Source organism: Pleuronectes platessa, chromosome 11, assembly GCF_947347685.1.
Source record: "Pleuronectes platessa chromosome 11, fPlePla1.1, whole genome shotgun sequence".
Classification (NCBI taxonomy): domain Eukaryota; kingdom Metazoa; phylum Chordata; class Actinopteri; order Pleuronectiformes; family Pleuronectidae; genus Pleuronectes; species Pleuronectes platessa.
Window position 1 is genome coordinate 23,092,364 of NC_070636.1, and position 144,179 is coordinate 23,236,542.

General features: G+C 42.6%; 6 protein-coding genes and 1 long non-coding RNA gene across 12 annotated transcripts; 4 read left to right on the plus strand and 3 right to left on the minus strand.

Annotated features, from left to right (window-relative positions):
* Window positions 1-223: 223 nt before the first annotated feature.
* On the minus strand, window positions 224-986 carry LOC128451412 (histone H1-like). 2 transcript variants are annotated; one of them, XM_053435239.1, is made up of 2 exons: window positions 660-965; window positions 224-629 (listed from the first exon to the last, which is right to left on the minus strand). In XM_053435239.1, exons 1-2 carry the CDS (start codon window positions 963-965, stop codon window positions 339-341), a joined length of 597 nt encoding a protein of 198 aa, XP_053291214.1. In that variant the 3' UTR covers window positions 224-338. The 2 variants fall into 2 exon arrangements, with proteins under 2 accessions (XP_053291214.1, XP_053291216.1); XM_053435241.1 differs by having other exon boundaries at window positions 224-986.
* Window positions 987-3,828: 2,842 nt separating this feature from the next.
* On the plus strand, window positions 3,829-5,004 carry LOC128451415 (histone H4). Its single transcript, XM_053435245.1, has one exon. The coding sequence runs from the start codon at window positions 3,917-3,919 to the stop codon at window positions 4,226-4,228; it is 312 nt and encodes a 103-aa protein (XP_053291220.1). The 5' UTR covers window positions 3,829-3,916; the 3' UTR covers window positions 4,229-5,004.
* Window positions 5,005-6,570: 1,566 nt separating this feature from the next.
* On the plus strand, window positions 6,571-9,772 carry LOC128451413 (histone H2B). Its single transcript, XM_053435242.1, has one exon. The coding sequence runs from the start codon at window positions 6,581-6,583 to the stop codon at window positions 6,953-6,955; it is 375 nt and encodes a 124-aa protein (XP_053291217.1). The 5' UTR covers window positions 6,571-6,580; the 3' UTR covers window positions 6,956-9,772.
* A 288-nt stretch (window positions 9,773-10,060) lies between these two features.
* On the minus strand, window positions 10,061-82,836 carry LOC128451408 (histone H3). The gene is made up of 5 exons (XM_053435232.1): window positions 82,828-82,836; window positions 80,356-80,641; window positions 73,375-73,408; window positions 71,921-71,938; window positions 10,061-10,463 (listed from the first exon to the last, which is right to left on the minus strand). Exons 1-5 carry the CDS (start codon window positions 82,834-82,836, stop codon window positions 10,061-10,063), a joined length of 750 nt encoding a protein of 249 aa, XP_053291207.1.
* Window positions 54,356-56,538, minus strand: LOC128451421 (uncharacterized). Its single transcript, XR_008340103.1, has 3 exons — window positions 56,442-56,538; window positions 55,851-56,033; window positions 54,356-55,231 (listed from the first exon to the last, which is right to left on the minus strand). It is a non-coding gene; the product is annotated as an uncharacterized LOC128451421 (long non-coding RNA).
* Window positions 76,524-79,310, plus strand: LOC128451419 (histone H2A). The gene is made up of 2 exons (XM_053435248.1): window positions 76,524-76,640; window positions 79,035-79,310. The coding sequence occupies exons 1-2, from the start codon at window positions 76,530-76,532 to the stop codon at window positions 79,308-79,310; spliced, it is 387 nt and encodes a 128-aa protein (XP_053291223.1). The 5' UTR covers window positions 76,524-76,529.
* A 13,634-nt stretch (window positions 82,837-96,470) lies between the features above and the next one.
* On the plus strand, window positions 96,471-142,861 carry ccdc88c (coiled-coil domain containing 88C). 5 transcript variants are annotated; one of them, XM_053435217.1, is made up of 31 exons: window positions 96,471-97,118; window positions 98,348-98,460; window positions 100,883-100,991; window positions 111,904-111,973; window positions 112,531-112,589; window positions 113,535-113,618; window positions 115,367-115,510; window positions 115,808-116,031; window positions 116,499-116,580; window positions 117,297-117,455; window positions 117,967-118,113; window positions 118,872-119,022; window positions 119,136-119,317; window positions 119,508-119,645; window positions 119,735-120,019; window positions 120,130-120,927; window positions 121,989-122,116; window positions 122,549-122,690; window positions 123,776-123,925; window positions 124,188-124,349; window positions 124,448-124,725; window positions 124,935-125,078; window positions 126,397-126,583; window positions 127,031-127,176; window positions 128,374-128,463; window positions 128,996-129,300; window positions 133,972-134,061; window positions 135,164-135,274; window positions 135,357-135,494; window positions 135,899-136,137; window positions 138,166-142,861. In XM_053435217.1, the coding sequence occupies exons 1-31, from the start codon at window positions 97,059-97,061 to the stop codon at window positions 138,943-138,945; spliced, it is 5,895 nt and encodes a 1,964-aa protein (XP_053291192.1). In that variant the 5' UTR covers window positions 96,471-97,058; the 3' UTR covers window positions 138,946-142,861. The 5 variants fall into 5 exon arrangements, 4 of the variants coding, with proteins under 4 accessions (XP_053291192.1, XP_053291194.1, XP_053291193.1 ...); XM_053435219.1 differs by having other exon boundaries at window positions 135,375-135,494; XM_053435218.1 differs by having other exon boundaries at window positions 122,552-122,690.
* Window positions 142,862-144,179: the final 1,318 nt, after the last annotated feature.

The following is a 144,179-nucleotide window of genomic DNA, read 5'->3' on the forward strand; positions in this document are numbered from 1 at the left end:
GTTAGGTGCCGTGTGTCCGGTCACATGTTGGATTAAAGACGTATTTCACATGAATCAGGTTTTCATATGTGTGTCAGTAGTAGTCTGCCTCTCCTTCACACAAAGTCTAAAGCTATGTTTATATATTATTTGATGTTAACTAACTTCTAAATCTTAACATTGAACGAAAAACCTTAAATATATTTCTATCAAACTTGAGTCCCTTTAGTTAAGAACTGTCTCTACATATGTATTGGCAGTGGTGATGATTGATGAGGAAACAGCTCTTTTTGGAAAGACGTGTGTGGCTCTTAAAAGAGCCTTTTACCAGGATGGACATGTTTCACAGTGAGGACAGCTCACTTCTTCTTGGCTGCTGTCTTCTTCGCTTTGGGTTTGGCGACCTTCTTCGCGGGGGCTTTCTTGGCAGCAGGGGCCTTTTTCTCCACCTTCTTAGTGCTCTTCGCCACTTTCTTGGGGCTCTTCGCCACCTTCTTGGGGCTCTTGGTGGGCGTCTTGGCCGCTGCTGGTTTGGTCACCTTCTTCGGGGACTTTTTAGCGGCTGCTGGCTTCTTGGCGGCCGCCGACTTGGGCTTTTTAGCCACTGCGGATTTCTTGGGGGCGGGCTTCTTCGCTTTGGGAGCGGCCTTCTTCACCGGCTTCTGGACCTTGGTCTCCACCTTCTTGCTCATCTTGAACGAGCCGGTGGCCCCGGCTCCCTTGGTCTGGACCAGGGTCCCGCTGACCACCAGCTTCTTGATGGTGGTGTTGACGCGGGAATTGTTCTTCTCCACATCGTAGCCTCCGGCCGCCAGAGCCTTCTTGAGGGCGGACACTGACGCGCCACTGCGCTCCTTGGACGCGGACACGGCCTTCACAATGAGCTCACTGACACTTAAGCCGGCGGTCTTCGGTTTCACGACCCTCTTCTTGGCCGCTTTGACCTTGGCGGCGGCTGGAGCGGGAGCTGGAGCGGCTTCTGACATCTTTCTCTTTGCGTATAGATCAATGACGAACTATCGGAGTGAATTACCGGACTGATGGAGAGTCCCGATCGGGAGGCGGCACTTGAACACAACATGAGAACCGTGGAGACTCAGTCGAGCCGTGGCTCCCGTGTTTAGTGTGAACGCCGAGACACTTGTGTTTTCTCTTAACTGATAAACGAGTAAAAACTCAGTGGGTGAGCGGAGCTGGGGGCTGACAGTGAGGAAGCGGGTAGCGGACTTATTTGTTTTCATATTGAAGTCATGCAGAGCTCTGATGCTCTCTGCATTTGGTCGGTGGAGCCTACAAACACGACCCGTTCACCGCGGTGAGCAGCACTGTTCAGCGGTTTTTCCCACTAGTTTCTCTCCTAAAATGAGTTCAAAAGCACCACAGCTCCACCAAAACCCGTTTCCTAGCTGCTCCACATGTTTGCTCGGAGAAACCGAGTGAAAACAAGCACCTGCTGATGATCTCTTTTTAATAAAATCAAGTAATTGTGCAGGCAGCAAACACACCGCTGATGGCCGAGGCTACTGGTGAAGTTGAGCCAGACTTCCTATCAGAGCCGTGAACGTTTCATGCTGAGAATGCTGGAGAGTCAGTAGCGATACAGTTCATATCCATGTTCACTTCAAGCAATGATTAAATTAATATGGTGGCACATTTCTCTCATTTAATAACAAAAGTCAACAGGTTACATCATTTATTTTCCAGAAAATGCTTAAGCTGTAATTGAATTTGAGAATTTCTCTACTTGGTAAATACCAACTTTTGCTCCTCATATTAACACTGGGATACATGTTTCTGTATATTATGATCATTATTATTTTGGTAAAAGGATCATTTAAACATGACAAACGTTTCTGAAAAACGATGGGTGAGAAATCTCTGTTAACCTGTCAATATGTTACCTATTGATCAATAGATCAATTCTTCTCAGATGTGTATGGCCAATAACACATTCATATTACACAATAAGGCCTTAGTGTCAACAAATACTGTGTTTATCTCAACACGTGTGCAGTATGTGAAAGTGTTTGTGTAAATTGTAGCATGTAAACATGTCATTTTAACCATTCAAACAGACTTTATTTACATATTACTTTATATAAAAACACTATAACACACATTGTTGATCTCATAGTTTTTAACTCATGAATCAAAGGTACGAAAGCAAAGACACATTTGAGAGATTGTCCCTCTGCCCAAAGGTTTGTTGAGTTTGTTAAGACGCATTTATTAGTCCCAAACACAGGCACAGACATCTGCTTTTAACCCATCTGGTGCAGGACACACAGAGCAGTGAGCGACCATATACGGCGCCCGGGGAGCAGATGTTGAGGGAGTAAGGTGCCTTGCTCAGGGGCACTAGACAAGGGTAGGGATAATCCTCTTGGATTTTTGAACAGATTTGTTTCTTTTGTTGTTTCTCCGTGGAGTCGAACCAGAGACGAACCAGAGACCTTTTCTGCCCAAAGTCCAAGATTCTGCCACTAGTCCACCGCCTCTGTAAGACTGAAATCTATATTATCCATGTGTGCGTGTCTGTGAAGCTGGCAATGAAAGTCAACTTTAAACAAAATGCAGTGTGTTAGACAGGGGCAGTTTGGGAAGAATATGTGGGAAATGTGTAGCCCTCACATAGTGACTTTTAGTAAACTTTGCTGCTTGGTTTTAATCTGGAAGCTGGTTAAAATGAGTGTGCGTCGCATCGCTGTTCAAACTTGCGGCTGTCTGATAAGGCCCGTTTTGGGAACTTTGAATCTGCGACATTCATTACGATGTACTTTAAGTTGTTCTCATACTTAACTTTTTATATTAAAGCATACATCTCTTAGCTTCCACATGCAGCTGCCCCAGCTTCAGGAGGGCAGATAGGCAAGGCGTTGTTTTGTCTGGAGATGGCGCATGCTTACTGAAGACTCACAAGGCGGCATCTTAATAAATACTTGTTGAAATTAGACCAGACCGGCTCTTCTCATATTCGGGATAAACAAACACGTTGACAAGCTCCCCGTTGTTGTTGACTGACAGCTACGGGTGGCGGGGGATCAAAATACAATGTTAAGGATGCCCCCACAAAAACCATGACCATTTCATACAATGTCCATATCTGCAAATGAAACCAGATGAATATAGTAAAACAGAATCCAGCTGAATGTCAGGTTGTAATCAACAACACTTTCAAGCATACATGAGGTGCTTTTAAAACTGGTCAGTATCCAATGATGCCAAATGAAAGGTGAACATAGTCACAGTGTCAGCCCGGACTTCTAATACATGTTCATGTCCATAACACTGTCAAAAACAGTTCCAGACACGCATCAAGTTCTTACACTGCTTGACACTGCACTCACACGTTTGGTTGGGGATTGTGTTTAAGATAAAAAGCTATTTAAGTAGTCAAAAAATAAACAAACCATACTTGGATACATACCTGGTCACTTAGGTTACAATTTTTATTCTAATAATGTTATGGAGGGTTTTAATTGCTGGGGTCAAAAGGACTCAAAGGATAAACAATTTAAATGTGAGGATAACAGGAGGGCTAAGGGAGAAATCGTGAGCTGAGTCTTTGTGTGAGCACTGTTTTTCATTCAAGGTGGCTCAATATCCATACATTGACTAAGTACTTCCACAATCAGTCCAAATGATACTCTTATTTCTAACCAAGCCTTTTTCACAGGCACTATTCCTACTTGATGGAAACGTGCTACAGTCCTACTGCCACACAAAACTGATAAAGTGTCAGACTTTAATAGCTACCGTCCTACATCCAAACCTGTGGAGGCGCTAGCGCACCATAGACTTAATTATCAGCGGCCATGAGAATCCACAGAGGAAGAAGACGCCTGCCTCTGTCTTCTACCAGGTCCTCAGTCAGGCTATGAGTAGCTGTGGTTCCGCGGAGCAGGGTATTGACTAGATCTCATCTTACTGAAGAAAGATGTCTGGACGAGGAAAGGGAGGAAAAGGGCTCGGTAAAGGAGGCGCAAAGCGTCACCGTAAAGTTCTCCGTGATAACATCCAGGGAATTACCAAGCCCGCCATCCGCCGCCTGGCTCGCCGTGGCGGAGTGAAGCGTATCTCCGGTCTGATCTACGAGGAGACCCGCGGCGTGTTGAAGGTTTTCCTTGAGAACGTGATCCGCGATGCTGTCACCTACACCGAGCACGCCAAGAGGAAGACCGTCACCGCCATGGACGTGGTGTATGCTCTGAAGAGACAGGGCCGCACTCTGTACGGCTTCGGCGGATAAACTTACTTTCCAACAGCTCAACAACACAACGGCTCTTTTAAGAGCCACACACTTCGTCAATGAGAGCTCACATCCTCTGCTCAACAACAATAAGTCGTTCTCCGAGTAGATGTCTTACAATGTCAAGATTTTGAAGTTATTTCATATCAAAACATCAAATAATGCAATTATAAATCGTAGTTTCCTCTTTAATTTCATAATTTAAGTTACACTTGAAAGACGTTTGTTTATATTTATACTGTTATTTATATATACACAAGTGTGTGTGTGTGTATATATATATATATACTGTAGTAACATCAGACGGAGCTGCTCTCTAGATATGTGAACTGGAACAACGTCCACTACCAGTTGAACTCTCTTGCATGTCCTGTCAGAAGCTTTGTTTTCCAGTAGCTCAGCTTCTCCCGTTTTATTGCAGCTTCTTATCTGTTCTGAGTTTTGAAAATGACCAATGGAGCTGCACAAACTTGATCAGAACACTAAGTTTAATTTAAAAATTGTTTAAATCTTTTTTCAGGACCAGGGACAGAGCTGTGTGATTAGGTGCTGCACCTGACCAGTTTGTTGATTTGAATGGATGTTGAGGTGCAGCCGCTTTACGCTTCAAGTCTGTGTAGAAACACACGGGTGAAAAACGAGTAACCCCCTGTATCTACATAACTTTAAAATAAACAATAATCTGACCACAAATTGAGGAATTTACATTATTCATTCCATCTTTCACTCAAGCACGTGGAGAGTGGTAAGACAACCAGAAAAACAGAAATGTTGGTCAAGCTCAATAAAATCATCATGTTACTAAAATTATCTGACTACTATTTTGATTCAAATAGATTTACAAACAGACATTAACATGAATACACTCACACATCCGCACCCATACATTTATAGATATATACACACAGACACACAGACACTTAGTGCATATCTAAATTCACAACGAGCAACTACATTTGCTGCCATGAAGAATACAGGAGTTCTTTACGTGCACACCACAGCGTGCGTTAGACACTGACTTTCCCTCGTACTGCGGGAGTTTGGCAACGGCCTTACACTGAAGCCTTCTGGACCCTGACTGACTGACCTATGGACTCACTCACTGGTTAATGGACACACTATTGCAATACACACTAAAAATAAAACACAGCACTTGATTGGTTGTGTAACCAGATGTTACCAGAGAGAAACTTTGTATTATACCTGGGTCCACTGTTCTTCAACAAAGTCACTTACCAGATTGTTCATGGTAACGCTCCTCACATATCACTGTGTTGCTCTGAGCGAGTGAGTGGGGCCCCAGGGCCTGTTTGCGTGTGTGTGCTGTCTGGGATTGCAGTGCCTGCACTTTGAAAGACAACGTGTTATGAAACTCTATCTGAGTGATGTGGCCGACTTTTAACCGGCTGAACTCTCCCTGTACTCTATTAAACAGGTCTTGACGCTGCAGCTAAATGGACTATTCTATTCAGAGGCAGCAGGCAGGACGATTATAATAAAAATGTGCCAAATTTATCACAATCATCTTGTTCCCTTCTTTTCTTTGGGAGGGCAGTTCCCTATTGGCCAGTTACACCTGTATATGTTCCACGCAACTAGGAGCCGATACCGGTTCTGCTGATGGGTTGATGCTCTTCTACGGCACACAACAAACCTTCTTGCTCCTGCACGTTTGGCTGTTCTATCCTGGAAGAGCTAGATTATCTCTGCTACCTGATAGGACTTCAGGGACCGCCTAATGCTACAGGTAGTGACAAGGACACTAGCAGAGCATGAAACTTGAGAAGATTCAGTCAGGAAGGATGAGGAGAGAGCGAAGGTCAATGGCCAGCACATATAAAACTGTTCCCTTTGTGTTGTTGTCTTGCTTTTGCCTCTTTATTGCACTTGTTGTCACTTTCATTTGCACCAAAACCGGTGAAATTCATTCACAATCACTTGGGCTTCCTAAATGGACAGCTTGATGAACCTGAAGTCAAATTGACTAGGTGGTTTACTGTGACCATTAAGTGTTCCCTTATCATTTAGAGCTGTGTATTTATCAGGTTGCTTTGGTTCAGATTATTTTAAATGATACTTATGTGATGCTAACATAAATAATACAAAGTTTCAGGGACATCTTGCATTTCTTAACCCCCCAAATGTTGCAGTTGAGCTCAACAGTTCCACCTCTGTCAGCAGCAGAATAAAGGACTCATGAACATGGAGACACGCCCCCGTGCTGTTACACTGGCACTCCACATTCAGCCAATGACAGAGAGGGAACGGCACATAACGATTTACATGTGATTTGTTCAAATACAGCCTGGCCACCGACGTCTGTATTCATTGGAACAAACAAATCTCGTGACAATGCCTGAAATAACGAAGCCAGCGCCCAAGAAGGGCTCCAAGAAAGCGGTGGCGAAGGCCCCCGGTAAGGGCGGAAAGAAGAGGAGAAAGTCCAGGAAGGAGAGCTACGCCATCTACGTGTACAAGGTGCTGAAGCAGGTCCATCCCGACACTGGGATCTCCTCCAAGGCCATGGGCATCATGAACTCCTTCGTGAGCGACATCTTCGAGCGCATCGCCGGTGAGGCCTCTCGTCTGGCTCATTACAACAAGCGCTCCACCATCACTTCCAGGGAGATTCAGACCGCCGTCCGCCTGCTGCTGCCCGGGGAGCTGGCTAAACACGCCGTGTCTGAGGGCACCAAGGCCGTGACCAAGTACACCAGCTCCAAGTAAACAACTTTGCGGAGACATCAAACCAATGCTCTTCAGGGTTCCCACGCTTGCCTTGAAAAAAAATTCCATGCTACCTCCTGGTTTTCCAGGTACCATATTAAGTGATGATCTATAGGCCCCTGAAGCTTTCTCACCCCAAATGTTCCTATTTAGTAGTATCATTTTTTTTAAAGAAAAAAAAGAAAAATCACAAAATAGCTAAAAGTAGATATAAGATTGACTAGTATAGAAGTAATGTCACAGCCTAATGTGAAAATGTATTGGTAGTTAGCTAGCAATGCAAGCTAACTACCAATACCAACTACGAAGATTGCACTGCATGTGCTTGCTAACCATCATTAATGAATCCAAATTCAAAACAAGCTCCCCTAAATGTGGTGAATAACACGGTTTTAGGAAAAGTCAATGAGTGAAATACAGATGGGGATCAAACATAGTTCTAGTATTTTAAAAGCAAGGTAAAAATTACCTAAACAATTATATTGTAAGCTGCTAGCTAGCAAGTTGCAGTTAGCTAGTTGGGAAGATTGCACTGCTTACTAACTAACGTCGATAAACCCAGGTTTACCAGACAGTTAAAACACAGCTACTTACATTTTAACTTGCATAAGAAGTTTCACTGTAGATGTCAAGGCTCCCGTGTTGGCTGGAAATGCATGTATTTGACCCTTCTATTGAGATTGCGAGTAATGTTTCTCGGTTATTATTCCCGAAGTCCACCAATCCGAAACTATACTTTTAAAGTCCATATCACCAGGTTTCCTGCATCGAATTCCAACATCAAATATACCAGATAGGATGCCAAGAGCATGTTCTACAACATGGGATCATCCATTTCTATCTACAGTGAAAAGCTGTTCACATGTAAAGGGTTTTAATAAATTCATCTTAATTCTGTGCTCAATAGTTTAATTATATTACTATTTTACACATCGATAACATTTTCCAGGACAACTGTTTCAATTTCAATGTGAGTGTTAACTTTTGCTCAGTTTCCATGACTTTTCCAAACCTGGAAAATGAAAACATAAATTCCATGTTTTCCATGGTTTCCAGGTACCGTGGGAACCCTGCTCTTTTAAGAGCCACACACTTTCTCTATGGAGACAAACTGTCCTGACTCTAACGAGATGTCCATCAATATGTAAACAGCCACTCTTAACTAATAGTGTAACCTTGGTGAATTAAATTGAAGAAGATAATCCTGTTGAATACCTCCTGCATAACCTCTACAATTGAAAAGAATTGCTTTTAAATCCAATAGCAGTTTTCTACTGCAGGACGTGTTGTCCTCTCTCTCTCAAATCAGTGATCTGCCACATCCTCTCCAGCTGCTATGATAACAGTTTAAAAAAAGGTATTTGATAATTAAACCATGGAGCTAATCTCCTGAGGTTAACATTTGTGTTGTTGCCGACACATGACTGTGACTTCAAGGTCAGAGGAATCCTTTTTTTAAAGCGGTATTATCAATTATCAGTATTATCAATCTTGACAAATGTGTGTGCTTACTACTCTGTGAATATTGGGCAACCTTGAGTGAAAAACAGTGGTCAAACCAATATTAGTATTTTTCGCTTAGCCCTCCTGTTTTACTGAAATTGTATTATTATTTAATTTTTTTGGAAAATCGTAACGTATATGTAAATTTCAAGTGTGTTTTTTTTCATGAAGTACTACATTAAGAAAGTATTTTTGAATGCTTCAAATAACATGTTTACATGCTACTATTTACCCACAGCAATCTACACAAACACATTCACATACTGCACATGTGTGTACATTCTGGATACAGTGTGTTGGTTGACACTAAAGCCTTCATTTGTAATATGAATATGGTTTTGGTAACATATGGAGAGGTTGACTGAGATCAAACTCATGAGACAAAAAGTTTTCAAAAACATTTGACAGGTTTTAATGATTATTTTATACAAATGATGATTCAAATAATATACATAAACATGTATCCTAGTGTTAATGTGAAGAGCAAGAGTTGGTATCTACTAAATCAGACAGCAGAGACAATGCAAATTCCACTAAAGCATAAACATATTCTACAAACTAAATGATACAACCTGTTGACTTTTTGTTTTAAATGAGAGAAATGTGCCAAAATATTAATTGGATCATTGCTTGAAGTGAATATTTAGATAAATGGACTTTTTCAACATGGATGTGAAATGAAGTCCTAATTATAGAATGACTCTCCAGCATCCTCAGCATGACACGTTCACAGCTCTGATAGGAAGTCTGGCTCAACTTCACCAGGAGCCTCGGCCATCAGCGGTGTGTCTGCTGCCTGCACAATCACTTGACTTTATTACAAAGGGATCATCAGCAGGTGCTGGATTTTACTCGGTTTCTCTGAACAAACATGTGAAGCAGCTGGGAAACGGGTTTTGGTGGAGCTGTGGTGCTTTTAACTCATTTTAGGAGAGAAATGAGTGGGAAAAGGACATTGATGTGGTTGCCTTGGAAATCAATGCAAGTACAATTGCAGTGACAGGGATCCATCCGGGTCTATGTCGTTGGGGTATAAATGTCTTGTTAATGAGTGAGTCTACTGCAACTGTTACAATTATGTTCAAGGCTGCAAATATATTTCACTTGTGTATAAGAGCTCCAATCCCTGGGGGACATGTTTTTTGCCAAAGACAACATTTTAGATAACTTATACTGTTTAATAAATGTTTGCCCCGAGTAGATCAGTCTCTCAGAAAAGGCTAGGTCTGACCATGGTTCCAATTAACAGGTGAAGTGAAAGTAGCAATATTAATGATTATATTAACAGCAGGCCAGGTCTTAGCTTGCATACTTTCCAATGTGTATTCTTTGCATAGCTACTAATGTAACAAATATTTGACTGTAAAGTCTCTCTTATGTAGTATTATAAAATACAAAAAAAACATATTGCTGTTCAGCTAATGTTGTAAAACTAAAATGATAAATGTTTAAATCTGTAGAAAGACTTCTTGTAATCAATTATTCACTGTGTTATATGCATCAACGGTCTATAACAAGCGGGGCAGCGGAGGAGTTTTGTCTTGAGTGCAGTGAAGTGGCTCTTAAAAGAGCCGTTGTTATGGTCAGTGGAGCAGCAGTGGTTTAAGCTCTCTCTCCACGGATACGGCGGGCCAGCTGGATGTCCTTGGGCATGATGGTAACCCTCTTGGCGTGGATGGCGCACAGGTTGGTGTCCTCAAAGAGGCCGACCAGGTAAGCCTCGCTGGCCTCCTGCAGAGCCATGACAGCGGAGCTCTGGAAGCGCAGGTCGGTCTTGAAATCCTGAGCGATTTCTCTCACCAGGCGCTGGAAGGGCAGCTTGCGGATCAGCAGCTCCGTAGATTTCTGGTAGCGACGGATCTCTCTCAGAGCCACGGTACCGGGCCTGTAACGGTGAGGCTTCTTCACGCCGCCGGTGGCCGGGGCGCTCTTACGCGCAGCCTTGGTGGCCAGCTGCTTCCTGGGGGCTTTGCCTCCGGTGGATTTACGGGCGGTCTGCTTGGTTCTATATCGTATAGGCTTCGCCCTTTAAGGCTATCGCTAGTGGGTTTATCCCTCGCGCGCATGCGCAGCACTGAAAACTTTAGCCCGGAATGCCGAACCGGGTACATAATGTCCGATGATCTCCACCCGCGCTGCGAGTCCTGCCTCGGCCCGGAACACGCCGGTCGGGCGCTCACCCCCGGAGCTAACTGTGCGTTCTGCAAACTCCTCGAGGAGCCAGAGAGACGCAGACGAGCTGAGGCTTACGCTGATATGGACGGCGAAGGGTTCGCCTCGCAGCGTGCTTTTAGATTGGAAGAAGCCATCGAATTTTTCAATGATCATCGTGGACCGGAGTCAGCCGACTCCGCTCCCGGAGCTCAAGAGCATTATCCTCCCGTAGGTTCCCCCCTCGGGACCGAGGGGTCGGACCACACTGACGCTTCGGTGTCCGCTCAGCCTTCGGGCATTGGTGCCCTCGTGCAGCTGATGCCAGCAATGATTGAGAAGGCCGCGACTTCCAGGCAGCTGTCGGTGCCATTTCCGCAAGCCGCGGCCACGCCAGATGACCTCATCGGGGTCGTCGTACCGGCACGAAGGCCCCGGCAGGACGCGTGCTGGCCTTGTTTTCCGGGGATCCAGGCTTACGTGGCCCGATCAGCAGAGGAGCCTGGGAAATTGAAGTCCCCGGTCCTCTCTTACATCCCCTTCACAAGAGTGGCGGGGATTTCCCAGGATGGTTTCCCACCTGTGCCTCCTTTAGAGCCGAGCTTGGCCGCTGTCTTCGGCGTGAAGGTGGAACCTGTTGTGAAGGCCAACAGGTTGCGGAGACAGGTTCCGGAGACACCTGTCTCGGGTTTCTCGTCCACAGGATCCCTGGCGAGACCACCGGGCTCCTTCTTACCAGCGGTCGTGGCGGCAGCGTCTCGCCCCCCAGCTTCGGCTGTCCAACCCCCACCTCCTCCTCGGGCGGGCCCGCCAGCTGAACGGCAGAATCCTCGGTGGAAGAATCGGCGCCCGGCCTGTACCTGGTCCAACCCACCGGAGGAACCCCCCAGGAAACAGGGGAAGAGATTCTGACATTCGGAGGGGAATATGTGTGACAAGTTCAAGGGGAGTTTTGTAATAAAACAAAAAATGTTCCCCAGAAGAGCAAATCCTCTAAACAGTCTGCCCCTGAGTCCGCTGGCTCTGCTGCCACTGTTTCACACACATTCCCCACACTGTGTGAGCTGTCCGTTGATCCATGGCACAGACTTACAACATTAAGTCAGTACATCTCCTCTGTCACAAAGACAGAGTGTTCCCCCTCACATGTTTCTGCTAACAGTAAGTGTGACCATGAGCCATCGAGCGCCGTCTCAACGCCTCGTATGGACGGCACACACACTATCTGCACTCAGCGTCTCCCGTCCTCCTCTCTCGAGGAGCGAGGTTTTGACTGCACATAACAGATGCGTTCAGGAGCCTTGTAAAATAAAAGGACATCTTAAACGACCATTCTCTGACATCGACGCGTCTTCCCCGTGTCAGCGTCTGACCGCAAGTGCAGTTGAGAGCCTGTGTGCTCCGGGGGCTTCTGCTCAGCCATTTCGCTGTGAGCCCCCCATGGGTTGTTCCGGAGAGTCCTCCGATACGAACAACGGTGGCCAGGGCTCTGGCTTGGCTCGTCACCATGACAACCACAGAGCACCAAGCAAGTGCACGCCCCCTGTCAGAGCATTACTCAGAGTGGCAGCGCGTATGTTTGATGGACAAATGGATGGACAGGATTGTGAGCCGAGGTTACACTCTGCAGTTTGCTCCCCCCCCCCCGCGATTCAACGGGATAGTGGAAACAATCCTGTCATCTCAGGAACATTGTCTCGCTCTTCAGTTAGAGCTACAGGAACTTTTGAGGATAAATGCAATTTCCAAAGTTCCCCGGGGAGAGGAGACACAGGGTTTTTACTCCCGTTATTTCCTGGTCCCGAAAAAGACGGGAGGAGTGAGACCCATACTCGACCTGTCTCTGTTCAACAACTCGATCATGGAGAGGCGGTTTCACATGCTCACGATCAAACAAGTGTTGGAGTGTGTTCACCAGGGAGACTGGTTCACCTTCATAGATCTGAAGGAAGCATTTTTTCACGTGCCGATCGTTTCGAAGCACAGGAGATATCTGCGCTTCTCATTCCAGGGGATACAGTATCAGTACAACCGCCTGCCGTTCGGTTACTCCCTGGCTCCTCGCACTTTCTCCAAGTGTGTGGAGACGGCGCTGGAGCCGTTACACAGGACAGGGATGAGAGTGCTATTCTACCTGGACGACCTGCTATTATTAGCTCGCTCCAGGGAAGAAGATGAAGCCTTGGCTTCACAATCAACTGGAAGAAAAGCTCCGCTCTCCCCGCCTAGTTCGTGACGTATCTGGGGGTGGAGTTAGACTCCGTCAGCATGAGAGCGCGGCTCTCACAGCAGTTATCAGAGGCTTTGACAGCTCTTCTTTGGCGCGTCACGCCCCCCAATGTTGTGACAGTTCTCTCTGTCATGCGCCTGCTGGGCATGATGTCAGCAGCTCACGTGGTAGTGCCCCTGGGTCTGTTACACATGAGACGTCTGCAGAGATGGTTCATTCGTCTGCACGTCGATCCTGTGCGTCAGCGAAGATGCATGGTTTCAGTTCCTCCCTCGGTGAACGCAGATCTAATCCACTGGAAGAATCCTCGCACACTGTCAGCGGGAGTGCCGCTGGGCAGAGCGGCATCACACATTTCAGTTTTCACAGACGCATCTCTCTCGGGATGGGGGGGGACGTGTCTGTCACAAGTGGTGGGAGGACAGTGGCCAGCCCACATGTCTCTCCACATCAACGCGCTGGAGCTCCTCACGGTGTGGAAAGTACTCCAGCATTTTGCGCCACTGTTGCGGGATCAACACATCCTGATCCGCACAGACAACAAGGCGACAGCAGCCTACATAAATGGCCAAGGAGGAGTGCGCTCCGCGCAGCTGCTAAACATAGCGAGGCGGCTGCTGCTGTGGACACACACACACTTCCTGTCAGTCAGAGCAGTGTATATTCCCGGTGTTTTTAACACGGGAGCGAACATCATGTCAAGGGGAGGTCCTCGACATTGGGATTGGAGCCTTCATCCCGAACTGGTGATTCAGATTTGGAACAGGTTCGGCAAAGCAGAGGTGGATCTGTTCGCCTCTCGCGGAAACGCACAGTGCGCTCTGTGGTTTTCTCTGAGCGTGCGGGACAATCCTCCACTGGGAGTGGACGCGTTAGCGCATCGGCCGTGGTCCAGGATGCTTCTTTACGCGTTTCCACCGGGGCCATTTATCCCATGGTTCTTGGATCGTGTACGGGAGGAACGGCTGTCAGCCATCCTTGTGGCTCTGGAGCGCACAGGCGCGTCATGGTTTCCATGTCTGCAACGGCTGATATCAGGGTTGCCATGGGAGATTCCGTGGCGCGGGGACGCTCTCTCTCAGGCAGGAGGAGCGATCAGGAATTACCCGATGATAGGTCAGCGTCTGTTGGCCTGGCCGCTGAACGGGAACATTTAGAGAGGCTGGGTTTCTCTCAAGATGTTGTGCGCACTATCCAGGGCGCCAGGGCCGCATCTACCAGAGCTTCATACACATCCAAATGGAGCGCTTTTCAGCGTGACAGGCCAGTGTCACGTTCTTTGGCCCCTCAGTGGGATTTAGCTCTGGTTTTACGTGCTTTGGTGAAAGCTCCTTTTGAACCATTGGAGCAAATTTCACTTAAATTGTTGTCAGTCAAAACAGCTTTGTTGTTGGCTTTGACATCTGCAAAGAGGGTTAGTGATTTATCTGCTCTCTCTGTGGCACCTTCATGTCTTCAGATCAATTCATAGAATTCATACTGTGGAAAGCGTAACTAACGTTACGCTTTCCACCACGATACCAACTTTGTCGGCACCCTCTGAGATTTTAATCTTGAAGATCTTCATCTTTTGGTCAGCAAGATCCTGCGACACACTGTCTTCATCAGCATCCTGAAAGAGCAAAAATATTGTTTCTCAGACTATACAGCCAAATGTTAATGTCCTAATTGAACTTCTCCCTAAGTGCATCAAACCCTTTGGACAATAAAATCTATTGAAATAAGCTGTCAAAGCCAATTTAACCATTTATAAAAAAAAAAATCTGAGATCATGTTATTGCAAAAGTATATTGCCATCCCAGATAACTTAAAAAGGATTAAACCAGCTCACCAACAAATGATACAAATTCAATGACACCAGAGAGGATGGTCTGATCTGAATTGTAGATATTTGTAAATTCAATTCTAAAATTAAATCAATGGATACCTACATAAATTATTTTCTTCCTGACACGCATGTATTGCTATTTATCTTATTTTACATTGACTTACAAAGGTTGGTCACATGTCAACCAATCTTTATAAAGCACCGTTAGCTCATTATTGATTCTTGATGTTGACCACAGCAACTGAATAAACTCTGCTCCTTCTGTATCTCTATAAAGGTCTCTCTCAACTGCTTTGTGAATAGTTCTTAGGAAGAAACTCCTAGCTAGGAACTTTAAGGGCTACATTATAAAGACAATAAGTAAACTACTTATAACTTTTGAATTCTGCCAGCTGATGAAACAGATGGATGGGGAGGATTTTGTACTTTAAAATTCCCTAATGGAAAACAAATGTACAATGCACAATGATTACCTGCATGACTTCACAAACCTTAGTAGCTTGCAAAGAATTACTGGGAGTTACTTGTGATTGTATTTTGACCTTCCCAAGACATACAAGGGGGGAAAGATGAAAGAAATAGTGATCAGCATCTTTATATTTGATGTGTTCTTCAACTTACATCATACTCTTAAGATTTGATCTGTCGATTCCCCGAGGTAAACAATCAAACAACGAATGACAACATCTCTGGATACGTTGATGCTAGGATTGCTTGGAGCCTGAAATGACAAGAATAAACATTATCAACTTCATGGTTTAAGAATCATAGTCAACCTTTTAGAGCTTGCTTTTTGTATGGATTAAACAAACATGACATAAAATGTTATTCAGTGAGCTTTAGATACGTTTGCAGGCAAATTGTGTCACCTTTGGACAGAGCCAGACTGTTTCCCCCCCTTTTCTGGTTTTAAGCTGGTGTTGTGAACCAGATAATACACAGGAGGGAGATACAGTCTAGATGTAAACACACATATGTAGCACTTTATTTGTGGATGATCACATCAGACCATCTTAATAATCACAATCATCATGTGCTTCAAAAGGCTGTTAATCACAACCATTGCAGATTGAGGGGTTTGGTGTCCAATCGACAAAGTAAAACAGAATCAGTCATCTCAAAGCACTACTTGGCAAATCTTAAACCTTGACACCATCATATAATTGTTTTAATAAATTAAATTTGTTTGCTTATTTTTTTTTTAGCAGAAATCCTTTCTTTTGAAGATATTGTACTGGACTATCCTATATTTGGAGTTTTTTTCCTGACACCCACATGAATCTAAACATGGATTACAAAGAATTCGAAACAACTTTTAGATCAATGCAGCTCAATAGAGCACCACACACCTGTGACCTAATTAATCATCATATAATTGAATGTACATTTTTCCAACAATGTCAAAAACTGATTATAAACTTGAATAATTCAGTATCTAATAAAGTTGCAGTTGATTGTATGCTTCAAAAGGTATGCAGTTATTTAATATTCTTATTGTAGAGAATCACAGGCCAACATTTCCTCCTGTAGATTTAAGTAATAAGCAAATGAAACCAGTAGTTTGATCACAAAATGCCTAAAATAGAATATCACCAAATATTATACTAATTTAAGTATACCTTGAGTAGAATAGCCTGCAACCTCAACCCCATGGTTCCTCCCTTGGACTGGAAGAGGTTCAGAAGCTTGGGAGTATATTCATCCAGCTTGGACATGAACTTTGATTCCAGGTGCACCCTTGTGATTCTTTGAAACTCGTCCTCAATCTATAAGACGAATAATGAAACCAGCTTTAAAGCCTAAAATATTACAAGTGTACATATTATTCTTCAACATTTTTAAAAGCAAGAAGCCACCTAACACAAAACATACATTTTGTATGTAAGAGCTAAATATGCTAAACCAACAGTTCAATCTTTAACAATGGACTAGCAATATATTTTAATTTTCAAGCTCCTGTAACTCACATGAGATGCCTCAAACAGAGCGGGCCATCTGGCTTATATGTCCTCTATGCTGGGCGATAGGTTGACGATTTCATTTCTTCTGTGTGCAAATGTTTTTGACATCGTTTCTTTTATCAGTTTGTTGTTGTCCTTTTTTTTTTACTTCAGTAAGAAACTTAATCCTCTCTTGTTCTTGAATTTCTTCATCCTCTCCTGCCGGGTAAGGGGGGAGGTAGTTTACCTCTGCCATTCGAGGCTTTTTTACACCTTTTGCTGACTTCTGGTCCGCAGGGCTCTTGCGTTTCAGTGCATTGCACATCACCTCAGGAACACCGTAGCTTTGGAGTTTGGTGCGATAATTTGCCATCTTGTATTTGATGCTTTGTTGCCAGCCATAGTAGCCTGAGAAGGAGCCCGGTTCCTTGAGACATGGATATTTCTTGACAAGTACCTCAGCAACATCACTTATCTGTGCACTTGATGGATAGGCTCTATATGTATATATAGTTCCAGCCAGCTTCTCAAGAATGTCTGTCTTAACTTTTGAGGTAGTCAGAAGGGTTCCATTCTTCGTGTAATCTTCATTGGCTCTTTCAAGGTACATTTCAGTTTCATATGCAAACTGTGGAATGGGGAACTGCTTTGGCCATGGCTGGCTTCGTTCTGTGGGACTTCGCCTGGGCAGGATAATAGTGTCCGATGAAGAAGTTGTCCCAGGAGATGATTCTTCATTCGACCCTGCATATGATGAATTTGACTGCTGACCAAAGGAACTGTCCAAACTTTCTTCATGCGGAAGCAAGTTAAGAATAATCGGGGCAGCTTGAACAACCTTTATGGTATCCTTGTGTTTAATTTGGTCACTCTTATGAAGAGTGAAGTAATCCTCGAATTCCGAGTCCAAATACTGAAGACTGAACTCGTCCGAAACTCCAAATGTCTCCTTCACAACAGTTTGCAGCTCCTCCACAGTGGGTGGGATTCCTAATGGATGGAACAACTTCTCGATTCGGTCATCAAGCAATACTCGAAGCTTTGCCTCCATCTCTGCAAGCCTGAGAAGAATGTAAATAGAAAAAGATTGAATATCATTACAAGCATAAACTTATTGATGAGACAAGACATTCATGTGTGTAGAGTGTGCCACCAGATTCAATTGAGTTAAAAATAATTAGTTCATTATTAATTAAAGAGAATGTGTAATGGTTATTTAAATAAAAATTCATTCAAAGTTCAAAATGTTTCCTTAGGCTGTCTTAAATAAATCATTAACAGAATTTTCTTTGAAAATAAAAATTATTAAATTATTTTATAAAACCATTTTAAATCTATCTTTTTATCATTACATTTAATCACGGCCTGCATTTCATAGTCAATATCACGATACATTTGTTTACTGCCATTTTCCATTGTGATCCCTTTTTAAGAAAACTTTATTCAAATAAAAGTTGTGTCAGCAGGATGCCAACTAAATGGGGTCCAACCACCAAGGAAGCAACACGAACTCTAACTGGCTACTTTTTGTGTTGCCGTGTATGTTGTGAGTCATGTGTCAAATCAGAATTCATACTGATAACTTGTGTGTTGGACTGACTTATGGTTTACGTGGCACCCTACTTTTGCATCATAAAATTTAGGAGCTTTATTTAAATGTACATTTTTAAATAGGAAACATATCATTAAAATGTACAAGAGGCAGAAATATGCTAAAATTATTTAAATTACCTAAAATGAACAGCAGATGTGACGTTTGAGTACAACCAAGCGTTTTCCTTCCACGCTGTATGCAGCCAATGGGTACACATCAAGTTTCTGCTGCTCCAAAAGAGCCATTTTCCCCATTGTTCTCCAGTTGAAAAGATCTTCGATGCTCTTCATACCAGGCAGAAAGTTACTTTACAATAAAATATACACAGTTGTCCAAAATGGCTATCTGAATAATCTCAGCAAAGTCCGGTAGTCCAACAGTAGAGCCATAAGACAAGATCATCCCTGCACCGTACCTTGTTCCATAGTAGGTGACAGTGTTAGCTAACTGCACAGTAGACAGAAGTGGAGTTGTTTCTCTTAAAGCTTCCTGTATGTCTGAATGCAGCACTTCTAGAGGCATTACAGATATTTTTGTGACACACAATGCCTGTTTTTTAAAATCTGCATGCAAGTAGTATGCCATAAACATCTGATGTCTTGTAGAAAGGGTCAACAAAAAATTTCTGAAGTTCTTAGAGTGCCTCACAACTTGCTTAAAAAAGCTGTGTTTAGCTTCAACCAGAGGCCCATATTTTTCAATCAATGCAGGATGATGTTCCAAAAAAATGGTGTTTGGGTGTCAAAGTTTCTTCAGGAAAAACTGCAAAGAATCTGTCACGATGTTCAGATATTTTGAAGTCAAGGTACGCAATAGATTCAACAGTGTGAACAGGTGCAACCACCAATTCAACTATATCTTTTAATGTCATAAGAACCTGCCAGGCAGAATCACCCTCAGGTACCCGTGAACCAAAAATGAGTGGTAGCAACCTTATTAGGGCCCAATTTCCATGGGCATTTCCACCTATAGTTCTGCGTTTAATGTAGCTCTGAGGGATAGCATGAGGGTTGTTGATTTTGTCTGAGCCTTTATAGGGAAAACTTGTGATTAACTCGTTCAGTTCATTGAAAGTACTTCTTTTTGGTAAAAATCTGTAAACACAATGCTAGTTCCCTTGGGACAATGCCTTTAAACAGATCGTGTAGAATATCTGGTGGGTACCCAGAGACAAAGTGAAAGTGATTCAATTTATCAGTCAATGGGCAGGACCGCTTTACACCAAAGCAATGCGTTAAATTTGGAGTTTCTCTTACAGTTTGTACATGCAAACTATGATCTTTCTTTGTCCTATGTGGAAACACTCCAGTCCGCACTTCGTGTGTCTGGTACTCTGAAGAATGTCCAAGACAAAATCTACAGATGTAGGGCCCTCTGAAACTTTCAACTAGTCCACTGATCGAATGGGCACCAAGGTTATCGGCTACAACACAGTGTACCGTCCTTTTAATATTTTTTTCTAACACTGGATATGAAAATCCCTTCCTGTTCTAGAGTGGCAAGATCTTTCAAGAGTGGTTCGAAAACAGTTTTGTATTCAAACTGCTTGACATCGACAGCTTTGCAAAGTAAAGCTAGATGTACGGACGTTAATGCAGATTGCAACTTGGACGGAACATTTGCCAAAACCCAATAAACTGCGGTTATTTTGTGTATTTTTTTCGAAGTTCCAAGTGGGTTACACACCTCAAAGTCGTCAACATAAAGGATTATAGATATTTTTGTTTCTTCTCCAGCATAGAAGTCATTCTGTTTGAAAGATTTGCCATCGAAAATTGACTTAATATATTCAGTACTGTCTGAATGTCTGGATAAGATTCCCTCAGCAATGTGTTTATTCTTCAAAACTTCCTGCAAAGTCTTGAGAACAGGCACATATTGAAAGGTATTCTTCTTTTGAGAATCAAGAATATATTCAACAGGATCAACACACTGGAAATGCTCCTTAAAATACCTTCTTCTCTTAAAAGCAGAACCAAGTGGACCCCCTGTTCCAAGTGCTGTACTAATGGGATGTAAGTTACACAACTGTTCTGCCAAGTCAGTTATGATGGCTTGATCAATAATGCATTTATTAGACTTCAATGTTGAATCAAGTATGGTCCTAACAACTGCAACAGATGCTGAAGATGAAATGAACTGAAGGTCTTCAACCAAGGCATCAATGCAACTCACTGAGGCATTATAGATGCGTTCTAGCTTCAGCAGTAGTAAGCCAATCCTTTGAAGAACTAAGTAGGATGCACTTTCCTGATCACAATCTAAACCAGTGCCCTCACCATCACTGGCCTCTGGTAAATCTGAATGGTTAACAGTTTGATTATGGTGACTTGCCCTCACTTCTTGCTTAAAATCACTCAAAAAATAGTATTTGTGTCTTCTGCTTTTGTGTTTCAGAAATCTATTGTATATATTTGTCCTAAAGTTACACTTCAAATACACAAAAGACAGTTTTGTGGCTCTTTAGATGATTTAAAATATGCTGAAAGTAGTCCTTCTCTGTATAACAACAAGCATCACAATCTAAACACTTAAAAGCAGAGCTGATTCCTGGCTCTAGACTTTCAGCTGTATGGTATCTGGACAAATGGGTGCAAAGGGCACTCCGTGTTTTAAATGTGCAAGGGCATCTGTCATGTAGACACGGCTGGGATTGCCCACGACCAAATGTTGCGTGTTGCAGTCTGTAGTGCTTAAGTAGATTTCCCTTAGTGGCAGACAAAGACTTGCAGATCTTACACTGCCATCCCATAGGTGAAAACCTAAAGTCACAAGAAAAACAAGTAGCCTACATCACTAATAGTTCCAATAACTAAATAAAACAATGTAATGTTAGAGATTTGGCACCTTTTTTTTTGTTTTTGATGTTGTACAAATTAAGTTCAAATTTAATTTATAGACATTTGACATCAAAATAATTTTCAAACTAAACCTTTTTTCACTGTTACAATATTACAAGAAAAAGGTTTGAATGATAATTGTCAACGCAATCAAATTCACAAATGGTAAGAATGGTGTGTAAAAGTATGTGCAAACAATGTCATCTTAGCAAAATGAATCATCAAGTTATCAGTATATCAATATATTTCCGGATGCTTCAAATTCGGGTTGGAGCTAACTGACAATCAAAAACTGCAGCAAATCTGCTTTCACCAGCAAAAATGTATGCAAAAAGCAGTAATGATCAAATGTTGTATAGCAAAAAAAAATAATAATGCATATTGTATTAAGCATATAAGTGTGATACATACCTTTTGATAAGTTGAAGTTGAAGGGTCTTCATGCACCTGGAAATAAATTAATATAACCTTTAATTCGATTGGATAAATTAACATTTTACACTCACACACACAAGTATAAACTAAAAGTAAAAGACAAGCACTAGCTAGTCCAAACAGGATACAAATCTATTACAGATTGCGGTCACTAATTTAACAGTTTTGGAAAGTTTATTATGCACATTTCAGTCGGGAAAGTACTAAATACACAAGCAGCAGACGGAAAACTTGAAATTATAGGAACCTGAATCTTGAATACTTGCTCTGATCTCACTGCATGTGTCTCTCTGAGCAAGTAAGAGGGGGTGGGGGAACTCTGAATATAGCCTTTAATGTATCAAGGTGGCCCCTCTGGCCTCCCTTTAGCAGCACCGCTGCGCTGACGCGCATTACTAAGCTGGTCAACAAGTGGCTCTGCTATCCTAACCCATCAATACGTTTGAAAACATACTTAATTATGATGGTTAAATCGGGTTGTTGAAAAATGTTTTAATATCGATGTATTTAATGGCTTTATCAGATTCACGCGGACGATTACTATTAATTATACAGGTGTAATAATTAAAAATATATAATTGATAACTATAAATATAATAACAGTGGCCACTGAACAGTAAGGTACGTGCGGCACACATCCGCCAGAAGTATATAAATTAAACTAAGCTTTAAGGCGAGTGAAGGATTTTTTGGTCCACACTTTACACAAACAGAAATCCAACCAGCGAGACTTCGGCCCTAGCTTGTGTTAGGATTTCAATATTTTAGCTATAGTCTGTGTCTAACTCAACTCTAAATGAATAAAGATAGAAGTAGTTTGAGCCAGATAAGGCCTTCACGCAAATGATTAATAATAACCCTTTCCTTCCAAGTGTTTAATCTTGAAAATTAGAATGTGTCTGCGTCACAATGCTGTTTCGTTGTTTTGGTTAAATTGTTTTGAATGTCTGTACAAACAGAACATTGTTTTGATATAGCAAGAACACAATAATCTTCTCTCCAAATGTCAACACTGTTGGCCCACATGCCATCAGCTGTGTCAAGGCTGGTCAAGAGATGAACATTTTGAGACTTGTCACTTCCTTATTCCAAAGCCAAGAAGGAGGGGCTACGCCTGCGCACTTTCGAGGAGGAAGAACCAAGATCTACTGTTATAAAACAGACAGGCGCCGGCTGTTTGAGGCGTTCTGATGGGTCTCGTGTTCTGATGTGACTTGTTGGATGCCCATTGCTTTGCTGATTGTTACCTTTCATTGCTTTCTAAATAAATACTTGATTGAACAAACCGAGTTTGGCTCATCTTCTCATATTTAGGATAAACGAACACGCTCAACAATTTGGTGACCCCGACGTGATTCCTAAGAGAAGTTTCGATGACGAGATCCTGAAAAGAAGTCTTTTGACCAGAAAGATCCGAGACCCCCAAGGTCCGAGGCTGCTCCTATCGATTCTCCACATACTCAAACCAAAAGGTAAGCAGAAAACAAATTCTGTTTAGTTATGGATTCTGAGTGTGCGGGGAGGAGAAAGGAGGTAAAATAATATGTGTAATATTTTTAGGAGGCAGTGAAAGGCTACGGCAAAGCAATGTTAATCAAGGGAATGAACAAAGGTTGTTTGTAACAGCAATAAGTCTAAACAGTGCAGAGTCTTGGCGCAACAGATAAGTCTGTGACGCACAAATCCTTAAAACTAATTCAGATTAGAGAAGAGACACACCGGTGATCGGGACTAAAAGAAGAAAGACGACTTGAGCAAATGTTGCATCTCTGCCAACTAAGTTAGTTAGTGTAGGATTCTGGAGGAAGTTGAGTAACCTACACAGAAGTGAGGTGCTTGACTAGCCAGAACCACCGTTGCTTAAATCGGTCCTAAATTTAAGACGCCGAGATCATAAAAATATTATTGTCATTCTGCAGGTAGGAGTTGGCCTGGTCTTACGAGACAGGAGCTTTACTAAGAAGACACATCATTGTTTCAATTGGGTACAAATAACGGAAGGCTGTTACGAATAAAGACTTTGGAAGAGGAAATTACTATATAATAATATAATAATTATAAATTAATATTGATTATATAATATAGGGAGTTCTTTATGAAGGAAAGTGTGGCAGAATGACTTTTATTAACTTTGTTTTGTTTGTTTCAGCTGTCTCACACATTTGTCCTTTGTATGTGATATCATGTAATGAAGCAGACGATGACTTTTGGAAAACGGTTTGAACACATATACTCAAACCCTGACCTATCTGCTGCTTATTGAAATTCAGCTTGTTTATCATTAAATATTTTATGAAATGCCAAAGATTTCTGTCACTTTTCTGCCACTTTTTGAATCTTTTATTTTTATTGTCCACTTATTTGGCTACTACTCCTCAAAATTTTAAAGAAATTGTTGACTACAAAAGAAGGGTCTATGTTTGTCTTGTTTTGATTATGTGTTTATTTTCCTTTTCAAATATAATCTTATATAATCTACTTTAAACTCAGTTACGTAAATCAGAATATTAATCACTTTTCTGTTTGTTTTCCTTTCAAACTCTGGGATCTGGGCTCCATGTCTCCACAACCCACTCCCATTCAGTGACAACTGCACCTCTTCTACCCCGACAAACGGCGAGTATGATAGGAAGTTCTTGAAATACATTTTTTCCAAACCAAACCGCCCCTGGTGGCTGGGCCTAGAGCCCTCTCCACCTTACGCACCATGACAAGACATGGCTGCAGACTCTGAATTTGATAAATAGAATCATCACCATGGCTCTGATGGAGGAAAACATGCCTCATCCCCCCAGCTGATCTGATGCTGAGGATGCTGATGACGGTGATGCAGATGCTGAGGACGAAGGTGATGCTGACGACGATGATGATGATGAGGATGAGGACGGGTTTGCACTGAATGGGATGAAGGTTGGGGGTACATGGACATCCCCAGTAGGTGGTTCACACCATTAAATGGTGTGAAAAGAGGGTTTGTTAGGATTTCAATATTTTAGCTATAGTCTGTGTCTAACTCAACTCTAAATGAATAAAGATAGAAGTAGTTTGAGCCAGATAAGGCCTTCACGCAAATGATTAATAATAACCCTTTCCTTCCAAGTGTTTAATCTTGAAAATTATAATGTGTCTGCGTCACAATGCTGTTTCGTTGTTTTGGTTAAATTGTTTTGAATGTCTGTACAAACAGAACATTGTTTTGATATAGCAAGAACACAATAATCTTCTCTCCAAATGTCAACACCGTTGGCCCACATGCCATCAGCTGTGTCAAGGCTGGTCAAGAGATGAACATTTTGAGACTTGTCACTTCCTTATTCCAAAGCCAAGAAGGAGGGGCTACGCCTGCGCACTTTCGAGGAGGAAGAACCAAGATCTACTGTTTTAAAACAGACAGGCGCCGGCTGTTTGAGGCGTTCTGATGGGTCTCGTGTTCTGATGCGACTTGTTGGATGCCCATTGCTTTGCTGATTGTTACCTTTCATTGCTTTCTAAATAAATACTTGATTGAACAAACCGAGTTTGGCTCATCTTCTCATATTTAGGATAAACGAACACGCTTAACACTTGCTTCCCTCAGCACGGCGCTGAAACTCGGCATGCATCTGGGGGAGTAACGTGTATTCAACGGGACAGGCTCCCTCTCTCTCGCACGCCCACTCACACAGCAGAAACCTCCGGTGAAGGGAGCTACGTGGCTAATGCACTGTGTGCGTTAGCTTAGCTTCCCGGCCAACTATTTCTCAAACTCCACAGAAACTAAATAAAACTCACCAAGCCCGCCCGTACTGTTTCATTAACCACCCACACTGACGTCGGGTCTTGTTGAACCCTTAGTTCACCGACTTAGATGTGAAAATAGTCCGTGGCTAAAGGCGTTTTTTTCCACACTGGCCTGCTCTACCAAGGCGAGCTAATGCTACTTAGCATCAGCTAGCTTCTCACTCATTCATTTAAATGCCAATATATAATGACAAGAATACCACTGGGATCAAATATAACAAGCAGAAAACACAAGGCAAGCCAGCAACAGTATTTCCACATTGAGCAGCAGCAGCAGGTAACAACAGCTAACTTATCATGTTACACTATTTTAATTTTAAACTTAAATTATGAGTCTGAACTATATAAGTTAGCATGCTAGCTAAACCTCCATATAGAGTGATACATCACTTACCTCAGCTGCAGATGAAAGAGGCTGAGCTGAGTTGAAGCCGAGTGGTCAAAATGCCAGCAGCCAATCAGAGTTCTCCTGCCGAAGGTGTCGAATCAGATCCATCAGTCCAGGTGCTCCAACACATACTGAAACATGTGCTCACCTCTCTCTCTCTCTCTCTCTCTCTCTCTCTCTCTCTCTCTCTCTCTCTCTCTCTCTCTCTCTCTCTCATGCTCCTCTGATGTTTTTAATCACTCAAACTTAGAACTGATCTCAAACAAAGAAAGTAAACATCAGTCCTGTTGTTTTCCGAATAAATTGTGATAAGTGATGGTGTATATTGTACAAGTATTAAGTAAGCGCAGGTGAGAGGGGGAGTGAGGAGGGAACACACTCCGACAGAGACTCTGACGCAGACAGAAGTGGCATCGATGCAGAGTAGTCCACGAATTTCCCACAGTGACAAGTACGCCTGCAGACCTGTATAGCGCTCTGATCAAGCAAGATGGTGGAGATTGCTGTATTCTTGGTGGAAAAACGCAATATTTTAGCAATGTCTCGTGATAAAAACGAGTTTTGATGATATTTATGGAAAGATATGTGTGTTTCAGTTTCAATATTTCCATTCATGGTTATAAAAACAAACCGCTAATATGTTTTCTAAACACTATTTTCACATGCCTAATCTCAACCCATCTTTTGTAGTTCTAATGTGTTTTCACCATTAAGTGAGATTGCGACCGGGAACCTTGGATGCTTTTTCATGTTTTTTTGGTGTGAGAAAAACACCTGTTTAGTCAGATTTAGTTTTTCTTACTAACAAAACAGTAAAAACTAGTTTTTTCGAGGTTTTGGCCCTACTCAGTAGCGCCCCCCATAGGTTTGCATTGGGCTATGGTAGGATAGTTCAGGACCTTTCCAAAACAGTTCATACCATGTCTGTTGCATATTTAGTTTCCATCCTGTAAGCCATCAAAACTGACTCAGGTGCAAGGTTCAAAGGTCATCCCTGAGGAGCAGGAGCCATCCAAAATTTTCCCACTGATATAATGTTACCCCCGAGGTCAAGAGCTTTACGATGATGTCTTTGCTTTTGTCCTACGACAAAGTTTACATTTCCTCTTGCTCTAAACACAGGCCCTCTCGGGTGTACTTTCTTAGATCCCACTGAGGTCCAAGCTGGATCAAATCTGTCAAATCTGTTTTAAGTGGTATTTAATGGCCAGATATGGTCAAAATATGTATGTTTGCTTTATACACAATCATATGTCTCACTTTGGACCAAGTTAGAGACACCTTTGTTCGTTAACAACCCAATTTTTCACACCTCAGCCACAGACTGTTTGCCCTCCTCCCCTCTGGGCAGGCGTTACAGGGTCCTCCTTGACCAGCAGGTTCAGGAACAGCTTCTGTCTGCGGCTGTCACCCTGATGAATCCAAAGATCACCGTGGTGCAGAGTTCATTTGTATTTTACATATAAGGGTTTTTTGTTTTCACAAAGAGAGAGAAGCGCATAGGTCACGTGTCCCCAGCCTCATGACTCTTGAAATTTGTACATAACTTTTCATAAGAAATCTTACGAACCGTTTCATGAGACCATGTTTCACCTCTACATGTTTGATAACTCTCAATACCGCGAAACAATTTTTAACTGCTGTTATGCAATAGTAGTAGTAGAATTGACGTTGGCTAATTATTAATAATCATGAGAAATGATTATTAAAATAGAAATTATTTATTAAAAATAATTCAAAATTATAAAGCTAGTAATTAAGAATAGTAAAATAATTAATTAGAAATGATACAGTTATCAATTAATAATGGTTAAATAATTAATGAAAACAATAAAATTATCAATTAAGAATGAAACAATCTGTAATTAATGCTTATCGTTGCGGGGCACCTCCCTGGTTACAGGGACCAAGGAGTCAAACTATAGATATCAGTCTCAAGTGATAAAAGTTAAATTAATAATCTCAATATTTAATATTAATGATTATATAATAAACAATGAAGGGTTTTAAGTTCGAGCACAGGCTATAGTAATCCAGCTGCATTCACATACACATGTACAAATAATCACAGAAATACAAATACTTTAATTACAAAAGTATTTATTAAAAAGGGGAAATAAAGTTAATGTTATTTCAATGATTCTTCATTTAACAAAACCAATATTTCAAAGATGGCAACAGCAGCAGCAGAACTTATCACAATGGTCACACAGGTAATACTGGGTATCTACTGGTGTGTGTGTGCGTGGTCGTGTGTGTCTGCCTGTCTGTGTCTCTATGTGTGTGTGTGGGTGTGTGTGTCTAAAGAGAAAGGGGAGTGGCTATGGCGTAATGACGAGATCTCGTGGTGACGAAGTCTGGCCAGGATCAGGATGTTACGTTCACGTACTTTCAAGATGGAGGTTTATGAATGAAGCCACGTTGCGAAAAGCAAAATGGCTGCCGGTCACTGAACTTAACAAAGGGGATCTTTAGACAAAGGGAGTTCTTATCTCCTGGTTCTGGCGCCGAATGGCGTCGAGATGTATCAAGGCTCCTTAAATCTAGAATTTTCTATGCCACATGAAATATGTAAGTGTAGGTCGGGACGGGTGTAAAAACAGGTTTAGGAGAAAAGAGAGAGAGAGGGAGAGATAGAGAGATCAGGAAAGCTCTCAAAACATCGTCAGAGACAAACTTCCGGCGAAGCGGGCAGTCCAGTTACGTGAGATGTATCTTTTAACAGATGTAAATCTCCGCACAATATCTCTGACGGTAACACTTTAAAAAGGGGAGTGCCGGCTTATTACGCACGCTTCTCAGAACATAGTAAACAAAGGAACCGGGTGTGACGTCTCCAGTTCGCCACGCGTTACACGGCTAAAAACAGATCAGCGATCTACAAACAAACACTCAAATAAACATGACACGCTAAGTATTTAAACTAGTCTCTGCCCAGACAATAAAGCCTCTTACTGTGACCTTCGCGGTGTTGCTTGCGCGTGTCGCGCGGATTTTCGGGAAGTCCAGTGAATCTCGTGTTGTGTTCCTCAGGGTACATGCGGTCAGCGAATCCTCGGAATTAGGTGAGTGAAGTCCTGGCCTCTTAAGCGGGGCTCCGCTGGGTCTCGTGGTTGCAACGGAGGTCAGCGCTGGGCCGAATAGAGCGAACTTCTCTTGCTCTTGGAACGGAATTCGGCCTCGTCTCTTCTGCAGGGATGATCAGCTGTGGCGCTGTTGTGGGGATCGTGAAAAATAAAGTCTGTGATCTCGGCCGGCGAGTGGACTTCCTTTGGCGATCTCCTTCAAGGTAAAATAACAAAAAGTCCTATCAAAATAAAACGTCGACTGAATTAAAGAAATAAAAGAAAATGGAATTAAAACAAACGTCTGTAAATGCTCCCTAAAATTACCTCCGGATCAACTAACTGGAAAGGTCAGCTCTATCTTCAGGGAATCGGGAATGGGCGATGATTATTGATGAGCAGCCCCTCTTATTAACCTGTGGAGGCCCAGCCTCCTTGAGGTGTTGTCATGGGATGATGCTGGCTTTAAGCCAATTGAGTGTCAGAGGTCAGATCAGAGTGGGAACGGCCAGGAGCAGAGCAGGGGTTTCTGGGAAAACCCCAGGGAGGAAGTTACCCCCCAGAGGAGATGCTATCTCCATGCTTGATCTTAGCTGGAAACTTTAGAGCTGGTTTCATCTTGGCTCACAGGCCTTACTTTTACGACTCATTGTGTGGATCCCACCACATGGCCAGTTCAGCAGGGACTCTTGCCCAACACTGCTGCAGCAATTTGGCTACACATCAAAAATAATTTAAAAGAAAACGGAGGTCCCTTTAATGTGCGGCAGATCACAAATGATGTGGCTCAAAATGCCTTTGGCGGAATGTAACATTATTAAAACTTATGGGCCTCACAATGAGTAAAATTGATAAAATATCTGGAACTTTTGACTTTCCTAAAAATTACAATTAAATTATACTAAGCAATTCAGAGCTGATTTTACTCTGTCACAAATTAGTAAAATTCAATTAATAAAAGTATCTTATTTGGTTGAATTCAGCTCACTTTGATTCAAAACTGCATAAAGTCATTTTTATTATATAAAGGTTACTATTATTTATTTATTAAATATTAATTAACCCCAGTCCCACTTTTTAGAGTGTGGAGCTGTGGTGCTTTGAACTCATTTTAGGAGAGAAATGAGTGGGAAAAGGACATTGATGTTGTTGGGACCTACAGCCACAGAGAACCATAAAATGAGGACTGGTGGAACATTCCACTCCAGCCTAAAGTACGGGGGGGAGCAGGCTACAGTTGAAACTGTCAATGACCCCTGCTGTGTCTCTAGCCGCGCCTCAGATTTTGAACTCTGACCCTCCTATTGGCCTAAGACCCTTAACCCTGCTAGAAGGCGGGAGTTACCTCTAAGGTGCTATTTAAGGGCAAACACACCGAAAATATTTCTTTCCAGTTCCACTCACATTAGAGCTAGCATCTCCAGTTTAGTTCTCAGTGATTCACAGGACACAAAGGAAACAAACTTAACAGCTGTTTGATTTTTCATAAGTTTATTTTAAACTTATCTTTTCGTAGTTTCACTTTTAGTTTAAAGCTACTTTTTCTAATCCAGTTTAAGCTTAACTTATCCTTTTTTAGTACATCGTAAGCTTATTTTTCCTATTTTTACTTAAAGCTTTTAATCTGAATAGCGCGCGGCAGAAACTCCCCCTCACTCGCTGGCCGAGAACAGAGACACTTTCCCCGCTATCCACGGACAATCCGGCGACGGTTGTTCCTTCCTGCAGACGGGCAAAGACCTTGCCAAGGAGAACGAGAAGCATTCTCTCCGAGACGGGCAAAGACCTTGCCAAGGAGAACGAGAAGAATCCTCTCCGATTCGGCCCAGCGCAATCTCGCCGTCGCCCCCAGCGGCTCCGCGATCAACGGCCCGAGGCCAGGACATCATCCACTTCCTCCTTCCGGGATTCGCGCTACTCCGGTCGTGCACGAAACCCCGCGAAGCAACACGAAGTAAGAGACATATGTCTGGGCAGAGTCTAGTTTAATAATTAGCGTGTTTTTGTATATGATTGTACTTTTATAGAAAGACCGCCGTGTCGATCTTATTGTGAAAAGCGCGCGGTGACGATCCGGCGCTTCCTGTTTGATTCGTGTTTCCGTCAGGCCGATCTCACAGAAGACGTGCATCTGTTAAAAGACACCTCTTACGTAGCTGGATTGCCGGCCTCACTGTGTGATCGCCTCTGACGGCGTTTTTAAGATCATCTCCGATCTGTGTTACTATATGTTTCTCTCTTTCTCTCTATTGTATTCTCTCACATCCGCCGACATATACATCCTCGCCCACGCACACACACATAGTCGCATTACATATAGTCATTCTGATATCAAGGAGGGCCTGAACGCACCTCGACGCCATTCGGCGCTAAAGCTAAGCTAAGCTAAGACAAAGAATCCCTTTGTCCTCCCTCGACCTTTGTCCCACGTGTGTTTAAGTCGGCCATCTTTGACCATCTTGACTCTAAGTTACGTGGTCCTTCGACCATTGATTGCAATACACATCGAGGCCCGCCCTCCATTCGGACTCTAAATTCCTTAGGCGACTCCGCCATTTTGAGTTGTAGTCCTGGTGTATATTACATCACCAATTTTGTAGTCAAACCCCCAGGGTTAAGCCGGCCCTCTTAAACTTCGTGAGTCATCGACCCCCCTTTTTCCCTCTCTCTCTCACACACACATACACTTCCCCCCACTCACACACACACACACGAACACACACACAGCCCTATCAGAAGGATGGCAGTGTGATCAATTGTGCTAAATGTGCTGCGACTGTATTGGATATAGCGGATTGTGTTAAATGAAGAATCATTTGGAACAACTTTGACTTTTATATCTTTTTAATAAACCCCTTTTATACTTAAAGTATTCGAATCTTGTGATTATTGGTGCATATTTATGTGAACACAGTTGGATAACGATAGCCAGTGCTTGAACTCAAACCCTTCATCGTTTATTATATAATCCCTAATATTAACTATTGAGATTATTAATTTAACTTTATCAGATGAGACTGATACTTATAGACTTATTCGTTGGTCCCTGTAACCAGGGTGGTGCCCCTTCTCGAGTATTAATATAGATAGTAGCATTCTTAAATTGACGATTTTATTGTTGTGACTAATTATTTCATTATTCTTGGTTGATAACCTTATCATTATTAATTGATAGCTTGTACTTTCTAAATTGATAATTACTTGTTTTTCATTAGTAGTTGTTATTCATTGATTGATTATTCTTAAAGTTTACATTAATTATTTAATTATTCTTAATCAATAAACTTTATCATTCTCAAATTAGTGATTTAATAATTCTTAATTGTTGAACTTCCTTATTTACTCATTAATGGTTTTATTGTTATTTGATTACTGATCATCTTCAATTAATAATCTAATTATTTTGTTTAATAAATAATCTTTATTGTTTCAATAATCATATTCCATGATTATTGATAATTAGCCAACGTCGAGTCCCCCTACTATTGCACAACATAAATGGTGCCCCTGCGTGAGGCTATCTTATTCCAACTGTGTCATAATATCTATGTACAATAATCCAACTTAGTTTTCAATAAATTGATTTTTCAATAAGTTGATTTTCAATAGAGTAATTTGTTTCAATAAATAGATTTTTCAATAAATTAACTTTTCAATAAGTTTAATTTTTCGATAAATTGATTTTTCAATAAACTAACCTTTCAATGAATTTAATTTTTTCGATAAATTGATTTTTCAATAAATTAATTTTTCAATAAATTTAATTTTTCAATAAATTGATTTTTCAATAAGTTAATTTTTCAATAAATTAATTTTTCAATAGATTAATTTTTCAATAGTTAAATTTTTTAATAAATTTAATTTTCGATAAATTGATTTTTTCAATAAATTATTTTTTTTCAATAAATTTAGTTTTTCGATAAATTGATTTTTCAATAAGTTGATTTTTTTAATAAATTAATTTTTCAATAAATTAATTTTTCAATAGTTAAATTTTTCAATAAATTTAATTTTCGATAGATTTATTTTTCGATAAACTTAATTTTTTTTTATTAAATTTAAATTTTATTAATTTTTTTTCTTCTTCCAAAATTAATAATTTTTATTTTTCTTCTTTCTCCGAAATTTCAAAATTGATCATAATTGATTGTTAAGAAAAAATATTCAAGAGATTTATTTTTCTTTTCAAAATTTTATTTTTGATTCCCTTAAACCTTTGCCGAGCAGGTATATTAGGGCTTTGCGTAACCGTGGTTGGTTGCTGACCGCATTTTCAGTTGTTAGTAACTTTGATTGGAGATTTTCTGCATGTTAGTTTTGATTTTGAGATTAATTGTTGCTTACTAGGTCTAGAGGATTGAGCCGCCAAGCTATCCTGCCTAAAGTTACGTGATAGACACAGGGTAGAGCTCACCCGTGTTTCTGATCGTATAGTGCAATTTAAGATTGTTACCCGCTGGTATCCCAGCGAGCTTAAGTAATCCACTGATTGTCTTATAATACTTAGACAATGAGTAACTCTGACCAAAGTGGGGCGCAGGCCTCTTCAAGGCCAGACGACATGCCACATTTGGTCGCAGATCTGGTGAAGCTGTCGGTTGATGAGGTGAGTGAGTTCAGTGGTTACGATGTCAGTGCCTGCGATGACAAGATAAAGGAAATAGTCACGTACATGGAAGACCCTTTTGGCCCCCAACGCTCAGTAACCAAACTTCTGGGCCAACTGGCCATCCTGTACGACCGCCGATCCCAGATGAAAGCCAAACAACACTCTGACGAGATCAGTGCCATGGAAGCAGTACATCAGGCAGAGCTTAATGAAAAGTCCCATTTGCAAGGGAGGAATTCCTCTTTACAACAGGAAGTTGATAGGTCCCGTGAAGAATGGGACCAGACAGTGCAGGAGTGCGAAAACCTGCGCGAGCAGGTCAAACGTCAGAGTGAAAGAGAGGCAAGATATATAGGAAACGGTCTGTGGCCCTCTGGAATGGAAACAAGGTCAAGAATTGACACCCTTTCCGGAGGAGCCAGTGAAATAGAGACACCAGAAGAGCAACTGCAAGCACGGCCACGCCAACGTCAGGTGGCCGAAACTGATTCACCCTGGCTTATCACTAACGTTGATCAGAGATCCACCCCGGCCAATGCGAGGACGGAGCCAGCAGAAACCCCTAGGAGCACAGTGACTCTTGACCAGCAGGCAACACCGAACACCCGTCCAGCTGACGTTGGAAATCAACTCACCTTAGAAAGGGCTCCCCCTGTACGATACTTACCTGCTCCATATCAGGACGACGGAAGAACGCCGCCCTGGATGGCTGAAGGATATTCACAATCAGGGAGGAACCCGTCTAACAACCATCCTCCACCTACCACGCAGGCGGCTGAACGATCTGGTTCTGGGTCACATCCGAACTGGTCCACCAATCCGAAGGCACGCCAAGAAGATGGTTTCTATGACCAGCACCAGGAAGAACCGGATTCGGATGACTCTGAGCACCATGAAGCACCAGTGGTACAGGGAATTCGCACCCGACAGATCGAGTCCCTGTCTAAAGACATCGATCGGTTCGATCCCGACGTCCGAGGGTCCAACGTAGACGATTATCTTCGTGAGGTAGAACGCTGCCTCTTGGACATAACCAACCCCTCATCCAGAGAAAAGCTGAAGCTAGTCTGGAAGACGACAGCCAGAAACGTCCACGCCTTCATGGAAACTCTGTCACATAAGGTCAGAGACAATTATTTCGACCTATGTCAGGCCCTGCGCGAAGAGTACTCACTCTTCACCGACCAGGCCTCCGCAACCCTCGGTGCCTTTGCTGTTCTGCAGAGGAAGAATGAATCTCCGAGGGAATATTACAGACGTCTGAGAACGGCGTACTTCCAAGGGCGTAACGCCCCCGGGCTGGAAAACGACACAGCTTTCAAATCCTTGTTCCTGCACAATCTCCACGATAGTGTGCGATATGATGTTACCATGCACTGCAGAGCTGGTGACCACTCGATGCAAGAGATGAGAAGGTACTCTCAACTAGCCTGGGAGATGCGAACACGCCAAAACAAAGGACAAGAACAGGACGTCAGGGTTCTGGGGATCCAAGCTCAACCCCACATGGATCTGGCGCTGGAGGGTAACGAGATACCTCTGGCCAAAACACACCACAGGAGAGAGGATCGTGAACGTCGACCCGTCCAACAGGATCCTAGAAGGAACCAAGAAAGGGAGGGGTCAACCCAGCCCCGCAACCAGAGGTCACAGCACCTAACAACCTCTCAACAGAGAGGCAGGGATTGGGCTGAGCGAGGACGCCACGAGAAGTATGACAACAAATATCCCAAACAAGGGAGGTCACAAGAACATGGGAAGAAACAGGACCCATGGAATCCGCAGGATAATTGGAAGAAACAGGACCCATGGAATCCGCAGGATAATTGGAAGAAACAAGAACATGGGAGGAGACAGGGACCCATGAATCAACAGGAACGCTGGAATCAACAGGAGCTCCCTCCACAAAGGCATCAACAGATGCATCCACAAATGGAAGATCTGATACGCCGATGGGTGTCAGAGGCAGTAGGGAAACAAGATGCCTCTAAGATCCCCACTGCACCGCCGGGTCCCCCAAAGAATCCAGACGGTGGTCCCCCATCAATGTGACTAGAACAGGTGTCCGCCATCCCCACCTCCAGAGTGTACTTTGTCGGTTGGGGAAACTCAAGCACCACTAGACCACACCCTGAAATCTTCACTACAGACACTGCTCCCTTCTTAACTTTCTTGGGCGACCTTGTCCGGAAAGGCAACGCACAGCGCATATATACCTCAGTGGTAATAGGAGGCTGCTTCAGCTCCCTGGCCCTACTTGATTCAGGCTCGGAAATCAGCCTGATGTGTGCTAACACTTTCTCCCAAGTCGAAACAACCATGTTATCCCTTGGAAAACCCCTGCAAATTGAAACCTGCAACATTAATATCACCAGCTACACTCAGGACCAGTCACCCATCACAAAACGTGCCTGGATCGATATCACCTTCCAAGAGATGAGTCTGGCACATCCCATCTACATCTGTTCCATCGACACAGAACCACTGCTCATCGGTCAGGACCTGCTGGATCGATTGGCCCCGCTCATCGACTGTCATCAGGGACGCATTTGGGCTCAAGTCGATAACCCAAAACCTCTCGAGCCTAACGCCAGTCCTCCCATTCAAATCACTGCCATCCAGACACCCAGCAGAATCTCCCCGATGTACCCGCCCCTTCCAGAAACGGACTCCAGCCCGAATCCCATCAGGACCACGGCAAGTGGGCCCGGGCCACCACATGATTCAGGAAACACTTTCAGAACCCATGATTCATTCCTATGTTCCTTAAACAATGAGAACCCGTCATTATACGTTCCCCGCATCAAAGAAGACGTTTTCCTAAACGGCATCCTGACCTCCAAAACCCTAGTAGCACTCTGGTCCGAGAAATCCGCAATCAGTATGGAAACGTACACTGATCTGTGCAGACTGGAACCCCCACCTCTTTTTGTGCGACGCTGCCACCGACTTCTCTCAGCAGAGATACCACAGACCCCTATCAAAGCGACTGGAGTGTGCGCTATCTCCGTGCGAATCGGAAAACGACAGATCTGGCATTTCGTGAGCGTAGTAGCCCAACTTCCCTTCTCATTCTTGGTAGGAGCAGATCTCCTCATCAGACTCGGAACACAAGTGGACACCATAAACCAAGTTTTGTGGTCACAAGTCAACGCCGAGAGATACTGCCTGTCCAACGACCCAGTCCAGATGCTCTCTGGACAAACGATTCCCCAAGCCTGCCAGGTCGCCAGTGAGGTTGACATGGTCATTCCTCCACGAACCGCCGGGGCCCCGATCCGACTTGAAATCCTCAAGGGACAAAGGTTACCGGGTCCGCAGGCCTTCTTCCAACCGCTGCCCTCCTTCCAGGAACTCAACCTGGCAGTCTGTGGCACGCCACTGCTGGAAGTGAACCACCGAACGACGTATGTGCTTGTGAAAAACCTCACGCACTGCCCCGTTCAATTGAAAGCACACCAAGTGATAGGAATGTTGATTGACAGCTCATTCCACGATTTCGGGCTGACGATACCGGTCATTGGGGAACTTCCCCCTTCTCTAGCCAAAGACGACGCCGTGGATCAAGTCCTTCACACATTCCCAACCAACATGATCACGGTTATGCGTCATGAGTCACTGCAAGATGAAGCCATTTGTGGAGCCTCCCTGACGACAGAAGGGGACATGATGGTGTATGCTCTAGCAACTCAACCAGGGCAGGACAGCCCAGGGGATGCACAGGCTGCAGAACTATATCCCGGGTTCGAGGCTGAGATCAGACAACAACTAGAGAAAGCAGATGCCCTGACAACAGACGCACAGAGAAAAGTGCTCCGGGATCTGTTCCTTGACTTCCAGTCAATTTTCTCCAAAGACTCTACCGATTGTGGAGTCACTGACCTCCACATGGTGCGTATCCCCACGGATCCAAACGCCCCTTCGACCTTCGTACGTCAGTACAAAATCCCATTGGCAGCCTACGAGTCCATTCAAGACATCCTCGACACCCTGTTAGAGAAACGTATAATCAGGGAATGTAATTCAACTTACAATTCACCCATTTGGCCAGTGCTAAAACCAACCGGAAAATGGCGTCTCACCATCGATTACCGTCCTCTGAACAAACAAGTCCCCCTGTCCCGCTGGACCATGATTCACCTTGATCAAGAGCTAGCCAAAGCAAAAGGAGCCACGTTCTTCTCCACCGTAGACGTGGCAAATGGATTCTGGACTATGAAGGTAGACCAAGCCGACCAGTATAAACTAGCTTTCTCTTTCGGAGGTAGCCAGTACACCTGGAACCGGTGTCCTTTCGGATATTCAAACTCTCCATCCGAGTTCAACATCTTTCTCCACAAAGCCATGAGTGACGCCGCAACACGTGGAAATCTCATTTATGTGGATGACATCCTCATGAGGAGCCAAACCTTTGAGGAACACATAACTGAGATCCGACATGTCCTCAAGCAACTGTCCAATGCAGGAGCCAAGCTGGCTCTCACCAAAGGCCAGTGGGGGTCTCCAAGAAATTCCTCCCCAGCTGGATAGGTCCCTTTGAGGTCGTGGGGAAACTCTCACCGGTAGCATACCGAATCAGGATCCCGAAACAGAGAAGACCCCCCACGTACAAATGGGTCCATTCAAACCAGATTAAGCCATACCATCCTTCCCCAATCTCAGGAGCAGAGGCCTACCCCACGTCAGAAAGGGGGGAGGCAGCCCAACTCCTAGATGAAAACCACTGAACCACTCACAGCATCAATAGTCGCATGCGTAAAATTCAACCCACCAGCATGCATTAATATAAATCTTCATTCCATTTTCAGTATTAACTAGGGTTTATTTGTTTCAAATTTAAGTTTATGCACAAAAACGAAGGACATACATTGGATTTGTCCCAGCACACCCTTTATCAGGGATGTTACTGATTACCTCTGTGGTCTGCGAGCCAATGCCCCAGAACAAAAGTGCCAAGGCAGCATGTCCACCAGGAATGAGGAAACTCCTACAAGAGTAGAGCGAGCTGGTGACAAATGGTTGGTTAACACACCCGCCACTGAAGCCATAATGGCCTATGACCGTCATGATTCATCCACTAAACTAAAGCTGTTAAACCAGACGATGTTCTTGGTGGTTCCTCAAGGAGCCACTGTACATATCGGTGACATTGTCCTCCATCATCTCAACTCCGACAGACACGACACGGAGATTGAGATCATGGACGCCTTTCAGGGTCACAACCTCACAATTGACACCGCTATCCAACAACAGCTTTTAGCTGAAAGAACAAGGGAGGTAAAGTTCCACGTTAGATCAACTGGACTTACCACCGAATTTGGTAGACACTTTCATCGGACAGCAGGAATTACAGAGCATCCCATTAGCATGGTCGCGCTGGTACTGCTCCTTAGTGGATGGGTTATTACGATAGGTGTGGCTTTCTTTCTGCACAGATACATTCAGAAACTCCAAGCAAAATTGGACTCACTCCTTTTCATTCCCAAAAGAAAGGCTAAGATAGCTCCCCGGGCTACCCAAGACATCCCACTAATTTAAGAAATTTCTGTCTGTCTCTCTTGCGCCGTTTTTCCTTTCCTTTCTTTTCATTTCACCTTTCGTATCAATTCATAGGTATGTTACAATTACTGCCGAGAAGAGGGTGTGAAACTGAAATCGTGTGCTGTGTTTTTTTTTAGGAATAGTAGATAGTCTCTCTGCCTAGATTTTGCCTCTGTCTGCCCAGACATAAATGTCTCACTCTGTCAAGATCATGCCTCCGTCTGCCCAGACATATATGCTCTCTCTCTGCCGAGGACACACACCTCATGTAAAATGAACTGACTTTCACTTTTCCCACTTCACTCAAGGATTATCCCATGGATTATAATTGGACTGTTGACCCTTGTTTGCTCTGAAAACCGCGACTAACGTCCCACTCTCCAGACCAAAGGGGGGATGTTGGGACCTACAGCCACAGAGAACCATAAAATGAGGACTGGTGGAACATTCCACTCCAGCCTAAAGTACGGGGGGGAGCAGGCTACAGTTGAAACTGTCAATGACCCCTGCTGTGTCTCTAGCCGCGCCTCAGATTTTGAACTCTGACCCTCCTATTGGCCTAAGACCCTTAACCCTGCTAGAAGGCGGGAGTTACCTCTAAGGTGCTATTTAAGGGCAAACACACCGAAAATATTTCTTTCCAGTTCCACTCACATTAGAGCTAGCATCTCCAGTTTAGTTCTCAGTGATTCACAGGACACAAAGGAAACAAACTTAACAGCTGTTTGATTTTTCATAAGTTTATTTTAAACTTATCTTTTCGTAGTTTCACTTTTAGTTTAAAGCTACTTTTTCTAATCCAGTTTAAGCTTAACTTATCCTTTTTTAGTGCATCGTAAGCTTATTTTTCCTATTTTTACTTAAAGCTTTTAATCTGAATAGCGCGCGGCAGAAACTCCCCCTCACTCGCTGGCCGAGAACAGAGACACTTTCCCCGCTATCCACGGACAATCCGGCGACGGTTGTTCCTTCCTGCAGACGGGCAAAGACCTTGCCAAGGAGAACGAGAAGCATTCTCTCCGAGACGGGCAAAGACCTTGCCAAGGAGAACGAGAAGCATTCTCTCCGAGACGGGCAAAGACCTTGCCAAGGAGAACGAGAAGAATCCTCTCCGATTCGGCCCAGCGCAATCTCGCCGTCGCCCCCAGCGGCTCCGCGATCAACGGCCCGAGGCCAGGACATCATCCACTTCCTCCTTCCGGGATTCGCGCTACTCCGGTCGTGCACGAAACCCCGCGAAGCAACACGAAGTAAGAGACATATGTCTGGGCAGAGTCTAGTTTAATAATTAGCGTGTTTTTGTATATGATTGTACTTTTATAGAAAGACCGCCGTGTCGATCTTATTGTGAAAAGCGCGCGGTGACGATCCGGTGCTTCCTGTTTGATTCGTGTTTCCGTCAGGCCGATCTCACAGAAGACGTGCATCTGTTAAAAGACACCTCTTACGTAGCTGGATTGCCGGCCTCACTGTGTGATCGCCTCTGACGGCGTTTTTAAGATCATCTCCGATCTGTGTTACTATATGTTTCTCTCTTTCTCTCTATTGTATTCTCTCACATCTGCCGACATATACATCCTCGCCCACGCACACACACATAGTCGCATTACATATAGTCATTCTGATATCAAGGAGGGCCTGAACGCACCTCGACGCCATTCGGCGCTAAAGCTAAGCTAAGCTAAGACAAAGAATCCCTTTGTCCTCCCTCGACCTTTGTCCCACGTGTGTTTAAGTCGGCCATCTTTGACCATCTTGACTCTAAGTTACGTGGTCCTTCGACCATTGATTGCAATACACATCGAGGCCCGCCCTCCATTCGGACTCTAAATTCCTTAGGCGACTCCGCCATTTTGAGTTGTAGTCCTGGTGTATATTACATCACCAATTTTGTAGTCAAACCCCCAGGGTTAAGCCGGCCCTCTTAAACTTCGTGAGTCATCGACCCCCCTTTTTCCCTCTCTCTCTCACACACACATACACTTCCCCCCACTCACACACACACACACGAACACACACACAGCCCTATCAGAAGGATGGCAGTGTGATCAATTGTGCTAAATGTGCTGCGACTGTATTGGATATAGCGGATTGTGTTAAATGAAGAATCATTTGGAACAACTTTGACTTTTATATCTTTTTAATAAACCCCTTTTATACTTAAAGTATTCGAATCTTGTGATTATTGGTGCATATTTATGTGAACACAGTTGGATAACGATAGCCAGTGCTTGAACTCAAACCCTTCATCGTTTATTATATAATCCCTAATATTAACTATTGAGATTATTAATTTAACTTTATCAGATGAGACTGATACTTATAGACTTATTCGTTGGTCCCTGTAACCAGGGTGGTGCCCCTTCTCGAGTATTAATATAGATAGTAGCATTCTTAAATTGACGATTTTATTGTTGTGACTAATTATTTCATTATTCTTGGTTGATAACCTTATCATTATTAATTGATAGCTTGTACTTTCTAAATTGATAATTACTTGTTTTTCATTAGTAGTTGTTATTCATTGATTGATTATTCTTAAAGTTTACATTAATTATTTAATTATTCTTAATCAATAAACTTTATCATTCTCAAATTAGTGATTTAATAATTCTTAATTGTTGAACTTCCTTATTTACTCATTAATGGTTTTATTGTTATTTGATTACTGATCATCTTCAATTAATAATCTAATTATTTTGTTTAATAAATAATCTTTATTGTTTCAATAATCATATTCCATGATTATTGATAATTAGCCAACGTCGAGTCCCCCTACTATTGCACAACAATGTGGTTGCCTTGGAAATCAATGCGTGACTGTTTGTAAGATGCATCAATGCAAGTACAATTGCAGTGACAGGGATCCATCCGGGTCTATGTCGTTGGGGTATAAATGTCTTGTTGATGAATGAGTCTAGTGCAACTGTTACAATTATGTTCAAGGCTGCAAATATATTTCACTTGTGTATAAGAGCTCCAATCCCTGGGGGACATGTTTTTTGCCAAAGACAACATTTTAGATTACTTATACTGTTTAATAAATGTTTCCCCCGAGTAGATCGGTTTCTCAGAAAAGGCTAGGTCTGACCATGGTTCCAATTAACAGGTGAAGTGAAAGTATCAATATTAATGATTATATTAACAGCAGGCCAGGTCTTAGCTTGCATACTTTCCAATGTGTATTCTTTGCATAGCTACTAATGTAACAAATATTTGATTGTAAAGTCCTTCTTATGTAGTATTATGAAATACAAAAAAAACGTATTGCTGTTCAGCTAATGTTGTAAAACTAAAATGCTAAATGTTTAAATCTGTAGAAAGTCTTCTTGTAATATACTGTGGTTACTTTACAGAAAGTATTGTAATTTATTATACTTCAATGGTATTGCTATTTACTTTTCAATTATTCACTGTGTTATATGCATCAACGGTCTATAACAAGCGGGGCAGCGGAGGAGTTTTGTCTTGAGTGCAGTGAAGTGGCTCTTAAAAGAGCCGTTGTTATGGTCAGTGGAGCAGCAGTGGTTTAAGCTCTCTCTCCGCGGATACGGCGGGCCAGCTGGATGTCCTTGGGCATGATGGTAACCCTCTTGGCGTGGATGGCGCACAGTTCTATATCGTATAGGCTTCGCCCTTTAACGCTATCGCTAGTGGGTTTATCCCTCGCGCGCATGCGCAGCACTGAAAACTTTAGTCCACGCCCACCAACGGTGGGCCCCACCCCAGTCTCACCTGCATAAATTGGGGTGAGACCGGCCGCTCGCTTCCCTTTTTTCTTCAGCCATGAAGCAGCACGGATCAAACATCCGCTTGTGCCCGGCCTGCCGGACCGGGTACATCATGTCCAATGACCTTCATCCTCGCTGCGAGTCCTGTCTCGGCCCGGAACACGCCGGTCTGGCGCTCACCCCCGGAGCCACCTGTGCGTTCTGCAAACTCCTCGAGGAGCCCGAGAGACGCAGGCGAGCTGTGGCTAAAGGCCTCAGTATGCTTCTCCGAGTCCGTTTCGGAATGACTGACGGACGGATCGGACGGACCCTTTTTGATTTATAGTTCTATGAGCCTTTTTGTTGTGAAAACAATTCACCGCCAGAACAGTAGATGGCGAAACGGAAGTCGAGCTTAAGGCCAATGTATGCTTCTGCGTTTTGACGGACACGGACAGATAGGACCGCCCTCTCCAACGTGGAACGCCCTCTCCGTGCCTCTCCGAGGCTCCTCGGAGAGCTTTTCGTGCAGCTCTCATTTTTCTAACTACACGTCGAAATGACGGACAGCCCACGGATAGCACTTGGTTGTGATTGGTCCGCTAACGCCAGCATTTCGGAATGGAAACTTCCTGTTCCATTCCCTACATCACAATAAACCTAAATCACAACTACGACTCTATGATTAATGTGACAAGTGTGTTAAGCCAGCGGCGTTGTCCGGCTGACGGTGGCTGGTTAGAGCACTTACAGCATGTGTGTACGGTCACATACGGTTATAACGAACTTTGATAACGGGGGTAGCGGGCTAGCCACCATGCTAACTGCGGTGGGAGCAGCGCAAAAACCCGCTGACTTTAATCCCACGGCTCTCATGACACTGTTTCTCAAACACCGTCAGGTTAGAAGCAAACACTTGGTAGTAGTTAGTATCGGCTGTCCGTGCTGACTGTGTGTGGAAGCTGGGGGGGAAGCTAGCTGCCTCCGTGTAGCTTCAAGCTGTTGCAGCTGTTGAATTAGCAACGCAGTTTGGAAACAAGACCGGGGAACCGCTGCGTTAAGACACGATAACATAAGCATTATGACCCGCTGGGTGTCACTTTATTCAGCAAAAACTGTCGCGTCATCAACATCCTTTTTCTGTTAGTTGCCATCGTTCACTGTGTGTGAGGCGCAGGGAGGACGTAAATAAACCAGCGTGGACCTCTTCTATATACCTCATGAGGTAGGCTTGTCTAAGCTCGACTTCCGTTTCGCCATCTACTGTTCTGGCGGTGAATTGTTTTCACAACAAAAAGGCTCATAGAACTATAAATCAAAAAGGGTCCGTCCGATCCGTCCGTCCGTCATTCCGAAACGGACTCGGAGAAGCATACTGAGGCCTTTAGACAAGCCTACCTCATGAGGTATATAGAAGAAGTCCACGCTGGTTTATTTACGTCCTCCCGGCTCCTCTCACACAGTGAACGATGGCAACTAACAGAAAAAGGATGTTGATGACGCAACAGTTTTTGCTGAATAAAGTGAAACCCAGCGGGTCATAATGCTTTTGTTATCGTGTCTTAGCGCAGCGGTTCCCCGGTCTTGTTTCCAAACTGCGTTGCTAATTCAACAGCTGCAACAGCTTGAAGCTACACGGAGGCAGCTAGCTCCCCCCAGCTTCCACACACAGTCAGCACGGACAGCCGATACTAACTACTACCAAGTGTTTGCTTCTAACCTGACGGTGTTTGAGAAACAGTGTCATGAGAGCCGTGGGATTAAAGTCAGCGGGTTTTTGCGCTGTTCCCACCGCAGTTAGCATGGTGGCTAGCCCGCTAGCCCCGTCATCAAAGTTCGTTATAACCGTATGTGACCGTACATACATGCTGTAAGTGCTCTAACCAGCCACCGTCAGCCGGACAACGCCGCTGGCTTAACATACTTGTCACATTAATCATAGAGTCGTAGTTGTGATTTTGGTTTATTGTGATGTAGGGAATGGAACAGGAAGTTTCCATTCTGAAATGCTGGCGTTAGCGGACCAATCACAGCCAAGTGCTATCCGTGGGCTATCCGTCATTTCGACGTGTAGTTAGAAAAATGAGAGCTGCACGAAAAGCTCTCCGAGGAGCCTCGGAGAGGCACGCAGAGGGCGGTCCTATCTGTCCGTGTCCGTCAAAACGGAGAAGCATACATTGGCCTTTACGCTGACATGGAAGGTGACGGGTTCGCGTCGCAGCGCGACTTAAGCTTGGACGACGCCATCGAATTTTTCAAAAGTGGACCGGAGTCGGCTGACTCCGCTCCCGGAGCTGAAGAGCAAACTTATCCTCCAGCAGATCCCCCCCTCGAGTTCGAGGCGTCGGATGATGAATTCGATTCACTGCAAGCTCCCACTCCTCTGACGGCCATCGGTGCCCTCATGACAGAGCTGCCGGGAATCATCCGGAAGGCGGCCGCCTCCAGGCAGCTGACGGTGCCAGCCCCGCTATCCGCTGCTCCACCTGATGAGATGGTTGGTGTCTTCGCCCCGTCACGCAGAGCCCACGAGGACGTGTCCTGGCCCCATTTCCCGGGTATTGGCAAGTACCAGGACAGCGCGAAGGAGGAACCGGCCAAGATGAAAGCGCCGGTTCTCACCTACGTCCCCATCACAAGGGTGGTGGGGCTCTCTGACCGAGGTTTCCCCCCGGTCCCTCCACTTGAGCCTTGTTTGGCTGCCGTGTTCGGGGTGAAGGTTAACCCTCTCGGGGGACGGCGGCCCACGCCCCCCTCCCCTTCGAGCCAAATGGTGGCGAGGCTGGCGGACCGCTCCCACCAATGCTCTGCCCAGGCGTCAGCCGCAGCCAACAATGTAGCGCTGCTGGCACACTGGATGAAGTTCATGACGGAGGAGCCTGACCTCACGGATCGGGCAGAGGACTTGGCCAAAGCAGCGAGCACGGTGCTCTCCCTGAGTGCCACCGTCGCTACGGCGACGTCCCGCATTTCCGCTTGGCAGACCATGATCCACAGATGTGTCTGGCTTGATCGCTCCAATCTGTCGGAGGGGCTGCAGAAGGAGCTCCTGGGAGCTCCCATCAGCTCGGACGGTCTCTTCGGGCCAAGGCTGCAGACTGCGCTCGATGAGATGCAGAAGACGGCAGATGCGGCTGACCAGTTCAAGAGGCACATGCCCCGGTCCTCCCGTCAGAGCAGACAACGGGATCACCGGCGAGATCACCGGGCTCCTTTCCATCAGCGGTCGAGGCGTCCCGCGGCAGCGGCAGCGCCTCGTCCCCCCGTTCAACCTGACCAGCCCCCTCCTCCTCGCGTGGGCCCACAGACCGCACGGCAGACACCGCGTTGGGGGAAAACGCGGCCAGCGCCCTCTTCCTGGTCCAACCCGCCGGAGGAACCTCCCAGGAAGCAGGGGAGGAGATTCTGACATTTCGTCTACTTCCGAGTCAGCTAGCTCCGTTGTCACTGTTTCACACACATCCCCCACACCTTGTGAACTGCCCGTTGATACACGGCGCAACCTCACCACATTAAGTCAGTACATCTCCTCTGTCAGGAAGACAGAGTTTTTCCCCACACCTTTTTCCGCTGACAGTAAGTGTGTCCATCAGCCATCGAGAGCCGTCTCCACGCCTCGTATGGACGGCACACACACTGTATCTGCACTCAGCGTCTCCCTTCCTCCTTGCTCAAGGAGTGAGGGTTTGACTGCACATAAGAGATGCGTTCAGGAGCCTTGTAAAATAAAAGGACATCCTATGCAACAGTTCTCTGACATCGACGCGTCATCCCCGTGTCAGCGTCTGACCGCAAGTGCAGTTGAGAGCATGTTTGCTCCGGGGGCTTCTGATCAGCCCTTTCGCTGCGAGCCCCCCATGGGTTGTTCCGGAGAGTCCTCCGATGCGAACAACGGCGGCCAGGGCTCTAGCTTGGCTCGTCACCATGACAACCACAGAGCACCAAGCAAGTGCACGCCCCCTCTCAGAGCATTACTCAGAGTGGCAGCGCGTATGTTTGATGGACAAATGGATGGACAGGATTGTGAGCCGAGGTTACACTCTGCAGTTTGCTTCCCCCCCCCCCCCCCCCCCCCGTGATTCAACGGGATAGTGGAAACAATCCTGTCATCTCAGGAACATTGTCTCGCTCTTCAGTCAGAGCTACAGGAACTTTTGGGAAAAGATGCAATTTCCAAAGTTCCTCAGGGGCAGGAGACACAAGGGTTTTACTCCCATTATTTCCTGGTTCCGAAAAAGACAGGAGGAGTGAGACCGATCCTCGACCTGTCTCTGTTCAACAAGTCGATCATGGAGAGGCGGTTTCACATGCTCACGATCAAACAAGTGTTGGAGTGTGTTCACCAGCGGGACTGGTTCACCTCCATAGATCTGAAGGACGCATATTTCCACGTGTCGATCGTTTCGAAACACAGGAGATATCTGCGCTTCTCATTCCAGGGGATACAGTATCAGTACAACCGCCTGCCGTTCGGTTACTCCCTGGCTCCTCGCACTTTCTCCAAGTGTGTGGAGACGGCGCTGGAGCCGTTACACAGGACAGGGATGAGAGTGCTTTTCTACCTGGATGACCTGCTATTATTAGCTCGCTCCAGGGAGGAAGCTGCGTTACAGACAAAAACACTGGTGTGTCATTTGTCGAGTCTGGGCTTCACGATAAACTGGAAGAAAAGCTCCGCTCTCCCCGCCCAGTTCGTGACGTATCTGGGGGTGGAGCTAGACTCCGTCAGCATGAGAGCGCGGCTCTCACAGCAGCGATCAGAGGCTTTGACAGCTCTTCTCCGCCGCGTCACGCCCCCCAATGTTGTGACAGCTCTCTCTGTCATGCGCCTGCTGGGCATGATGTCAGCAGGTCACGTGGTAGTGCCCCTGGGTCTGTTACACATGAGACGTCTGCAGAGATGATTCATTCGTCTGCACGTCGATCCTGTGTGTCAGCGAAGACGCATGGTTGCCGTTCCTCCCTCAGTGAACGCAGATCTAATCCACTGGAAGAATCCCCGCACACTGTCAGCGGGAGTGCCGCTGAGCAGAGCTGCATCACACATTTCAGTGTTCACAGACGCATCGCTCTCGGGATGGGGGGGAACGTGTCTGTCACAAGTGGTGGGAGGACAGTGGCCAGCTCACATGTCTCTCCAAATAAACGCGCTGGAGCTCCTCACGGTGTGGAAAGTGCTCCAGCATTTTGCTTCACTGCTGCGGGATCAACACATCCTGGTCCGCACAGACAACAAGGCGACAGCAGCCTACATAAATCGCCAAGGAGGAGTGCGCTCCGCGCAGCTGCTGAACATAGCGAGGTGGCTGCTGCTGTGGACACACACACACTTCCTGTCAGTCAGAGCAGTGTATATTCCCGGTGTTTTGAACACGGGAGCGGACATCATGTCGAGGGGAGGTCCTCGACATGGGGATTGGAGCCTTCATCCCGAACTGGTGATTCAGATTTGGAACAGGTTCGGCAAAGCAGAGGTGGATCTATTCGCCTCTCACGGAAACGCACAGTGCGCTCTGTGGTTTTCTCTGAGCGTGCGGGACAATCCTCCGCTGGGAGTGGACGCGTTAGCGCATCGGCCGTGGCCCAGGACGCTTCTTTACGCTTTTCCACCGGGTCCATTGATCCCACGGTTCTTGGATCGAGTACTGGAGGAACGGCTGTCAGCCATCCTCGTAGCTCCGGAGCGCACGGGCGCGTCATGGTTTCCATGTCTGCAACGGCTGATCTCAGGGTTGCCATGGGAACTTCCGTGGCGCGGAGGCGCTCTCTCTCAAGCAGGAGGAGCGATCAGGAATTACCCGATGATAGGTCAGCGTCTGTGGGCCTGGCCACTGAATGGGAACATTTAGAGAGGCAGGGTCTCTCTCAAGATGTTGTGCGCACTATCCAGGGCTCCAGGGCCGCCTCTACCAGAGCTTCATACACATCCAAATGGAGCGCTTTTCAGCGTTGGTGTGTAGACAGGAGTCTGGATCCCACGGTGTGTCCCCTGCCTCAGGTTTTGTCATTCCTCCAGTTTTTGATGGATAGGAATTTGGCTTTCAGCACGGTAAAGACATACGCTGCTGCTATTTTTTCCTGTCATGAGGGGTTCGGTGGCAGAACAGTGTTCAGTCATCCTCTGACAAAGCGTTTCCTGAGGGGTTCAAGAAGAGACAGGCCAGTTTCACGTTCCTTGGCCCCTCAGTGGGATTTAGCACTGGTTTTACGTGCTTTGGTGAAAGCTCCTTTTGAACCATTGGAGCAAATTCCACTTAAATTGTTGTCAGTCAAAACAGCTTTGTTGTTGGCTTTGACATCTGCAAAGAGGGTTAGTGATTTATCTGCTCTCTCTGTGGCACCTTCATGTCTTCGGATCCAAGGAGATGGCAGCTCGGCTATTCTACGCCCTAATCCTGCTTTTACACCTAAAAGCATCACGAGCTCTTTCCGATCCAGGGTGATCACTTTGGAGGGGTTTTTCCCACCCCCTCACAATTCAGAGGAAGAGGAAACTTCCCATCTTCTCTGTCCTGTGCGCGCTCTGGCATGTTATGTTGCGCGCACGGCCCCGGTGCGACGTTCTCAGCGTCTGTTTGTGCATTACAGGGCAACCCAGTCTCATCAGAAAACGTTCAATGGCAACGTTGGTCCACTTGGAACGACGTTACCATCTCACAATCTGGCCTCTCAGATTGTGAGATGGTAACATTTAGTCCTCCCATTGTTTTGCATTGGCGTGTTCTCACGTCACGTGACTCTTAAGCGCCCGTCTGCGGAGAGGAAAACATGGCGGAGATTCCCTGTTTTTTCAGATAAAAATATAATTTTGTAACTTAGTTTGGGCATAAAAATACATTCTGACACCATTTCTAGCGAGAAATGTGCTCTTTGCTTCCACAGTCTTCAGCCAGTTCGTGCTTATGATACATATTTTAATAGTTATCACGCATGTTTTTATCGTTGCTATGACGGTTGCCATGCCACCACGGCGCAGCTTGGTGTTTAAATCACAGTCCCTGCGTGGTGTCCTTCAGTGATCGTGAATGTTATTCATGTTATATAATAGTAATATTTGAGGCTGGATTACATCTCTAATGAGAAGGAACCTGCGAGTCTGTTCATACCGAGGCCGGCCCGAGTGCGCGACCGGACCGAGTGCGCGAGCGGACATGACGTGTGGCTGTCGTAAAAACCCTATTTGTAAACAACCAGTCCTTTAACTCGAAGCTGCGTTATAAACACGGAGCGCTTGGAAGACCACGATGTCATCTTCCTTCTGTCAGGTAAGTAGTTTATTGTTTTTAAAGATCGTTACGATCTAGGTTTACAGTCCGAGTGCGGAGAGAGTCCGTCAATCCACACTATGGACGCTGTTCATCAGCTAATACGCCATTGTTAGCCACATGCTACAGCCCACGGTAGCCTGTGCTACCTGGGAGGTGAATACATGGTTGTTGAAAGCAGTTCAAGACGCTTAGCTCATCATTGAGGGACGCTACAATATAAATATAAACATGAATTTGATTTATGAATGCTTTAGATTAATAAGGAGTGTATTTGTCTACCATTACTCCACAATATCAGGTCAATTTGGTTTAATGTATAGTATGCACTATGACAATAATGTTTCCATGTTATGGAGTTGCGATTCATTTTATAAAACAATTGCTATGTTCTGTTTTTTAATCAAGGAGGATCAAAGTGAAGCTACAGGAGTTTCATTAACAGCAACAACTTGGACCGAACAGTTTGTTTTGCTTGATGAAGAGCAGGAAGGGCAGCCTGGAGAGAAAGAGAAGCCGGGTTGAGCCCACTACCATCATCTACGTACCACGAGGAAGATGAGGGAGAGAAATGATCCTACCATTAAAGAGGTACTTTTAAGTTACATACCAGAAAAAACATTTTATATAATTTGCCAAATATACATTTTTATTAAATCCCCAAAGTACGCTTGCTGAAATACAAGTTAATATCACACTGAAAGAATTTTGATCAATCATGCTTCCCTGCTGTGATTGTTTAACTAGGAAAACAACTTTTTCCACAGGAAGGCAAGTAAATTTAAGGAATACATGTGCAAAGTTTTCCTCTGTTATGTATAATGATGACCCCCATCAAACATAATGTTAGCAATATTTACACCTTTTAATTTATACTGTTTATTTCTGTCTACATGTGTGAATTTGCCTTCATTAGTTTCAGAAAAGAGCGATGATGTATCGGTCAGTGGGCGGCAGCACGAGACTCCGCAAACTAGTCTGTAAGCAAAGCAGACGAAGGCATCGAGGTTGCGGCCTGCCATCATTGTTATTTTGCTTAAGGGACTGAATATGTTTCATGTAGAAATATTAGCATTTCCCTTATATCTACCAAAACTGCTTGTTTCACAGACTGCAGTTTTGTTTTGATCCGATGTGGTGTGCAAATACAATCGTATCTGCAATGGGTTGTGGGGCATTAACATTTGTAACTCTAATTTTGTTTTGACAGACTGTGAAAAGAACGTTGAGAACATCACCACTCTACAGGAAGACACAGTCCAGTAATGGGTGTCAGAAGTTCAGTAGTGAACGACAGGTACTGTGGGAAAATGTGTGTCATTGTTGTACAATGTCCTTTGACTCTGTTTAAACAAGGTCAACACAAAAAGGTTTGATTGTAAACTGATATCGGTACGAATTCATGTTATTCTCCTCTTCACAAGAAACAAACAATCAAAATTACCTGCAGAACACCCTTGATGGACGCTTCAGATGCATCGTCAGACTGGTGAGACAGCAAGATGCCAACTTTAATGCCAATTTATTTGTGTAACATTCTGTGACCAAATGTATAGATAACTTTTTGTAGATTGTAAAAATAGATAACCCATTTATTACAAAAAAACTACACTAGAATTACCGCACTGCGTTGTATGACTCCGCTAACCAGAGCAGTGTCCGTCTACATATTTCTACATATTTTCTCTCATATAAATGACACTGTATCTCTTGACAACTGAAACCATAAGATGAGGTCAGTGTGGCCTTGACCTTTTTACTTTAAGACAAATACAAAGTTAGACAATCCGAAAACATGCAGTTATGCCTCCGGCGACTCGCTATTGCAGAGGCATTAAAACCGTAGTGTAGTAGATTGGATTTTATTGGTGTTACATTGGACATCTTGTATGGGTACACCAAAAAATATATTTGGTTTCACATTCTAGATGGCAATAAGCAGAGTCATCAACTCAGGAAAAATATTTCTGTAGAAAAGAAAGCCTTGTATGTGTATATGTATACATACACACAAATGCACTATTGAGACGTTTTTGTCTTTTATCATATATTCTCAGGCAGTACTGATGCATTTACTGAGAGGGGACGTGAGGGCCTACTCTGCGTGCTCAGAGTTCAAGCCCAGCAGGCTGCAGCGGGCCTGACATATTCTGGAACAGCAGCACAGTCTTTGGATGACTCCTCTGAAGATGAAAACATGGCGAGGTACTTCTCCACTGATGAAGAACTGTGAGGGCTGTGATTAGCTACACTCTCTTGCTACAATGCTACTCATGCTACTCCCTGGCAGCCTTAGGAAGGCATTAGCTTGCTGTGTGGTAGCTGTTAGCTTCAGCATTTTTAGTTTTTAGTGGCCTGTCTGACGTTTATGTTTTAAAAAAAAAATCAGAGGGAACCATCTTCATAATTTAACACTATGGTTTGTTTGTGTGTCCTTCAGTTCTTCTCAAGAGAAGCGGTACAGGTGTGCCTCAGCTCCACGCTCCCTCCTGCAGCCTCCGCTCCTGATGCTAACCTCATGTCTCCATCACACCAAGCAGCAGACCTGGATTGACAGACCTTTCTCCAGAGCTGCCCCCTCCCTCTGAAACCCCCCTCTCCAAAACACTATTTGTGTAGTTTTTAAAGTATTTTTTGCATGAGAATTGTTGATCATAACATTTCCAGCAGATGCCTTAATGTAATGTTTGTGCACAATAAATGACATTGATCATAACATATTGCTATTTCCTTGCACTTCTACACCATGATATTGTCAGATAAGATGCTGATTACATTAAAGCAGTGAATGCTCTTCTTTAAGCAACATAAACACACAATGATCCAATGGATCTGAAGTAGAATGGGCACATTACATTCTGTAGAGAATGCCTCAGTAATTGAAGTCAGAAAATAACTTTCTTTATCTGAGGTTCCAGTCATTTATAGTCACAGCAAAGCACACAGGTCTGGTTGTCTAGGGACACCCATATCATATTGTTTAAGATGTGTAACATCAAGTTTGTGTATCAGTGCAAAATACATACCGTCATTAGTCAAGAGTTCACCCTCTTGTTTACACTAAAATTAGGTGACCCAGATGTTTCACAATGCAATCTGATAAGGTCTTATGAGAAACATTCTTAACATTAAAGAAATGAACACAGAGGATAGCAATAGATGTTTGACTCAAATCAGTAGCTGGTAATCAGCAGCCTGACTTTTTCAAATACATTAATACCACAATGAATGAGGCAGGGATTATCTATCAGAAATCAACTATATCGTCACGTTATGTTTCTCTTGAGCTCATTGGAATTACCTTCACATTCCACTCACTGTCACCTGAACCATACTGTTGTTTCTGTATCTACAGTGACTTTTAGGAAAACATGTATAAAGCAATGTATAAACAATAATACATCTTATTTATATAGAGCTTTTCAAGAAGTGCAAGTACTTAACTGAGGGACAGCTTATACAAACAATTTATATGTCTTAAATCCATGTGATGGGACAGCCTCTCACTTGGATGTAAACCAATTTTAAAACACATTTACTTATACTGGAGATCTTTTAAATTAATGTCCCAGAAATGATTTCTGATGGAAAACCCCTGCCTCATTCATTGTAGTATTAATGTGTTTGAATAAGTCAGGCCGCTGATTATCAGCTACGGATTGAAGTCAAACATCTACTGCTATCCTCTGTGTTGATTTCTTTAATGTTAAGAATGTTTCTCATAAGACCTTATCAGATGCATTGTGAAACATCTGGGTCACCTAAATTTAGTGTAAACAAGAGAGTGAACTCTTGACTAATGACGGTATGTATTTTGCACTGATACACAAACTTGATGTTACACATCTTAAACAATATGACATGGGTGTCCCTAGACAACCAGACCTGTGTGCTCTGCTGTGACTATAAATGACTGGAACCTCAGATAAAGAAAGTTATTTTCTGACTTCAATTACTGAGGCATTCTCTACAGAATGTAATGTGCCCATTCTACTTCCGATCCATTGGATCATTGTGTGTTTATGTTGCTTAAAGAAGAGCATTCACTGCTTTAATGTAATCAGCATCTTATCTGACAATATCATGGTGTAGAAGTGCAAGGAAATAGCAATATGTTATGATCAATGTCATTTATTGTGCACAAACATTACATTAAGGCATCTGCTGGAAATGTTATGATCAACAATTCTCATGCAAAAAATACTTTAAAAACTACACAAATAGTGTTTTGGAGAGGGGGGTTTCAGAGGGAGGGGGCAGCTCTGGAGAAAGGTCTGTCAATCCAGGTCTGCTGCTTGGTGTGATGGAGACATGAGGTTAGCATCAGGAGCGGAGGTTGCAGGAGGGACCGTGGAGCTGAGGTACACCTGTACTGCTTCTCTTGAGAAGAACTGAAGGACACACAAACAAACCATAGTGTTAAATTATGAAGATGGTTCCCTCTGATTTTTTGGTTTTAAACATAAACGTCACACAGGCCGCTAAAAACTAAAACTAAATGTTTCATCTTCAGAGGAGTCATCCAAAGACTGTGCTGCTGTTCCGGAATATGTCAGGACCGCTGCAGCCTGCTGGGCTTGAACTCTGAGCACGCAGAGTAGGCCCTCACGTCCCGTCTCAGTAAATGCATCAGTCCTTCCTGAGAATATATGATAAAAAACAAAACGTCTCAATAGTGCGTTTGTACGTGTGTATGTATACATACGTACACACGTACAGGGCTTTCTTTTCTACAGAAATATTTTTCCTGAGTTGATGTCTCTGCTTATGCCATCTAGAATGTGAAACAAAATATATTTTGGCATAACTGTATGTTTTCGGATTGTCTAACTGTGTATTTGTGTTAAAGTCAAAAGGTCAAGGCCACACTGACCTCATCTTATGGTTTCAGTTGTCAAGAGACACAGTGTCATTTATACGAGAGAAAATATGTAGAAATATGTAGACGGACATTGCACTGGTTAGCGGAGTCATACAACGCAGTGCGGTAATTCTAGTGTAGTTTTTTTTTAATAAATGGGTTATCTTTTTAACAATCTACAAAAAGTTATCTATACATTTGGTCACAGAATGTTACACAAATAAATTGGCATTAAAGTTGGCATCTTGCTGTCTGGCCAGTCTGACGATGCAGCTGAAGCGTCCATCAAGGGCTTTCTGCAGGTAATTTGGATTGTTTGTTTCTTGTGAAGAGGAGAATAACATGAATTCATACCAATATCAGTTTACAATCAAACCTTTTTGTGTTAACCTTGTGTAAACAGAGTCAAAGGACATTGTACAACAATGACACACATTTTTCCACAGTACCTGTCGTTCACTACTGAAATTCTGACACCCATTACTGGACTGTGTCTTCCTGTAGAGTGGTGATGTTCTCAACGTTCTTTTCACAGTCTGTCAAAACAAAATTAGAGTTACAAATGTTAATGCCCCACAACCCATTGCAGATACGGTTGTATTTGCACACCACATCGGATCAAAACAAAACTGCAGTCTGGGAAACAAGCAGTTTTGGTAGATATAAGGGAAATGCTAATATTCCTGCATGGAACATATTCGGCCCTTTAAGCAAAAATAACAATGATGGCAGGCCGCAACCTCGATGCCTTCGTCTGCTTTGCTTACAGACTAGTTTGCGGAGTCTCGTGCTGCCGCCCACTGACCGATACATCATCGCTCTTTTCTGAAACTAATGAAGGCAAATTCACACATGTAGACAGAAATAATCAGTATAAATTAAAAGGTGTAAATATTGCTAACATTATGTTTGATGGGGGTCATCATTATACATAACAGAGGAAAACTTTGCACATGTATTCCTTAAATTTACTTGCCTTCCTGTGGAAAAAGTTGTTTTCCCAGTTAAACAATCACAGCAGGGAAGCATGATTGATCAAAATTCTTTCAGTGTGATATAAACTTGTATTTCAGCAAGCGTACTTTGGGGATGTAATAAAATGTATATTTAGCACATTATATAAAATGGTGTTTCTGGTATGTAACTTAAAAGTACCTCTTTAATGGTAGGATCATTTCTCTCCCTCATCTTCCTCGTGGTATGTGGATGATGGTAGTGGGCTCAACCCGGCTTCTCTTTCTCTCCAGGCTGCCCTTCCTGCTCTTCATTAAGCAAAACAAACCGTTCGGTCCAAGTTGTTGACGTTAATGAAACTCCTGTAGCTTCACTGGGATCCTCCTTGATTAAAAAACAGAACATAGCAATTGTTTTATAAAATGAATCGCAACTCCATAACATGGAAACATTATTGTCATAGTGCATACTATACATTAAACCAAATTGACCTGATATTGTGGAGTAATAGTAGAGAAATACTCTCCTTATTAATCTAAAGCATTCATAAATCAAATTCATGTTTATATTTATATTGTAGCGTCCCTCAATGATGAGCTAAGCGTCTTGAACTGGTTTCAACAACAATGTATTCACCTCCCAGGTAGCACAGGCTACCGTGGGCTGAAGCATGTGGCTAACAATGGCGTATTAGCTGATGAACAGCGTCCATAGTGTGGATTGACGGACTCTCTCCGCACTCGGACTGTAAACCTAGATCGTAACGATCTTTAAAAACAATAAACTACTTACCTGACAGAAGGAAGATGACATCGTGGTCTTCCAAGCGCGCCGTGTTTATGACGTAGCGCTTAGTTAAAGGACTGGTTGTTTACAAATAGGGTTTTTACGACAGCCACACGTCATGTCCGCTCGCGCACTCGGGCCGCTCGGCTCGCGCACTCGGGCCGCTCGCGCCGCTCGGGCCGCTCGGCTCGCGCACTCGGGCCGGCCTCGGTATGAACAGACTCGCAGGTTCCTTCTCATTAGAGATGTTATCTAGCCTCAAATATTACTATTATATAACATGAATAACATTCACGATCACTGAAGGACACCACGCAGGGACTGTGATTTAAACACCACGCTGCGCCGTGGTGGCATGGCAACCGTCATAGCAACGATAAACACATGCGTGATAACTATTAAAATATTTATCATAAGCACGAACTGGCTGAAGACTGTGGAAGCAAAGAGCACATTTCTCGCTAGAAATGGTGTCAGAATGTATTTTTATGCCCAAACTAAGTTACAAAATTATATTTTTATCTGAAAAAACAAGGAATCTCCGCCATGTTTTCCTCTCCGCAGACGGGAGCTTGAGAGTCACGTGACGTGAGAACACGCCAATGCAAAACAATGGGAGGACTAAATGTTACCATCTCACAATCTGAGAGGCCAGATTGTGAGACGGTAACGTCGTTCCAAGTGGACCAACGTTGCCATTGAACGTTTTCTGATGAGACTGGGTTGCATATACCGAGGTAGTTTATATCTCCATCTTGTTGAGATGACATTCGCAGAAGTTGAAGTTGATCTAATAAAAGCCCGTTTTGCGCACTGCGGCAAGGATAGGCACTACACTTCCTGCGTCTGTCATGCACCGCTGGACCACGCTCACTAATCACGCATTACAGTCCACCCCGTCAAGATAGACCCCATAGTAAAAACTTTATCTAAATCGAATAGTTTTATATGAGGCTTACCTCCTTTTGGCAGTAGGTGGTGCTATCGATGTTATTATACTAGACTTATAGATCTGTTCAGGTCAAAAACATTCTTTTCTCTCTTCAGATCATATAAATCTTTCATCATTGGATCTAAGACATCAAGGATTCTAACATCACTGACACTGTGACATTAAAGCAAACTGACAACAAAGAATTATTTGCTTAATAAATCCTTTGAAGTGTTCTTTTATAAAAAAACAGCTCATTTGAGCTGTATATTGTAAAGCAGCCAAGAGCAGTTCATCAAAGTTTAAAACATGTCACTTCCTGTAGCCAGCAGATGGCGCTTTAATGATGAGTCAATATTGATATGGATCTGATCAGGGCGGGACTGTGAATGTGTGTATGACGTTTGAGGCTGAAATAACAATTCAGAGAGGAGTTATAAAAAATCCCTCTTTTTGTTAAATCATCAAAATATCACGCCACGCCACGGTCACACCGTGTGATTAAATCATATATACCGAGGTAGTTTATCTTGTTGAGATGACATTCGCAGAAGTTGAAGTTGATCTAATGAAAGCCCGTTTTGCGCTCTGCGGCAAGGATAAACACTTCACTTCCTGCGTTTGTCATGCACCGCTGGACCACGCTCACAAATCACGCATTACAGTCCACCCTATTAAGTTAGACCCCATTGTGAAAACTTCATTTAAATCGAATTTAGTTTTAAAAGAGGCGTACCTCCGTTTTTCCAGTCGCTCAGCTTCTCCTGTTTTATTGCAGCTGCTTGTTTGAGTCATAAAAATGAGCTCTGTAGCTGCATCAACTTGATCAGTGGCTGTCATTAAACTAAAGTATTGATGAACTGTCATCAGACACTGCAACATCAACAGAGGGAAAGTCACGTGGTTGAATTTACTGACAGGGACTAGAGGGTTTTTCCAGGTGATGCTTTTCTCAGATTTATGATTAAAACACTAAGCACTAACACTAAGAGTATAATAAAAAAAATACTTAATTGTTTTAATCTTGTTTCAGGACCGTGGACGATGATGTTTGTTTTGTTAAGGTGCTGCACTTCAACAGTTTGATGCCCTGAATGGATGTTGTGGAGCAGAGCGCCGCCACTTTACGCTTTCAGTCTGTGCAGAAACACACGTAGGTGAAAAATTAGATGACTGTATCTAGATAACTATAACAAAAAAAAGTGTGTGACCACAAGTGAAGTAAGTGTTGTCGACATTACTTATTCCATCTGCCACTAAAGCACATGGAGAGATTGGTAATAAAACCAGAGCAAATACATCTATGGTCAAGCAAAGTAGATCCATCATGTTGCTAAAATGATCTGTCTTGTGTCTTAATACAAATAGATTAACAAACAGACATTAACATGAATACACAGACCAACATATCCCAAGACATGTATTAATTTACACACACGGCCATTTAGAGCATAGATAAATTCACACAGAGCCTATTCTTTGCTGCCTGATTATTTGTCTGACTGACCAATGACTGGCCCATGGGTCATCTCATGACCAACATTAAACATTAGCTCACCTGATAAGGTCAAAGCTATTTGAGTTCAGTGAAGAAGACCCTGAGAAGTGGTTAAAAGCTCAGAAAACAAGTGGATCTTCTGGTTGAATTGATCCAGAGTGACGCTCCTCTGGGGAACAAGTCAAAACGTTTAATGGAGGAATCGTAACCATTCACTTGGTGACAGAGCTCCATGCACTGTCGTTCAGGACAGCCTCATTACTGTCACACCAGAAGAATCACAGGTGGGAAGTATACAATAATAATAATGATGGCTGAGTTCTATTTAGCTGCTCCACTTTAATGGTCCTGAAGTTGTGAATACTGGATCACTGTCATGTGTACTGGGGCACTTTAATACAACAGAGGACTTGGTCAATGTTTTGAATGAAAACCTGATTCATGTGAAACACGTCTATAATCCAACATGGGACCGGACACACGGCACCTAACTTTTAAAAGCTGATTTACCAGATTAAGCAAAGGTACCAGAGTGATTGTTGCATTCATACCGTCCATCATGAGAGATGTATGCCAAGGATCCATGTACCTTAGATGTACTGCAATTTGAAGTGTGTATCTTTTATGCATCCAATAGTGTATTCATCGTTCTTATATCACAAAATACCTCTAAATACTGCACTATTCCATATATTTCTTACTGTACATATCTTATGTAATTACAAATTTCACTTCACTTTTTCACTTTAAATATGCACTCTAGACTTTGACTGCCTTTTTTGCACTTCTGGTTATATGCTATACTACATTTCGTTTTTAATAAGCACTTGTACTGTGCAATGACAATATAGTTTAATCTAATCTAAAAATGACTTTTGCGTATACTTTAAGTTGATGGGTGATATGAGGAGTTTTGCTCTTTGGAGGTGAGTGTGTGGCTCTTAAAAGAGCCTTTGTGTCGGTGGTTTCCAGCAGCTTCGCTTTACTTGGACTTGGGGGCCTTCTCGGTCTTCTTGGGCAGAAGAACAGCCTGGATGTTGGGCAGCACGCCGCCCTGAGCGATGATCAATTCTTATTGAATCTTATGCCAGGGCGGTGCAGCTGTCATACCAGGCGGTGATGCAGCCAGTCAGGATGCTCTCTATAGTGCACCTGTAGTAATTGCAGAGAATCCTGGCATCCGTGTTGAGCCTCCGCAGCCTGCGGAGGAAGAAGAGCCGCTGTCTGGCCGTCTTCCTGTGGAGTCTGTGTGGTAGGTCCAGGTCAGGTCATCACTGATGTGGACCCCGAGGAACTTGAAGCTGTTAACTCGCTCCACCGTAGTCCCGTTGATGTGGGGGGGGGGGGGGGTTCTACTCCTTGTCTATTCCTGTAGTCTGTGATCAGCTCCTTTGTTTTGCCGACGTTGAGATGGAGGTTGTTGTCCTGGCACCTAGATGTCAGGGCTCTGACTTCCTCTCTGTAGGCCTTCTCATCGTCGACGGGGATCAGGCCTATGACAGTGGTGTCATCAGCAAACGTAATGATAGTGTTGGAGCTTTGGGAGGCCAATCAGTCATGAGTGAAGAGGGAGTTCAGGAGAGGACTGAGCACGCAGCCCTGGGGGGCACCAGTGCTAAGAGTCAGGGATGAGGATGTGGTGCTGCCGATCCGCACCGCCTGTGGTCTGCCCCTCAGGAAGTTCAGAATCCACTCACTGAGGGCAATGTTGAGCCTAAGATCTCTGAGCTTGGTGACAAGCTTCAGGAGCACGATGGTGTTGAATGCTGAACTGTAGTCGATGAACAGCATTCTCACATATGTGTCCCTCTGGTCCAGGTGGGAGAGGGCAGTGTGGAGGGTGAGGGAGATGGTATCTGCAGTCGACCTATTTGGCCTGTAGGCAAACTGAAGAGGGTCCAGACAGTCAAGGAGGGAGGAGGTGATTAAGGGTTGGACTAATCAGGAGCTTGTTTTGTTCTTCCTTCATCTCAGGTAACGGTTTTAAATATAAGAATAGGGATCATGTAGTTTGATATTTTTCTTATCTATTTCCTTTTTCAATTATCGATTCAGTTTTTATACATTTTCTCAAATTTGTTTTTAACTGACTCCATTTTGTTTGTTCTCAGCTTTGTTTAACAACAGTCATACGTAGCCTATAATGTTCCCCCTAAGGACCACTTTACATGCATGGCTAAGTATTGGTGAAGAAATTTCCAGATTTTCATCAAAAATAATGATGGTTTTTCTGTTTTTTATTTAATATGTTGTCAGGTCCTATAACTAAGTCCATATGAATTGGGCTTTGATCTTTCATGTTCCCAATATTTGAAGGCAACTGTGACGATTAAGTGTTCCCTTAAAGGGGACATATTATGAAAAATCCACTTTTGTAGTGCTTCTCCACGTTAATGTGGGTATCTGGCATGTCTACCGTCCCAAAAACGCTGGAAAAAAACAACTCCCGCGATTTGTTGTGGTTCCTCTATGTAAGAAACTATACCATAGAGTGCGTCGAATGGGAATACGACCGGAATTGACGTCATAGTTGGTCTACATGGCATAGCCCCCCCCCCCCCCCCCCCGGAGGCGGAGATCTGGTGGAGGAGGAGACCGGGTTACATTACGAGCGACAGCACCCTCCTCAGCTCGAGGCTGCGGTTGTTAGCTGGGAAGCTAGCCGAGGGGGGACACTAACCAGCCGGTGAGCGGGGTGAGAGGCGGAGATCTGGCCGGGAAGCAGAGCCTTCAGTCGGGGTAAGTCACATGCCAAAGCCCCCTCCTCAGCTCGGACTCGTTAGGGGATGTCGGGTTGCGGGACCCATGTCTGCGGCTCGCTTCTGGTGGACCTATTGCTGTTTGTTTACGGTTAGCAGCAGGGAGCTAACGCTAGCTTGCTGTTAGTTTGTGTTGCTTCAAATGGCTTTTTGTGCACGTTTTTACAGCAGTATTGCATGTGGGAGCCCACCCGGGAAGCAGCGGAGATCTGGCCGAGAAGCAGAGCCTGCGGTCGGGGTTAGTCACATGCCAAAGCCCCCTCCTCAGCTCGGGCTCGTTAGGTGATGTTGGGCTGCTGGACCAATGCCTGTCGCTCGCTTCTGGTGGACCTGTCGGTGTTCGTTTACGGTTAGCAGCAGCCGCCTGACTGATCCCCCCACGGACAGGGGAGCGTTGATGGTGCATGTCTCGTGTCGCAGTGAGTGTCTTCAACTAGAAAAGCTGTTGTTTTGTTTCGGTAATTGACGCTGACATGTAAGCTAGGTGGCGTTAGCCTCATAGCAATCAGTGCCCGGCTTGCCGGCCGGCGTCGTTGGCAGCGGCAGCCGGGTGCTCTGTGGCGGGTTGGATCCCGGGCGGCTCACTGCAAGGCTGGCGATGCTACCGCTGACTTCACACACCTGAGAGACGGACACGTCTCACCGGCTCTGGGTCACTGCGGTCAAGTGAGCAGACGTTCGTCTTTTCGTGGTCAAGTGAGCAGACGTTCGTCTTTTTCTGATTTCAAGTGCGCCCGTATTACAGAATGTATGGTAAATGCAGGTAGTCCATGATACGGAGCGAGCCAATCTTTTATGCTACTGTAAAATCTCTTTGATCCATAATTTCTGACAAAGGCTGATACAGTTGTCCTCAGGACCATCCTGACTGTTCACTCACTCAGTATCAAGCATATTTACTGTATCATTTTGGAGAAATTCAGCCTCAAAGTTCCTTTTATTTTGTTGAAAAAGGCATTATGCGCAATATTTACTGTACTGTAAAATCTCTTTGATCCATAATTTCTGACAAAGGTTGATACATTGGAACTCAAAACCCTCCTGACTGTTCACTCACTCAGTATAAAGCATATTTAATGTATCAATGAAGAGATTTTACTAAATAAAAGTCAAACATTTGTAGCTTCAAGTAGGTAATTTCTGGATATTTCAAAGTACTATAAAAACAGTTTGCTCAATAATTCCAGAGTGAGACTGATATGACTGTGTTCAGGACCTCTCAGGCTACCCACCCACTGAATATCAGACATTTTTACCTTATAGATATTTTTCAAAGTAAAGTCAAACATGTGCCCAATCAAATTGGTTCATTTCTGGATATTTCAAAGTACTATAAAAAGACTTTGCCCAATAATTCCAGAGAGACACTGATATGCCTGTGTTCAAGACCTCTCAGGCTATCCACATACTGAATATTAGACATTGTTACTGTATAGATTAAGAGATTTTTCAAAGTAAAGTGCAACATTTCTACTGTGTAATAGATCATTTCTGGATATTTCAAAGTACTATAAAAACAGTTTGCTCAATAATTCCAGAGTGAGACTGATATGCTTCTATTCCCACTCCTATGACTAGTCCCTTTTCTTGGAATCTGTAACTGTCCTACCCTCTCTTTCAGCCGCACCCATATGTAAAAATCAACCTTGCCTAAGCGATGTCTTTTCAATTTCTTGATCGCAGCGTGAAAGACTCTCTTTGTATTTGTTAATTATGTTGAGCATTTTTTTTATTATCTTATCCTTTTATAGGGATAATGCTTAGGTTAGATTGGGGTACCCCTTTACACTACAAATAAAATTTGTTTTCCTATGAATTATGCTCTGTTCAATTAGTAGTGTTGTATTTTATAATATTTTTTTAATTGGCACCAACTGTGGCTCCTTTGCTCCCTTCGAGCTTGATTATTTATCACCATTTCACTATTGCAAAACTTGTAAGTACAGGTAATATATAACAAAATACATACATAACGCCAACAATGGAGGAAAAAAATACTTTTTATAAATAAAACACCGGAGTAGTTGTCAAAAGCTTTGTTCTTTATAACAAGGTAAAACTTTTTTTTATGTCATTTTGTATAAAATGGGAACCTAAAACCTTTATGTAAAAACACAAAACATCACTCAACTGTGATATTAAAACGAAAATAAAATTAGAAAACCTAAACAGCCATGATGCTAAATTGTTTAAGGGGCGTAAAGTCCTGATCAACCCCTTCCTTTTAACCTCGTAATTCAGGTGCCATTGTTGGGCCACACCCATCTTCAAACACGGCCTTCACTTTGATAAAAAATAAACACCTGTAAAGTTTTGTGACTGCATCGTTCAAGGTTGCTATTGGGATGAGAAAATCTGTCCACAGAGAGATAGCAATATAAACACCCGAGGACTTGCACACAGACTCACAAAGTGAAAACAATACCAGTGTTGCTTTTGCAGCTGGTAATACTATGAAAGGCAAAATATGTGTTTTAGGCAGTGTCACATATAAAAAAAAATGACATAGCACAGACTGATTGTGGAATTATTTTTGAAACAGACAGCAATTCCAGTCAGCGGTTTGCACATTTTGAAGCTGGGCTGTGTCCATCTGGAGGCACTGTGCATGAAACCACCAGCTACATCTGTCACACTGAATCTGTAAAAATTCAAATTTCCCACCTTTAACCAGAGGTTCAATGCTTAGTAATCATTTCAAATGTTTCACCACACTAGCAGGCTTTATTCATGTTTATGAGCTTTACCATGCTTTAACCAAATGCTACATTGCTGTTGTCATGGTCATATTTCTTCATTGTTATTTCAATTAGTTAACTGTTATTGTCTCTTTGTACTACTGAGAGGAGTTGCACTTAAGTTTCGTTGTACAGCTGTTCAATGACAATAAATGCTTGAATTGAATTAGATGTAGCATGCTGCTGATAATAGCAAAGAGCAACATATTGGAGAGACCGTGATGGACAATGAAGAATAAAAATCACCCAAACGTTTTGGTTTGTGTCCATTTGTTAACAGAAAGTGAAGGACATTTTTATATATCTTTTCACCAAAATTGTTGTGTGATTACAACAGGGAATTGAGATTAATACGGATTTGATGGGATTTGTGTGTTGAAATGAATTCACATACTGTCTAACAGAAAATTATAAATGTGAAATACAAGGCTGACAAAGCCACCTTTTTATGAAATCTATGTTTGACTTTACTTTGAAAAATCTCTTGATCTATACAGTAAAAATGTTTGATATTCAGTATGTGGATAGTCAGAGAGGTCCTGGACACAGGCATATCATTGTCTCTCTGGAATTATTCGGCAAAGTATTTTTATAGTACTTTGAAATATCCAGAAATGATGTATTCCACAGTGGAAATGTTGGACTTTACTTAGTAAAATCTCTTAATCTGTACAGTAAAAACGTCTGATATTCAGTGTGTGGGTGGTCAGAGAGGTCCTGAACACAGTCATATCAGTGTCTCTCTGGAATTATTGAGCAAACTGTTTTTATAGTACTTTGAAATATCCAGAAATTATGTATTCCACAGTGGAAATGTTGGAATTTAATTTGAAAAATCTCTTAATCTGTACGGTAAAAATGTCTGATATTCAGTATGTGGGTAGTCAAAGAGGTCCTAAATACAGTCATATCAGTATCACTCCGGAATTATTGGGCAAAGTCTTTTTGTAGTACTTTGAAATATCCAGAAATGATGTATTACACGGTCAAAATGTTGCACTTTACTTTGGAAAATCTCTTAATTTATACAGTAAAAATGTCTGATATTCAGTGTGTCGGTAGTCAGAGAGGTCCTGAACACAGTCATATCAGTCTCACTCTGGAATTATAGGGCAAACTTTTTATAGTACTTTGAAATATACAGAAATTATCTATTACACAGTAGAAATGTTGCACTTTACTTTGAAAAATCTCTTAATCTATACAGTAAAAATGTCTGATATTCAGTGTGTGGGTAGCCTGAGAGGTCCTGAACACAGGCATATCAGTGTCTCTCTGGAATTATTGGGCAAATTCTTTTTATAGTACTTTGAAATATCCAGAAATGAACCCATTTGATTGGGCACATGTTTGACTTTACTTTGAAAAATATCTTAATTTATACAGTAAAAATGTCTAATATTCAGTATGTGGGTAGTCAGAGAGGTCCTGAACACAGCCATATCAGTCTCACTCTGGAATTATTGGGCAAAGTTTTTTTATAGTACTTTGAAATATCCAGAAATTATCTATTACGCAGTAGAAATGTTGCACTTTACTTTGAAAAATCTCTTAATCTATACAGTAAAAATGTCTGATATTCAGTGTGTGGGTAGCCTGAGAGGTCTTGAACACAGTCATATCAGTGTCTCTCTGGAATTATTGAGCAAACTGTTTTTATGTACTTTAAAATATCCCTGTTCCCGTTCTGGGCGGTTCGGATGCGTTTACCATAAATATCAGTATATGGGTGCAGTAGAATTTTTGTTCGGCTGATTTGACCACAGAGACTCGAGTGTCGGCTGGCTTGACCGCAGTTCAGGGTCCCCCACGTCTACAGGGTATGACTCATTTTCATCATTGATCATTATCGATCTGTGACAAATCTCCAGCCTGTGTGTCCCCTTGTGTGTGTCCCGCTACGGTTAGCAGCAGCGGGCTAACGCTAGTTGGCTATTAGTTTGTGTTTAAAGTTGCATCACTTTCTGTAATGGCTGCTTGTGAACGTATTTACAGCGGTATTGCATGCGGAACCCTGGCCGGGAGGCTAACCCAAGTCGCTGCTTCTGTGTGTGTCGCCCGGTTGAAACAGCAGGTATTACTTAAAACAGCTGTTTGTAGAGCTTAGAAAATAGCACCGGAACGTGTTCCAGGACAATTTCGCCGCAAAATTTGCAGCAGTTTTTATCCGAGTTACCCTGAACGCAGCACAGCAATGTTGTTAGCAGCTGAACCAAGCAGCCCGGAGCTAAGCCTCCGCTATTTGCTCGGCTTCATGTCCGCACACGGACCGTCAGTCCACGCGGAGGGGAACCCGGACAGACCCGGGTCTGGGTGAGGGGTTCCGGGAGTGAGGGCGTGACAACAACCGGACTGAGACGTCGAGAAATACATACAGACAGACAGACAGAAATATGTCCCCTTTAACATAAAGAGCTGTGTATTTATCAGGTTGCTTAAGTGCAATATTTTTAAATGATACTAATGTGATACTAACATAAATAATAATATAGTTTCAGACATCTTGCATTTCTTAACCCCCCAAATATTCCAGTTGACTCATTACAACAAGCGCTCCACCATCACCTCCAGGGAGATTCAGACCGCCGTCCGCCTGCTGCTGCCCGGGGAGCTGGCTAAACACGCCGTGTCTGAGGGCACCAAGGCTGTGACCAAGTACACCAGCTCCATGGCTGTGCGCAACATTATATAATACAACCAGGGTAGGTGGGGGTCACCAGCCTCTGGCAACGTTATTTTGGGGGTCGCGGGCTGAAAAGTTTGGGAACCTCTGCTTAAGACGGTCAATAAAATTCACTGGTTTTCAGTAAAGAGCGGAATGTTGAATTTGTGGCCTTTTCCAGATCTGGAACATCCTCTCGCTCTGAGGGGGAGGCAGAGAAAGTCATGTTAAAGAGCTGCCTGCTCAACCCATTGAGTCTCTTCTGCCGAAATGATCCGGGGGTTGGGCACTTGAAACAGGTCAATCTGAGGCTGTTTTAGACAGGGTAAAAATGTGCTGTTTTAAATGATCCTTGAGGTATTTTGACCAAAATATGTTACAGACATTTAATTAAGACCCCAAGGAACCATTTCAACCTTTGGTAAAATGGGCATAATATATCCCCTTTAAAAAATGATAAATTGTATGGACCATGGAAACAGTTGTTTGTTATGTTTATATGCTGCACTTCAACGGTTTAATTTAGGTTTGATCTGCTTTAACAGCATCTTGCTGTTGTCCAATGGGCTTCACACTCAGTTCTTCCACCTCCTCTGAGGTCAGCAGCAGAGTCTCCACTCTCCCCTGTTCAGCTCAGGTGGATCTATGAATTCAATATGAAGCATACACAAACAGCTGCTGTCTAAGCTGCTGATCCACGACCTGCTCTGGGTTCAACATCAGTTGTTAACAGAAATAATCACGTAGAAATACGGTTCAGGAAAGAGATTGTACCATACATTTATTCATGGGGAGAAGGTGGGGATTTTTTCCCTGATAGTTGTAGTTGTATTTTTAAAGAAACTCATGAAATCATTGTTCCTTATAGTCAGAGGAAAAGATGGATCAGTAGAACTATGACTCACTGTCATTTCTCAGTGCTCTCTTGTTATTAAGCAGGCTATCTTTCCTGGGGTCTCATTTATAACCGTTGCGTACGCACAAAACGGGGCTTGAAACATGCTTATGCCCCTTCTCAAGCAAACGTTTGGATTTATAAAAACAAACTTGACGGGAAAATTTGCGCATTTCCACGCAAACTCTGACCCATACGTACGAACGTTTTTGAGATGGGAAAGTAGCGACGCAGACGTGAGGTGCTAAACTGAAGCAGATTACTGCTCGAATTCATCATTTACATTAAAACCAACAGCTTATTTTTTCTTGCGCGACATATCTGTTCCACAAGAACCTTTTAATTAAAAAATGTATAAAACTTAAGTCAAATTACGTTTAGATTCCATTTAACAGCGGAGTTACAGAGCAGAATCATTAATAGGTTTTAATAATAATATCTTCTAACACTGTGCATGTATGATCAAATCACTGCAGTGAACGTGATTGAGCTATCAGGCGCACAAAGCGCACGGAGTGCACAGAGCGCACAAGAGATCACTTACAAGAAATGAAGAAACTTTCCAAATACTATCCCAGAGGAGGTCAGGATCCACTGATGTGAGGGAATCGGTCCGATGCTCTCAATAAATAGATACTGCCTGGGTGTGGGGATCTGCGTGATGTGTGCATGCAAATTGACGGATGAGGAAGAATATAGGGTTCCTTGATGTCTGATCAGCTGATATAGATTCTATTGATCTGTGATCTGTGATCTTTTTTTTCTTCAGGTTCCGTTCTTTTTCTCATCTTCACTCTCACACATTGTGTTATCCGCAGCTGCAGCATCAGGGTATCAGTGTATTTTCTTTATCAGTGACATCTCTGCTGTCCCATGAAATCGTTCTTCACCTCCACCTCACTAACAAATACCTCATGTCAGTGTCAGAAAGTTTAACTTCTTCTTCTCATCGCTTGATGCCGTGACTCCGTCAGAACTCATGGTGGAAACCCATTGGTCAGCAGCATCATTTAATATTCACGCCGTGCTTTGCATTGACCATTTATTGTTGAATGTAGGTGTGTGGAGGGCGGATTTGGATTTGGAGGCAGATCCACGTACAAACGTTTCCAGTAGGACTGTGATTTATAAAGCAAACATTGCGTTCAGCTGTGCGCTCACCTACGCATGGTTTTATGAATCAGGTTTTTCTTTGGCGTAAGCCATTTCAGGCTTTTGTGCGTACATGCACTTTAAATGCTCTTGGTGGATGGAACGCCACTTCCTCTCCAACGTCTGTGATGTCTGTTTTAAAAGATATTTGATCATTATACTATGGAGATATTCTGCCCTGGTTTACTTTCTTATTGTTCAGCAGGGCGACAGTGTCAAAGGTTGTTTGAAATGAGGCTGCTGTACATCTAACAAAGTTAGCAACTAGTGGGGGTTTGATGTTTCGACAACTTTCATGTATGTTACTGACAAATAGCTGTGAATTTAATGTCAGAACTTGCCAAATATAGCGGCCCAAGTGGAGATGGGGGAATTGCCAATGAACCTCAGATGCAAACAGAGGATTCTAAACTACTGGTCGAACCTACAAGGACACAAAGAAGAAGAACAATCAAATGTGAGGCCCCTTAGACCATGCTGGGAAAGGGAAACAGCTAAGACCGAATGTTTTGTATAAACAGCAACTAAAATGGCAAAAAAAGTATCAGGTTACCTGAAAAAATAATGACTGCAACAGTTCCATTTTCCTCCTGTATCACATGACTTTTATTTTAAAGAAAAAATGAAGATAGACAAAAGAAAAGGAAATTGTGCAGACATAGTAGAGGTAAGACTACGGAAAACACACAATGCTCTAGTCTAGACCCATTCTATATACAGATGGGTCAAAGGAACCAAAAGAAGGAAAGACTTGGTTTGCTTTTGTTACCCCAGAGTTAAATGTAAATAGTGTTGCGTGTGGAAATCAAAGGAGAGGAGTCGTCGTTCTCAAGTTGAAATTAAGCAAGTTTATTCAGAGGTCACAGGTCAGGAAAACGCGGTGTCCAGCAATTGGACATGCATGGGTCTCTAGTTCTATGCAGAAGGCTACACAGAAAAAGAAGCGCTTAAACAGAGTGCGCACATAGGTTTTATATCGATATATCGGGCGTGACTGGGGTTCTTCTTGGATTGGTCAAAACTAGATGGAGGCCGCTGCATCTAGACGGGGCAGTGCCTCATCCTCTTGGAATGTCGCGTGATGAAGATATCGTACGTGCAATCCATTGTCATGGCTACCAGAGATCATAATGTTCCTTTCTCAAAGCAGCTGCCTTAGTGTGTTGTGGGGGAGAGATTTTAGGCCAAGGTCTGCTCATTATCTGCTGTTGGTGTTCTACTTTGTGTGTGTGTGAATTGAAACAGGGAGCTGGGATGTGTGTGTCAGGCCGGGCGAAAGGCAGGACTCAGACGCAGAGCGGTTGTGTTAGGAGAATGTTTTATTTATCCTCCACACAGAGTAAACTATGGTACAAAAACAAAAGCGCTCCAAAGGGAGGAAAAACAAGGCTTCATTCAATAACCTAACTAAGACTAAACACTGAAACAAAAAAAAGGCTACAAAGAATAATCACTCTACTGAGGTAAAACTATAAGCACGAGGCTAAGCAAAACTTAGACTATGACTCTGGTATCTATGGCTCGGGCTTGAATGACGACAAAAGACGACACACTGGCACAAGACAAAGGGAGACACAGACTATATGAACACATGGGGGAAAAGGGAACAGGTGGACACAATCAGGAATCAGGGGAGACGATCAGACCGGTGACACATGAGGAAGGGCAAGTGACCGCGGTGTGACAGAGCCCCCCCCTCTAGGACCGACATCCTGACGGTCCAGGTTGCTCCGGGTGATCGCGGTAGAAGTCCTCAATGAGGGTTTGGTCCACTATGTGTCGGGATGGAACCCACAGCCTCTCGTCAGGACCATTACCCTCCCAGTCTACCAAAAACTGCTTTCCCCGGCCCCGGCTCCGTACAGCCAGCAGCTGCTTGACTTTATAGACTGGACCACCGTCCACCATTTCAGGAGGCGGAGGGGGTTTGACTGCTGGAACGAGGGGGCTGTCTTTCACGGGCTTGACCTGGCTGACGTGGAAGGTGGGGTGGACGCGCAGGGATTGGGGCAGGCGAAGGCGTACAGCAGCAGGACTGATGATTTGTGAGATGGGGAAGGGGCCCACAAACCGAGGTGCTAGCTTCTTCGATGGCACTTTGAGGTTCAGGTTTTTGGCAGAGAGCCACACTCTCTGGCCGGGCTGGTAGTCCGGCGCCGGTCTCCTTCTACGGTCGGCCGCTCTTTTCATCCGATCTCCTTGTCTGATGAGCACCTGCCTTGCGGCTGCCCAGATGCGGCGACAGCGGCGGAATAAGGCATGGGCAGAGGGAACTGAAACCTCCGGCTCATTGTCTGCGAAGAGAGGGGGCTCGTAGCCAAACACACATTTAAAAGGGGTGAATCCTGTGGCAGATGTGGGGAGTGTGTTGTGTGCATACTCCACCCAGACCAGGTGTTTGCTCCATGTAGCGGGGTTCTGTGACACAAGACACCGGAGGCCGGTCTCCAGCTGCTGGTTGAGCCGCTCGGTCTGGCCGTTAGCCTCTGGATGGTATCCCGACGTCAGGCTTACTTTGGCTCCGATGAGCTTACAGAACTCCTTCCAGAATCTGGAGGCAAACTGGGGCCCTCGGTCGGAAACAATGTCTCTTGGAAAACCATGGATCTTGAATACGTGGTTGAGCATGATTTCTGCTGTTTCACTGGCTGATGGGAGTTTAGGTAAGGCAATAAATCTAACCATCTTGGAAAAACGGTCCACCACGGTCAGGACCGTGGTGTTACCTTGAGAGGTTGGGAGCCCCGTGACGAAATCCAGGGAGATGTCTGACCAAGGCCGAGAGGGGATGGGAAGTGGATGGAGCAGTCCCATACGAGATCCGATGGAGGATTTATTGCGGGCACAGACCGAGCAAGCCTCGACGTACTCCCGGACCTCCGGCTCCATAGATGGCCACCAGAACCTCCGGGAGATGGCGAACATAGTCCGCCTGACTCCCGGATGACAGAAAAGCGGCGAGGTGTGAGCCCAGTGGATCACCTGTGAGCGCAGATCGGCCGGAACATACAGCTTATTTTCAGGGCACCCACTAGGTGGCAGGGCTACACCGTTGGCCAGCTTCACCACCTTTTCTATTTGCCAAGTTACCGCTCCAACCACACAGGACAGTGGGAGGAGGGGTTCAGGCACCTTGGCAACAGGCTCGGGGTCAAAGAGTCGAGACAGAATATCCGGCTTGACGTTCCGGGACCCCGGCCTGTAAGAGAGGGAAAAAGAAAAGCGGTTAAAAAACAGCGCCCACCTGGCCTGGCGAGAAATAAGTCGCTTAGCTTGACGTATGTACTCCAAGTTCTTGTGATCCGTCCACACTAGAAACGGCTGGCTGGCCCCCTCTAACCAATGACGCCACTCTTCTAACGCCACCTTGACTGCGAGCAGTTCCCTGTTTCCGACATCATAGTTTCGTTCAGCCTTAGACAGCCGCCGGGACAAATAAGCACATGGGTGCATCTTACCGTCCTGCTGCGATCTTTGAGAGAGGATGGCCCCGATCCCCTCGTTGGAGGCGTCCGCCTCCACCACAAACTGCCGCTGCGGGTCCGGCATGGTGAGGATCGGAGCGGTGGTGAAGCGGCGTTTAAGCTCCTGAAAAGCCGCCTCCGCCTCTGGAGACCAAAGAAAACGCACCTTGGAAGAGGTTAATGCATGTAGCGGAGCAGCTATAGCGCTGAAGCCCCTGATGAACCGCCTATAGAAGTTAGCAAATCCGAGGAATTGCTGAAGCTTCTTGCAGCCATCGGGTGTGGGCCAATCAGCGACAGCACTTATCTTAGCCGGGTCCATCTGTACTTTCCCAGGGGCCACAATAAAGCCCAGGAACGAGATGGTGCCGGCGTGAAATTCGCTCTTTTCAGCCTTGACAAATAGCTTATGCTCATGGAGCCTTTGGAGAACCTGGGTCACGTGAGCCTGGTGAGATTCCAAATCAGAGGAGTAAATCAATATATCATCCATGTAGACATAAACGAACTGGTCTAAAAAGTCCCGAAGGACGTCATTGATCATGGCCTGAAAAACCGCGGGTGCGTTAGTGAGTCCGAAGGGCATGACCGAATACTCGTAGTGTCCGCTGGGTGTATTAAACCCTGTTTTCCATTCATCTCCCTCCTTTATTCTGACCAAATAATAAGCATTGCGTAAATCGAGCTTTGTGAATATCTTGGCCTGCTGTATTTGATCAAAAACAGATGACATGAGGGGTAGAGGGTAACAGTTTTTAATTGTAATGTCATTTAATGGGCGGTAGTCTATGCATGGCCGTAATGAACCATCTTTCTTTCCCACAAAAAAGAATCCGGCACCTGCTGGAGACGAGGAGGGACGTATTAGCCCTGCCTTCAGTGACGAGTCTATGTAGTCTCTCATGGCCTCTTTTTCTGGTCCTGAGATTGAATATATGCGTCCCCTGGGGATGGTGGAGCCGGGAATGAGATCAATGACGCAGTCGTAGGGACGGTGCGGAGGGAGTGACTGCGCCTTGGACTTGTTGAATACCTCTTTAAGGTGAAGATAGCATGAAGGAACGGAGCCTAAATCGGGATATTCAGGGTCTGCAGGGGAATCAGCAGAGACAATGTTAATCATGGTTACCTCCCTAGAATCAATACATCGGCTCTCACAGTCTTTTCCCCAGCCCATAATTTCCCCAGATCTCCAATCAATGTGTGGATTGTGGCGAAGCAGCCATGGAAATCCCAAAATTAAAGCATGACTAGATGAATTAATCAAAAAAAATGTCATGGATTCCTGATGGTTGTGAAGGTGAAGTTCTACTGGCTCTGTGGCATGAGTGATGGTAAACAAGTCATTTTCATTAAGATCCTTGGCTTTGATGGGTCTCTCTAAAAGTTCAGTTTTCAGCCCGAGTCTCTTGGCTAACCCCCAGTCCAAAAAGCTCTCGTCAGCTCCAGAGTCTATGAGCACTCTAATTTCTGTAGTGACAGCGTGGTGTATTATTTTAACGTTCGTGAGGCTCCGGGGAGCGGGACGTGAGATCTTGGAGTTACTCACCCTGGTAGACCGTCTGGCTGGGCAGACAACAACAAGATGTCCCGTCTCCCCACAGTAAAAACAGCGACCTTCCTGCTGTCGCCGCTGTCATTCCTCCCCTGAGAGTAGTGCGCGCCCCAGTTGCATGGGCTCCTCTCCTCTGGGCGTGGGGGAGTGTGAACGTATTCCCGGTGGTAACGGGATCTCCGAGGCGGAGGCTGTGGGAAACCTCCCCGTGCCCCCCGGTCTGCTCCGTGCCGAAGGGTGAAGCTCACGTAGCCGGTTGTCGGTTCTAATGGCGAGCGCGATCAGCGAATCCAGGTCGGAGGGAAGATCCAGGGGTACCAACAGCTCTCGGATGGGAACAGCTAATCCTTTCAAAAAAATGTCAAAAAGTGCGTTGGAGTTCCATCCGCTCTCCGCCGCCAGGGTGCGAAAAAGGATGGCGTAGTCACATACCGTGTTGTTGCCTTGCTTAACTCCACTCAGCTCCCGGGCTTTTTCACGGGCGGATGAGACCGGGTCAAAAGTTCTCTGGAGAGCTGCCTTAAATTCTGCCAGTGAGCTGCAGAGGGGAGAATCACGCGCCCACTCGGCTGTGGCCCATGCCCGAGCTATCCCCGTCAGGTGGGAGATCATGAAGGCAATCTTAGATCTGTCTGTTGGAAAGGCATGTGGCGTGTGTTCATAATGGATTGAGTAGTCAATCAAAAACGGTTTACACTGACCCGGTTCTCCTGAAAAACGTTCTGGGGATGCCAGTCTCATTACTGGTCCGAAGCCGGGCGCCGCCGGAGCTTGAGTGGGGGCTGCTGGGACCACAGGCACGGTGGGTGGATCTGGAGGTGGAACGGAAAGATTGACGAGACGCTGCACTTGGTCCGATAGGAAGCTGAGGCTTGCTGCCATGGCCGCCTGGAACTCTTCCTGACGAGATATCCGTGATTCCTGGGTATGCAGGATCGCCGCCACCGGGTGTTCCTCTGCTGAGTCCATACTGGCCAGTGTGTACTGTCAGGCCGGGCGAAAGGCAGGACTCAGACGCAGAGCGGATGTGTTAGGAGAATGTTTTATTTATCCTCCACACAGAGTAAACTATGGTACAAAAACAAAAGCGCTCCAAAGGGAGGAAAAACAAGGCTTCATTCAATAACCTAACTAAGACTAAACACTGAAACAAAAAAAAGGCTACAAAGAATAATCACTCTACTGAGGTAAAACTATAAGCACGAGGCTAAGCAAAACTTAGACTATGACTCTGGTATCTATGGCTCGGGCTTGAATGACGACAAAAGACGACACACTGGCACAAGACAAAGGGAGACACAGACTATATGAACACATGGGGGAAAAGGGAACAGGTGGACACAATCAGGAATCAGGGGAGACGATCAGACCGGTGACACATGAGGAAGGGCAAGTGACCGCGGTGTGACAGTGTGGTACAAAGTGTTGACTGTTCTGCAGAGTGTAATAATAAGGTATAAGGACATGTTATGTGTATCCGACCACACGCTAAAGTGTGTGTATTTCAATAATAGTATACACAGTAGAGATGTTGGCAATAACAATGGCATTACAGAGCAAACAAGATTAAAAGGTTATAGAATATGTAGATTCACTATCAGCATTGTTGTCATTACAGTCATCTAATCCCATTGCAGAGCAGATATTCTTTATGACATATATGAAACACAGACTACATTATTCACAAACTGAAGTCAGCTTCATGTTGGTCCCAGCTCAAAAGGGCATTGAGGGAAATTAAATTGTTGATTCACTCGCCAAACAATCATTAAAACAGGAAATAATTATGGAGGAAGCGTTCAGTTATGCCGAAGCCAGAACAATAATAATGAGTAACATCATGAATGACTGGCACAAACAATGGGATAAGGGAGGGAAATGAGGCCATCTGTATCAGTTAAAGCAAAAAGTGGGATGAATGAAAACAATAGGCAATTAATAGTGACACATCCATAAGGACAATGTGAATGTGGTTTAGGGGAAGAAATTGTGGAGCATGTCATCAGTCACTGCCAATGATATAACACAGACCGAAGAAAGCTACAGATGGATCAGGGGAAATATGGGTATTGGGGAAGGGAAATATAAAGTCCTGTTAGAGTTTTTAAAAGAAATTGGATGACTGAGGAATATTTAACTTTAAATTAAGGGGCGGGGGGTTGTTTGGTCAGAGAAAATACATAAATAATACTAATAAACTAAAAACTAAACAAACAAAAATTCCAGTACAATAGGTGACTATAGCTCAGCGCCGCCCAAAGGACCGACCCCCAGCCTGAGTCCCCGCTGCTTATTGGAGGAAAGTGCCGGGCGTCCTCCTCTGGTCTTTCTGGTTGGTCTGGTATGAATCTTCGTGCTCGCTCCGCGGATATATATAGTTGAGTTCGACATTTTGGTGTAGTTTCTCTTGACTTGTATAAGGAAACAAACTTCTTCAATAATGTCTGGCAGAGGTAAAACCGGCGGAAAGGCCAGAGCGAAGGCCAAGACTCGCTCTTCCCGCGCTGGGCTCCAGTTCCCCGTCGGCCTTGTTCACAGGCTGCTGCGTAAAAGCAACTACCAGGCGCGGCGCGTCCCATTGGGCAAGTCGGGCAGTTGCCCAGGGCCTCGGCCACCAGGGGGCCTCGTCGTATTTATGATTTTTTTCTTTATTTTTCAAATAAATCACTCCTCATGTCCTCCTTCATTCAATATGAACCCAATAGCAAGACAGGCTTCATCGTACTTTCTTTTCAACTTGGTTTTTGAACACTGTGTCTTGTTTGTCACTGACCGGCTGCTTAACAGGAACGAGCTCTGATCTCACTCTGTGTCTCTGAGCGAATGTGAGAGGGCAGAGCCCCGGGGCCTGTTTGTGTGTGATGTCTGGGGACACACACGCACACACTCGCCCGCACAACACTGTACAGCAGACCTGGGCATTGTACGGCCCCCGGGCCGCATCCGGCCCTTTGGCTGTCTGTGACCGGCCCGCGTGAGGTCAACGGAATATTAGGAATCACATGTAAATAAGTGAAATTCATGCAGAGAATACAACAACATTTCTTTTATTTTGAAGGTGCCTTTTTTTAACATTTACCTGACGTACATCCTGAATGCCGCGAGCGGATGATGTGTTGGCGAACGGAGTTAAGAAGAGATTTGAGTTTCTAAAGTCCGCAAAAATGTCAGCCCACGTTAAGAGAAGAAAGATAGAGTTTTTAACGAGACATGGACTGCTAAGTATTTATTTACTGAAGTCAATGGGAAAGCCGTGTGCTTAGTTTGTGGAGAAAAGATCGCTGTTTTTAAGGATTGCAATTTGAACCGCCACTACGAGACAAAGCACGGAGAGACTCTTACGGACGAAACGTAATGAGAAGGATCGAGGACATCGGTCATGAAAAACCTGGAAAAGTCATGGAATTGTTAAATGTTTATTTTCCAGTCCTGGAAAAGTGCTTGAAAAAAATCCCAAAAGTTTTGGAGAAGTCATGGAGATTTGTTATATTCATATTTTCATGTCGTTCATTTACGCTGAGTTTTAATTAATTCAAATGCTTTTAAAAGAAATACGCTCAAAATATAAGTAGGCATACTATCTCATACTAATTGAAATGTTCGGTGGGGAAGCAGGTGAGATAATGCACTATGCCAGGGAAGTGTAGATTTAACCATGCTTGGCTACAAATGGAAAAGTACATGCCATATGTTACAACAGACGTCAATCAAACTATTGTCTCACTCATTTGTGTAATTCAAGGTTTACTGTATGCTTTGAAATTCTCATTGTTAGCTTAAATACTAAATTTAGTCTCTTTTGCATGTATACACTGAGATCTCACAAAATGTTTGGTCATGGAAAGTTGGTTTAAAGATATGGAAAGTCATGGAAAAGTCATGGAAATCCATGGGTTAAAAATGTGTATTAACCCTGTGTATTATACATCAGGAGGTGTTGTGTAAGTCAGTGCTAAAATGAATCATGTTACTGATGTAACTAAATTAGTTAACTTTGTCAGGGCAGGAGCTGAATCACAGACAGTTTGTTGCACTTTTGGAGGAGCATGAGACTGAACATGGGGACATAGACTCCCACACAGCTGTCAGATGGCTCAGTCTGGACAAAGTGCTTAAAACAGTATGGGACCTGAGAGCAGAGATTCAAGAGTTTTGTGAAAAGAAAGTCAAGGACAGCCCAGAGCTCTCAGATGCAGACTGGATGGAAGATGAGGTAAATAGAGAGTTTAATTCTGCGTGGACAGATTAATTTGCTTTCACTGCCAACGATGCAACGATGCAGGTGTATGACAATTCACCATACATTGTCATACACCTGTATGCTTGATATGTGGCGAGGAATTAGCAAACAATATGAAATGTCATGTTGAAAGACATTTCCAGAGCGAGCACACAGCATCTGCTGAAAAGTACCAAGCTGGAGATGAGCAAAAAAAGCAGAGTTCTGTGTTTCATTTAATTCAAAGTAGGCCTACACATGTATTATGTTCTCCTCTTCATAAGAGTTTGGTGTTTTCCTTTTTTGTAACAGGTTAAAATAGCAGTTAAACAGTTTTTTTATTGTCGTTCTATAATTTAATAAATGCAACAAACTATAGTTTTTATATATATTGTATAACTATATATATAACTTTATAACCTGTGTTATCAAATATTTGTTTGGCTCCAGGCAGATTTAATTTGGGGGAAGAGGGGGCAAAATGTCTCTTTCGATAGTAAAGGTTGACTACCCCTGGGTTAGTATGACACAAACACTAACCCACTCACTCACATGTCTCCCTTTCTCACACACTTATTTAATCACTTTCTCTCTCTTTCTCTTTCTCTCTCTCTCTCACACACATACACACACACATAGTCAAAATAGATTTTTTTTTTTTTGGGGGGGGGGGGGGCCTCAAAATTGTTCTTTGCCCAGGGCCTCCAATTAGCCAGAACCGCCCCTGGCAACTACGCACATCGCGTTGGTGCCGGCGCCCCCGTCTACCTGGCGGCTGTGCTGGAGTACCTCACCGCTGAGATCCTGGAGCTGGCTGGAAACGCCGCCCGCGACAACAAGAAGAGCCGTATCATCCCCCGCCACCTGCAGCTGGCCGTCCGCAACGACGAGGAGCTCAACAAACTCCTGGGCGGAGTGACCATCGCTCAAGGCGGCGTGCTGCCCAACATCCAGGCTGTTCTTCTGCCCAAGAAGACCGAGAAGGCCCACAAGTCCAAGTAAAGCAAAGCTTCTGGAAACCACCGACACAAAGGCTCTTTTAAGAGCCACACACCCTCCTCCAAAGAGCAAAACTCCTCATGTCACACAGCAACTTGGAAAATACACACACAAGCCATGTTGGGCATATTAGCATTCAATATGTGTTCATTGGTGTAGTCTGTCATTATTGAGGAAGCCAGGGCTAGAAGTCTTAATACACATATTATTTACTTCATATTTGAATACGGCTAAGCTACATGGCTCCACGGCATTAAAGAGATCCCTATTTAACAGCCTCGGTATGAACAAGATCGAGGTTAAACACCACAATAAATCAGTAGTTTGACTCAGGGAGGAGAGAGACAGGCAGAAATTGTGTTCAATATATAAGGTTGTTGCAGCATTTTTTCTTTTTTAGTTAAACTCCTGTCTATAACATGAATAGACGCAAAAACCAAAGCCTCAAATCTTGTTTTTATATCTCACCCGACTCTAATCGTTATATTATTAAAAAGGTATCACTTTGGAACCGGTTGTCCGATTAATCAATTTCTTCATTAATGTTATTTCACATTCTTGATTAGATATAAATGTTAGTTTTAGATTGTAGTTGAAACGGAGCTCTTAAGAATAAACCCTATTCCCGACAGTCACATGATACTTCAATCTGTGATAGTGACGGTTCTATATTCATAACATGATTAAGGTGAGTGAAAATGTGGACATGATTGTTGGAGGCAGCAATAATCTTTTGTATTTATGTAAATGTTGGATGGAAAACTCACTGCAGTCTGTTACACATTGGCTTTTACGTAACAAGAAATAAAGGTCATAAATGGCAGCAGTCGTAATATCAACAGGTTAACATGGTTTATATATGCAATATTACTGAGGTCATGTATTCAAATAAATTAGTGGGTGGTTTAATTGTTGTAATCTGGAAGAATGACTGTTGTTGAGCAGAGGATGTGAGCTCTCATTGAAGAAGTGTGTGGCTCTTAAAAAGAGCCGTTGTGTTGTTGAGCTGTTGGAAAGTAAGTTTATCCGCCGAAGCCGTACAGAGTGCGGCCCTGTCTCTTCAGAGCATACACCACGTCCATAGCGGTGACGGTCTTCCTCTTGGCGTGCTCGGTGTAGGTGACAGCATCGCGGATCACGTTCTCAAGGAAAACCTTCAACACGCCGCGGGTCTCCTCGTAGATCAGACCGGAGATACGCTTCACTCCGCCACGGCGAGCCAGGCGGCGGATGGCGGGCTTGGTAATTCCCTGGATGTTATCACGGAGAACTTTGCGGTGACGCTTTGCGCCTCCTTTACCGAGCCCTTTTCCTCCCTTTCCTCGTCCAGACATCTTTCTTCAGTAAGATGAGATCTAGTCAATACACTGCTCCGCGGAACCACAGCTATTCGTAGCCTGACTGAGGACCTGTTAGAAGACAGAGGAGGCCGTCTTCCTCCTCTGTGGAGCCTCATGGCCGCAGATAATTAACTATGTGGTGCGCTAGCGCCTCCACAGGTTTGGATGTAGGTCGGTATATATTAAAGTCTGAAACTTTACCAGTTTCCTGTAACAGTAGGACTGTAGCACGTTTCCATCAAGTAAGAATAGTGCCTGTTTAAAAGGCCTGGTTAAAAATAAGAGTAACATTAGGACTGCTTAGGGAAGTACTTAGTCAATGTATAAATATTGAGCAACCTTGAGTGAAAACCAGTGGTCACACAAATACTAAGCTCACAATTTCTCCCTTAGCCCTCCTGTTGTCCTCAAATTGTAATAATTATAAATAAATCATAATATAAAATTGCAACCTGAGTGGATATTTCAAGTATGTTTTGTTTCTTTGTAGACTACTCAAATAGCCTTTTATTTAATACACAACCACCCACCAAAAGTTAATGTTATATTTACCTCAATGTCATCCTAAACAATCAATATAAATATGTCTAAAAGAACACTGATGCTTACACTATGGGTCCAGATCAATGAATATACATAATCATGAAAATCATTTTTTTACCCAGCTGTCCCCATTGAAAAGTTAACAAATGTGAAGCCAAAAAGCCATGTTAACAACTTTTTTTATTTAGAGACTTTAAACATTGTCACGAAAAATTGACCCTGAGGACAATCAGGTTAAATAACAACAAAGACAGACCAGTCTAATAGTCAATAGACACATTGTCGTTTTCCAGGCTCCGCTACAACTCCGTACTCGTAAGCATTGACAGCGGCAAGTGGGGTCAGACCACCTTCTGGACCAGGGTAAAAATTCCCAACATGTCGTCTGTCGTCGGAGGCAGCAGACTGTCTGGTGAGGCGTCCGACCCGTGTTGATTGAAAAAGTCGATTGCCTCATCCAGGCGATAGTGGTCCAGGGACCGGAAAAGTTTCCTCTTTGACAGCAGCAAAAGCATTGCTTGTCCCAGGCATGACTCAAAGTGGGCATGCAGGTTGAAAGACATGATGAATCCCTGTCTGGCAGGCCGGGAAGATCCTGATGCTGCTGGATGACATTGTTGGAAAGTGTTACTCAATGCTTGCTCAATCATGTGCTGCCAAACAATTGGAGCCGATTCTCTGGTCTCAGTCCAATTTATACTCAAGGTGTGTCCGAGCTGTGGCCCACAGCGCATGGGCATTGTGATGTTGTAGATTATCATATTGAAATGAGACCCAATTCTGTGTTTCACCTTGTTAGTCAACTTCACTCCATCTCAGTAGCACCAATTTTACACTTATTTTTGGAATATATGGTAAACAGACCTCATTTACATAGCACTACCCAGTGGTGGGCAGGTCAAACTGGCAGGAATATCACAGGTGGGGAGAAATTGAATAAAATGTCCATAATTCAGTGTAAGTAGTCAAGTGATCAAATTTATTTAAAATTAATGTAACACAGAACCACTGTCATTTTCCCTCCTCCTGCCTCTTCTCCTCTATCTCCTCCAGCCTCTCCTGCTCTCCCTCCTCCAGCCTCTCCTCCTAGATCTCCTTCTGCATCTCTACTATCCGTCACCTGACAAAAATATATTGATGCATGACATGAGCAGTGGGACAGTTTGGGGTGCAACAATCATCAATTTTAATGATACGGTTATAGAGGAAAAAACTTTTTTTTTCACAATTATTATGAGTATTGATTTATAAAATCACATTTGTAATCCGAGGTTTTATTGTATTTTTCCCTAAATCTTTCATTGTTAGTGTTTTACAACATAACATGTTGCTGCCTTTCAACATAAAAAATAATACATGAAAATAAGTGTATCTCTTTGGCATTAAATATAAGCTTTTTAAAATCCGTTGCATTGTTGAGGCTCTACTGTTATAATAATAATGATAATAATAATAATAACAACAACTAGAACATTTCTAAAGAAATTTTGTCAGGGCCTGGTGGAGCCCACCAATCAGAGCAGAGCAGTCACCCGCAGCGGCTCCTGTGACATTTGACACCGCTGAGAGACAAACCACTGAAACCGAAGCATTTTTGGCCAAACTGTAGTTAGTTCCTATCATTGAACCGGCTTCACTGTGAGCATCCTGAGCTCTTCCTGAACGTCTGCATATATATTTGATGTGGCTAAAGTTAGGAAATGGGGTTTTTAGAGCGATTGATAGAAACTGGTACCTCTGCTTTCCTCCAGAAATTTTCGCGCCTTTTTTTAACAACAATACATTTTATTTATCAGCACTTTCAATAAAACTCAAATACACTTTACAAGATTACTGAGAGCTTTGTAATTGATGAGGAGGATCTTGAAGTGGACGTGCTGCTTTATTGGGAGCCAGTGAAGGTGTCGCAGGATGGTGTAACGCATTTCTTTGAGTAACTTACACTTTGACTTTGAAAGAAGTCTCTTATGTCCACTTTTCTTTTTTTAGACATCCTGGCTGCGCCTAATTACCAAACACACACACACCGATTCAAACGTTAATGTAAATGAAACCTCTGATATTACAATCCTTCCAGCTGACGTGGCCCAGGCAAAACAAACGCCCAACTTACAGCGGAAGATTAACACGGCCTCCTCCCCAACTGGCAGACCGGTGTGCGTCCTGGTGCTGTTTATAACCTGATGGAGTGACAGCGGGGACGGGCAATCACACAAGGAATGCAGAGCCAATGGAGGAGCTTGTGGGCAGGTCTAAACGAAAGCAAACTGGCTTCAGCTCGAGCGGCCGTTTCCGCTTGGTCCTAGTGCCTGACGAGTCTCTGTTTACCATAGCGTAACATGGTTTCCGGACGGTGAAAACTGCAGGGGACCAGAACGGCCTTTTGAAAAAGCGCAGGGGACATGTCCCCTGTGTCCCCCCCCCAAATTACGTCCGTGGGCTTACTGTTGTATGGTGTTGTAAGCTTGTTGTGTTTTGGTTGTTTGTGAAGCACTGCGTCACCAGGAATGAGGGGGAGTGGTTTGGCGTGACGGCGTGCGTCTGAGTTGCGCTTCATCTTGGCCTTAGCTGTGTTGTCTTTGTCTCTGATTGTGTGGTCAATGTTCTTTTCGATGGTTGAGGTGAGTGTGGGGACTTTTGTGTGCATCTTGTACCGCAGCATTAGGTCGGCTGGGGATGCTCCAGTGGTGCTGTGAGGTGTAGAGCGATACTCACGGAGGAATGTGTTGAGTGTCTGCTTCCACGGAATGTTCACAGTCTCTGACACTCGGATGGCTTTCCCAAGTGTGCGCATGAAACGCTCTGCTGTCGCGTTGGCCTGAGGCCAGAGGGGTGTTATCTTCCGATGATGGAAACCTAGGCAGTCAGCAAACTTGGAAAACTGTTCACTGTTAAATGGTGGACCATTATCTGTTTTGACCACTCGGGGTATACCAAACATGGAAAACACTTTGTCAAACACTGGGATAACTGTGTTAGCGGAAGTAGACCTTATTGTCTCAACCACAGGGTAGCGTGAGTACTCGTCTATAATAACTAAGAGATACTCTCCCGTAGGGAGGGGGCCATAGAAATCCGCACTGATATTAAGCCAAGGGGCTTCTGGTAGATCTGACATTCTCAGGGGCTCTGACTGGGCTATGGGTGTGTTTGCTTGACATGCTAAACAGTTCTTTACAGTTTGTTCTGCTTTCTGATCGATGTCGGGGAACCATACCTTTGACCTGAGAAGTGTCTTTGTTTTAACGATGCCCTGATGTCCTTCATGGGCTAACTGTAACACTCTGTGTTCAAGGGGTGCTGGGATGATGATCCTCGTGCCTCTGAGGACGATGTCGTTGCTGGGCAGCATGCTCAGCTCTTCGCTGACTTGGATGAATTTCTTCAGAGTAGCAGCATGCTGTGTGTTGTCGGTGATCCTGTGCCACGTGTTGTGTCTGATGTAGGAAGTGACCTCCTGTAATATCGGGTCCTTGAGTGTTTCTTCTCTGATCTCGGCGAGGGTCATTGCTTTGGGTGTAGCATGGTGGGCGATGAAGTTGACATATTCTTCTGCTACCTTCCCTGCTCTTGTAGATTCTCCTGTTGGTGTCTTGATGGGGTGACGTGACATGTAGTCGGCGGGGTTCTCTGCGCCTTTCCGGTACTCCACGCGAAAGTTGTAGGGCTGGAGTCTCAGTCCCCATCTCTCGATTCTCGCCGGTGGTTTTGATTTGGGGTTATTCCAGATCACTTCAAGGGCTTTGTGGTCTGTGACCAAGGTGAAGGGGTTTCCGTAGATGTATAAGTGGAAATGTTCACAACTCCACACGATGGCCAGTGCTTCCCGTTCGGTCTGTGAGTAGCGTCTTTCCACGTCACTCAGAGCACGGCTGGCATATGCTATGGTGTGCCTCTCCCCTTTTCTGTCAGATTGATAAAGAATGGCGCCTAGGCCGACTGGGCTGGCGTCCACGATCAGCTCTGTGTCCTTAGCTGGATCGAAGTACGCCATGACTGTGTCACTGGTGAGGCTGTCTTTGATTGTCTGCAGCGCAGCAGCGTGCTCCGGGCCCCAGCTCCATTGTGTGTCTTTTTTGGTGAGCTCGCGTAGCGGAGCGGAGATGGTGGCAAAGTCTGGTATGAACCGTGCACAGTAGTTTGCCGTGCCGAGTAGGCTTCTGACCTCTGTCGGGTCCTGTGGGTCGCTGGCTTGCTTGATGGCGGCGACCTTTTTGGGGTCAGCTGAGATTCCGTCTGCTGAAAAGATGAACCCGAAGAATTCGAGGCTGGATTTATCAAACTCACACTTTTTACGATTGAGTGTGAGACCTCTCTCTTTCAGTCTCTGGAACACCGCTCTGAGGGTGTCGTCGTGCTCAGCCTGTGTCTTGCCGTGGATGATGATGTCGTCACTCAGGTTCTTGACACCGCTGATCCCTTGCAATGTCTGGCATATTGCATTCTGGAACACCTCCGCGGCAGACGATATTCCGAAGTTTAGGCGTTTGTATCGCCTCAGACCTTGGTGTGTGGTGAAGGTCGTGATGTATCTGCTGGCCGGATGGAGCTCTAACTGATGATATCCGGCAGTCAGGTCCAGCTTGGAGAAGACCGTTGCTCCGTTGAGCTCATGGATGACGTCGTCCATGGTGGGTGTGATGTGGCGTTCACGCTGTATGGCGGTGTTGGCCTGTCTCATGTCGACGCAGATCCTCACTTTATCCGGGTCTTTTGGTTTGGGAGGCGTCACAATGGGGGAGACTCATGGCGTAGGACCTGTGACTGTCTCTATGATGTCATCATTCTCGAGTTTCAGCAGTTCGTCTTCGACTTTTTTCCGGATGTGAAACGGCACCCGCCTGTGTGGCTGACAGGTAGGCTGCACGTCTTTGTTGATGTGTAGCTTGACTTGAAAATCTTTTAGTTTGCCTATTCCCTGGAAGAGCTCTGGATAACTGTCCACCAGCTCGTCTGCCACTGTTCGGCCGCTTGTGGATGAGACGCTGTTGACTATTTTGATCAGGCCAAGCTCATCGGCTGTTTGGTAGCTTAACAGGGAGCAGCCATCACCCTCCAGCACGTAGAACACGCCCTTAGTCTTTTTGTTCCCTGCCTCTATATCACAGTTGAATGCTCCAGCTATGGGCAGTGAGTTGGTGCAGCCATAAGGATATATCTTTACACTGACTGTGGTGAGCTGCGGGCGTGGAGTCATTGTGTTGAAAACGGACTCACTGATAATATTCACTGCAGCTCCAGAGTCAATGAGTGCTGATATCTTGGTACCGTTGAGCTTGATGCATGTCTGTGGCTGCATATTGCCACTGTTGCTGTTTATTATAAACACATATTTCTCATCGCTGCTAGAAGAGTTGTAGCCACCATTTTGCTCGGTGCTGGTCACATTGTACACTTTGCGTCTGTGTTGTTTACCTTTCTCTCTCTCTTCGTCTTTTGGCTCACGCCCTCTGGTTGGTTCTTGTTGCCTAGATCTGCATTGTCGAGCAAAGTGATTCATCCTACCGCATGCTTTGCAGTCCTTGCCCCGTGCTGGGCAGTCTCCTTCATGTGGATATTGTCCTCCACAGTTCCTGCAGTTATTGCAGTTATTGCTGGGCTTGCCTCTCCCAGTGTATTGGCTGGGCCGCCAATTCTGCTGGATCACATTCACTGATGCAGTATCTGTCTGTTCCATGCCCGCTGCTTGCTGCTCGGACAGTTCTAGTGACCTACCATGGTCGAGAAGGTCATCTAAGCCCTTGTCAGGCTCTCTCAGCGCGCGTCGACGCAGCCTGGTTGAAGTGCAGCTTTGAATCAGCTGTGCTTTGATCTCTTTGTCAGTGTCTGCAAACTCACAGTTCTTTGCAAGCATGCGTAGTCTAGTGCAGTATGTGTCTAGATTTTCGCCTGGCAGTTGCACTGCCTTTCTGAAAATATAAACTTGATACTGAGTGTTCTTCTTGGGGGTGAAGTACGTTTCGAGCCTTGCCTTTACGTCCGCATATTTGTCTCCCTCATCTGCGAGCGTGTCGTAGATATCATGCACGCGCTCTCCTGCTAGGTGCAGCAGCAGTGCCTTTAGCCTAGCATCGCCGGTGATGTTGACCGCAGTAGTGTAGTTTTCAAACCTCTGCACCCATTTGGTCCAACGCGGTCCCACCGAGCTTGGATCCGTTTCTGAGTCAAATGCATGGAGTGCAGGATTGTGCGCGAGCGACATGTTGAGTGTAGCGTGTAGCATTGGCCACTCAGTCCTCGGAATGCTGGCTATGCTAACTGTGAAGCTAGCTCAGCTCCCACGGTTAGGAAACGCTTTATATTCCTCTTCTGTTCCGGACTTTATTGTTCCATATTTATCCTCGTCGCCAGTGTGATGTTGTAGATTATCATATTGAAATGAGACGAGCGGACAGCTGTTTGTATGAACTCAGGTTTATCTCCGGGATCTCCGATGCACGTCTGCCTCGTTCCAGCACTACGTCATGAACAACCCATATACGGCAGTGTCGCAAACACTACAGGCATGGACTCAAAAGTTTTAAGGTGTAGTGAGCTAGCACTGCAGCCCTGCCAGGAAGCCCCACATTTGGCTGTGCGCCTTCGTGACTGTCTTGTTGTGGTTCTACTGCAGGTTATAAGGTAGTGCCATGAGTCATAGGTTGTGCAGGACACAGATGCCAAGATAATTCCTCACCTTCTCAGGTATACTGTATGAAGGAGCTTTCTGCCAGCTGTGTCCAACCTCATCCAACGACTCAGTTTTTTAACTGCAACCAATTTGGTCAAAACCATTTTCCTTGTCTGTATTAGAATATATTAGATAACCTTGTTTAAAGGACATAAACAAACATTAAAAGACTGACATTTCTATGAAGTATTTTTTTGTGCATCCTTTATATTGAATGCTACATTCTGTTGCATGAAGTGATTGGTTCCTCACTGTTTCTCTTACAGGCTTGGTTGATTGAGCATCACTGACAAAGAACAAGACATTACTTTGCATAAATACTTGATGTACTGTTCCATTATGTAACAAACTGTTTTTTCTAATCAAACTATGATTTTGCTGATGTTCTCAGCTAAACGTTGCATCTATTGCACTCCTGTCTGTCCTGGGAGAGGGATCCCTTACATGTGGCTCTTTCTGGGGTATATACGCAATTTTCACCTGTTAATTTAGAGGGTTAAGGACAAAAGATTTGTCACAACTTGTTAAGCCCTATGAACAAATTGTGAATATGGGCTGTGCAAATAATATTTGATTGATTGATTGATTCATTAGTCACTTTCTTGTGCATTGTTTAAAGTTTGGTGCGTTGTCTGGTTTGGACACATTTGGAATATTCTGCTATTGTGGTGCAATAATGAGGATTGATTTGAGGAGAAATAGTAACAGATGTTGTCACTGCTGATAGGTGAAAAAGTTCATCCCTCTTTTAAATAAAGCTTCAATAGGTTGCCGGATTTACATAATTGCAAAACTACACATGTATCCTTGATGGCAACTGGATAATATTGCCAGTTGTTTCCTTCGACAAAACAATGGTAGTTTCGATGCACAAAATGTACCTACAATTTGAAATTCAGTTAGTAGCTTGAGCATAAATTCACCCAAGGAAAACTGTGCAGGTAGTTGCAATAAACCTGCCTCTTCAACACAAATATTTTCTCTCTTGCTTATCGTGTGAGCAGAAATGATTCATACTTTAATCGCAGTAAATGTTCTAATCACAGTGTCTCGCTTGTGAAAAGCAAGTGGCCATACTGCACCACTTAGTAACATTAGGCTCCTGGAAGAGTGAGTCTGTTGCACATTAGAATCGGGTTTATTATCAAGTAGGTTAATGCATACATGGAATTTGCTGTGGTGAGTTTGTGCAATTTTAAATAGAAAAATAGGAAACAAAAATTACTATATTACTAAATAATATAAACTATAGGCAAATATGAAATATACTCTAAGCGGAATGGGTTATGCAAAATGTAGAGTTATGTCATTTCAATCAGGAGAGACTCGATTCCCAATTTACAATATTTATTTTGCAAACACACAGAAGATATGAATGTTTTACAGTCTATGGCATTGTAGACCCCTGTGAGATGTCATCAGGATTAGAATGGGGTGGAGCAGAGCATCGAACAGGAATACCCCCCCCGGGGTCTAGACACCGGTGGTGTCTAGAGTCAAACAAGAGTTTTCATCAGTCAAACAAGAGTTTTGGATGGCCCATATTCGTGAGAATTGTCCTATTGGACTTTGCCAATTGTGACATCCTCTGACCTTAACCCTCACCAAGAGTAAGGAAAAACTACAAAAACTTTCTTAAAAAGGAAAAACTTAGAAACCTCAGGAAGAGCCACATGCGAGGGATCCCTCTTCCAGGACGGACAGAAGTGCAATGGATGCCACGATTAATAGGTATATTGTCAGGCAGTTTGTTGCTTTTTTAGTCCGCGATCAGCTCCCACTGTGATCGGGTGCCGCCGTAATCACGATCCACTGACACTATTGGGATCCGTCATCAAGGTCCATGATTGCTGCCAACATGATGTGAGATTAGGCAGATAATCAGTTGAGGTCGATGAATATTCTACTGGAGACTGGAGGATATTGGGGTGGAGGAGGGGTTATGCGCGTTAATGAAGGACGCCTGACTGCGGAAGAGAAGGGATTTTTAAAGTTTGACAGGTGCTGAATGATTGGCTGAAGAGACCGCGCCCGACCTGATTTGACATTTAGGAACACCCACAATCAGCTGATTACAGGTTAAGTGCTCCGTTACGATCAGCTGATCCTCAATGAACTTACGCTAAGCTTCATTTGTAATGTGTCAAGTGTCAAAGTCACAAGTAGGGACATTAGTGCAGTACATGCACATGCAATGTATTAAGAAAAATGAAGAAAAAAATATATGTATATATATAGTTGCAATCAGAAATATTCAACCCCCTCACCTCAAAAGACATTATAGTGATGTGGATATAGGATAATGACAATAAATGACAAAAAAAATCATTAAACAACAAAGATAATTATTGATACATATTTGAGTTATCTTGACAACAGAAGTTGACTTAACTTTGAAGTTCAAATGAAAAATGTAACTCTTTTAGCACAGGTGCATGTGCAGTATTATTCAACCCCCAGCTTCAGTACTTTGTTGCGCCTCCTTTGGCTTTTATAACTTCTAACAAACATTTTCGGTAAATGCGGACAAGCTTCTAACAGCTCTCGATCAGAATCTTTGCCCATTTTTCACGTGCAAAATCTTCTACCTTAATGATGTTTGATGGCTTCCGTACGGTGGCCCTGAGAGCTCAACGAACAGCAACTTAAGAAAACACATGCAAGTTGACAAAACACAAGCAAAGTAAGAAAACATCTTCATCAATTTCACAACACAACACATTACAGAAACGCGCAGCAAATAGACAAACGCACTGCAAATAGACTAATGCGCTGCAAATAGAAAAACGCGCTGCCAATAGACAAACGCCCTGCAAATAGACAACTGGCTGCAAATTGACAAATGCGCTGCAAATAGACAAACGCGCTGCAAATAGAGAAACGCCCTGCAAATAGACAAACGCGCTGCAAATAGAGGAGAAAACACAACGGAAGTGTTTCCAGAAGACAGCTAAAAGTGATGGACACTGCTGCATCATGAAATACCGGGAGCAGGCGAGTGAGTGTGAGTGTATGTGTGTGTGTATGTTCGTGTGTGTGTGTGTAGCGAGCGCTCCGGTCCCGGGCATAGGCTGTATATAGGTCCCGGGGCTCCGACCCCGCCCACTCGCTCTTTTGATAGTAAAGGTTTCGTTCCCCTGCACACTATGGACAATACATTGCCTCACAAACAGGGGCTTGCTTGTTAGCGCTGTTTATTCAGTTTAACAGGAGAAGACGGCATGTCTCTAGCTCAGACCATTTTCCCTGATCAGATCTCACTGTGGGCACACACACACACACACACACTCGCCCGCTCCTGGTATTTCATGATGGCCTGATACGATGATGATTTAAAAAATTAACATGACGTTCACTTCACTTGTTTATTTGCTGCGCGTTTCTGTTATGTGTTGTGTTGTGTTGTGAAATTGATGAAGATGTTTTCTTACTTTGCTTGTGTTTTGTCAAACTGCATGTGTTTTCCTAAGATGCTGTTCGTTGAGCTCTCAGGGCCACCGTACTTCCGTGCTGCACCTGCCTTCTTTAAATCCCACCAAAGATTTTCAATCAGATTTAAATCTGGTGACTGAGAAGGCCATTCCAGGCGATCCAGGATCTTTTTCTCAACCAAGCTTTGGTTGACTTGGAGCTGGGCTTTGGATCATTGTCTTGCTGGAAAGTCCAATGATCACCAAGGTTTAATTTGTCAACAGAAGGCATCACATTCCTTTCTAAAATGGCCAGGTATTTCTGGGAATCCATGATGCCAGGTACACGATCAAGATTTCTAGTTCCTGCCGCAGAAAAACAGTCCAACATCATCATTGACCAACCTCCAGGCTTGTCAATGGGGATGGTATTCTTATGGTCATAAGCCTGGCCTTTCGCATGCCAGACATACCACTGGTCCATATGTCCAAACAGTTCAAGTTTGGTTTCATCATTCCATAGAACTGTCACCCAAAACTCAGTCGTCTTATCCAAATTCCTCATGGCATATTCTAGTCGACTTTTGATGTTCCTTGTGGTCAAGAGCTGAGTGCAACTTCGAGTCCGGCCATGAAGTCCTTGTTTATTCAGTGCACGTCTTATAGTTGCCACTGAGGCACTTGTAACAGCCTTCATCGGTTCATCCTGTAGGTGTCTTGCAGTCACACAGGGGTTTCTCTTAGTTGTTCTGACTAAGTTGCTAAGGGCCCTTGATGAAATGTTGGGCTTTCTTTAACAGCCAGGCAGGTTTGAAGCTGCTCAATACATTTTAAACTTCCTTATAATGCACCAATGGTGTCTCTTTGAATATAACATGATTGCAACTCACCTTGAATACCTTCAAAGGTGGGGTTTATATATGCATCACAGCTGAAGCAAATGAATGATCATTATAGAGTTCCCAAAGGCTTAATTATGTTTCAACTCTACTTTAGGCCTTAAAAAACTGTCAGACAGCTTTAAAAACAACACTATTATATAGGGGTTGAATAAATGTGACATGGCTATCTTAACAAAATATACTGTTGCATATGGGGTGCCGTTTTGTAAAGCAGCTCACGCTGAAAATAACAGCAACGTTTTGTCACATTTAGCTTCAAACCATGTTTAAAAAGCTGGTGTGAATTTTTGAGAGTCACTTTTTTGCACATTTACAACAATATTTGTCAACTTAGAGATATTTTAAATATTTAAATCCAAATGTTAAATGTTACACTGAAATGTTAAATGTTAAATCTAAATGCTAAATCTAAATCTAAACGTTAAATTTAAATCTAAATGTGAAATCTAAATGTTTAATCTAAATCTAAATCTAAATGTGAAATCTAAATGTTAAATCTAAATCTAAATGTTAAATTTAAATTTAAATCTAAATGTTAAATGTTAAATGTTAAATGTTAAATCTAAATGTTAAATCTGAATCTAAATATAAATGTTAAATATAAATGTTAAATCTAAATATAAATGTTAAATCTAAATGTTTCGGGTGAAACTAAATATTTAACTAATATGCAAATTCAAATGCCGGTAACAGGAAGTAACAAAATAAAAGCTCGAGGAGGTCAGAGTGTGTTTATAGTGGCAAATAACGAATAAATCTTATCCGGGGAAATGGACTATTGGACATGGATTACATTTAGATTTAGATTCAGATTTAACATTTAGATTTAGATTTAACATTTAGATTTAACATTTAGATTTAAATTTAAATTTAAATTTAAATTTAAATTTAGATTTAGATTTAGATTTAACATTTAGATTTAACATTTAGATTTAGATTTAGATTAAACATTTAGATTTCACATTTAGATTTAGATTTAAATTTAACATTTAGATTTAGCATTTAGATTTAACATTTAACATTTAAGTGTAACATTTAACATTTGGATTTAAATATTTAAAATATCTCTGAATTGACAAATATTGTTGTAAATGTGCAAAAAAGTGACTCTCAAAAATTCACACCAGTTTTTTAAACATGGTTTGAAGCTAAATGTGACAAAGTGTTGCTGTTATTTTCAGCGTGAGCTGCTTTACAAATGACACCCCATAGTTGCACACAAATACTACATCATGCATTTTCTGTGTTGATTTTTTGTGTATCACTCAGCTCATAAGAAGTCATCCGAAGCAGAATTGTGCTCTTTGAAAAAACTTTCATTCATAAATCGTTAAAATCTTGAGGGGGGGTTGAATATTTCTGATTGCAACAGTATATATTTTGTGTTTCCATTGTTGTTTTATAACCTGAAACTATGCATGATGGATTAATTCTGACCTAAGAATTAATAATTTCTTTAAACGTTCTAAGGTGCCATGTTCTGGGTAGCAGATATACCTCTAGTGCAGGGGTTGTCAAACTTTTGCTAGCTGGGACCCCCAAAGCTGGTTAGGGGTAGTTGGGGGCCCCCCGTGTAGACAGGGACAGCACAGTATAGTATTCAAGCGCTGGTGTTTTATTTGTTGCAACACGGTGGATGATTGAAGATGTAAAGGTAGGTGTTAAGGAGAAAAGGGCTAGCTGCAGTTGGAAGAAGTTAGCTAGCTAGAAGGCTAGCTCTTGGGGCTATGAGCTTTCTAAAAAAGACTGTGGAGCAAATATCTCCTTAGATTAGGCTACGAATAGGCCTGCTGCAAGTGCAGGAAGGTATTACTAAGGAAGGAGTGAGTCTTTAAAAAGACTGTTCATAAAGCAATGAATATCTGAATTATAGAGGAAACAAGAGCAATCGCACAAATTCTGCAGGGTGTCGTCTCTGTGAGGGTGAGCGCTGACCATGCCTGCAGTTATGTTTATACTCGGAAGCGTACGTGCAACTCGCGTTCAAATGATAACACTCCTCTTTTGATTGGTGGATCAGGAACAAAACAGTATTTATTTTGTTTGTGTCAGTCCAGCCCCTAGCATTTCGCCACTGAGGGAGCTTTCACTAACCAGTGACAGGTCGTCAGTCTTTCTTTTTTTCTTTTTTTTTGTCTGTGACATTGCGCCCCCGCTGGAGAGTGCCCCCCATTTTGAGAACCACTGCTCTAGTGTGTGTGGGGTAGCCTTATTCCAGTACTTATCAAGCTCAAATATACAAAAAGTCTTCTTATTTTTCCATTCCATTCATGTTTTCTGGATATGAGATACACTGGTCAAATTTACTGCCCAAGGTTTATCTCATGTTTCTAACTGTGATCAGAGGGTGGTATAGTGTTGTGCAATAAAGTGACTACTCTGCCAAAACTTTGCAACTTCTTCTGCTGTTCTGTTCACATTTGAGCTGGGCTTGGCTGGTCTGTAGATGTAAGGATGATGTGATGTGATACAGATGTTTAAATTAGCAATTGCCACTTTTCCTGAGGGGTACTCTATCAAAGTTGCTGAACCAATCCTGGCTTACGAGAAAAGGTGCAGCTTGAATTAGCTTCAACTTCCACTTGCGGTTGTGACTTAAGCCATTCCACTAACACAATCAGAGTGTTACAGTGTTCTATTTGCATTAAGATGGTTCAACTATGACTTTATCTGCCGTTACAGATATACAGGAAGAATGAGTTAAGACAAATTAATAAATGTGTTACATGTGTCTGCATCTTTGAGTTAGGTTTGACTTTACATTTTACGGTATCAACGACCTAAAAACTAAAAATGAAATCTAAGTTGGAGATACAGATATTGAAGAGGGATGTCAGTATAGATTAAAACAAATCTAGATGGCATTCTTAATCATGGTAATATTTTCTCTTCTTTGTTTTCATGGCTTTGAAATAATAACTAATAAACAGTTCAACAAAACATTTACATGCTAACAGATTGTGACATGAACTTTACTCTTTCATGTGTTCAACTTTTTTTCGCCAATCTTTTAACTGAGTTTTTCAAGTGATCAACGTAATACAGAGAAATACAATAAGTAAAAAAATCATGCAGCATTTGTGTACGTCCTCGACAACCCCCTCCCTCTCTTCCATCATGTACCATAAAAAAAGAAAGAAAAGAAAAACTGCATGATGAGGCCAAAGTAACAGAGAGACTAACCTTTTAAGTATCACTTGTCCTATAAAGGACCTTTGGTAAGTTCAGTTCTAATAGAATTTCTACCAGTGGCACCTGTTGATAAAATGTACTGGCAGTTTATTTAAATTTTTTCAAACAAACCAAAGCCAGACTCATCAAAAACAATACACAATATGCCAATCCTGTAGCCTGCATCGAGCTGCTAAGCAATGCTAAGCCTGCCGCAAAGATGTAGCCTCATGGGCCTCATTGACAAAGAGGCAGAAACAGCTAAACATAGCTAGACAGTAATCTTGGTACAGATCAGGCTAGCTTTGAAGTATAAGTTGCCATGGTTAATGAGCATTAAATAATTTAACGTGAAACGCATATCTAATTTGGGTGATATAGTGTGTGCACACCCCCTAGGAGTCTATAACACAACCAGATGTTAAAACAACAAACATTTCAAGAGGATGATCATAACAATAACTCCAAATTCTCAATGTTATAAAAGAAAAGTTTATTAAATTTCCCAGTATTTCCTATGTGAGCTCACAGATCATTTTACCCCAAACATCTGACAACTTTATACTGACTAATTAAAAACATTCCCACTGTCTGCCAATCAGCCACAACATTAAAGTCGGTAACTGGTGTACACATTTAAAACTGCTTTACAAAATAAAAACTATCTGGCTTATCTATTCAATTGGCATGGACATGAGACTAAGAAGAGATGGATCAGCTTTTTAAATGGCTACTATGGCCTTTTCAGTGTATTAATATTATGCCCAATCAAATATAATGGTAATAACTTTCATTGTACCACCATGGTTTGGCATGGTTATCTTAAATATACTATAAGAAGCTCAAAGCAATAAGTAAATACATTTATTATAACGTTTTTATATACCTCACTTTATTACCGAACTGAGAACAACTAGTTTAGGAAGCGTGTGGAAGGACGTTCACTATCTTGCACTCTTGAAAGTCTTTGGCTTGTTTGAGTCAATATTAATGTGACGTCATGTTTTTAAAAGAAAAGTCTAACAAATGGCGACTTTGTTATTGGCTGATTCGTCTTGAAGGGCGGGAACTGCGTCCCCTGCGTGAGCGGATTGGTTTGCCTTGCTCTCAATCAACCCTCCCCTGTCTCTGGTCTCAGAGTCCGGTTGATGGAGCGAAGGAGAGGAGAAAGCGACAGGGACGCGGTGGACATGTAGAAACAACGGAAACAACAGCTGTAACGTTCCATGTCCATCTCACGTCGTGGTTTTTTTTAGCTTATTTCTACTATGTGGAGTTTCCCTTTTTCCACGGTGGTTTCGTCGCTTTACGGTCCGAGTCCTGTATCCCTGGCAACGCGACCAACTGTCCTTCGAAGTTTGGATCAAGTGTTTTTTACCTCCGACGGAAAACAGACTGGATATTAAACCGCTAGACCAACAGAACTTACTCTGGGGGCATGCTACCGTGTGTGGAAGTTCTCCAAACGGCCCCCGTTCACAACTAACTTGCTTTTAATTCGAAATTTTTGTTTAGGGAAACGGGACAGCGCGAGACAATAGTGGCGAGGGAGAGAGGGAGCTCGTGCACGGGAAGAGGAGGGTAGGGGGAGTCGGTGCCTCGCGGGGGCTTTGTTCTGCCCCGGGGAGAGAGGTGGCGGATATCGACCGACCGAGCGGTGGATTTAATGATTAGCTGGTGATTAAAAAGTGGAGTCGGAAGCCGTGGGAACAACCATGGACGTGACTCTGTCCGAGTTACTGGCCACTTTCATGGAGTCACCGCTGGTTGTGTGGGTGAGTGGGAGCAGCACGCGCACACACAGTTGTGATGATGATGCACACGAGCTGCAGACCTCTGCTTCTGGTTTACTTTCTCTCTCGCTCACAGCAGATACGTCTGTTACAGAACTTACTAGTATGTGTATACATCCTAGTAAAACTGGGATAACTGGGAAGTAAAGGTAATAGTCTTACTACTGAAGTGCAGTTTTAAGTGACTATTGAGTGTTTTCAATAATACTCTTCAGACGGACTTCAGTGACAGGGGGAAGGCTTCTCAGAGTAAAAGCCTCAGATTAAGTGGTTTCTTAAGAGAATCGGGAAGGTGTCTCTGGGACCTTCTGAACTTGTCTAGTAGATGAATAAGACATCCTTTATTAGCCCTGCAATGGGGGAATTTGCGATATTCCAGCAGCAACAAGACTTCAGAAATGTAGTAAAATATTAATGAAAATACAAATATATATATACAGTGTAAAGACACGTAGTAGGGGAGCAAATTTGTATACAGTGAATGAATAACACATTAACCGTTTACACAGAGTGTTGAATATGGCCCAGTGAATATATTGCACAGTTGAGAAGGGGTAAAGTGCAGTCCATAATAGTTGTGCATGCAGTTTTACTGGGAGCAGAGCAGGTTGTATAGTCTTACTGCAGCAGGAAGGAACGGCCTTCGATACTTCTACTTCAGACACTTCTCCCATGCTTCACTGCTCACAGCTGGTGTATCTCACTTCTTGTGTTGCTGCCGTTTCTTTGTATGCAAGGTATCTGGAGTCTTCTCATAGTTCAGTAGATTTCAGCTGTCTTGCTAATGCCCATGGTTTGAATGCATTAAATAACACAGTCGCTTCCAGCCCAGACTTAAACAACCTGCAGAGCAGTGCACAGGTCATTCACCCCGTGCTACTTCCTGTTTCTCCCTTTTCTCACATCCTGTTGACCTGTCTGGTCAACCAACAATTTTTCCCACCTTTGTCAGACCAACACAATTACAATGTGCACACAGTAGAAAGAGATTCAGGGCTACCTTCGACAACTTTCTCTGTTTTTCTCATTGTCAGTTGTTCTCCGTATATTTGAATGTATATTTTTACTACTAGAAGTGAATACTAGACAAATCATTCAGAAAGTTATCATACAAAAATTACTTTGTCCAACATATTCAATTGAAAGCATAAATCTAGATAACTGTATATTTAGAATGGTGTCTCTTTTCTTTGTAACCTCTCTGTCTCTAGGTGCGGTTGTTGGGGCCGCTGGGTTCATGTGACGATGTGGGCTCAGAGGAGCGAGTCAGCATGTTCATGGAGCTGGTGGATGGGGTTTTCCTGCACAAGATCATGACACACATGTAGGTAGCACCATATAGAGTGCGAGCTTGCTTAACATTTTCATGAGTTAGTAAGAATTGTTCTTTAGTGTGTATCTTTGCGTGTCTAATTGAGTACATGAGCAATGAGCGAGGTACTCCAGTGTTTCCTGTATGTGTCGGTGTAAGTGTTTCTGTGTGACCACATCCTGACTTGCTGGTATCAGGTTGTAAACGTCACAGCCAGATGTGCTGCTCAACGGTTGCAACACGAGATGGTGTTTATGAGTCTTATTATTTGAAGTTCTTTAGAGCTGACCTGAATTTTCACAAAAAGAACAAAAGCAACAGTGTTTTAATTAATCTCTCAATACCTGGCCAAATGCAGGATTGTTTTGGACCAATATTTCTCAAAACAACACAGACATTACTGAAAGGAAATGCAAACAATATGCTTACTTGTGAAGTGACTGCACCATCCTGGAATAATCCTATTACATTTTCCATAAAAACGACATTGTGCACCTCACAAAATAAGATTGGTACAACAAGAATTATATTGAATTGTTTGAACTTGAATTTACTCATCCACCCATCACCATCTGACAATGTATCAGCGATTTAGATTCAACTTTATCGTACCAGAGGGGAAATTTGTTTTGCCGCCAGAAAAACAGAAAAAGAAAGAAGAAACCCACAAGAAACAAGGGCACAAGAAAAACATTATTACCTAAAAACAGACCAGGACAACTATGATATCATTAGAATTTAATAGTTTGGTAGCCTGAGTCGTAAAATAAATTTTCAATTTGATAGGAGGCATAGGAAATGTTTTTTTTTAATGATATTCAACATTTTAAGAAGGTTTGTCAATTTCCTAAACAGTTGACCAGTTATTACTGGTGTGGAATCTCTCTCCCATCCAGACAGCCCAACCTCCACCATCAGACCACATGTTCATATTTTTAGTGATTGTTTTCAGAAACAATGATAATCAGGCTATTGTTGTCCATACACTGAATGTAGGCTGGGCTGACTGGGGTGGGGGTTACCAGGATTTTATAGGGGTTTATGGGAAAGTGGGTTACAGAGGAGGAGGTCAGGATGAGGGCTATTAGAGTAAAGCCACTCAAAGACAGTTGGTAAATCTGTCAGTCAGAGAACCAGTCAGCTGTTAAATCAGTCAGGCTGTTAACCTATTATCCTTCTGACCTTTATTGGAAGTTATATTTGAACTGGGACAGCTTCTGCAATAATAATATTTAATTTGGGCATCATCAGTTGACCGAGATTCCCTCGTAGACTGGGAATACAATTTGAAAAAGCTTAAACATAATATGGCATGTTTGCTGTAGTTGAAACATTTGAAATAGGTTTAACACTAAACAAGGTTAAAGTTGTCTTAAAAAGTACTGTGTCAGAAACAATTACTGAAAGAGGCTGGACCAGCATTTAAATTGGAAGTTCTGAAAAAAGCTTACATGACATCTAATTGAAGACTGAGTTAAAGGGACAGAGATGAAATAATTTAAATTAGGAAAAAAGTAAACGATAAATTGAGCTGGATGTGTAAGTTAAAATGAAAAGAACTCGGTGACACTTCAAAATTACTACGTTAATGTCAGAAGTAAGTTCTAGAGGCAGCCGGATCAAACCAAATATGAAAGTATGAAGTCTGGATGGTAGATGAGCTGCAGGCATTTTTGTATTCAAAGGTAAAAACCGAGTCAGTTGAAGTATCCTCATCATCATCTTAAAGCAATTGTCTGCAACTTTTAAAACCATATACTTAATTCATGTGTGAATCTTTAGTGGCTTTGTTGGCTTCAAGTCTTCTTGGCTTAAAATCAGTGTGTAAGATAAATGAAAGGAGTTAAATATTGCAGTAACTGTTGCCATCGAACGAAGACCACAAAGTCTAGTGAATTAGTTAGTTAGTTGTAAAGAAAGGTTGAACTGTGATCCACGGCAAGTGTCAGGCACGTGGAGCTTAGGCAGTTAAGACCCATAGTAATGCAACTCCAGTATAATCAGTTTGTTTTCTGGCCTCTTTATATTCAGAAGGTTTCTAACAGAGTAGAATTGGGCTCCAATGTGAAACTTACGTCATGACAGTCATCGTAGGTCAGCCAGACTAGTTTACACTCTTCCTGTTCATATGCATATCAGTCTGGCACAAGCTCATTGCTGATTGACGTTGATGTGAGCATAAATCCTTCTCTAGCACAATAGCCACCCTGTGTGTGTGTGTGTGTGTGTGTGTGTGTGTGTGTGTGTGTGTGTGTGTGTGTGTGTGTGTGTGTGTGTGTGTGTGTGTGTGTGTGTGTGTGTGTGTGTGTGTGTGTGTGTGTGTGTGTGTGTGTGTGTGTGTGTGTGTGTGTGTGTGTGTGTAATGATCTTTGTCTTAAATAGCCTCTAATGACATCAATCTTCGTGCTCCTGTGGTGCACGTGTTTCTCCATAGTGACCCTAGCCCCAGTAACCAGAGATTGAACAAGAATGTGAACAATGACATGTCGCTTCGCCTTCACAACCTGACTGTTCTCACCAGGCACATCAGGACTTTCTACCAGGTAAACACACACACACACACACAGACACTTTGCCAACAGTAAGCTCACTTACTATGGCAACATCTATGGTTCAGTCTTTTTTTGATTATATACAGATGCAAAAGTCAAAAACACAATTTTCATTATTTATTCACGGTTTTCCTCAGTTTTGGTTGTAAGGTCCATCAGCATGTATGTCTGTCATGTCTGTATTGATGAATGGTATCCATCAGTATGGATCAGATCAACCTTGAACTTGCTGGCCAGTCATTTTGAGTGTACTTGCATAATGACCAATAATCTGCAGTGATCAATACAGGCAGAAAATAACAGTATGGATGGATCATCGAAAACAAATCCCACGGGAATGTCCAGCTCAGTTTGACATTTGCAAAGAATAATGTTGAAGTCCATAAAAAGCAAGTGACAAACCTGCAGGAACAAAGATGGTAGAGGAGGGACTGTGGCTGAGCGGTAGAGTGGTCGCCCTCCAAAATGTCCTTGGGCAAGATGCTGAACCTCGAATGGCCCCTCGTAGATGTAGAATTCACTAATTGAGGGTGCTTTGGATAAACGCGCCAGCTAAATGAAGTGTAATGTAATGAGTACTAATATATATATCTCTGAAATGTTTCCAGAAACCCTTTTGTCTCACCAAACCATTCACCAACCATTCTCCCTTACTCTTACTAATAAATTGATTACTTAACTAGAATATCATTCAGTATAATTCGTACCTCCGCCAAGTGCCAACAGTCTCCGTACAGTCTTTACCTCCGGAAAACTTAGAGGAAGACCGAAAATTAGGCGGGGGTGGTACTGAGCCGCACTGCTCGCCGGGGTTGGCAGTTGATGAAATGGCGAGACCTATTATCCCAATTATTTTATTTTACAAAGTAGTAAAGTCACTCCCTCTCTCTATCTCTCTGACACACATTAACTCAGCTGACGTCTCTGACCTGCTACAGTTAAAACGTCTTTTTGAAAATGTTGCCACAATGTCAACACGGATCACCACATCATGATCAATACTTTTCTTAAAGGGGACTTATTATGCCAATTTTACCACAAGTTGATATGGTTCCTTTGGGTCTTAATCAAATGTCTGTAACATATGTGGTCAAAATACCACAATGATCATTTAAAACAGCACCTCCTCAGTGACCTGTTTTGAGTGCCTGTTCCTTTAAAAGCTAATGAGCCAGCTCCCCCCTCCCTCCTCTCCCCCTCACCCCTCCTCAATCCTCCACGAGCTACGAGCTCCAGATTTTTGGCGCTTTTGTAGAAATATGGCTACTGGACACGAAGATACAATCTTTCAACCATAACGTTTTGAACCAGAGTCAGGTGGCCGAAGCCTGCCTGCGACAGGGGGGTGTCGGCCATGTGGAGACACGGGGGTCTCCGCTGCCATGTAAGAGAGACTCCCATGTCATTGCGACGAGAGACTGATACGAAAGCTCAGTCGTAGTCACTCAAGCATGACGTTTCTGACACAGAGGAACTATAAATAATCGCAGGAGTTTGTTTTTTCCAGAGTTTTGGGGTCGGTAGACATGCCAGATACCCAAATTAACGTGTAGAAGCACTAAAAAATGTGAAATTTTCATAATATGTCCCCTTTAAATTAGTAAAATCATTCTTCGTAGCTGGGCTTGTTCATTCATTATTCAGCTGGTCCTGGCTCTGCTCGGTCTCTCTCTCTCGTGCCGATACACACACACTCTGACACATGCACTCACACACATAAACAGTGTCATCAGACACGTGTAAACTCAAACTGGGTAAAAACAACAGAATTTATAAACTTGCCAAAGTATGGATATCCTGAGGAGATGACGGTTGGGCTCAATTCGGTAGACACTGCGCAGCACAAATGACAAAGACACAGATGGGAGCAGTACATTTATGTTAAAAAAACATTCAAAACGCCTAAGAAAAAAAAACAATCATACAGAAACATGCTCATGTTGTCGTATTACATTACATTACATTACACACAGAAATAGCTAAATCTGCCCTCAAGCCTGATCCGAAATTCAGTGATGTAATATGATTAGCTTTGAGCAGATGGTCTGAGGCATCAAGTTCATGTGTGTGCATGTCTAGGGTGAGTTTTTCGTATAAATCTGAGATAAGAAGATCAGATGCAGTTGATTTGGCTGAGCTGCAGTCATGTCATGTTTACTCTAAGCTCTAACCTCACACAGCGATGACAGTGTGTCGCTTACATGTAGTTGCAGGTTTCTTAATTAAATCCAAATAGTTTGGCAGATAAAGATGTTGACAGTGAGTAGCGCAATGTGGTTGATTTAGGAGGAATGAACTAGTTATTGTAGTTTACATGTGCAGATTTTTTTTGTGATGCTTGGAAAAACTGAAATCACTGAAGGTTTATTTTATTCCTTAAAAATCTGGCCAGTTCACAATAGCACAGTAAATGCTGTAGACACATGTTTTACTTTTGTGTGTGTGCGTGCATTCTCAGTCTGAAGTGGGTCCTTCTGGGCAGTATGGGGTTAATCTGTCCGGTTAATCTCTAACCACAGTCAAATACCCTGGCCTTCAGACACACTCAGCCACACACGTGCATGCATACGCCTCATAATTAAACCTCAACTAAATGAGTTGTGATCAAAAAAACTTGCTGTGGTTTCAAACAGTATGTCCAGAATAGTGACACTGGGAAACGACAGCCCCCTTCACACTCACACACCTCACAATCTAATCCCTGTATATAAGGGTTGACAGAAGAGCAGTCTGATGAAGGTGAAAAGGCTTGTCGTTTTCTCTCCGGTTGAGCCTTTGTTATCCAATATTTGCTCTACTCTGCCCTGCAGGCTGTGAGGTCAGCAAGCACTAGTGCATGACTTGGTGATGACTGGATGGGAGCATTTTGACAGCATGGAGAAATCCTGCTCATCTGGGATGTTTGACTTGTTGCTTAGTTTCATTATTAGTCTTATTCCTCCGTGAAACCAGGATATCGGTGCCCGGTTATTCAAACCCTTAATGATGGCAACCGTAACACTCTCTGATGGGCTGACCACCAGTCACCACACACACAACTCGCCTCCTTCATTTTACAGCTGCTTGAGAGTGAGTGCCAGTCAGCTGGGCCGCTGAATGCTTTGGGTGAAGGACTGAATTGCGCATGCGCTTCTCTTTCGAAAAAATGCCAAATAATCGTTTCAACTCGATTATAGTTGTTTGGATCACAGTTAAATTTCGATTATTCGAGCAGCCCTAACTGTGGTATCAACTGAGTTTATGCTGAATCCGTCCTGTCTGCAAAGGACAGTTCAAACTTTATGGATGCTTTAACAGGCCACTGACACATACAGAACTTGTCCCCAAACTGCCCCTTGCCAAGTGTCGTCAGTCTATTGGTGATTAGTGAAGGAGAAAATGCTGTTTTCTAGATACACTATAGGAATGTGTACATGACTGGGTAACGTCAAATCTGTACTGCAATGTGCTTTGACTGGTCATAAAGCCATTTACCATCAAATGGATAACACCATCCCTACAGTGAAGCATCATATTATAGGGGAGATTCTCAAACTGGGAAGGCCTGGGAATCTGGTCAGAGTAGATGGAAGGATGAATATAGCCAAAGACAGAGAAATCATGGAAGTAAACCTGCCCCAGGCTGAACCAAACCTGGGACTCGGATGACATTTCACCTTTCAGCACAAAAATTACCTGAAGCAAACAACAAGTCTCTGACTGTTCTTGAGTGACTGAGCCAAGCTAAAGCCAAAAGCTTAAACCTCAAAGAACATCTGTGGGTTATTGAGTTCAATTAAATCTACAACATAATACAGTGTATAAAAAAAAAAAATGTATCTGTCACACAGACACACAGACACACAGACACACAGACAGACAGACAGACAGACAGACAGACAGACAGACAGACAGACAGACACACACAGACAGACAGACAGACAGACAGACAGACAGACAGACAGACAGACACACAGACACACACAGACACACACAGACACACACACATTCAGCTGGGGCGATGCGTCGGCTTTCTTCTAATTAGATGATGTCCCAGCAGTGAATCCTCTCAGTCTCCCCTGGGATGAGAGAGAGAGAGAGAGCGCTATCCCCCCTTCTGTTTGGTCCCTCTTGTACAACAGACAGTAACATGATATCAAAAGGTTTGAATACAAAGCGAAACGGTTTTCCCACCCCTTCTTAGGTTTCCATCCAACTACTTCTATGAAGTAGCCTACTGGAAGAATGAAATAATTAATTCATCATTAGACCTCCTCAAACAGTAATTGTCCCATTTTTATTCATGGTGCGCTGAACGTTGTGTAAAGCGCTTTTTTAATACAATCTGCCCTTCAGAGTGAAGTTAAAATTTTTTTGACAAATTACTGTTCATGGTCGTGATTTATATTTGAATGATTGACTAAACTGCTGTTATTTTGTAAATTTTTTTGTATCCTGTTAATATTGAACGCATCACGTGTCCTGAGCAATTAACAATACACATGGCATGAGTAAAGCCAATTAGATTTGGGATATATTTGTTCCACATACAGACACACAGATAAACAAAAAGACAGACTGTTGTTTGTGGAATAAGTCAGACAATTTCTGTGTATAGGTTTCATATCCACTGCATTTTTTCTCCTCTTCTCCCTGTTTCACTGTCTTTGTTTAAGCCATGGAGCAGTAACGAATAGAAGAGAGACCGGTTGACAAGTCCTCATGTTAAGTAAAGTTAAATCTTTCCAATAAGTGTAATAAATCCCTCTAAAACCAATTATGGAGAGATGTCAGCCCACGATTTCTGAAAGTCAGGGCCAACATTTCAGCATTTTATGAACTCTAAAATGTTTACCAATCTGGTGACACTGGTGTAGAGGCTATTAGCTCTTCTCTTGCTCTGATGCAAGGGAAAATACTCCTGACCAGTGCACTAGTAGTTCCAATTGAGCACACATTGACCCCATCTGTTACATCGGTACTGGCCATCAGCAGCACCAGGAGAAATCCCACTGCTTCATTGGCCCTTCAAACTATTCATAAAGGCTTTACCATGTTTGTCTTAACACTTCCTCTCTCTCCTACCAATCCTGTGTCCATGAGAGTGTAATGCTTGTATATTTAGTGGGCAAACACCATAACAAAACCTATTAAATTAATCTGTTAAGTTAGGGAAAACAATCAGAAATGTCGACATGTCGACATGCTGCTGGGTTAGTCTTATGTGCAGTTTGCTAACTTTGAGGCCTGCGGAGAAGAGAACAGCTCAGATCTCAACAGTGACCCTGGCTAGTGCCTCACTAGAGAGACCAGCCACAAAAAGCATGGCTGATTATATATCAGTGAAACGTTTAATTATGAACATATCCACCCAAAAGAGGAACTTTTGAGAATGCACTCTGACTGCCTCACAAGTAGATGAAAATAAACCAGCACAGTCATCACTTGGTGTCACTTAGTGACACGAAATGTCTGGAGGGACATTACACACATTTTACTTTCTAAACTGAATCATTGAAGTAGCCTGGTCTCCTTCAACATTTAAATGACTGCTGTCTGTTTGTCTTTCCACATCACAGTGTCTATACTTAATACTCAATATCCTGTGGCTCCTGTGGAAGTCATTTGAATGTGCACTCTCTGTCGGTCACCCCCTTTCCCCTCTCACTTTACCACTCCTTGGTATCCATGGAAACTGGAGAACAAAGCCCTGAGCCTACATGGGATGTTTTCAACTCCATATCCTTTGGCCTTCTTCATACAAGCACACACACATTGTAATATACTGTGTGAATGTGTGTTTGCTTACTCTGGTCAAATTCATTATTTTTATTATTTTTATTTTTATTATTTTTATTTTTATTATTTATTCAGTTATTAGGAGAGTGAGCTAGTATGTACATACTGAAGGGATGAAATGTTTGTGTTCATGAATAAGTTACCCTCCATACAGAACATTCTAGGAGCACCAACACAAAATGTAAGCGCACTGTAACAACATGCAACACAACACCTTCATATTTTTTCTCATCTTAAATGTTTTACTGTTTTGGTAACAAATGGATAATTTACCTAAACAAAATGTGCTGTATTATTTTAAAGTCAGTAAATTGAATGGTGCTTTAAGTGCTGAGAAAAAAAATAATAATTACGTTAAATGGTGCAAACATTAACACCCAATAGAAAAATTATAAATGTAAACATAAATTCTGTGGTCAAATCATTACTGTACATTACAGAACAACTACAATAAAAAAAGTAAACAAGGAACTTCCTCTTCGTTATGCCTCTCCTTCCCCTCCCTTTAGAGCACATCACCCTAAGGAGTACTAGTGCCTGGCACTCCTGAAGGCCAACCCTTGTATTTGGGGCTTCTAGCTCCTTTGCCCTAACTGAACCTCATCTGTACCTTTTCATTGGCATCAAACTCCACCGAGCTATTTCCCTTAAGACTTATTCTAATCAGGTCCTCCAGAGGTGTCCACATGCAGGGACCCTCTGGCATCAGATTCAATCCTCTTCTGTGCTGACAATACATATATTATTCTGAAATTTGCTATTCAGCCCTTTTGTTACTTAAGTACAAGATGATTAGGGCTGGGAATTGCCACTGATTTCCCAAAACGGTTCTATTCAGATTTGCACGGTTTCGATTTGATTTCCGATTCGATGATGATATTATTATCATGATTTCGAAACAATTTCATGACAATGAAGTACCATTCAAGTTAACCCTTTCAAAGAGCATTAAGCTTTTAATTCTTAAGAATATTTGTCTGACATTTGAATTAGAATTAAAAGTATTGCAATATCCTCAATAAATACAATCATAAACAAAATAAACCATATGCAGCCAAACCAATAAAGAAAATTGACTGTTGCTCTGTTAACAGAATTTGCTATCAATAAATATTAAACATTTGGCACAGGGTATATGTAACCATCTCAGTAAATGGGATGGGATGGTTATGATTTAGATGAAAAACTTACGATAATGTATCAATTTATGAATCAATGGTGTGGGATCATGAATCCGCATCGCTCCCGTCTCTTTAACATTGAGTCACGGCTGTTCACTTCAGTTGTTGATGACCAAATTTAAATTATGTTTAAATGCAGCCTCCTAAACTCTGGAGTGAATCAAACAAACAATTAGTGAACTTCATGTACTTATCAGGTCCTAATAAGTTTTGATAAGTGTTGTTACTTATTAATTGAGTGCAGGCCAGCAGGAGTGTGGAGGGAGGACACAGGAAACTCCATCATGGTGCAAACCAACCTGATCAGGAAGCAGCAGTGGACCGTAGTGGAAACCCTTTATTTTGCCACCAAAATCTCATGACATCCCTAATAGAGATTGATGAACATATATTACTCTTTATTTCAGTACTGCAGATTATTGACTAGCAGCTTTGGAGAATCTACACTCTCTGGTGCATGTGTGTATAGCTATTTTAAGACACTGAACTCCGGAGATTCCCTGCAACAGGAAACAGTTCACTACCATCAAAGGTTCTAGCTCAACTCCAGCCCCAGTCAACCAAGGTTTGCCAGAAGGCTCAATGCTGGGCCCCCTTTTTTCACCATCTAAATGCTCCCCCTTGGTCGTATTTTATACATTGTATATGTATACAGAAAGGAGCAGGCTTTTATTTGTATTTTAAATCAGTCACGGTCATGAGAGAGTTAGTGCAACACAGAGCAGCGTCACTCTTAAAGTTATACTGTTAGCTGCCACCATTTTGTCGATCTTGGATTAGAAATTGGAGCCCAATGTGTTAGTTGGCCACGGATTTGGCCGTGTGTGTGTGTGTGTGTGTGTGTGTGTGTGTGTGTGTGTGTGTGTGTGTGTGTGTGTGTGTGTGTGTGTGTGTGTGTGTGTGTGTGTGTGTGTGTGTGTGTGTGTGTGTGTGTGTGTGTGTGTGTGTGTGTGTGTGTGTGTGTGTGTGTCTAAATGGGTCAGTGTGGCAAGCTGTATATATATCCCTTGTCAATATTAAGTGATAGATGCTGCTGGTGATATTGCTGGAGGACAATATTGATAGCTCTCCCTAGAACACACACTCTAGCATACATGTAAAGAATAGAGACATTTCACATTGGTGTACACCTAATTCACACTGTCTTGAGTATTTTTTTATGTAAACAGACAGAACAATTGTAATTGACAGCTCGGTATTGTGTTGATGTGTACAGGTGATATTTGCTACAGAGAATAGTGTATTTAAGCTGATCAACTTGCATTTTCATATAGCTTCAATATTGTTCCTTTTCCCAGGGATGTACAGTATCAATTTTTGTTGCAACAGTTATTGTGGACAATATATTGACTGAATTGTTCAAACCAGACAAAGATCCTGGTTTGGTAGCCCTGCTGTGAGAGCAATTTCTGCTGTTTGACCACGCTTCGCTCAGAGAATGATGATAATCACAGTAATGACTGTGATAGAAATTGCTGGTGGATTTGTTACTGTCAAAATATTCCGTCGCAGTGTTGAGTTAAACATATGTGTATGGGCTGATATTTCCATATGTGATACATACGATATATATATATTTATCCTTGCATAAATCTATAGCGTCATTGCAAGTGTTAAAAGTTTAATTCTGAAAATATGAAAGGAAAAGTTTCATTTCGATTTATTGTGACGAATAACATGACAGGACAAGTTAATCGAAAGCTTAGAAATCCTTCTGGTGTGTTTTTAAATTATGATCACTACAACTCAACTGTCATATATTATTAGACATGTGGAAGAGCATCATTGATGCTCTCTACCACATTTAAGTACAAATTTCCTGGGCATCCATTAACCTTGTGGCAATGTTGTGATTGATATGTCATTCCCAGGACAGCAGTCTGGGTTCACTATAACAGTCCTGCCGACAAAGCTCGCAGAACCACACAAACTCTCTGCCTTGGCTAACTTTAAATCCTACTGTATAATTATATGGAGTGTTGCATGTGGCCTCACCCTTTTGATTCTTCAGAAGGCAACATGACTTTTCCTCTCACAAGGGTAATGTTCGGGTCGCTGATTAGAACAAAGCTGTTTCTCTATCTATTGTTCAAATTCATTTTTTAACCAACAATCATTATCCGTCAGTTGTTGAGGTGGACTGGAAAACATAAAAAAAACATAAGCAAAAATTGAATCTACTCTTGCTCTTTGAAAGGTTTCTTAGATATAATTTGTGTTAGTTCAGGGTTGTTATTGACCCTGTCTGTCATGAATCTGAGTTAAACAAACTTAAACTTTGTGGCAAAGCTTCCAGTCAGTGGGTTTCAGTTGAGGTACTTATAGACATCTGGTAGCCAGCCCACATGTTTTATTCAAACTCTGTGTGTATGAGGGAGAGGGAGAGAGAGAGGCAGAGAGACTGGCGTGGTCTCTCATTACATCCTGGTTTTAGGTCAGTGTAACAGTATCTGCAGCTATTGCCCTACCTATACAGTTGAACGGTGGTGTAAACTTTTATTTGCCTGGTTAGCAGATGACACTCTAGACCAGAGGACTACATCTCATTAAGGTGTGACTTTGGATAAATATTCACACTAGAATATAAGTCATGTAAAATGTTTGAAGAAACGTGGATTTTTTAAATATATATTTAACATCACAGCCTCCCATGTGACCTTCGATACACCTCTTATGATTAGAAGCTGAGTGTGACATTGTGTACAGATGTGTGTTGTACCAGGCCCTTCCATCCACCATACACATGCACGCACGCACGCGCGCACACACACACGCACACACACACACACACACACACACACACACACACACACACACACACACACACACAACCAACAGTACATTTTCCTTCTCCTCAGCCAGAAGTCATTAGCATCCCCCCTACCATGTGTCCTTCTGTAAAGCTTATACGTATTTCCTTCTATGTTATTCTCCTGCCTTATTTGGGTGACAACACTTTACCCCTACCTCCCCTGATAGACTCTATTCTGTGATTGCTTTTTACATATTTGAAAATATTTAGTTTATTTTAATTGGTCTGGAATATTCTTGACTGTCAGGTGCGTTTGGGAGACAGGAGAGGATGTCCTGGAATGGAAAGCATTCCCTCCTAGAGGGTTGTTTATTTCCTGACTCTCTCTCACTCCCTCTCTCCTGTCGACAGCAGGGTGTTTCCTGTTGGCTGCTGGCCAACACACTTGCACACACATGCAAACATGTAGCACACAAGTCTGGGTCAGTTAGTCAATGGACTTTGATTCATTTCTAAAGAAAACTTTGTCAAAGTTGAGCAACTCTTGTAATAACTAGAGCACCGTTTAGCAGACGCTTTCAGTTTTGCTCCTAATCTGTGTTTGGGTCCCTCTACACCGGAATAATCAAGCTGCAGTAAAAGTAGCAACTGTTAAAACTGATATGAGTGTTAAATGTCCCACTGACTAACTTATCATGGTCCGATTTCTTTAAGAATCTTATTTAAGAAGGAGACCCTTGTCTAAATGTTGATATAAGTAAACAAACACATAGCCATACACTGTAATTTGATTTGTTCATTTTCAAATATTATCCATCTAAAACATGCAGCCATTCTCTTTGTTTAAGATCAGAATTAGACAAAAGTATAGTGATATCTAATTTGTAACAAGGACCTACCCCAAGTTGGCTGCTGATCTGACTGAGCTTGAAGTCCCTCACTTTGTCAGGTGCATTGGCTGCTGCTTAGAGGGTAAAGCAGCCACCCTCTACCCAGAATCTTGAGCAAGATAGTGAGACCTGTACTATACTGTAACACGCTTTGAGTGGCCATTAAGACTAGATAAGTGCTATATAAATACAAACCATATACATGTTCTAATACACAGTTATCACAGTCCCTGTAAGATTCAAATCTCTTTGTTCTCTGTCTTTGCCTCCTCCACTCCTCAACCTCCCCATCTGTGTTGCAGGAGAACTTACAGCAGTTAATAGTCATGCCCCTTCCTAACATCCTCTACATAGCTAAGGATCCAATATCAGGTAACGCATGTTCTACACATTGTACAATACACCTACTGTTAATCCTGAAATCTTCTCTCATACAAAGATTAATTACAAAAAACTGGTGAGGGCAGCAGTTGTCAAGATCTGCACGGTTTTTGTTCATGTTACTTCTTGTATTGTCGTTCTTGATTCTGCTGCCATGACATCATTCCACCACCGATCTCCTGGAGACTTAAATTATAACTGAGTTGCTGCATCTTTGCAGAGTTGAAAACTGCATCTTATATTTGTTTTTCTTGCTAAATGAATAATTATAGCTAGTGTAGTCAGGGAAATGTTAGCTGAAGCATTGTGTCCTATAAAACTGCCTCAGGCATCATCGTCAACCTTGAGATTATTTCTTAAAACATAATGTTCAAAGACTCGTTCAAAGATTTTTTTATTAACAAATTTATTTAAGTAACTTTTTATTTTCACTTTAGTTCAGCTGTGCAATGGTTCCTAATATTGAAGCACTTGTAAACTTTTCAAGTGTTGAATATGAATGCCTCTGATAGACAGCATGTAATGTATCTGTGTTTTGTTCCCTCCAGCCAAGAGCATGGAAGAACTGAAAAGAATGTTGTTGCTGATACTAGGCTGTGCTGTTCAGGTATAACACACACACACGCCCCAAACACAGCAGCTAACTGTGCCACCCAGTGTCTCCCAGCGAGTTTTTGTGTGTTTAGTTTTGCATGTCCGAGTACAGCCGTTCAGTGTGTGTCCTGATAAGGTGCAGGGTGGGACTGGATGTGGGTGGGACTGCAGTATTCAAAAACACATGGAGTCATATTAATGATTTGCTGTAAGAACAGTCATCATGATTGTGGAACTACAGAAGGAAAATGTTGGATATTTTAGCAAAGTAGTCCTGCTGAAGGGCACCACAGCAGCTAGTATGACTTTGTATTAACTTATATTTGTATACGTTATTTAAGGCAACTAGGTTGGGTGTGTAAATTCAGCAATTTTTTTAATCCATCCTTAGTAATCACAAATGAAGTTGTAATTGTTAGAAGTATCCAGAAAGGGTTTACCGGTTTACCTGTCGGTAAAGAGGAGTGGCCAGACATATGGGAGGTGGGGTCTCTGTTTTTTTTTCTCATGCAGCTCTTTGTTGTCTCTCTTCTCCATCTTTCCAATGGGTTTCAACCATGGTTTCAACCCACTTTTGCTTGTGTTTCTTTGCCCACGGCTGCACTGTTTCTCCCCTCCTCACCCCCTTCTTCCTAATTCCCCTCCCTTTTGTCCCCCTCCCTCCCTGTTCTGGTCTTACTGGTTCCATGAAAGAGGAAGGCCATGAGGGAGCAATGAATGGAAAGCCAGAGGGATGGAAGGACTGATAAAGTCACATTGAAATGTTGTTCCTGTTGTTCATTTACTCAGCATACCAAGTCTAAACCAACTAACATATTACATTAAACTATAATTAACACCAGTGTAAAGGCAACAGCCTTGAGTTTTTGTCTTAATTAAAAACATTACAGTTTTAATAGAATATGCTTCTTTTTCAATTTATCTCCCTGTGTGTGTCTGTGTGTGTATGCATGGTCAGTGTGAGCGTAAGGAGGAGATGATAGAGAAGATCAAACTGCTGAACATCGAGACCCAGGCCGCCATCGTCTCTCACATCCAGGAGGTCAGTAGATCACATGAGTCTGGTGTCTGTGATAAAATCATCCAGTGATCGGTGTAGATCATGACTTCAAATATCTGTTATGGTGTTTTCCTTACTCTACAGCATATGGGAAAATAATTTTTATCAAGACTACATTCACTATGTCTTCCAAGGCTGTCAAACACATCTTGTGATCTCCATCTGCTCCTGTGATGTGACCTTTGACCTCTTCACTGTCAGTCAGTTGTCTGACCAGGTTTTGTTTTCAGATAGCAGATGTTGTCTGTCTCTTGTTTCTGTCACATTTCCGGTCATGATTTTTCTTTTTGTTTTGGTAGAGGGTTGTCCAATTATTTTGATGACCAAATGAGATTTTAAGGTGTTGAAACAGTCAACTCTGTGTGACGCCTGCGGTGCTCCTGGAGCACCTGTCTGACATGGTGTCGGACAGGTAAGATTTCCATCACTAGTCTTTAGGATCTAACATATTTTCAGTTTTCCATGTCCGCTGAGAGTTGCGTACTCGTTCTGGTCTCATGTACATACTCATGGTTCTCTTCTACTAAAATGAGGGTCAGGGTCAGTCTTGCATTCCACACATGGAAAATGATCTGTATTTTTTTAGCACTTTTCCAATCTTGATGACAACTCAGAGCGCTTTACAGTACAGTTTTGTGCCGTTCACCCATTCACACACACACGCACGCACACACACATTCATACAGTTCAGCAATAGACAGCACTAGTTTTTTCTATAAGAGGCAATTTGGGGTTCAGTATTTGGCCCAAGGACACTTCGGGATGCAGATGGAAAAGATGGTGATCGTACCACCGTCGACCGCTCTACCCCTTTAGCCACAGCAAATGTGTACCTGATCCTACATTCTATTACAGTAGGTGGATACAATGTGCCGGGAGCATGCACGGTTGATGTTCACAGTTACACTTAGCACGGTGACAGAGACCACAGCAGACCCCAGCAGACTGGCGGATTTGGAAACTATTATTTTGAATTTGCCTTAAGTATCCATTGGCTCCGTGGCTCGGAGTAAACACCCCAGATCTGCCACTCCTCCCTCTCTTTATCCCCCTCTTCATTTATTTAATCTTTAGAGTAGCATGCGCAGCTGTTTAAACTACAAGTCGATCAGTTATTTACTTTTATTACTGCTGATCATTTTGCAGTGAAAAACATATTACTTCTTTCGTTTATAATTTTTTTTTTAAAGTTTGAGCAAAGTGCCAAATGTTTCCTGGTTCTTGCCTTCCAAAAATAAAAATCTTCAGCTTTCGAACTTGTGATTGGACAGTTATTGCAATTTAAATATGTCAACTTGAGCTTAATTACATTTTATGGACTAAATAAGTAAACATTAATCAACACTGATATATTATGTTAGCTAAGGTGTATAGAGATACAACTAGTGATCCATGTGTGCAGGTTTCCTGTACAGTGCAGCTGCTTATTTTGTTCCTGTTGAACCCCCAGCTTAATGCATTGGTTGATGCTATTGATGTGATTATACTAGCGCATTGCAGCTTGTTTTAGTTGTAATGAAATACTTGTCATGTCAGGTGGGGTAGAAGCTGTTGTTACATTGTTCCCTTATTTCTGTTCATTTCAACCTCCAAGAAATGTCCTATGAATGCCTCAAACCATTTGCATTGTTTTATCTCCATACAGCATGAAACAATAACAGCTGGTCAGTAGCAATCAGTGTATAGACAGTTCATTTTAAAAAGCAATATTGTGTGTGTGTATATTGCAGGTTACCCATAACCAACTGAATGTACTCGACCTCTCCTGGCTGGAGGAGGGAGCAGAGCTTGTGCGTGAAGAGCTAGAGCCTCTGTCCCGTAACATGGCTACATCACTACAGCAACTGATTGACCAGAGGGACAAAGCCAGTGAGGTACAGAGACACAAGAGCCACTACCAGGCATATTGTTATTTAATCAATTATTATATATATATATATATATGGCATATTGAAATGAGTTAATGTTTAAGCGTGCAATATATTCATTATTGTTTACATTCTTATATGATATATTTGGTATATTAAGGTTTGAATTGTTCAGTGATGTTATGCTGCTTCATCATATTTTCCACTCTAACACTAATCAACACATTTTGTGGTATGAGGCTGAAATTAAAGCGTCTTCTTGTAGCATTATTTCAATAGGCAAACAAAATATCTGTCCTCCAGGTGATTTTGGATTTGACCCAGGAGAGGGATTACCTGTTCAGTCAGCAGCCCCAGGAAGGATGCAGGAACCTGGGCATGAGCAGCCCACAGCGAGAGCAGAGCGCTGGAGGTGTGGGAGTAAATGTTGGAGGATCAGCTCTGACTCTGACCAAAGAAGAGAGACAGCATCTCTCTGTGGAGCTTGCTGATACCAAGGCCAAGCTCCGCAAATACAGACAAGAACTGTAAGTCTTAGGAGTCAAAACCTGGATGTTTGCATAATGACCTAAACCCAAACTATGAATCAATCTGGTGTAGTCCATCTGATACTCATCAGACCTTTTTAAAATGGTATTTCATGGTCATATTTTTCAGTTTAAGCATTGTTACCCATCACAATCATTCAGAAAGTCCAAGTATTTGGAGATTAACTATGCTCTCACTCTGCACACAGCAACCGGAAGTAATTATGCAGAAAATATAATCTGTATTATTTCACCCCAAAAAAGTAAGGCTTAAATGATAGTTTACAGTGAGTTTAAGTTTTAATGAGAATTATTATCTCATTATTGTGACGTTTTAATATCTTAAATGACTTTCAACCCATCTGCGAATCATCTTGGTGTGAAGCAGATTATACAGCATAATGGTTGATCTATTTTAATTGAAGCTACTCAATTATATGTGTGTGTGTGTGTGTGTGTGTTCTCAGCGAGGAAAAAACCGAGCAGCTGATGGATTCAAAGCATGAAGGGGAGCGTCTGGATCAGGAGTTACAGAAACTAAAACAAGAGGTTAGGACACCTTTATACATATCAGACATGTATGTAACACACATCGGTATGGAGAGAAACAGTTATAAAAAGAGAGAAAAATCACGTCACTTCACATGCTTTGTTTTGTTGGAGTCGAGACAGGGGTTAGAGTCGATTAGTGGCAGCGTTTTGCTGTTGAATAAGTAAGTGGTAAGTGATTCTGGGGAGTTGATATTTGAATTAAAGGCCAAAACAAAATCACATTTCCCTTCACTGGTCCTTCAGAAGCTTCACACCCAACAGGCATACATGTCGCTTTTCATCTTTTTCAGCTCTGTGGTCTCTCCACCGCTGAAAGGGCTCTCCTATGTTCTTGGGAGTTTTCGCCCTTTTGTTATTTCATTATCTTCTTTGAGTTAGCTGTAGTGATAATGTGATTTCGGTCAACACTTCATTTCTGCTGGAAATCCACCCAATATCCCAAATATTTGGTTTTGAAACTTCCTTAACAGGTAATTCAAGGTTGTTTTTAAATACTGGTCAATTTGTGACAAGTTTAGCTTACCACTTTGTCTGTATGTGTGTGTATATATATATATTTAATGAAGATTATACAGTACTTTATTATACTATGATACTTTATTCTAGTTATACTATATATTGCATTTGTTAACTTGGTTATAGTTATTTATATTTCTTTATTATTATAGGAACAATTTATTTCATGAAAAATATAATAATGCGTTTGTGTTCAGAATCAGTCGCTATCTTGTGAGGCTCGCTCAGCCCGAGTGTATCGGGACGAAGTGGACTCTCTGAGGGAGAAAGCATCCAGGGTGGACAGGCTGGAGACTGAACTGACCAGATGTAAAGAAAAGCTCAATGATGTTCACTTCTACAAGACCAGAGTAGAGGTACAGTCAGAGTTTCATGCAACACACAAGTGTGCACTTAACCATCATATTATAATTGGACTATGGGCAGAAAGTTTCGGACATCGGACTGAAAGGTCGCTGGTTCTATTCCTTGCGGTGACAATACAACATACCTGCCAGGACAACACCCGGATCTGTTCCAAAGTCCAAAGAGCACTCTCCCTACCCCCACTGTCTAAGTGCCCCTGAGCAAGGCACCTTACTCCCCCAACATCTACTCCCCGGGCACTGTGCATGGCTGCCCACTGCTCTGTGTGTCCTATGATGTTCACCAGATGGGACAAAAGCAGAAGACAAATTTCCCTACTCTGCATTTCGTGTGATTGTCCATGTGTTTGGGATCAATAAATGTATCTTATCTTATCTTATAACACAACAGGATTAATAGTTTTAAATCTGATTAATGGAGACATTTAGTCTGATGTTGTAGATAATTTAATTTTCGGTGTGTTTAGTTTTACAATGTGTGTTTGTTTGTGTGGTTATGCAGGAGCTTCGTGAGGACAACTTTACTCTGATGGAGACAAAGATGTTGCTGGAAGAGCAGCTGTCAGCCTCTAGGGGGCGTTTTGAAAAACTTCACACTCTGGAGAAAGACAACCTTTTACTACGATCTAAGATACACGATCTGGAAATGGTATTATTCTGTACCTCTCTATGTACAAATATATATGTTCTGCAACTTTATTGATATATAATAAGGATTTTCATATATTATGCAAAACTTTAAAAGCAGCCATTTCTGTCAGCAAAGAAGCTGTATACATGTTCAAGACTTAATTTAATTGTGAGTTTTCCTAAATTGATAATTCACAGAGAAATGTCAATGCTCTCATTTACTCGCCGATGACGCGGTGAGTGAAGTGTTTGATTCCACAAAACTCTTCTGGAGTTTAAGGTGTAAACCTTGTTGCCGCCTAATCCAATACAGTTGAAGTCATGGCGAAAAACACCACAGACATAATAAAACAACAGAAAAAACACAACATGCCTTCACACTTGGATGACGCGACACTAGCAGTATAAAGGCATGCTGTGTTTTTTCTGTTGTTTTATTACGTCTGTAGTGTATGTATGTCGCCATTGACTTTAATTCTCCACAGAATTCAGCTGCAACAAAGTTTACCCTTCAAACGCCAGAAGTGATTTGTGGACTCAAACACTTCACACAACCATCTATCGGCCTAGTGGTGAGTATATGATGAGTGCATTTTCATTTCTTGGTGGACAATCCCTTTAACTTGCTTTGAGTCCTATCACAGCAATGTTGAAAGATAGCTGATAAATAATTTACCATCTATAATTATGTGTGGTGAACCAGCTTTCTTCCTCTAGTTTGAGTGTTTGAGAATACATTGACTTCATGTGCTAATCTTTTGTGTGTGTATTCTGCAGGAGAGGGACAATGAACGTCAGAGGCTGGAAGAACTTGTGGAGGAGAACATGCTGCTGGAGATTGGACAGAAACAGAGTATGAACGAGTCAGCTCATCTCGGCTGGGAGCTGGAGCAGCTGAGCAAAAACCATGACAACACTAAGACAGAGAGTAAAAGCCCAATATCCTTTTCTACTATTTTCTCTTATACGCTCTTCAGTTTGTGTTTCCAGAAATATTTTCGATATCCTGTCCTAACCAAAGTAATTTTTTCTCTGCTGCAGGTCGTAAGTCACTGGTCCATGAGCTTAACGAGTGTGTTTCCAGTCGAGTGTTGAAGCTTGAGAAGGAAAACCGGGAGCTCCAGTCCTCTATAGACAGACTGAAGGAAGACAATCACCTCCTGCAGGAGCAGCAGCTCTACACCCAGGAGCTGGACAGGGAGAACCAGAGTTTGAGCAAGAAGGTGGGAGGCCTGGGTGTGGGCGAGCTATTTGTACAGCAAGGAAGAAATAACAATTACTTGATAAAAGAAAAAGATGCAGACAATCGAGATTTGCTTCAAACTATAGTTTGTTACTATTACAGAGAAAAACTGGTCATATTTTCTCTATAACTTGTTACCAATAAGTACGGTATCTTTATCTTTTTATTAGTTGGAGCGTATGCAGGGCTTATTGGACCAGGAGAGACTGACAAATCAGGACATGGAATCTCTGGGGGAGGAAATTTTGAAGGAAAAGCAGAGTCTGGAGAGAGATATGCATGTTCTGAGGGCAGAGAAGGATCAGCTGGTAAATATCACACAGCACACTCTCTCAATAGAATATGAGACTGAAACGCACTCTTTGTTGATGCCCTTGCCCCTTTGTTCTCAAATCAGATCTCGGAGTTGGAGAGTGAGAAGCATCACCTGTCTGATGCGGTGATGTCCCTTCAGGAGCGTGCACAGTCCAACAGTGAGGCAAGAGTCCGTGAGGTGGAAACAGACAACCGTTTACTGCACCAGAGCATCACCGATACCAGCTCCCGATTGGCCAGCTTGGAAACTCAACTCAAAGTATCACATGAGGAAGCAGAGCGGCTGAGGGAGAAGGCAGGAAGGTGCGAGGAGGCGGAGAGAGAGGCAATAAGGCTGGAGCGGAGCAGGGACACTGTGAACAGAGAAGTAATAATAATAATACATGTATTTATTTATTCCTGTATTCGTAATTGAAAACTAATCTTATTACCACAACAACGCCTGTAAAGTGTAGTTGTCCCTTTTTTTGCCCCCAGGTGGTGTCTCTGCGGGCATGCAGCGAGCGGTCAGAGGCGCTTGAGAAACAGGTGTCCTCATTTGAGCAGGAGGTGCACCGACTGAAGAGGGAGACAGATGAAGCCCAGCAACAGCTGCAGCACCTGAAAAGGCACGAGGTAGAGAACAGCCTGCTGTCAAAAGAGAACCTTGACCTCCGCTGCTCAATGGAAAACCTGCGCTCCTCATCCGCTCGTCTAGCTACCCTGCAGGAGGAGCATACAGAAATCCAGAGAGAGACACAGGAGCTGAATAGGAGGCTTGAAGAGGTCAGAGAGGAGGCACAAACAGAGAGGAAGAGGGCAGAAAGGCTGGAGGTGAACATGGCAACTCTGAATCAGGAGAAGCATCGATTAGAAGAGGAACTAGAGAGGAGTAAAGATGAGAGGGAGGAGGTAGAGAGGAAGAGACAGGAGACGCAGAGCAGGATGGAGGAATGGAGAAGGGAAGTAGAGGACCTGAAAGAGGAGCGTAAAAGGAGGGAGGAAGGAGACAAGGAGAGGAGGAAGCTACAACTGGACCTGGAGCAGTCAGAGAAGGGCAGAAAGCACCTTGAGAAGGAGAGCTTGAAGATCAGAACTCTGCTGGAGGGAAAAGAGACAGAACTTGAGGAGAGGGTAAGACTATTGGCTACAATTGAAAAGGAAGGCGGAGCGCTGAGTAAGGAAGTGGACAGGCTGAAGGAGGTGGCAGTCAAAGCCAAAGAGCTGGAGCGGGAGAACAAGGATCTACACAAACAGGCGACTATTGACAAGAGAACTCTGGCTACACTGAGAGAGGTGAGAGGAAAAACTTCAAGGCTACAAATGGTTATAATTTTTTTATTCATGGAGTAACCATGGGGAACATTTTGAATCTTGTCATTATCATCGGCATTTAACCAATCTCATCACACAGATCATTTAGTTTCTGACTGTCACTGTCAAAACTTTCCCTTGACAACTGGGGAAATTCTTTAGAATGCACATGTGAAATGATCCAAACCTCAAATAAAAAGATTACCTCGTGGAAATTATTTTATCAATGAATGTTTCCAACGGCTAGTATGAGTAAGCTCACAATCTCAGGGTTTCCTCTATGTTCAAAATTAATGCCACCTCTGCTTCAGGAGCAAATTATTAATACGTCACTACCCTGCCGCATGTCCCCACTCCCCCGCTTACCTGCCCTTATTTTACCTACGCTCAAGAGTTTATGAGACACGTATTTAAACACATCGGGAAAAAGAAGTCCAACATTTTGCCCGCACAAAGTTCACCTGCCAAACACATAACACGAGACGTGAAGCAAACAACCAAGACATCAGGGTTTAAGTGACTGGAACAATCCAGATTCCTGATAAATATGATATATCAGTTCGACGTGTGAGTGATTATGAAAGAGCAGAGGAGGAGCGTCGCTTTGGCCAAGTAATGCATCTGGATGCAGTTGTGCTGCCAAGAGTGGCGCTGCCTGCGGGCTCACCCGGATACTTCAAAGGCTATAATTAGAGTTTTTCACTACACAGGTCTTGTTGTGGATAGCATGAAAAATAACAATCATACTAACTACTGATTTTATCATTAATTTCTTTATTATTTGGCGGCAGGGGTAAGCCAGCATGCTGCTGCTGCTAAATAAATCCTAGGGGAAACATTAAATCTCTATAGACCAGTATAGACTTACTCTGCAATAGATATGTATATAACCACTTATAGTGCACCGTAAATAACACAGACTGGTTTCTATCTTTTTGTAAATACAAGATGAATATTAGCCAATCATTTAGATGAATCTACAGTATACATTTTTCGAAGCAAGATAAGAGTTTCATATTTGTGTATCACACACGTTTTTGCAGGAGCTGGTGTCAGAGAAGTTGAGTGTTCAGCAGCAGAGTGTTGAGTTAGAAAGACTCAATGAAGAACTGGAGAAGATTGGACTGAACAGAGACAAACTACTGCAGCAGGAGCACACCCTGGAAGACAGGTTTCTTTCTCTCATATATACATTACATTTCATTTAGCTGACGCTTGTATCCAAAGCGACTTACAATAAGTGCATTCAACCCCGAGGGTACAAACCAAGAACAACAAGAATCAAGAAAGTACAATTTCTTCAAAAATAAAGCAAAAAATACAAATTGCTATTAAATTATTAGTTTAAAAAGTAGTTAGTATTTTCTATTTTATTCAAGGTATAGTTCAGATGAGGCATTTTTTTAGTTTGCGGTGGAAGATGTGTACATTTTGGGTCATTTAGGAGCCAGGATAGCAAACAGTCGTGTACGGAGTTCAGTTTGATTCTTGGGTGACTGTGAAGAGAGATTAATTGAGGACCGCCCCATTACAGTATTAATGTTATGAGTGAATGGATAATTATTTGTTTAACTGATGGTGTGTGTTTGTTTGTGGGTGTCAGCAGGTACAGGCTGCTGGAGTCTCGGCTGGAGGAAACTGTCCAACAGACAATGAAGATTAAGGAGGAGAAAATATTCACTCTGGAAAAGAAGCTACATGAGAGCCACACACTCAACGCTACGTTACGTGCTGAACGAGCTAATGTAAGGACCCACTTTGCATTAGAGTTGTGTATCGTTTGGGATTTTTTTAATAAACCAAAACACTCCAGCTCCAAACTTACGAATGGGTGCCCAATTAGTAACAGATATTGTTACCAAACTCTACTGTGCATGCCCTGTCCTGTCCCACTCAGTTCTCTTGATTAGAATATGCAGCTTTAACTAGGTGCTAAAGCAGTGCATTGTCAAATCCACCAGGATTGTGGAAATGTCTCCCCTTTGGAATCAAGAGTAATGGCATAAATAGTGCTGTCAAACAAGGAAAATGTGGTTTTCTGTTTCTCCTTATTTGTATTCATTAATACTGAGATCTGGCACATCACTTACTTGGTTTTCCCACCATTCACCTACTTGCTGTAGCCTTTTTAGTCGCTGTGGTTATCTTTGCTCCTCAGCTCCGACAAACATATAATTTCTTGTTCACACAAAGTACTTTACTACCAGTGTGCCAACGTGGGAATGTAGCCACAGGCACCAGATTTATTATACTGTGAAATACAAAGAGATTTGCATGATGCTGATCAGGTTAATCAGCACTGTGTGAACCCATTTAGGGAGTGCTTTAATGTGACAGCTGGTCTTTCATGTGGAAAAGTCCCTAACTCCAGCTTTAATGAGACTAAGTAACAGGTTAATGAGAAACTAAGAGGTTTAACTCCTTCTGATTAATTTAACTTCGCCCCAAACAGCTGAAATTGATGCGTTGTACTTGTCTATAAATGGTATCAGCAGCTCAGCAGCATAATCTTAGTGTTAACTTGGTTGGTGGACAATATATTATATTGTTATGTGAAACTGAAAAAGCATTAATTTGTACAAAATTTGATCTTGCTGAAGACATACAAAAATAACTAAATAGGCTCTGTGTAATGCACTAAAGTATAATGCCTTATTGTCAAAGAATGACATTATGTTGACAGCATTATTCTGCCACATTAATTGTGAATGATATAATTTACAATAAGCTACTTTGTTGTCTTGCAATATTTTATATTTATAAATATGCATCATAAACTATCCTTTACTTAAACATATAGATATGTATGTGTGTGTGTTTGTATGTCTAGGGTCACACGACAGTTTCTGCCCTGAGTCATAAACAGAAGGAGGAAGAAAACCAAATCTCCCAGCAGCGATTCGGTTTTGACCAGGGTCAAAGGTCAGCCACTGCTGAGCTTCTACGAATCAAAGATCATCTTATTGATGTGGAAAAGAAAGTGAGTGACACATTATCAGCCAGTGATGTATTTTACAGTTGTGTTGAAGGTAATATGCCTATTTCCTCAGAATTTAAATATTGTGTTTTTCTTGTCTGTCTTGTGATATTTGTTACAGAAACGTTTCTAACCTTCCTACAGTAATCAATAATGTCTGAATAAAATATTTGCATTGCCGCAGCCACATGATTGACTTGATGTGCTGTTACATTTCTAGTTGAATAAATTTATTAAATGTCTGTGGTATCATTATTTTCCCCAGAATGCCTCCTTTCAAACAGAGACCACTCTGTTGAAGGAGCAGCTTAAACAGCTGGAGAACCAGAACAATTCTCTTAACAACCAGATAGTGGCGCTGCAGCGACATACCACCACACTGCAGGAACAGAACTCATCCCTACACACACAGACTGCAAAGCTGCAGGTATATTCTACAATTTGGACAAATTTGTGAAAAATTTAGTTTTTAGCTCATTCTGATTATGTTGTTATTTTACTATTGATTTCTATTTGATCAATTAGGTGGAGAACTCTACACTCTCTTCCCAGAGTGCATCTCTCATGGCCCAGAATGCTGTGCTGCAAGGCCAAGTCACTGCCTTGGAGACAGAGGTAGAGTCGTGGCAGCGACAGCGTGAGGAGGCGTGGCGGGCTCGGGAAAGTGTGCTCAGTGACCACGAACGCCTTCTGAGCGTCCATGAGAGGCAAGCGCACGAGTATGAGCAGCTTATCAGTCAGCACGCTGCACTGAAATACAAACAGAGGGCGCTAGAGAGTGAACAAAGGACTCTGCACAGCAAGTAAGTTTATAACAAACCCTACTAACAGTATCAAGATAGAAGGTCTGACAATTATTTGATCTCACAGTCCTCCCACAGAACACTGAATCAATGTATACATTTTTATATATAAATGGTATAACCAAGACAACAACTCAAGATCTAATGACAGTTCCCATCAAGTAGAAAAAACACCTCTGCCCTGTCTGTCTGTGTGCGTCTTTTTGCAGGCATTGCGTTTTGCTGCAGCAGAAGGAGAAGTGGGATGAACAGGCAGGGCATGGTCAGAAAGAGAAGGAAGAACTTAACCAAGAGATCCAGAAGAATCGGCTACTGCAGCAAGAGAATCTGCAGCTAAAAACAGAAGTGGACAGGTACTGTATTGTCATAGTCACCATCAGCCTAGTGGAGAAGTTGCTTTTGCATTTAGGACACCCAAGGAGAGTGGATTGACCTGCCTGAGGAGCTCATATGCAACAAATTATTGTCTTTTTCTTAATCGTTTCTTAAAACTATCCGAAAATTACAGATAAATGTATGATAAGGTTTCAGAGACTTCTTCTTACAAAACACTGCAGAATGCGATGACATAAATTGCCACACTACTTCCCTAAACGCCTCATCAATAAACTCAAAACTCATGTAAAGTATTTGTTCAAATGCTTGCTGAATCACAGGTTCTTTAGCCCAGAGATCATTACGAAAAATGGACAGTAATAATAAGTATTTGGTATTCTATATACTGTAGCAATATGTCCTAACTTTGTAAATGTAAAATCAAATGAATGTTTCAGAAAATATTTACTAATAGTTAATGTGAGTCTTGTAATTTTTCTTTCAGTTTTTATCTGTACAATTAAAACCTTGGTGAATATTTCAACTTCACTGCATTAATTGTCAATGGCCTCTAATGTATTGACTTAAATAAATAGCTCTCAGATTGTGGAAACAAAATACACTCGGTCCACTAGCCGAAGGGATCGTCTAATGATGAAGCACAAGGGTCTCCTTTGACATATGTCATGGTTTGAATTCAATGCAAACACTTTTTCTTCTTTGTTTATCTTTAATCTGTCTGTTGTGTGTTGTGAACTGTGGTAACACACATTTTGACTGTTGTTGAGCAAAGTGTTTTGTTCAGGCAGGTCACTAAGTCAAGTTCAGTCCACAAACCATGTTTATTAGCTGAGAGCAGCAAATCTCAGCAACTGAGCTCTCACACTGTGCGCTCTTTTTAAGCCGCTCGAGGCTTCCTACTCTTTCTGCCTACAAATCATTTTCTTTGACTTTAGTGGTCCTGATTTAAATGTATATTCGTCAAACAATATCCTTGGGCACCACTATGATTATTATTAAATAAAAGGTTGTAGATAATTAGGATTTACCATGACTGGTCAGGTGCGGTATTCTGTTCAGGACTGTGCGATCACCACTGTCATACAGTGATATGTTGAAAACCAACATCATGTAATCTGATCATTTCAGCTCTCAGGTTTCCAAAGAAGCCAAGACGTTATTATCTGTAGGTGTAAGCACTGAAATGGTCACATTCAGGTACAGTGTAGATGCAGTGTGGATAAGGTGAGAGAAGGACCTGGGAGTACAGTTAGCTAATGATTTTAAATATGCTGGAGTTGGTTTCTTCTTATATTGTTGCAGTGCTCCCCTAATTTTGACTTCCCCCCCTGTTAGATTGACAGAGAGCCAATCACAGCACTCAGAGAAGAGTGAAGGACTTCAGCAGAGAATGAACGAACTTAGGAAGTCATTAAGCTCTGCCCAGCTGGAGGAGAGTCAATGGAAGGCACAATACGATTCACTGATGGAACAACACCAGGGCCTGGATCTTACCATGACCAAACTAGACAACCACTGTGAGGTAAACAAGGCCTTAATGGGCCAAACAAATGCATTTTGAAGATTTGTCATAAAACCCTGAACTGACTTTGTTGGTTTGCACATGTATGGTGTAGCTGCCATCAAAGTCAGTTATACAGTTTAAAGTTTAAGTAAGACATTTTGTTCAAGGTGAAATAATTTAGGTTAATTAATAATAATCTTTGTTGGGCGATATAATTATTTTTGTATATATATGATTTAGTTTCAGAAAATGTGGTGTTTTCATGGAGGAACAAATATTTGATAGAAGTTGCAGAGGGGATTATTATTAGTGATGCACTGCACTCTGCTGTCGTAACAAGAGGCAGAACACCTACCAGCTGAAAGAGAGAATCTTATTACTCCCCTTGAGTTAACGCAGGCCAATGAGGCATACAACGTTCTGTTTTGTATTTGTTAAATGTTTAATTTATTATCTTGTGTTTAGCTGCTGAGTCGACTGAAAGGGAACCTGGAAGAGGAGAACCACCACCTCCTGAGTCAGATCAACCTGCTGAGTCAGCAGAACCACACCCTGCTTGAGAGGAGCATGGAGAGCAAAGAGCTCTATCACCAGGAGCAGAAACTATACATGTAAGTACACATAATGCAACACCTGCAACTCAAACTGGAGTTAGTGGCACATCAGATATAATAATAGTAAAAATAATAATAATAATAACTAGACATTTAGTCAAGTATGGTGCGGTCCCGAGGAGGGGAAGCGAGGCGACTGCACCGAGGTGGCCACGTCCCCCCTGTCGACCCCACGAAAAGGCATTCACTCGAAACTCAACGGGAAAGATGTCAGACCGTGTCCCCATGTCCATCGGTTGGCGCTGGAGAATGCTCACTGATCATGTCTCACAATTCATCTGAGGTCTTGAGTTGGCTGTAAAACATATGTTATTCCAATGTAGTTTGAACAAGAGAGACTACTTGCAGTTTCCAGTAGGTGGCGCTGTTGGGCCATTCTGCCTCAGCTGATGAATTTTGCCCTTGTGATCACATAGTGACTCTCAATGTGCATTTTGAAGCAGATTGGAGAATGACCAGTGACGTTACAGCCACTTCCTGTTTATTGGCGTTCCATCGAAATGCATGCCGTTGTGGTTCGATGTAAAGGCTTAGGTGACATAACATGGCGTCACCAGCGTCTCAAGGTTTCCCTGACCAACTTTGAGGTTGATCACAGGAAAAAGCTAGATGTAGAATGGCAAAGTATAAAACATGGTATTTTCTGTCACAGCTAGGGGGCGCTATGAGTACTTAAGCATATTTGCATAAAGAACTCTTTGGGGTGGGCTCAAATACAGTTTGACAGTAATTGGAGCAAAAAAGTCATCGCTAGTTGCAAGACATCGAGATTCGCCGCCATGCCTTATGAATTGGGTGAAAGGATCTAATTATAATCACTTAATTTAAAGAACACTGTTCAATACAAAGTGCTGCATAACAAGAAAATAATTGGTAACAATACAGAAGGAGCGACATAAATAATAATGGTAATAATATTAGAGTTAAACGAAAAAGAATAACCTGGCAGATCATATAAATGCAGGAATATGCCTTCCAAAAAAGTATGTTTTTGGCAGAGACTTAATAGGAAGACTCCATCTCAGACAGCCAGATTTTTTCAGTTACATTGAATAAGTATCAACCCGTCTTTATCTAGAAATTCTGAATACATAGATATTGAAACTGTTAATGAATGGTTGAAATAGAACAATAATATAAATTCAATTCATGTTTTTCTGTTTCTTCTCTCTGCCTGTCTCTCTCTCTAATCAGTGACAAGTTGAATACTCTTCGTCGGCAAAAGGAGAAACTAGAAGAAAAGATCATGGACCAATACAAGTTCTACGACCCAACACCTAAAAAGTGATATTTACATCATTAACTGCACCTTATGTTTAGAATTTGTGCTGGGAAATAGGAGTACTATAGTGTATGTTGAACACTTGTACACACTTTACAGTTGGCATAGTACTGATCATAGATTGTACAAATACAGAAAGCCAAAAAAGATTACCTCAAGCTGATTAATATCATATATAACAACATCAACTTCCTGCATGTACTAAACCTTTTACACTGCAGGACTTTAAAACACTTATACTTACACTTATAGGATTCAATGTTTTTATTTATTTATTTGAATGCATTATTTTTCCTTATTTAAATTTTTTTTTTTTACTGTCACTTCATAAGACTTTTCACATTTAGTGTCTTCAACACAAATGTTAACTTTATTTCTGTATGGACTGATGTGAAAGTACTACACATCCTTTGCATATAGTGTGTTACAGTTGTTTAGTTAAAAATCTATATATTAAAAACAAGCTCACTACACAGCACATATTGAAGTTCAATATACAGTACAACAGATTTAATTGGTGCTGTGTGTTTTCAGGAGGAGTCAGTGGTCTGGAGCCAAAGCTTTAGTCAACCTGATCAAACCCAGGAAGGACAGCAGCAGGGATAGAGGGGGCGACCGGGACAAGGAAGGGGTCAAGGAGAAAGACCGAGCAAAGAGTGCCCCAGACATCCCGCTACCTGCCCCACCCCCACTCCTCCCCCCCGAGACGCCGCCCCCTCTTCCCCAGCGGTTGGGAAGTGACACGCAAGAGGTGGGCCACGCTCACAGTAGTCTAAACAACCACATCAGCAGCCCCGGCCTTGGGTCCCAGAGTCCAGCGCCACTGACACCCATCAGAGGTAAGTGTGATGTACAAGCAATGTAAGAACAAACATATCCATCAAAAAATCACCCTCCTTCTCACCTGATGGGTCATTTTATTATAAGGTCTCTGACAATTTGAACAAAGACATGTTCACATTCAGAATAAATTTGTTTAATTTGTCTTCGGAAGAGAAACTATTGTCCGTGGTCTCCTCCCCATGCTCTATGGCTGACGAGAGCGGTACAAGTACAGTAATTTATTATGAAATACATGTAGAGCATATATCAAACCCACTTTTGTCAGTAATTTTCCATAAAGCTGATGAAAAACAGGACTTTTGAGGTCCACTTCGTTGGTGTGCCTACACAGGGCACTGTTGGCCCTCTCATCACTGACTGGCTGACTTGATAATTCTAGACCTCTGTTTCTCACAACTGTTAACATCCACTTTAATCTTTTCTTTACTGTCCAAGCTGTTATTTTACTGGGAGGTATCAGGTTGTAGTGTCTTCTGGCCTAACATTAGAAACTTTTCAGGTATATTTCAAATTTTCTGTGAAATTTGTTTCTTTTATTATGTTAACATGTAGTCCATTCCACAGTTTATTTTCCAGTATTAGATCATATTTTCATTTTTAATAGGTAAGCTCAGTATGTATTTACACGAAGCAATGTATTCAAATACATTTTAATTGCACTTTAATTAATTAATTAATCAATTTAGAATATTTTAATCCAAACATGTTGAATTCACTTATTTAGTGGGAACAAAAATAAGTGCAACCTTCAGCGCCAGTGTACCTTGGCTATGTGTATGTGAAGTGCTATGGAACACATATAACCACGAAATGGAAACAAAACAAAATAGAAGACTGTCAGCCTGACCTAGTTTGGGCTTTTCTTGGCTCGTCATAATGTATGGACTTTAGTGACTGCCACATTTTTAGCATGAGATTGTCACTCACTCTGGACAGCAAGAGAGGGAAGGAATGCGCGAAGTCTTTTAGAATAACTGAGCAATGTGACATGGCAACAAGAACTCCTATTGTGAACATGGTATAGCTATCATCCAAGTGGTGTAGAGAGGTTGTAAGTACATATTGCTTTGTATTAAAAGATCACACGCACAAAAATTCAGAGAATCACCCGATCACACTCTAGTTACCTAATGCATACTTTTCGTCTTTCTATCCTAATAATAACATTGGGTTCTAGTGCATGGTTCTAAAGTTTTATGTTTTTACTTCTATTACTTTTCTGTTTAATTCCTCTAATCTGAGGTGGAATTCTACTCATGGCTGAGCTCAATTCACTCACTTCAACTATTTCCTTATCTTTTTTCAAATCCTGATGGCACGTGAAAGCTGATAAGGTATATTGAAACATTACTAATAAAGCTTTCAAACTTCTCAACTATACCACAAAGGTACATACACTCAGTTGTCAGTTATGGTACATGAAGATAAAAATTATAACCTATTTTACACCAAAATTAGCAGGTATAGGCACGTTGTTTTAAACACGGGTTAACCAAAACTAACAGGTAAAGGAATAATTTCCCATAGTCAGTCTCGAGTTTGCCTTTTTGTTCCTGTCTTTACCTGGTGCATTATGTTCAACATCAGAAACGCAACAAAACGTGAGGCGCTCTTTCAAATGGCTGTCTTGCCTAATTAGCATGTATAACAGGATTACCCGTTTCCTTTAGTGCCAATCAGAGCTGATTAAACACTCTTTCTACTGCAGAGTTAGTTGACCTGGGAGTGAATGCCAATTGTATCCTTTCCCATTGTGGACAATAGCCAGATGTAAGTGAGTTTTTTGACCAGTGGAAACTGCATTATGCAGTCAATAGCCAACCAAAAAATGTATTTCTTCAGTTGAAACAGTATTTATTAGATCTTGATTCTAGATTGAGTTGGCTGTTGTGTGCTGTTGAATTGTATTGTGTTAATCTGTTTTTGTCCTCCGTATTTATATCGTTGAGGTTAGGCCAAAATAACGAAATGCCTCTGTTTGACATAATACATTTTGACACTAGCACAAACTACCTTCTCCTAAAAGATCATCAATTTGATAAACTGATGATTATAATTATTTTGACTGGATAATTCCTTTCATTACCAATAACCTTATGATATTTTAGTTTTAGATAGGTGTTCCTGATAAAATTGCCCCAACATTGCATCTACAGTTGTTATCTGTTATTTATTGTGCACTGATCTCTCCACCATTCACTGTGTTTTGTTTAAATTCAGAGTGAGTTGAGCTCAGTCCTGTGTCAAATGCATGATTTTACTTAGCAACCGAATTCTGTGTCCTTGTTTGGTTCTTATTCGTTATCTTGCATGTCATCTTTCATTTTACATTCTGTCAATCAGATACTTCATAACAACTATTTGACTCACTGTCATTGTTTATCATTCTCTCTTCATTTCTCCATCTCTCTGTCCATTTCCTCTCCCTCTAAGCTCCTCCTGCCCCAAAACGCTTCTGTTTTCTCCGCAGTAAAAGTCAAGAAAAAATGCTCGCCCCCGCCCCATCCTCCACCTCCCCTTCCTCCTCTCGTCTCTCCTTCTCTCTCAACAGACGACTGCGATTTTGGTCTTCCACTGACATCACAGCTGACGTCCTCACTAGCCAGTCAATCTCAGCCGACGGAGTATTCTAATAACGTCCTCCTCATCTACATTTTCAAGCAAAACATCCTCATCATCATCCTCCTCATCATCAATGTCACTGTCTCCCTCCACACCTACAGCTGTGACTTTCAGTATTTCACATTTAAAATGCACACGTAGAACATATTTCCTCTTCATAAACACTAATATACTCTACACATACATGCTAACATGAAACACAAACAGGTGCATGTTTCCGCAGTGAGCTGGCCGGTTATACTAGTAAGTAGTGTGTAGAAGTGATTTATAGATTTTTGTGTTTGCAGGCTCATATTTCCAAGCACGCCAGGCTCGCCTCCATATATCTGCATGCTTCTTTGTTTGGGATTCATATCTTTATGTGTCTTTGTGCGTGTTTTCACCTCCCTTAACGTTTTTGATCAGTCTCTGTCAGTGAGAATGAATGGTTGTTATAAGAGAATATGTACTCTCAGTCTCCTGCTCTGTGAGTTGCTTGAAGATTGATGTGCCTGCTTCACGAAGCTTTGCTGCAGTTTTTCCTCATTAGCTTGGCAATGTTAGGTCACCATAGCAACCAGCGACTGCACACATACACCTTTCACCTGCCACCTCAGAGTTCAACTTGTCTGTCTGTGGCTGTAACTCTCCTCTCGTCCTTCCTCTTGCTGAGGTATGACTTTGATATGCACAAGAGGCTGGTATGCGTTTTTAAAATCAGGATTTTATCCTAATATCAGAATATCTTAAGCTGCTCAATGTATAATTTAAAAACAAGACTAGTATGACCAGGAACTTATGGTAACTAATATCAGCGAATGTAAGCAATATTAAGTACTACTGTTAGGCTATGTTTTTATCTCATTAATCACAGAATAAAATCACAAACTATGTCCAGGAATCATATTTATATCTGTTTTGCTTGTGGTTCAGTTACTCTCGCTCTCATGTTTGTTCTGATCTTTTCAGGTGTGTCTTAACAATACTCATTGGTCGTTCTGAGCATTTAAACTGTTTTTTAAGTTGTTGTAATTGTCCCCTATATGCTCCATTGTGAACACAAACAGATCCCTTCTTACATCAATTGCAGTGCAAGAGATGAGGCACACAGTACCTTACCTTATACTGTGTCTTAATACAAATTCAGCTAAAAGTTAACATGTGGCCAATGCAGATTGAGTGAAACTAGTAAAAAGTATTTGCCAAAATTCCCTCTTTGTGTTAGTGACCCTTCACCCCTACACTTCGGGGAAACACAAAACAGGAATGTTTTCCTAAACCACTACAGCTTTGAAATGTATTGACTTATCAGATTGATTTTGGCTGTTATTAACCTATTAACTGAAGTTTAGGCGTATTTTTGGAAGTAACTCTTCAAAGCCATGAAGAACAAATAGTGATTTATTTAATCTGAATGCCCTTTGCATGTGAGTATTGTTTCTAGAAACACTTGAATAAAATCTGTTCACATTTCTTAAATCAAGAGAGTCCCAGGAAATTAAGGGAAATTCAGTGAGCCATGATCTTGTATTATTCACTTGGCCCACAGTGACCGCTGTTTAGCAAAAGTTTTGTAGTCTAACTTCAGGTCCTGATATTTTTTTCTTGGCCTCTAGAAACGCGTTTAGACCATGACTTAAATTCAATAGCTCTATTCTTGTGATGGCATATAGAGTATAAGGGACTTCTATCAGTGATGTTCCTGGACACTTCTATCCTCTAGTCTACAGTAACCAGTGTCACCTTTTCCTGAATGGTTGAAATTGAATTATAAAAGTTGATTATTTGATCATGTTTGAGTGAGATCGGGGGTAGACAGTCTATTAAAACTAATTTATATACATAGAATCAGAGACACATGCTGAGTAATAACAGATGTCACAGTGTTGTATCACTTCCAGCGCGTCTGAATGGATTCTCAATGTTCTTCTTTGCATCCACAACCTGCCCCAGTGTTGTATACCTGCGCCCTCTCAGCACTGTGCTTCCTGTGGATTTACATCTGATGGTTACTCTGTGGACAGTGTGCCAGAGTCATTCTTCACCTCATTCTTATTGGTCTGCAGGTTTGACTGACAGGAGCCACAGAGTTTTCCAGAGCAGTACACCAGGAGGCAGCAGTGAGAGTGTCAATGGAGAAGATGGACACGGACAAGGTAATTAATACATTAACAATTAATAACAATAATATATGTCAAATGTGACACTCATTGATATAATATAACACGGAGTACAGTTGAGTGAAAATTCAATTACATTTCGCACGTTTAAAATCATTGAACTATTTTAGACAAACATTTTTACAGCTTATAAAAGCTTAACTTTCCACCACCTGCTTTGATTGGCTGTATAAATCAGCAGTACTATGAAACCATGTGGCCCGCTCAGTAGATCAGATATTATTACCTCTATACCTTTTTAAACTAAGCGCTTTCCCATTTTAGAACATAACCCAAGATGAGACATATCCCTTTTATGTTCTTCCGCACTAATTAATGCCTACTGCGAGTTGATGTTATCGGATATTAGTGACCAGCAGATGTTAGTGACACATCTTCAGCTGTGTTCCTTATCGTCATTATCGTTTCAGCCTTTTACTCACAAGACACCCTTTAAGGCAGACCCACCACAGGTTGACCAGACCTAGGTGCATGTCCCTAGCATCTTGGGGCCCAGTCTTTCCTTCTGATCTAGAGCCATTGGCTGCAGTGTGTGGTGTTTATTTTATGGTCTTGTGCAGGGGTTGTCCATGGATCCCCAGATCTTTGAGCAACCTGCTGGTGGATGTTGCACGGACACCCCTGCAGCCAACCTCAACAGGGCAAACTATTGCTTTCAAACTAAGTTGTTGTGCCTCAAATGCCATGTCTGCATACCGCAGCCTTTTCCTCTCATTTGCTTCATTAGCCTTATCCTCCCAGGGTACTGTCAATTCTACAAAGGTAACGTACTGGACCAGAGTATCAGTTCAGGTCTTAGAGTGGTAGTGACAATATGTGATGGGACTGTAAGCTGCTGGCCCGCATCCACCAACATCTCCCAGTCTCTAGCTTTCTCCAACTGACCTCTCCTGGTCAGTGGAGGAGGCCCTCACTGTCCCTGACCATTTTGAAGCTCCAATAATCACCTCAGTCGCCATGGTGAACTCTAGTAGGAAGATAGTGCAGTCTGAGGTGAAGGATATACAGACTATAACATGGTGTAACAAATGCTGCCTGTTTTCCTTCTAGCAAAGTAACCTCTGTATTTTTCCCCTAGGTCAGACCTATAAAACTCTGAGCTCCACTCCGAGCCACCACTTGTCCTCACTGGGCCTAAGCAACAATTCCAGCTCCAGAATTGGACCAGGCCCTAGCCGCAGATCCAGAGGTAGCTAAAGATATTCATACATAAAATCATATGTATATTTGTGATTTTTTTTTTTTTTAAGGTGTTTGGTTTGTATTTTCAGGTCTGTTACTTAATGAAGACTCTTGCCACAATACATCTGACTCTGTGTTTGGTCACCATGGCAACATTGGAGGTCGCCCAGGATCGGCAGACTTTAGCCACAACACCTCCAGCTCCAACTCACCTGTGAATTGCAGAGGTACAAAGCAATGTACAAAGCACATAACAGAAACACAAAAACATGTAAAAAAACTGGAAAAACACTGCAAACATGTTTGAAATCAGATATAAGTAGCTGTAGTGAACTTAATTTGATCTCCCACTCTCACTTTCAGTACTTAGTCTCCACAGACATACTGAAACCTACTTGGAACACAAACTATGAATTTGACAGGACAACAGACAGAGCAACAAAATAGTTCTGCAGTCTGTTCTGTCAGTCTGTAAAAAGGTTGATGTTGCCAAATTTACACACGTAACCTCAAATAAATAATGACATTTGATTGCTATATGTCATAGTAAAACTCTTCTGTAATCAGTTAATGCCCAGAATCAGTTGCTAATAAGACTTTATTACACTATACTATTTTGTGTCTGTTTCAGACTCACTGGATTGTCCGGGGCGCTCAGCCAGCCTCTCAAGTGACGATATCATGGGTCTCAGCCGATCACAGCAGACTCTGTCGCGTAGCTCCACCCTCCCATACGACCACTCACCCCAGAGGGCCCAACCTCAACGTGGAGGCGGAGTTAGAACCAAGATAAGGTCATCATCACCTGGAAGTGAGATGGTGTCGCTGGAGGAGTTTTTACAGGAGAGCAACTTGAAGTCACCTCCTATGGTAAGCGGTGTGTGTGTGTGTGTGTGTGTGTGTGTGTGTGTGTGTGTGTGTGTGTGTGTGTGTGTGTGTGTGTGTGTGTGTGTGTGTGTGTGTGTGTGTGTGTGTGTGTGTGTGTGTGTGTGTGTGTGTGTGTGTCTTTATCTAAGTTACAACCAACAAAAGAAGGACGTGAACCTCAGACTTTAACCAAACCTAATTGGAGTCTGGATTTAGGTTAGAGGATTAAACTTTCATTTTGATTCAGGATATTTCACAAAAAGTTTCTGCTAATATGACGATCTCAGAAGATTCTCAATTGACAATTTTTGATGTATATACATTTATCATGTCCTTTCTAAGAATTTAGATAATTTGCATGCTCATATGTTCAGTGACTTAACATATGGCCAATGCAGATTGAGTAAAACTAGTAAAAAGTATTTGCCAAAATGTCCTCTTTTTGTTACTGACCCTTCACCACTACTCAACAAGAGAACCCTGCGGGGAACACAAAGAAGGAATGTTTTCAGACCCCTTTTTTGAATTTGCACACTTTTTTTGAAATTTAACAGTAAATTTATGAATTTATCATTTGCAACCATCAATTTGAACTCAATCTATCTCATCAAAGCAAAACCATTATATTTGGAGGAGATATTTAAACTAAATTATTTTTACCCTGGCATTCCATGACCAGTCAGAGATCAACACAGTGTTAAGTTCATGGGCTCCTTCCACCAGGCAGCTCTACGCTAGTAGGTGAAAGCTTGTGGTGCAGGACACTCTCCAAGGTAATGGAGAGTTGCTTGTTTGCTTTTCGGTGATTTCCTGCATTCATTGTTGGATGCCGGCAGATGTTGAAGTATTTTTAGCTGCCATATCAGCAGGGCACAGCAGAGTGGACAACCAGGAAGTAATGTTTAACTGCAGTTCTATGAATTGATGAATGGATGACCGCCAACCTGGTATGTCAGTCTGAATCTAGGCAAGAAGATTCTGGGGGAACAGATTGTGTGATGACTTGAGGGTCATATACCGCAGTTGATTTGTGTTTTTATGAAAAAGATAAGTAGAACTTCCAATTGTGTTGTATGCATAGCTTACAGTGACATAAAGGCATTCTAACATTGATTCTTATAGTTGTTTAGAGGAACCCATGACTGTTGAGTCTTATCACAAGGTTTGAAAAGTCAGAGAATTTACCACTCGGTTGTCGTCACCATCTGACAATTCCCAGTGAAAGTTCTTGACCCACTTCACAAAACCTACCAAGGGAGTTACAGCCTAATGAGTTAATGAGGTTTGCTTTATTTCATGAGTGAAAGAATGCCAAAAATGTTTTCACATGCTACAATTACTATTTCACCTGTTCATTAACGTTTGAAGTGGATGATACTTATAGCCTGTATATAAATGCTTGTTGAAACAAGACATGTATAATCAGGGAAACAGGCAAGCTATGAACATGGTAACACAAACTAAGTGCTTTTGCTCACATTAACAGTCTTCGGTCAGATTCTGACTTTAACAGAACTCCTGTCATGTTCACATCAGGCTCAGCTACTGCTACTTTGGAGTTGGGTTAAGTCGCGTTAATATGTGCCGTGAGCGACTGTGTAATTTGAGCTTTTTTCATTCAAACCTTGTCTAGGACTTTGGTCGTTAGCTATTGAGGGGTAATATGTAGCTGTGGTTAGCCTTGCAGGCTCAGCCCCGGCAGAAGAAAAGCACTCACCTCTTCATATTTTACTCTACCGCTAGGTTATATGCTATCAGTTCATCACGTTATCTTATCGCTTGTGGAAAGTTTTACCTGTAAATGGTATCATGCATCGATTGTCAGTTGTGGCATATACTGGTGCAGCAGTGACATACCATTAGTCACTTTAAAATATCTGCATCACTCAAGTCATCCGTATGAGCTACAGCCTAAAAAGGAAAAAAAATCTGACTAACTATCCTAACTTATTTTCCACATTCTCTCTCTCTCTCTCTCTCTCGCGCTCTCGCGCTCTCGCTCTCTCACTCTCTCACTCTCTCTCTCTCTAGGTCTCTACAGGAAGCAAGGAAGACTTGATGACTGACTATTTCACCAGAAGTCCTGCCGCCTCAGTTCCCACTATCAGAGATCAGGTGGCTCCAACCAGCTTTGTCTCGCCCACTGTACAAACATCCAACCAGAGGCCAGGCCAGAGCGTGAAGCCTTCCCCTCGCCAACCAGTGGGCCAGTCGCCATCCTCATGCCCGCCCCTCGGCCAGAGAACCAGCCAATCATTGAGCCGTGCCTTCAGCTTGGCCTCAGCTGATTTGCTGCGTTCTAGTGGACCAGACAGTTTCCGCGGAAATGAGGCCTCTCCTGGCCAACCAGATGTGGTAGTTCGACGGCAAGGAGGATGTGTAAACGGGAGAGAACGGCCACTCTCTGCCCGTCTGGCTGGTCCAACGAAACAAATTGGAGATGGCAGCTTCCTAAACCAACCCATTCACCACTCATCCTCTCTGAATCTGCAGACGGAGAGATACAAAGAGCGAGAAAGAGAGAGCGGGAGGACTCCTTCATCCCAGAATGGCCCTCCCTCGTCCTCTTCCTTTCATAACCATGAGGTCGCCATGGTTACTCCCTCCAGGGCTGTGCCAGCAAAACTGCCTAATGAGGCCTCTGAGCAAGGGGAGGTGTTAAGAGAGGGACAGTCAGATGACTCCTCCCACTTAAAGAAAGAAAGTGAGACCCCGACATGTAGCTCTGCTGAACGCCCAAAAAGCACACCAGCATCCCCTGACCCCAACAACGACCCCCAAACAGTGTGGTATGAGTACGGTTGTGTCTAAAAACCTGGAACCAAATATTCTTAACTTCAGTCTGCATGAGCTAGATGCTGGAGCTGTGTGGACTGAGTTCTTTGTCTTGTGGATAAATCTTAGAAGTTTGAAGCCTGTGGTCAAACGTTGTTCCAACACAGCAACAGGCACAGGAAGTCTATGGGCAGGACCTTGTCACATTTAAAAACATCTCAGCATGAAGGACTAAAGTTTGTATTTTCTGGTACAAACTTGTAAATGAACAACCAAACCTGATCCCATACACCTGCTGCCAACATGGCTGATAAAAACAGTCAGTCGGGAAGCTTTGTTAAGCTAAGGAGCTGCCGGAATTTCAGCTGTTCACAAACATCACATCATAGCCCAATTCAGATCATAGGATCTGTGGTGTCGGTTCTAATATAATTATCACTATCTCGAAGTGACCCTCAGCGGCAGATGCAATATATAGGGATTAAGAGATGAACATCACACTAAAGTCTCTGACAATGCTTGAAATCATGAAGCTTTGCTTGTTTGTTATCAGCATGTTGAGCTTGATCCAGCAAACCACCTCTGTCCATATGATGGGCTTTTCTCTTGGGCAACAAAGCTGCCAAAGGAGCTGTTTTTTTAAATGGTGTTTCCATTCTTGACTGTATTTAAGGCAAATTGTGGATGTTTTGACCAGATTGTGATCCAGATGTAAATATTTTTAAAGCTTTCCAATTTGAATATCTATTGAAATGGAGATGCAAGCTGTAGTGTCTGAAGTCTGAGAATACATAACACTTACAGCCCAGTTGTGGACCACAACACTATGGGCAATGGGCTTTGTCTATGAGCTGGAACTCTGACTGCCCACTGGCTGGCCCTGCAAATGTTTACCTGGCTGCCAGCAGTTCTGCAGAATTGTTGACAATGAATTAGCCCTCACCAAGACTGACTGAACTAAAGTTAAGATGACCAGAAGCACGAGAGCAACTGAATGTATTAGATTTACCCTCCCTTTTTCTCACCTCTTCCTCTTCTCTGTTATGTAGAAAAACACTGAAAGAGGAATTACAGAAACCTGGGGGTTCTTGCAAAGGGAGAGGATTCAAGTGGAATAGAAAAGGGTGTAAAGATAGAGAGAAAGTAGGTTAGAATAAATAGAGGGAGGCTGCGATGGACACAGATGAATTGATAGATATAGGGATGGATAGAGTGATGGGAGGATGAACAGATAAACAAGACAGAGATGGAGGGGCCCCACCCATTTAAATTATAGTCTTTCTCCCTCCATCTTTAGATTCTGTCCCAGCATGCAACACTGTGACACTTTACTGGAAATGTTGCTCTGTCCAAGCCAACACTAGATTCAAAAACACACACGCACACACACACACATACAGTATATGTAATGATGCAGGCACAGACAGTGTCCTTCAGGGAACCTTGGTTGTGTGGCTTTTCTTACCGTTGAACTGGACTTAATTTACACTCGCGTGCTAACCCTAACCCATACACATGCATGGACACACACACTCCGCTGAGTAAACCACAGCATACTGCTGCATGCTAAGTAAACCCACAGTTTTAGGCGCTGCACAACAGACAGTGAGGGCGATGGATTCTGAGCCTGGAACCACTGTGATCTGGATAATTAGAGTTGTGCCTATAATTTATTAACTGTGGCAATAGTTTTTATGAGAATAAATGAATACACAGTGTTTAGCAGCTTATTCTGTCTATATGTGCACATAGAATAGAAAGCTTTATTGTCATTGTACCCTGTACAATGAGATTAACACACTTAACTTTAGCACATATGCTATGCTGTTAGTAAGCATAGCTACTGAGTAAGCATTTTCTGAAATGGAAAAAAATCTTCAATAACAGTTTGTGTTTTACATTTTAGTTATTTCCTAAGCAAAAACTACACATGCCATCTGCTTCCATCTTCTATCTGTGATGCCCGCACCAGCATTAGATGATCATTGTGTGTGTGACCAGCTATATGCGTTTGATTGTTGTACTGCTATAGTCTGAGTTTACTTGCTGCCAGCTGTGTAAGCAAGCACTGACACAACATGTTCCATTTATATGAGGCTCAAGTGAAACACTGAGATCAGATGTAGTTTGTGTGTTTGTAGCTCAGACATTCCAGATTCCCTTACATTTGCAACACTGATAAAGGTGTTTTCTAAACATTAAATTTAGCAGATAATTCAAACTCAACATCCATAAAGCACTACTCATTTCAAAATTATTAGCAGATCATATTAATAGAAAAAATAAGTAAAAAATTCAGTTGTTAGACAGAATGACCAGATGGAAATGTCCAAAAATAATACTGTGTAACAATTTTTACATTACAACAAAACAGTCCCTTCTGCAAATTTTGAACACTTAATGTATCTAATATAACCTTAGATATTAAAGGGACAGCTCATCAGTGTAATAGCTGACATATATATATTGGTTCACACTTTATTTATCGTCATATGGCACAAACCTTAGAAGTAAATTTGATATGCTATTAAGTCAGCCCAGCTAATATTCTTAGACTTCTCTCGACCACACCTGACCTAAACTGACATGTTACACATCATGTTTTTCTCTCAGTGGCACAGTCTCACAAATTATTCTATTCTATTATAATTATTCTATTCTAATTATTAAGTTCCCACAAAGACACCTTGATACACCACTTTTCCTTAGGTTTATCACTTTTATTCTTGACCGAAGGTCAAACATGAGTCTAAGGTTTCCTGCAAACACAGTTTGTTGTCATCGCTGGTTGTTTACACATATGTGATGTATTCTGTGGTGAACAGAGTGAAGAGGAAGATGATGGAAATTAATTTGTGTTTCTTGGAAAACAAATTTGAAAAAATGAATCTCACAATAGTGACACGGATCCACTGAAGTTATGTCTGTACTGCTTTAAATACACATCTGATCTTCCTGCATTATAACTGATTGACAACAAACATTCCTGAAAGCAGCAGAGTGAGGAGGAGGAAGATGTAACACTGGAGTTGTGAAAATGAAGTCCATCACTAAACCTTACGCTAACATTCTTAACAAAAAGCAAATGACATATGCAACAAGCTAAATTATTTTACCTGTAACATTTGTACATGATGTCAGATTTTATAAACAAGTAAAATGACAGAAGACATGGTATACATTTTGTAAAATCTTCTGGAACTTGAAAATGTTTGTTGATACCAAAACAAATTCCTGTAAACTGGTTAAACCCTGTGAATCCAGTAAAGCTTTGATAGATGTAGATTTGTTTTAATACTTCAGAAGTTTATATAGTAGTGAGATGATGTGACATGATGTGAAACACTGTAGGATGATCCTGTTGATAGTTTACCTGTTTACCTGTTTTCAGTTGGTGTGTGTTGTCTTTGTTCTGCCTGTACATTTCATCACTGTTTCTTAAAGATGTGTGTCTGTGTATGTCAGTTTCAGTTTTCCAATGTCGAAATGGGAAAAATAATTATTCACAGAAGCAATTTTCTTGTTATTGTAACACACCATCTCACACACACTTTATCCAAGTTTGTTTCGTAATGTTACTGTTGGCTTTCTGGGAGATTTGCCTGTCTGGCCCGTTTATGTTTTTGTGTATGTCTTTCTGCTTTGCTGACTACCTGTTTTTTGACCAGTCCACCTGCCTTACTTTTCTAAACTGTGGCATCCTCATTCTATGACACCTCTGTGATCCATCACTCTTGGTTTATGTGTCTTAGCACCGTTGTGCACACTTAACTGAAATAAAAGAAGAGCTGCTAGGCAGCGTCACATGAGGGAAGTGAAAGCAGAAGGTGAAGTGGAACTGACGTCACAGACTTCTCCTGCTCTAACTGGAATAACTGCTACTGTAACTGAGGAGGCTGATGTTATTCAACTCAAAAGCGTTTTCTAATAAAGATCTCTAATATTGAACTGATGCTCTTGTGGCTGTCTGTTTCTTGAGTGACTTTTTGTTTAGTGCAGGTGCTCCTCACGTGCTGCTTAGAGCCAGCAAGAGCCGTGTGTATATTGGCCCTCATGTATATACGTTAATACAGAGCAGTATTCAACATGAATGCATGTTTAATTGGCTTAAGTACTGTTGTGCAATAATAGGTAGACTTGATGTTGGCTAATTCTTAATAATCATAAAATATGATTATTAAAATAATACAATTATTTTATTAAAAATAATACAATTATTAATTATAAATATAAAGTTATCACTTAAGAATAATGAAATTATTAATGAAAAACAGTACAATTATCAATTAATTGCGCGCGCCAATTTTTTGGGGGCTCATTTGGGGCTGCGGATATCCATGTTTCATACAGTTCATAGATTGGTTCAATCAGAAAGAGTGTGATTTTTCTCTGTATCTTTGCTTGCATTCATTAAGTATAAGATAACAGAAGAGACAGAATTTCAGGGTCATTGTGAAATTTGACAACACAAATATGAACAATTATAAACAACATTCTATAGGCACTGATATTATTGTTTTAAAATACTAAGAGCTGTCGATAGTTATTTCTTACATTTCAAATTTGCTTGTTCACACTTGCTCACTGGAGACCAGTGTTGTGCAAGTTCACATCTCTCATGAACTAGTTCAAAGTTCAGTTCACTCAAGTAAATATGAATAGTTCACGTTCATAGTTCACCATTTAAATTCTGAAATAGTTCATAGTTCAGTTCATTTCATAGTTTAAGGTGGAAAGTGAGCCATTTTTGTAAGAGGCCAGAGCTGTTGTGTTGCAGGTATGGCCTACCCCTTTAAGGAAAGTTTGTAGTGTGTGACGTAGTGCACCTGGGTATTGTGGGAAGAGACGTTAAAAGTGTGTTTATAACGAGAAGTGACGGACCACCTAGAGGTGATGCAAGTGTTGCTCCTGCTGTATATCCGAGAAATAAAGTGGCCGCATTCCAAGTAAAGAAACATCTCCTCCTCCTTCTTCACGGAGCGGTCCGGACGGCTGGTTACCGGCCAGACAGCGAGCCAAGATAACCCGTGAGCCGAGCTCCAGACTACGGCTCGGAGCCGAGACACTGGCCAAAGAAGAAAACACTTTGAATACGTTGCTTGTTTGGTGTGCATGTGTGTGTGCGATGAATCATGGGTAACGTAGTGCGAAGTCGAGTTACTTGGTTCAGGTTAGGCTACATCGCGGACATTTCACGGGCACTGAGCAACGACATGGTGCAAGCATTCGATTTAGACAGCGTCTCTCCTCAGGAGAAGGAAAACATTCCG

What these genes read in the sequence shown, in the direction of transcription:
- LOC128451415 (XM_053435245.1), top strand. Translation starts at nt 3,917, where the DNA reads ATGTCTGGACGAGGAAAGGGAGGAAAAGGGCTCGGTAAAGGAGGCGCA.
- LOC128451413 (XM_053435242.1), top strand. Translation starts at nt 6,581, where the DNA reads ATGCCTGAAATAACGAAGCCAGCGCCCAAGAAGGGCTCCAAGAAAGCG.
- LOC128451412 (XM_053435241.1), bottom strand. Translation starts at nt 965, where the DNA reads ATGTCAGAAGCCGCTCCAGCTCCCGCTCCAGCCGCCGCCAAGGTCAAA.
- ccdc88c (XM_053435217.1), top strand. Translation starts at nt 97,059, where the DNA reads ATGGACGTGACTCTGTCCGAGTTACTGGCCACTTTCATGGAGTCACCG. An exon ending in GGGACACTGTGAACAGAGAA is followed by an intron (nt 120,020 to 120,129) that starts GTAATAATAATA and finishes TTTTGCCCCCAG; the next exon opens with GTGGTGTCTCTGCGGGCATG. An exon ending in GCCACTGACACCCATCAGAG is followed by an intron (nt 129,301 to 133,971) that starts GTAAGTGTGATG and finishes ATTGGTCTGCAG; the next exon opens with GTTTGACTGACAGGAGCCAC.
- LOC128451419 (XM_053435248.1), top strand. Translation starts at nt 76,530, where the DNA reads ATGTCTGGCAGAGGTAAAACCGGCGGAAAGGCCAGAGCGAAGGCCAAG. An exon ending in TTCACAGGCTGCTGCGTAAA is followed by an intron (nt 76,641 to 79,034) that starts AGCAACTACCAG and finishes AGAACCGCCCCT; the next exon opens with GGCAACTACGCACATCGCGT.
- LOC128451408 (XM_053435232.1), bottom strand. An exon ending in TGCTCTGAAGAGACAGGGCC is followed by an intron (nt 73,409 to 80,355) that starts GCACTCTGTACG and finishes TCGTCACTGAAG; the next exon opens with GCAGGGCTAATACGTCCCTC.